Here is a 144,179-nt window from a genome sequence, read left to right as displayed (position 1 = left end):
AAAATATTCCACCAGGCAGCACCTAGCGTTATACACATGGCTATGCCCCTAACTAGTGGCCACAACCCTGCTCTATAGCCATTCCCCACAGCACTGAAGGACCTGACATACTGCAGACTTGACCCTTACAACCCCACTCCCCACGGGCCATTATGTAGATGGACATCAGTCAGAGTCCCTGCCACTAGACAGCATACATACGACCGCACACACACACATCCATCAAGGAGCCAAAGTATGGTACTTGTACTCATCCTCTTGTGACTGCTGTGCAGCCTTCAAGCGCCCATTCAGGTACGCCACCACCAGAATGCATAGCATAAGGGGAGGGTCAGTGCCCGACGGGCACCCCTTCCTCGTTGGGAGAACTTCCCCAGCTGGGCCTCATAGATCTTCCTCGCCCAACGCCACAGGTCCTCCCACTGCGTCCTGCAATGGGTGCTCCACCAGTTGTAGACCCCCCAGGGTCGCCACCTCTCTGGCGATGGCCTGCCAAAGTCCCCTTTTCTGATGGGCGCTTACCTATAAGGGACACACAGAAAAAGTAACCCTGAGGTCAGACAATGGCCATTATATACAGCTGGCTTTATGCCCACTATGGGAAGGACATTTTAAACAGCCTAACAGCACACACACACGCATCATGTCAGGAACCCAGGACTATACAGTGTCACACGTGCACACATGTATACAGCCTTCTACCACCATTACACCCGAACATGCACCCCAGTCCTCCTACTTACCTGTACCTCTGGCTGACCGTAGAGCTTGGCATACAGGGACAGGACTCCATTCACGAGCTTCTCCAATTCCTCACTGGTGAAGGCCGGGGCCCTTTCCCCTGCCACACGTGCCATTTCCATGACCAGAGGCAGGACACAGCAGTACATTCAGTAGAGTACCAGGAGTCAAGTGAAGTTGGGGTGATGAGTTTGCATACGCACCGCAGCGGTGTGCATCGTCACCGCCAGCAGCGATCATGATACGCTAAGAATGCCCATTGACAACTATGTTAACCAATGAATTTGCGCACGGCGGTAAGCACCGCCTTACGCTATTACGTCAACCGCTAGCGGTATGAGGTCACTTCCACCACAACACTACTGGATTACAGGGGGCAGACATTTTGGCCTTAACTACGCAGTTGTAAAATCCTCATCTGCACCATGCAGGCCCTATTGTCCCCAAACACCCATAGGCATGAAACAATATACATTAGCTCACCTGAACAGTTGTGATATATCTTTGTGGTCATGTTGCTATATTGTCACACATACTATGCATTTGTATCATCGACAATCATGCCAGCAGTGCTGAATAGGAAACATTGTGTGCAGATGTATGTGAGTTCCTCACATGTGTTCTATACTCCTCCTAGGTACGTACCCTTGTGGCGAGGGCCCCATCGGTGTACTGACCACTTGTTGATTTGCGGACCATGGTGGAGCGTCACATCATTATCAATTACAGACTCACTCGTGCTACTATTCATGAACTTTGTGCATTACTGGAACCAGCATTGAGACCACTAATCGTTATCAGCATGCCATCCCTACTGAAGTGCAGGTGCTCTCTGCACTCCATTTCCTGGCCACGGGCTCATTTCAAGTGACAGTGGGCATGAGTACAGATTTTTCACAGCCAATGTTTAGCATTATACTGTCCAGATTCCTGAATGCATTTGTATGACACCCGCAGTCCTATGTGAGGTTTCCCCAAAGGGCTGACCTCCCTGCCATCAAGTCGGACTTCTATGCCTTTGCCAACATACCCCTTGTGATAGGTGCCATCGATGGCACCCACAGCTCTCATCCCCTCAAGAGTCAGTGAAAAGGTGTACCGAAACAGGAAGATCTTTCATTCCATGAACATTCAATTGGTGTGTACTGCAGACCAGTACATCTCACATGTGAATGCCATGCTCCCTGGATCAGTCCATGATAACTTTGTGCTAAGGAACAGTAGTGTGCCACACAAGATAGAACAACTACAAGGGGACAGAGGATGGATCATAGGTAGGTGTGTCTGACACTTATTGCCACATAGCAGACTGCCAGGCTGTCTGCCACTGATGGTTGTCATTGACAGTCCTGTTTTGCCTCCTTTTTTAGGTGTTTCTGGCTACCCAAACATGCTTTGGCTCTGGACACCAGTGAGGAATCCTGGGACAGATGCAGAGAGGAATTACAATGAGGCCCCTGGATGGACTAGGAGGGTGATAGAGCACACAATAGGTCTCCTGAAGGCTAGATTTTGTTGCCTACATATCTCTGGTAGTTCCCTGGCCAATGGGGCTGAAAAAGTGTGTAGAATAGTGGTGGCCTGCTGCATGCTGCACAACGTGGCTGTGAGGAATTCTATCCCCCTCTTGGAGGAGGAGGGTGCTGTATATCCAGACCTGCTTCCTCAGAGAGGGGATGTGAGTGATGGTGATGATGAGGAGGGGGAGATGTACATTCCAGGACCCAACTGATACAACTCTACTTTGAGTAGCTATGTGGGACTAATCGATGAGATTGCTATCTGTGCAGCATACTGTCAGTGTGCCTTTTCATCTAGGGGAATGTTGGGTCAATAGACATTGCCACTGTGACCAGGTCTGCATAGGACATCTAACATTATAGTATAATAGTTCAACAATTCTGTAGGCACAATAACATGTTATGCATGGGGTGCAATTCCTGCTACTCCGATAAGAATAAATGATTTATAATACAGTTGCATCCATACTTCAATTTGTTTTGACATAATGACAGGGGACATTGTAATTGGTGAAATGGTGTTTTATTTGGTGTAGGGATTACATTGTGCAGTTTACAGTGATGGAAGTGGGCAACTGGTGGTTGTACAATATGACAACATGGTTGCAGCATTTGTTGGCAGTAGTGGTATGTCCATCTATGTTTCCAGTGTTTGGTGTTGTTTTTACATGGTTTGGTTGTTGGTTCAGTGGGGCACTTGGAGGACAGTTCTTGCCAGAGTCACTTCTTTGAGGGGGCCTTGGTCTTGGCAGGTGTTTCTGTACCATATCTGGGCCTGAGGGACCGTTTGGGTGCCTGGTGTTGGCCTGTACGGGTTGAGATGCATGTCTCCTGTGTGTCCTGAGATGGTGGAACATGCCCAGTTGCTGCTGCTGATGTTGCTGTCTGGTCTGTATCTTGGCCAGTAGTAGGGGCTTCCTGGTCTGTGTGGGCCTCAGGCTGTGTTGGGACAAGGTGCAGCAGCGCACCTGCTATGGTGGCCATTGTTGCATTGTGCAGTTTCCACTGCTCCATGGCCTCTTGGTGGTGTGCTACCTGCCTCCTTTGACTCTGCTCCAGGGTGGACACTACCTGGGCCAATCTGTCCTGGGTATGGTGATATGCTCCCAGGGCCTCAGAGATCACGTCTTGGGCTGCAGCATCAATCCTGTGGCCTTCCCCCCTGGGCCAGTGATGCCCTCCCACTGGGCCTAGCCCCCTGTGCCTGTGTCCCCTGCACAGGTCTGGCGGTACCACTTGTACTGGGGCCATCGTCTTCCTGCCTGTTGGTAGGGGGTGACTGTGGCCTCTGTCCATGTGTTCCACCAGTCTGTGGCCTGGATACACAGGTGTGGGCACAGTTGCCCTGGGCTGATGTTGTTGGCTGGTTGGTAGGGGTGTCAGTGGTGTCCTGGGTGGGGCTGCTGGATGGTGACAGTCCAGGACTGTGTGAAGGGACAGGGTGTTCATCAATGTCCAGGATTCCATCTCCAGTGTCCTGGGAGGTGCGTCTGTCTCCCTGTGGGGCACTGCCACTCCTTGTCCTGTCCGTCAGGGTGGCATGGGTGGTGGTGCCTGTTGGGGGGAATGGACATGTCTGTTACAATTGCATGATCGGATGTGGTGCACAGGACTGGGCTGTTTTTTGTAGGTTTTCACACTTTTGGGCCATGCAGGGTGCCTTTGTGAGGTTTGCATTGCATTTTGCTTTGGATGTGGAGGTGCATTGTGGGTGGTGTAGTTCCTTTGTGATTCCTTGCAGGGGTAGGTGGCTGTGCATAGGTGGAGGGATGTGGGCCTGTTAGTGGGTTTGTAGGCATTTTGGGTGACTGGTTGTTGTGAACCTTGGCTGGGTGGGGTAGTGGTCCTGGTGGATGTTGAAGGGGTGAGGTGGTGTGGTGCATGCATTACAGGTCTGACGGATATGGGGTAATTGTAGACGACTTATCCGAGTCCATTCCTCCAGTGAGTCCAGTGAGTCTCTCAGAGTGCAGGATGGCCAGTACCTTTTCCTCCCAGTCAGTGTAGTTGGGTGGTGTTGGTGGAGGTCCTCCCCCAGTCTTCTGGACTGCAATGTTGTGCTGGGATGCCATGGACCTGACCCTCCCACGCAGGTGGTTCCATCTCTTGCGGATGTCGTCCCTGATGCATGGATGGTGTCCCACTGCATTGACCTTGTTCACTACTGTCTGCCATAGCTCCATCTTCCTGGTGATGGCTGTGTGCTGGACCTGTGCCCCGAATAATTGTGGCTCCACCTTCAGTATCTCGTCCACTGTGGTCCTTAGCTCCCTTTGAGTGAAGCATGGGTGTTTGGGGGGTGTCATGGTGTGTGTTGTGAATGGTGTCTTGTGTGGATCTAGGTGAGGGTGCTGTTGTGTGGTTGGGTGTATGTTTCGTGTATTGTGGTGTTCGGTGTCTGCTTCCGGGGTTCTCTGTATCAGTTGTCTTAATTTCATTGCAAAGGATTGTGGGGTGTGTCTGTAAGTGTTTTATAGTGTTGTGGATGTGTGTCAGGTGTGTGGGTTTCAAACTTGCCAATGTGTGCATTTCTTACTTTTGGGTCCACTTGCCGCTCGTGGCGGTCTGTACCGCCAATGTTCGTTCAGCTTCCACTGACCGCCACAGTGATTTGTGCTTCATTATTTGGAGGGCGGGTGTTTGTGTGCTCGGCGGTGGCGGGGTGGGAGGTCCAGCATTTCCGCCGACAAGGTCCTGGCGGTGATTGGTGGCAGGGAGATTTTTGTCGGTTTCTGATTTTGCATCATTATATGGCGAGTTTCTGTTCAACGCCAATGGCGGTCTTCTGTTTGCCGTCGCCACGGCAGTCTTCGCTGTTTAACTTCATGTTCATAATGAGGGCCTAATCTCTAGCCTAAAGAGAGCTAGGTGTGTTAAACCTAATCTGCCAGTACCAGTTCCATGAGAAGAGCCTTGGAATAAGGTCTCTAGTTAAGACTCCGTGGCAACACAAAGACTGGGTCTGAATCAAGGGGGCGTGTGGCACAGATAGCGTTAATGGCATCTGGTAGGAATTCCTCTGATTATCTTGTCTGTGTAAGATGTATGTATACAGCTCTTGTAGGCACCCTGATGCAGGTATGTTCCAAAACAATAGATAAGAAGTCATGCTGGGGGCGGCAATTATACAAACAATTCCCTGAAAAGGTACATTGTCTTACTGTCACACGAAAGGGAGAAACTACATGATGTGAATATCTACATATCTCATTTATCTTTGACACTGATAGTGATACCTTTACAGAGTGGCACTGATAACGTGCAACAAAAAAATCTTCCTAACTATGAATCCCTCTGATTATCTTGTCTGTGTGAGATGTATGTATACAGCTCATGTAGGCCCCTGACTCAGGTATGTTCCCAAACAATAGATAAGAAGCCATGCTGGGGGCGGCAATTATATAAACAATTCCCTGAAAAGGTACATTGTCTTATTGTCACACGAAAGTGGGAAATTACATGATGTGAATATCTACATATCTCATTTATCTTTGACACTGATAGTGATACCTTTACAGAGTGGCACTGATAATGTGCAACTAAAAAAATCTTCCTAACTATGAACATGGCAGCCATCTTGGAAGAAATAATTAAATAAATGTGCTAACACAGAGCAAGCTAAGGAGGTTAAAGTCACCAGATGACGGGGGCACAGGCCTGCAAGCCAAAGGCAAGCTAAACTCCTGATTCTCATTAAAAATAAATAGGATCCACTACACACAGTTCCCCACCACTTTTCTACCGAAATGCCAAAATTACCTTCTTCCCAGACTTTGCACTCAGTGTCCAAAAAATGCAGCGAAGTATTTGGAAGTCAAAAAACCATTCAGCGACACTGAAATGGAATACTTAATGATTTTCCCTGCAAAACTACAAGTGGCAGCCGAAAGGAAGTTGTGGTATTTTACGAAACCTGACGATGTATGGGACTGACTGGAGTGCTGGAGGGCAGGTGGCAGATCTCGACCTCATTCACATTCCAGGCAAAGATGGAATGGCTCTAACAAACAAACTGCGCTGAACAACACCACTGATCCTCAACTCCATGATGGGTCCCCACAGAAATAGTCCTCTTGAGCGTCATTAGGTTAAAGCCCTTCTAAAAGCTGCCAAAAAGTAGCTACGACCTGACCACAATCTAAGTACTACAATTACGTGTCACAAACGCCTCTACTGCATTGCCATTGCAAGTTTTTTCTCTATTGTTCACCCTACCCTGATTAGCAGTCAATATGAGCAGATGATAGACTTCACCTTAGGGCACATTGCAGCAGTATTATTTTTCCTTTTCAGTGGGGGAAGGTTGATGGAGGCCCTCTAGGTGTTGGCCTGTCACCTACAGTAAACTATGTTGCTCTGGGGCGACAGACGCTCTGCACAGTTGGGGTGGCAGGCAGGTCTAGGTCCACTATGAAGGGAGGCAGGGAGGGAGGACTGGTTTGGGATTTTGTTTTTCTGGTTTATTGTGTTTTTGTTGACATATTTTTTTGTAGCACACAGCCTCTAATCCCTCACCCTGGGCTTTCTGCCCATCCCTCAGCCTCTTCTGGCATGAGTGGAACACACCCACAGCGAGTAGTTTCCATAAACCTATGGCCACCAGATTGACTGCTCCCAGCATCCAGCTTTTATCCTCAAATGTAAACAGTCTGGGAGATACAATTAAAAGAGGAGTGGTGCTTCAGGAGACTCATCTCTAAGGAAATAACTATTGAGCACTAGACAGGTGGGGATATAAAGTGTCCGCGCACACGGGCTATACCACTGGGTCTAGAGGGGTGGGCATCCTAGCACGGAAGATGCTACACCTGGCCTGATACATTAGGGAGATATGTGGCCATTTCTGAGATATTGGAAGGTAAGACACTCAATATAGTCTCTGTGTATGTCCCTCCATGGTTGCATGAAGCTGCATTCACCAAACTGAGCACCCTCCTCCTCCGTCTTACCAATGGTGAGCTACTGATGGGCGGGGACTTTAAGACTGGACTCTTCCCCTCACTGGACCCATGCCCTATTAGACAGATCAGCTCCTCCTGTTGCTCCCTGGCTGACATGGTTTACACATGGCACAACCACAACACAACAATACACCTTTTATTCAAAGCACATGGGAGTCTCTCACGGATTGACTACATCTTCACTGTAGGGCACCAACTCCCTCTCTTTAGAGAAGACTGACATTTGGCCAGGGGTATCTCTAATCACTTCTTGATCTAGGTGATTTATGATTTTCCAGACCACCGCGACCACAGTTTCATCACACTCAACCATTGCTACCTCAAAATCCCTCACATTCATGTTGGTCTACGTGAAACCATGGACAACTATTTTACAGAGAAGGAGGGCTCCCTTGTTTCATTGCAAGCTCTTTGGGAGGCAACAAGGCAGTCATCAAGGGCCATGGTCTCTCAATGATTGCAGGCCATAAGAAGGACACAAAAGTCCAACAAGAGTCACTTGACTGGGATATCCAAGATTTAGAAACTAAACCAACTTACCCAGAACAAAAGGGCTACCATCACACCTTGATGATAAAACTGAAGGAGTATTGAGAATTTTCCTCGGAGGCCGCTAGGGCTCACCATCATGCTACACAACACCGCCTATATGAGATGGGTGAAAGGGCTGGACAGCTCCTGGCCTGGCTTAACTTATGATGCCTGCATGGCATGCTGGGTCGTACCGCTGAACTTTGTGAAGATGTCCTTGTGCTATCAATTGATGCACATATGGATTTCGTCACAATTGAATCACCTTATATGTTTGAGGTGCTGGCCAAGATGGGCTTTGGCCCAAGCTTCATGACGTGAATACAACTTCTCTATACCGACCTCCTAGCCCAGGTGATAGTGAACAAACCCATACTTTACACTGGTACGCTGGTCCCTCTTGTATTGCCATTAAGAAGCTCACAAGAGGCTGGAATGATGGGGGGATGGCCTTACCCGATACCCAACAATATTATTTGGCTGAGCAGCTCAATCACTTTATTTCATCTTCCTTCTGGGGAGCCAGCATATTATATGGACGCCAAGGTCCAGGGCTATTATAAAGCCCTCTGTCAGATCACTCTGTAAGTCCTTCCCTTTTCCGACAGCATTCACACTCACCCCCTGGCATATGACGCTAAATGCTTTGGTGACACACCCAGGTTTTGACAGATGGGACCTTATTGGCCTCTCTAGAGTGGGGACCCATGGACTCGGGAGGGAGTGATCGAATGTGCTGAATTGCAAAGTGAATGTCATCTAGCACCCATTGAAACCTATTGCTATTTACAAATTAGGCGTGCACTACAGAAGGTGCTTCCATGGGGGAAAAGCTCCCTGATTTATTGCCACTAGGTGATAGGTTGTTAACTGGGTACATCTCCTTCACCTTTCAAAATGTAATTAATAACTTCCCTGATCCACTGGCATGCTTACGCGAACGATGAGAGGGAGATCTCGAAGGCTTGGAAGATGATGAATGGCCTGAACCACTGGCGTCCCCCAAAGAGGTGGCTATTTGATCCCGGTTTACCCTAGTGCAACTAAAGATTTCACACAGATCCCACTACGCATTCACCACAATTGTAAAGAAGGAAAGGGTGACATCTACCCTATCCCATAGACACTGAGGCCAAACAGGTACATTCTTACATATGATTTGGGGCTGCCAAGTCCTACCGTTATATTGATAATCTCTGCTTCACTGCCTGAACAATGTCTGTGGGGTGGGGGATATGGATGCTTCTGCAAAATGGTGCCTCTTGAATATCTTGGATGCCACTGACTTCACACGCACGGATCAACTATGGATGATGCTGGGATTGAGGGTAGCCAAGCACGTCTATGGGGAGTGGACCAAGTACCATAAGTAGGGGATTGGGAACAAGTCATGGACTGGTGCATGTTGGCTGAGAGGATGGTCTATGAAAACAGAGACTGCCCAAATAAATGGAACAAGGTATGGTGGAGGTGGAGTGATTACCGGGGAGAGCTATGTACAACCAATCGAAACGTCACTGGTAATGCAAGGTGCTTTGATCAGACATGACTTGAAGCTGCCTCGTGAGGCTTGGGGATTGGAAGGAAGGGGTTGGGAGGTCCTAACGATTGGGGGGAAATGGATCTGTTTCAGTGATGTCTTTGTGCTACAATGCATTCTAATTTGTGCAGTTTTCTTAGTGTTTGCTTTAAATGCAATAAAAGATTTTAAAAACAAATTCTGAGACCTACCCATCTATAAGTTGTGATACTTTGTGAGCCAGGCCTAATAAGCCACAAGTTAAAACAAAATCTGATAAGACACTACCAAGCAAACAGGCGAGTCTTCTACAAAATGCTGGGATAAAAATAAAGGTACAACTAAAACAATGACTGGATCTCTGTAACCTCAGTCCTCTGAAAACCATTATAATTTATGCAACTGTGATACAGTTAAACAGCTGGATAGGTAGCATTATTCTGGTATATGTCCTTCTTGTTCCTTTCAGGACTCTTCAGACACAAAGTCAGAGAGAGTGGGACAAAGGGAACGCAGGCAGGAAGAGTATGTGAAACCAAAAATGAACTCACAGTGCCCCTCTAATCTCAACATAAAAAAGGAAAAGAAACTTCCACAACAAAAGAAACAATTTAAAAGAAGAAAGTGGCAGCAATTTCTGCTAAGTATGCTACAAATACTAAGAACTCTTCTTCTTAACAAGACGTGGGTGCAAACTCTGCACTACAGCGCAGCAGAGGTCACAATAGTTTGCCAGACTCTTCAAGAGTTTCTGGCAGTGAGATCAACTAATAAATATATTCAAGTTGAAACTCCAGATCAGCCGCTAAGCCCTTCTGATAAACTTTATGCAAATTGAAGGTGATATACAGCGTACTGTTAAAGTATATTCTGCCAGAATTTGACTAATGCATATGACATTATCTTGGCTAAGGTGGATTGGCTGCCTGAGTTTGTTAGAAATCCTATGATTAATCAATTATTTTCTGTACCTAAACCAGATCATTCCTATCACACAGTCTTAGACTATAGACATTTAAACAGTCATAAACAGACTTTTGATATACAAAATTCCCAGAGCACACTGTTAATGAATAATATTAATCGTAAAAAATACAAAACCATATTGTATATTTCCATTGTTTTTTTCTGTCACAATATAGTGCTTGAAAGCAGGGATTTGATGACTTTCATTATTTTAGGTACCCAGAGAAGATTCTCTAGGTGCCCTCAGTGAAATAGGAACTGTCCAGGTCTGTTTGCTTCCTGAGTAACATCAATTTTACAAGAAATTGACTCAGAAGCATTGTCTTAGGTTGATGATATTTAACTTAAAGGTGCCAATTAAAATATACTTCTGGCCAGAGTATAATTCTAGGACTCGCTGACCATGGATATATATTCAATTTTCTAAAATAAAATGGGTTGTCCTAAGTGTACTCTTTTTAGGATAAGCCAAAGCTTGCACTACACTACACTTCTTAGAGAAGTATATCCTCTTACACTTTAGGGACACCTGTAATGCTATCTATATTTAACCACCATTCCCATCTTGAAGACTGATTCCATTTTGTTCTTAGCTTAGCTTCAAATGGCGTCATATTGGTGGTGCAGGTATTTTTCCATACACAGCTTGTTAGACTGTTTTCGCTTTTCTCAGGGGTGAAGGGAACATAACATGGAGGAGGTAAAACAGATATGGATGTACCAGGCTGAGAATGTTTACGGTAGAGCAGGGTACAGCTCTGCCTTGGAAATAGACCGTGAGACTTGGCCAGTCTCTATTGTGTTTTTTCAACATTGACCTGGTACGGCCAGTGCTCGAATTTCACAACTTACTCAGAGCGAGGGGGGTTTCTAGAACCTTCCTCTTAAGTTTGTTTAAAGTATATAAGGTGGGAAAGCTTGACGACTGAGAGAGAAGGAACTCATCTCTAGGAATGGACGCATTGCTCAGAGAGCAATCCTATCGGGGATGTTCTCTTTTGTCTCAGTTGTCACAGGTTCCACAACTTGAAGTTGGCAGATAAAGGATGATGTTGGATTCAAGCCCCATGGTGATGCATTTTAGTCTTAATATCTAGCTTTGCAGTGTGCTTGCATGAATATGTAGTCACTGCATATATATATATTTATATTCATTGTTGATGTATTGCATGTTTTTGATTATTATTATTCCACTGCTGTGATTGCTTTAAGAGTTGCATGTGTGTTGCTGTATTCACATTAAGTGCTCACGTTATTATCTTCGTGTAACCTGGGAAGTGCCTTAATAAATTCATTAGCCAGACTAAGAGTGCTGCGTTCTTTGCATTCCTTTTACTTCATTCCCTCACAGTCTGAAGTAAAGCAGAACAACGCCAAATACCTTAAAAAAGCTTCAGTCACTTTTGGGTTTTCTTAATTTTGGCATAACATACATACTAGACTATGCACAACAGGTTAAACAATTGTATGATTTAATTCATCCTGATTTTTCCAGTCAGCGTTGGACTACTGAACATATTACTATTCTCAGAACATTACATACAGACATGCTTGAATCCTAACTCTTACACACTTGTGTTAACACTACTAATTAAGTGATCCCCATTATTGTGGGTTCCAGTAGTTACACATATGTCACCTTTAATGAAGGGGAAACTGTACCGATTGCTTATAAATCACATACATACTCCAATGCTGAAATGTGTTTTGCATTGACAGAAAAAATTCTGACTGCAGTTCAAACAGCTGTCCTAAAGGAATGTCCATTGGCATGGGGGAAACACATGATTGTGGTCTCAACCATTCCAGCTTTAGAAGATGTCACAAAGGCAAGCGTCCCTAATGGGAAAGCCTTAAATTCACGATTGAGCCTATGGGCCACTTCCTTAACAGCTACTAAAGTAGATTATGAGCCTGATTTGGATCTTAGTGGATGGAATACTCCATGACAAACATGACAGATATTCCGTCACCCCTTTACGAATTCCTTAGGATATAATGGGATAGCAATATGGTGCATGGGATAGCCATCTTGTTTGTGATTGAGTATTCCACTCCACCAAGATCTAAATCAGGCCTTTAGTCTTGGACCCTACACTGAGACACACAGGAATTTTAGATAGGTTGTCCATATAGGATAAATATATTACATTGATATTTATGTATAAGTAAATAAATGAACATACTGTATATATTTATATGAATAAATTTTTTTTTTTGTTTTCACCTATGTTGTTTTATGATATATAAATAATTTGTCGATCTTTCCCCGTTCGGGCATTGTTGTATGTAATGATTATCTTCTACCCAGCCCGATCGGGTTTTTGGGTTACCCTCTGTGGTTTATAAGTACTCTTTTGCTACTAAGCATAAGTACTCAGCAGCAGAATGTGCTGCAGTAAAGGATATAATGAAGAAGTATTTCTGGCACAAAAAAACATATACAGAAACTTTGGATGACTGTACTGTGCAGGTGGCGAAATTGAAAGCCTTGGTTCCGGCACTGCAGAATACAGACCCAGATTTCCCTACTCTTATAGTGTGTGATTCCTATTCCTGCGTCAAGTCCTTTAATGATAATTTACAATACTGTCACTTGAATTGATCTAAAGGTAATGCTATTAAGCATAAGTTGCTTTCAGGAAAGGTGGCAGTTCTGAAAGATGCTTTGACACAGGCTAGTGTAATTCACACATTGAGTCATCAATGTGTTGGTGTTCATGTTGTGAGGAATTCATTGGCTGCTGAAGCTGCCAAGACGACTGTTCAGACTGTGTTAGTAGCTGCGATTACTAATTGCATACAAGAATAGATGAAAAAAGAAAGTAAGTAAAAAAGAGGATAACAACACAGAACAGTTTCAAATTACCACATTCTGATCTGGTATGCTGTGAAGTAGCAGCAGATAGAAAAGAAGAACCCTTCAAAAGGAATTTACAACAGAATTGGCTGGAGATGTGATCTGTTCAAGTTGGAATGTGCATCAGAAGTGTCCTGCTATCACATCAGGCTCTGAACACAGAGGTAACACTAAAGTAATTATAAGGTCAAAAACAATAACAGCAGCACTGAAGATAATTAGCTTGTGTGCTGATGTGCTCCTTGTAAGAAAGCAAAATGCAGTCACTCAAATGAGTTTAACTATAGCTTAAGCACGCTGACCCACTTCCCCTTGCTGCATGCTCTAGTGGGTAGAAGCAAATTTTGAATGACATCAACAACAGACCACACGCCTCTTGGCCCACCAGTGCGGTTGCACCGATGTGGCCAGCGGTGAGCTCCTCCTGGCTGGCGGCAGGGCGCAGGCCGCCGCCCGCATTATAAGGCAGCAAACCGCCAGGATTTTCGTGGTAGTCGCCCTTCCACAAAAGCCTTGGCGGAACGCACCTGGCAACAGGAATTCCCATTCCTGTCACCGGTACACACACATCCCCACACGTCCACACACATCCATGCACCTCCCACCCATCCCCACACTTGCAAACACCCACCCGCGCATATCCATACAAACACCTCCACCCGCTCTCACACTGACATACACACACCCCCACTTGCTCACACACATACGCACCCCCTTCTGCAATCATTCACGCCCAGACCCCCTCCACAATCATGCACACCCCTTACCCCTCCACGCACCCTCATCCGCACACTTGCACACAAACAGCCTCATCTGCACACTTGCACACACATACCCACATCTGCACACTTGCACAGACACCCCCCCACTCACTCGCACACTTGCACACATGCCCCCCCACTCAAATGCATCCCAATACACACAACTACTCACTCACTCTCTGACACATCACTCTCCCCTGCACATACATCCAGGCACCCCCACTCGCTCGCTCACGAACATGCACTCAAATACCCCCATTTCACACATACATGCATTCAGACAGACACCCCCACTCCTGTGCATACAAACACACACGCACTTGCACCCTGACATCCCCCTCCGCATACATGCAGACCCACACAGCCTCCACGCACACATACATACACACACGCATACCCATTCAGGCACACATACACGCAGACACCACACACATGCACCCAACACTCCCCACCCCCTTTCGGACAATCAACTTACCTTTTACGGTGAGATGGTCGTCCGGGAGCGGATAGGTCTTGATGTTTTCCACCGCTAGCACTGCACCTCACCGCAGCGCCGACAGGACTCCACTATGCCATATTACGTATCAGAATACAGCGGACGGTGTCTTCTAGTCGTGGCGGTGCTGGTAGTGGAACTGCCTCTTCAACTCCGTCAGCCAGACCGACGGAGTCAGATTTCCGCCCATAAATGGACGGAAGTCCTTTCAAGTCTCCTAATATGGCAGTCAGCAGCTTGCCAGTACTGACGGTCTGTTGACTTCCGCGGCTTCAACGGTCTTTGATAAAGACGGCCAAAGTCGTAATGAGGGCCATTGTCTGTATTTTAGTAAACTCAAAAGGTCTTGGCTACCGCCAGACTTAAACAGGGCTCAGCCTTGGGGGTGGAAAACCATCAGACCTTAGGGGGTTAGAGGGAAACGGGATGCGTTTAAAGAAAAAAGTTTACATTTGTTAAAGTGTGTTTGAGAGTTGTCAGTGGTCCCCTGCCTGCTACCCAATAACAACATTCACAGCATGGTTTGCGATCAAAATTGTGGTTGAAATCCATTGATATGTTACATTGCGAATTACAATGCCCCTTTCAAGTTGCGATCTGCTGGGCATTTCTAGACCCATTTTGCATTGTAATTCAATAACAATTTACTGAATTGCAAAATGGGTTAAGTACATAGTAGAAAGTAATATAGTAGTCACAAATCCCATGATTTAGTGAAATGTGGGTTTGCAGCTGCTAAATGGTTTAATACATCTAGCTCAAACAGTTCGTAACATTCTTTACTGTTGAGAAAAATGATGGTCACAATTTCCAACCAGTATTTTGCGACCGGTGCATTTGCATAGCGCCCCCATGCAGAATGCTGGTCACAATTTCCAACCAGTGTTTTGCGGGCAGTGCTTTGGCGGTGATGACGCAGAAATGAAGGTTTTACATTTATTAGCGCATAAACGTAGTGCTGCAATAATCAAGTGTGACTTTAACCGAACTAATAAAGATTGTACGGGGACAAATGTGCCCTCAGAGTAGTTCGCCAACATTTATAAGCGTGCTTTATATAACGTGATGTATTAGAATTGTACTAATCTGACATAACCGTAAACGTGTGCCATGATTTGCTTGTTTGAAATGTTTTAATTTAGCATAACTTTAGTGGAGGCTTCGGCCTAGTTGCCTTGTCTCACGGTTTAGATGCTCGTGTTTTTCTAATGTGCTAATAAACGTGTATTCTTGCTTGAAGCTGTACTTTTCCAGTGAGATCGGTTCACATGCTTATCTTTAAGGTTTCGTGCCAGCCTGGCATCTTCTTCTTTGCTCCAAGGTCAATCTGCAGGTGCAGACAATGGAAGCTCTGAAAGTGAGTTAATTGGTAAAATATGTTGCAACTTACGTTCCCGACTCCAAGGATAATGTATGCCTAGGTAGAAGCTTGTGAATTGTTGTTTTTGATTGGACAATTTGAAGCCAACCTATGAACCCTCCAATGGAAGACCCTACTGGATTTGAACTGTTGTTTATTTAAACCTGGTGCACAAGAAGAAAGCGGACATTACCCATCGGACATTGGCCATTACCCATTGCACCCATTACTCGAACATTATTGCCCATTGCAGACATTATGGCCCATCTTGCCGACCTCGTCATTTTGCCATCTTCTATGATGCCAATTGATGTTCGATGAGACTTTGATGCTTTCTCTAATCAAGAGAAAGAGACTTTAAGTAATTCTCGCCCTAGAGACTTTAACTTTGATTTGCCCCTTTGCATGAAGTAGTAGTTTGTCCTTTTATCTTGCCGCTGTGAGGCAATTGCCCCGTCCACCCTGCCCCTTTGCCCCCGTCCCATGCTGATCGAAACCGGTACCTGTGAGACGAAGACTTCCTTGAATGCTGATTGAATTTGGTAAATATGAAGAGAAAATGTACAATTGCATTGTGTTTCTTTTTAGGTAACCAACTGCTGATTTTTGATAAGAGCCCTAGTTAGGAGTTTTCTAAATTAATGTTGCTAAATTGTTTTTGCATGAAATCCCACATGCAGATGCTAATTTGAGGTTAGATGAGGATTCATTTGTTGCACGATGCAATTTGAGACCTTGTTATGCTGACTAATGTATGCAATTAGCCCATTACAGATTATAGTTTTAGTGGTTTGCGTTGCTATTATCGAATGCATTGTTATTCAAATGCTGCATAGATTGCATCTTTTTCGCCGTTATGGACAGCTATTAATGTTCATTTATATATACCATTTGGTGTTGAGACACATTTATATCGTGCTAGCTTTGTTAATATAGGGAAATAAATTCATTAACTTTGAATAAACTAGTGTGGTTATTCATGGCCGAAAGGTCATGGTTCGCCGAAATGTTTTCTGGATTAATTGTGAAGTGTTATGTTGATCAAGGCATTGCTTATGTTCGTTATTGATTATTGATTTGATTAAATTGATTACTCTCGGGTGAAGAGAGCCCCACTTGGTCAAAAGATTCATCGACCCAAGAGCGTCCAGATACAGGTAATTTATTAGGTCGGAACGCTCTATCAGCGGAACGCAAAATGATGGTTCCCCACCACTTTCAAAAGCCCGCCAACCCCCACTGCGGTGAGGGGGCATAGCGTTTTCCATATATCACAGACATTTACAGACCTGGGGCTGAATGAGCGATCCCAGGTGCTCCCTGCTTCTCCTGCAGGGGTCTTTGTTACGAACCCTGACTGTGTGTCTGCTGCGCTGCCGTTTGCCGTCCCCCTCCCCCGGGGGGGGGGGGGGGGTAGGAGGCGCAGAGCGGTTTTTAAAGCGGGGCGCGCGAAAAGGAACTCAACAGAAAATCAAGTCGGTCACAGAGGGAGAAATTGGTTTAGCAAAAACGGATTATAGGCATTTAGCGGCAATCGTGCGAGGCTCCCTGCGGTGGAGAAAAGGCCCAACATAAAGGGATCCTTTATCGTATATTGAAAGAGGGTGACACATGCAGGCCGTCAGATACAGCACATCTTGTGTATTGTGTGTGTGTTATTGATTGCGAGCATCACTAGTGATCAGATTTATTTTATCAGCTCTGTTCGAGGAGTGCGAGACTGCGCGGGTGGAGGAAAGATGAGTGGTGACCGACACCAAATCGCTACAATAATCCGTCGAGGTCTGGCCATCACATGGGTGCATGTCAGCTTTCTGGCGGGGACTGAGGCCGACTCAGAGTGGCCTCGCCTCTGGAAAGAGCTTAGACCGAAGTAAAATACATATATGTCTGGTAGGTTTTCAGGGTTGCTGCCTCCTTGACCGAGTCTTCTCAGCCATGCTAACCTGCACTGGCCTTCGAGAAATCTTTTAATTTCTCCTTTGCCCAATTCGACTTTATTGCATCTTCAATATAAGCAGTACAGACTCCCAAAATGTACAAGCACAGAAAATACACAAATAGTATGAAACAACTACTGTGTATATATATATATTTATATATATATATATATATATATATTTAAAAAACCTACTGTAATAGATTAAAGGCCAAAAGGAGCAACTCTTAATGAGTATGGATGAATACAGGCACACTATGAAGTGACTTTCCTTTTTTCTATGTGTAAGAAATTAGTAAAACGGATTTGATATACTTATTTTTACGGCCTCAAATGCTGCCATTCGCCAAAAGGGTGCGTTTGCAGCCGTAGAATAGATTTTCACTATACGCGAATTCAATTTTAGGAGCTGGTAAGCGTTTGTCAACTCTTGCAGTGGGATACGAATGGATTAAATAGATTTTTTACTATATTCTAATTCCATTTTAGGAGCTGGTAAAATTTTGTCGACTCGAATTGAGATACGAATGGATACCGATTTGAAATCTGGAAGGCGTGTGCTGTAGGTGCCAATCCCAAACTGCGAATCAGTATGAGAAGTATCACTTTTTTACCACCATAACATAGTTGTAAAACATTGAAACATTTACAATTCCTGAATTGGGGTGGTAATGCTTCCGCAAAACAGAAGGGGTCTTTCCCTACCCCTTAATGAACCTCAAAAACACTTTGTTTAGTAGTACTTATTGTTCTAAGAAGAAGGTGGCCTTCAATTGGAGTGAGTTGCAATTTGTACCCAACCACATGAATTTAATCCATGAGGTCAGATTGTGACTCACTTTGAATTCTTTTTTTTGTGTGCAAACCCACCGTTTTGTACACAGGTTGATTCACAAAAAACTTTTCAGCTTGCAAATTACGACCATCAGACATACAACAGGCTTATGACTGCCATCTATACTAGGCTTTTACTGAAGAAGAAAGACACCCATAGCTTCCTTTCCCCAAATACTCTACTGAGAGCAATTTCTTATCATTCCTGTAGGAGGCTGGACTGGCTTGTAGTGAGTACCTAGGGGTACTTGCACCTTGCACCAGGCCCAGTTATCCCTTATTAGTGTATAGGGTGTCTAGCAGCATAGGCTGATGAGATAATGGTAGCTTAGCAGAGCAGCTTAGGCTGAACTAGGAGACGAGTGAAGCTCCTACAGTACCACTTAGTGTCATATGCACAATATCATAAGAAAACACAATACACAGATATACTAAAAATAAAGGTACTTTATTTTTATGACAATATGCCAAAAGTATCTCAGTGAGTACCCTCAGTATGAGGATAGCAAATATACACAAGATATATGTACACAATACCAAAATATGCAGTAATAGTATTAGAAAACAGTGCAAACAATGTATAGTTACAATAGGATGCAATGGAGTCACATAGGGATAGGGGCAACACAAACCATATACTCCAAAAGTGGAATGCGAACCACGAATGGACCCCAAACCTATGTGGCCTTGTAGAGGGTCGCTGGGACTATTAGAAAATAGTGAGGGTTAGAAAAATAGCCCACCCCAAGACCCTGAAAAGTGAGTGCAAAGTGCACTAAAGTTCCCCAAAGGACATAGAAGTCGTGATAGGGGAATTCTGCAGGAAAGACACAAACCAACAATGCAACAACAATGGATTTCCAGTCGAGGGTACCTGTGGAACAAGGGGACCAAGTCCAAAAGTCACAAGCAAGTCGGAGATGGGCAGATGCCCAGGAAATGCCAGCTGTGGGTGCAAAGATGCTGCTACTGGACAGTAGAAGCGTAGGTTTCTGCAAGAACGACAAGGGCTAGAAACGTCCCCTTTGGAGGACGGATCCCTCACGCCGTGGAGAGTCGTGCAGAAGTGTTTTCCCGCCGAAAGACCGCCAACAAGCCTTGCTAGCTGCAAATCGTGCGGTAATGGTTTTTGGATGCTGCTGTGGCCCAGGAGGGACCAGGATGTCGCAAATTGCGTCAGGGGACAGAGGGGGCGTCGAGCAAGACAAGGAGCCCTCTCAGCAGCAGGCAGCACCCGGAGAAGTGCCAGAAACAGGCACTAAGAGGATGCGTGAAACGGTGCTCACCCGAAGTCGCACAAAGGAGTTCCACGTCGCCGGAGAACAACTTAGAAAGTCGTGCAATGCAGGTTAGAGTGCCGTGGACCCAGGCTGGACTGTGCACAAAGGATTTCCGCCGGAAGTGCACGGAGCCCGGAGTAGCTTCAAAAGTCACGGTTTCCAACAATGCAGTCTGGCGTGGGGAGGCAAGGACTTACCTCCACCAAACTTGGACTGAAGAGTCACTGGACTGTGGGAGTCACTTGGACAGAGTTGCTGGATTCAAGGGACCTCGCTCGTCGTGCTGAGAGGAGACCCAAGGTACCGGTGATGCAGTTCTTTGGTGCCTGCGGTTGCAGGGGGACGATTCCGTCGACCCACGGGAGATTTCTTTGGAGCTTCTAGTGCAGAGAGGAGGCAGACTACCCCCACAGCATGCACCACCAGGAAAACAGTCGAGAAGGCGGCAGGATCAGCGTTACAGAGTTGCAGTAGTCGTCTTTGCTACTATGTTGCAGTTTTGCGGTCAGCAGTCGATTCCTTGGCAGAAGGTGAAGAGAGAGATGCAGAGGAACTCGGATGAGCTCTTGCATTCGTTATCTAAGGAATCCCAAGAGACAGAGACCCTAAATAGCCAGAAAAGAGGGTTTGGCTACCTAGGAGAGAGGATAGGCTAGCAACACCTGAAGGAGCCTATCAGGAGGAGTCTCTGACGTCACCTGATGGCACTGGCCACTCAGAGCAGTCCAGTGTGCCAGCAGCACCTCTGTTTCCAAGATGGCAGAGGTCTGGAGCACACTGGAGGAGCTCTGGGCACCTCCCAGGGGAGGTACAGGTCAGGGGAGTGGTCACTCCCCTTTCCTTTGTCCAGTTTCGCGCCAGAGCAGGGCTAAGGGGTCCCTGAACCGGTGTAGACTGGCTTATGCAGAAATGGGCACCAAATGTGCCCATGAAAGCATTTCCAGAGGCTGGGGGAAGCTACTCCTCCCCTGCCTTCACACCATTTTCCAAAGGGAGAGGGTGTAACACCCTCTCTCAGAGGAAGTCCTTTGTTCTGCCATCCTGGGCCAGGCCTGGCTGGACCCCAGGAGGGCAGATGCCTGTCTGAGGGGTTGGCAGCAGCAGCAGCTGCAGTGAAACCCCGGGAAAGGCAGTTTGGCAGTACCAGGGTCTGTGCTACAGACCACTGGGATCATGGGATTGTGCCAACTATGCCAGGATGGTATAGAGGGGGCAATTCCATGATCATAGACATATTACATGGCCATATTCGGAGTTACTATTGTGAAGCTACATATAGGTAGTGACCTATATGTAGTGCACGCGTGTAATGGTGTCCCCGCACTCACAAAGTCCGGGGAATTGGCCCTGAACAATGTGGGGGCACCTTGGCTAGTGCCAGGGTGCCCACACACTAAGTAACTTAGCACCCAACCTTTACCAGGTAAAGGTTAGACATATAGGTGACTTATAAGTTACTTAAGTGCAGTGTAAAATGGCTGTGAAATAACGTGGACGTTATTTCACTCAGGCTGCAGTGGCAGGCCTGTGTAAGAATTGTCAGAGCTCCCTATGGGTGGCAAAAGAAATGCTGCAGCCCATAGGGATCTCCTGGAACCCCAATACCCTGGGTACCTCAGTACCATATACTAGGGAATTATAAGGGTGTTCCAGTAAGCCAATGTAAATTGGTAAAATTGGTCACTAGCTGGTTAGTGACAATTTGAAAGTAATGAGAGAGCATAACCACTGAGGTTCTGGTTAGCAGAGCCTCAGTGAGACAGTCATAACACAGGTAACACATTCAGGCACACTTATGAGCACTGGGGCCATGACTAGCAGGGTCCCAGTGACACATACAACTAAAACAACATATATACAGTGAAAAATGGGGGTAACATGCCAGGCAAGATGGTACTTTCCTACAATTCCTTCCTGCTACAACTAAGAAAAACAATTGTACCCTCCATTGCCCTACCTTCCTTAGAAATCACTCTATAGTATTGTATCCTGACTATATTATTGTATAAAAGTACACTATAGTATTGCATGGGTTACTGCATTAGAATATATCTCTGCAAGTTAACACCATTTACACAGCCAATTAGTACTATACTTTGAGAGGAGCCCATTCCATACCGTAAAAGTGTACATTATAAAAGCAAGCATTGCAAAGCCAGTAGTTATGTTAACCATGTTGTAGAGCAGAGCTATATTATTTTCTTATGGTGGGTGGTAGTGGGCAACACAGACAACAGGAGAGAGGTAGGAAGCAATGGGCAATGGGACAGATAAAAAAGCACTATAGTGCATAGTGCTTTCTTTCTTGTGGTGAGTAGGGGCAACACAGACAAGGGGGTAGTAAGGGACAGAAGTAGTGCTTAATTTGTGCTTGTTGTTTCTGGTGCTGAGTATCGGCACTTATTTTTGAGGGCCGGTGCTTATTATTCTTCCTCAAGCATTTACTGTGAACAAAAGACACATTTGAGAAAGACGGAGGAAGAGAAAACGAAAAAGCATCACAATGGGAGAAAGCAGAAAGCTGATGGAGTGAGCTGAAGGGGCAGAGAGTGGCTGTAAATGTATTTAAGAGGCCCGAGATGGCTTCAGGATTACGCTGCCTCATTATTCCTTGCTCACACATTTAATTGCAGCAGCTGCATGTTTCAGAGGAGAGCTATGAGCTCCGGCATGTTCTTATTTACAAACTAAGCACTAGTTAGAAGCAACTTGGACAATGGGGATATGGTGGTTTGAAGCGACACGCACTGGGGGGACAGAAGGGGTTTGAAGCAACACAGACAATGGGACAAGAGGGGTTTGAAGCAACAAGGATAACAGGTTGGTGGGAGAGATTGTAATGAAATATGGACAACTAGAGTTGTAGGCAGAGTTGTAAAGCAACACAGACAACATGGACAAAGAGGGTGTAAGTGAAGAAGCAACTCAGACAATGGGGGAGTGGGGAGGAAAAAACAACATGGAAAATTAAGGATGGTGGCAGGGAAAAAGCACCATGGAGAAGGAGCGGGAAAGAAAAATGGTGCCTGAATCACAGCATGAGCAGCAGACGGACACTAATCAAGATGAAGCAATCAGTACTTGGTCCATTCTCCATAGGAAAGAAGGGAAAATGAAGCTGGGACAATCTGGACAATTAGGAGACAGCAAACAAGAGCTGCAATGAAGCCAATGAATGCTAAGCCATGGGTGGACTCCAAGCCCCTTGGTGTATAGAATATCTCTCACAAATGATGGCACATGTGTGCTGGCTTAACAGAGACATACAAATCTGTGGCAATATAAAAAGTGTTATGTGCCTTCCCTTTTGTTCCTAGGCAGAGCAGACTCTGCCCTTGGTGCTTATGTTATCTACACTTCTCACATATATAAATTCTGCACTTAATATTTCTTTTTTCTGTTTTTTTAGAAAGTATGTGAGATTGAAAGTACTAACTCAGACTTGACTCTGTTGCATGGCGACACTGTTCACAGTGATAAAACAGCCTTTCTTAAGAAAGTGGCTGATCAGTCTTAGTAGATGGCCAATTATAATGATCTTTTTAAGTGTGTGTCATATGTAACACAAATTCATATATGCTTTGAAATCTTTAGATAATATGCCGGGTTATTTTGGCACTCACACTGATGACAGTCACCAGTAATTAAATGCACACAAATGCGTTTCCATCTATTGCATTCATTAACATCTTTCGATAAACTTTGTTTTTTCTTCACCCTGCAGTTTGATGGTTGCTGATGGGGGGCAGCAAAGCATCTAACCATCCGTCAGACAGCAGTCTGAGGTAGTACCCTTCCTTTGACTGGATTAGTGTGTGGCTGTAGGAACTCTGGCTGGTAAAGGGTTCAACGAGCAGTGAAATTAAATTCCTCAGTAACCCACTGGTGCACTAGTGCAGGGCACATTTGTCGTTCAGCCTGGCACAGTGTTTCATGGCTCATCTACAGAGAGCTTTTAACTGTCTGCTGTTGAAGACCTATTGTCAATAATACTAATTCTTGCAGTGAGGTTGGGCTAGCCCACATTGCTTACCATTGGTCAGCTTTCTTGTCAATCTCATTTAATTAATCCTTTTTAATTATTTTTCTTTCTCTTCTTGTGTTTGCCCTTCCCCTGGCACATAGCTTCTTTATCATCATTTTGACTGGATTGTATCCTTCCTCGGCTCACATTCAGTGATCTATGTTTTTTCCTTTTCTTTGAGTGCTCCATGGGAGTACATGGGGTTCTCCTTGTTTTCTCCAGTGTGCGCTGTTTCAGCCCTCAAATATTCACTCCATGTTCCCCCTCCTCCTCCCTAGCATATCCATTTTTTATTTTTTTATTTTTATCCTCCCCTGTCTCAAGCTCCTCCATTGCCCTCTCTCTCCTTTCCATTCCCTGGTGGTACTGTGCCCGTTGACTTTTCCCCCCACCTGCTGATCCTCCGTAGCGCCCATGCCCCTCTTGGTCATCTAAACAATGCTTTTCAAAAAATGTTGGAGGGCCCTGCAGGTACAATTTGTTGTTGGGCACCTTCTTTTTCAATGCGTGCTTTTGCACACATTTACATTTAAAAAAAATATTTTTAGAGATTGATGTCTGCCATCTTGGAACAATAAATAATATACAGCAAGCTGCTGAATGCAATACGCAGGCACAATGCAATACGCAGGCACATGAGTTGTGACGCATGAGTGCACATGGATCATCACGTTAGGACAACATAGTATCATGACACATATGCATACATGTGCCATTGCAGGTTTATGCCCTTTCTTGCCAATCATGTACAATATTGCATGGCCACAATATTAGCAGTGGCCTCGTGACACTTTGGAGTAGTGTAAGAAAGTGGATTATTTGTTGAAGGGAGTGAGAACCCACTACAAGAAACAATCACAGTCCTCGTCAGGGTGAACTATACCTGTCAATAAATAAACCTGTTCTTAACCCTCTGTTCGCTTGGCACAAATCAGTCAGACTTAACTTAGAGGCAATGTGTAAAGTATATATGCAGTACTTAAACAATTATAAAGTGAAAAAACAACAAAAGAATATGTTAATAAACAAAAGAAAATCAAAACAATAAAAAGTCAATGAGTAGAACCAAAGTTATGAATTTTTAAAGTTCAAGATTCAAAATAGGACCAAAATGCGAAAAGCACCAACTGTGGTTATCTGGCACACTGGAACGGGACAAAGGTGAAGTCTTCAGTGAGGAGCTGCACGGCATGGCATGACACTCAATGCTGGGCTCTGCAACACTCTGCGGTGTGCTATGTTGGATCCGGTGACACCTTCAGTGAGGAGCTGCATATCTCTTCAAGCTCAGCTCCAGTTTCGGCCAAACCTTCAGTTAGGCAGGAAGAAGTACATTCTGGCTCCAGCCATGGTACCAGGACCTTGAGGACAGTGTGGGTCAGTACTCAATCTCACAGAGGACAACACAGGGGACCAGTTCAGGTCCAGTTGGGTCTGGTCAGCTGGGAAGTTGGAAGGGCTTTTGGAAGCATTTTGCATCCCTGTAGCTGAAACAGGAGATCAGCTAACTGACCCTTGGAGTCATTTCTAATGTCCTGGGTTCACGACAAACAGGCTCAGATTTCCTTCAAGATCTTCATATAGCAGAGCAGGTCTTCTTCTGACCTTCACAGGTCCAGGAATGGTCTGATTTCACAACAGGTCTATCCTTTTATGTGTGGAGTTCTCTGCCTGACTGTAGAGACTTGGTAGTTGTAAACTTACTATTAATTCATAGTTTGTAAATACTAAAAAAGTGAACATATACAAAAGTGTAAGTTAACCTTTGTGAATCGGGCACACAAAGTGGTACAGCTACAGAAAACAAAAACCTAGGAGAAAACCACACAAACAATGGTAATTTTTAAAAAGTAGTTAATGCTTGGGGCTATATCTGGCATGCTGTTACATCAGTATCTTGGTAGCATCATCATCATTAACATTTATAAAGCGCGCTACTCACCCGTGCGGGTCTCAAGGCGCTAGGGGAAAAGGGGGGGTTACTGCTGCTCGAATAGCCAGGTTTTTAGGAGTCTCCGGAAAGCGGAGTGGTCCTGGGTGGTCCTGAGGCTGGTGGGGAGGGAGTTCCAGGTCTTGGCCGCCAGGAAGGAAAAAGATCTCCCACCCGCCATGGAGCGGCGGATGCGAGGGACGGCAGAGAGTGCGAGACCAGAGGAACGGAGGAGGCGGGTGGGGACGTAGAAGCTGAGGCGTCGGTTGAGGTATTCCGGTCCCTTGTTGTGGAGGGCTTTGTGTGCGTGGGCGAGAAGTCGAAAGGTGATCCTTTTGCTGACTGGGAGCCAATGCAGGTGTCTCAGGTGTGCGGAGATGTGGCTGTTGCGGGGTACGTCGAGGATGAGGCGTGCCGATGCGTTTTGAATGCGTTGCAGGCGATTTTGGAGTTTGGCTGTGGTCCCGGCGTAGAGGGTGTTGCCGCAGTCCAGGCGGCTCGTGACGAGGGCGTGGGTCACGGTTTTTCCAGTGTCGGCGGGGATCCAGCGGAAGATCTTGCGGAGCATGCAGAGGGTGAGGAAGCAGGCGGAGGACACGGCGTTGACTTGCTTGGTCATGGTGAGAAGAGGGTCCAAGATGAAGCCGAGGTTGCGGGCGTGGTCTGAGGGGGTCGGTGCGGTGCCGAGGGCCGTGGGCCACCAGGAGTCGTCCCAGGCGGACAGAGTGTTGCCGAGGATGAGGACTTCCGTTTTTTCAGAGTTCAGCTTTAGGCGGCTGAGCCTCATCCAATCTGCGACGTCCTTCATACCCTCTTGTAGGTTGGTCTTGGCGCTGGCGGGGTCCTTGGTGAGGGAGAGTATAAGTTGGGTGTCGTCGGCGTAGGAGGTGATGATGATGTCGTGCTTGCAAACGATGTTGGCGAGGTGGCTCATGTAGACATTGAAGAGTGTCGGGCTGAGCGATGAGCCTTGAGGTACGCCGCAGATGATCTCGGTGGGTTCTGAGCGAAACGGAGGGAGGTAAACTCTTTGGGAACGGTTTGAGAGGAAGGAGGCGATCCCGTCCAGGGCCTGGCCTTGGATCCCAGTGGAGCGGAGGCGGGTGATTAGGGTGCGGTGACAGACGGTGTCGAAGGCAGCCGAGAGGTCGAGGAGAATGAGGGCGACTGTTTCACCGTTGTCCATCAGGGTTCTGATGTCGTCAGTGACTGAGATGAGGGCGGTTTCCGTGCTGTGGTTGGTTCGGAATCCGGTTTGTGAAGGGTCGAGCAGGTTGTTGTTTTCCAGGAAGGTGGTCAGCTGTTTGTTGACGGTCTTCTCTATTACCTTGGCTGGGAAAGGCAGAAGAGAGATGGGGCGGAAGTTTTTCAGGTCGCTCGGGTCAGCCGTAGGTTTCTTTAGTAGGGCATTGACTTCGGCGTGTTTCCAGCATTCGGGGAAGGTAGCAGAAGAAAAAGAAGAGTTGATGACGGTCTGGAGGTGCGGAGCGATGATGTCGTCGGCTTTGTTAAAGATGAAGTGAGAGCAGGGGTCCGAAGGGGCGCCGGAGTGGATAGAGTTCATGATGGATTTTGTTTCTTCAGTGTTGATGTGGGTCCAGTTGTTGAGGGTAATGGCCGGGGGTGCGGGTTCGGTGGTGTTATGTTGGGTCTGGTGTCCGAAGCTGTCGTGGAGGTCGCTGATCTTGCGATGGAAGAAAGTGGCGAGGGATTCGCACAAATCCTGTGAGGGCGTGACGGCGTTGGCGTTGGAGAACTCCTTGACGATGCTGAAGAGTTCTCTGCTGTTGTGGCTGTTTTTGTCCAGTCTGTCGGTGAAAAAGTTCTTTTTAGCAGCGCGGATCAGGCGGTGGTGTTCGCGGGTAGAGTTCTTGAAGGCGGTCATGTTGTCAGCGGTGTGGTCCTTGCGCCAGGCCTTCTCGAGGGCGCGACAAGTTTTCTTTGATTCTTTGAGGGTGTCAGAGAACCAGAGAGGTTTTTTGGTGTTGGTCTGTCGATGCGTGCGTTTGAAGGGAGCAAGGTTGTCTGCGCAGTTGGAGATCCAGTTTGTGAGGCTGAGGGCTGCGTCGTTGGGGTCGGTGGTGAGGGTGGGTTGGTTGGCGGCGAGTGCTGAGAAGAGTTGCTCTTCGGGGATCTTGTTCCACTGTCGACGAGGGATGGGTTGAGTGCGGAGGTGGCGGGTCTCGCGTCGGAATGTGAAGTGGACACAGCTGTGGTCGGTCCAGTGTAGAGCGGAGGTGTGGCTGAAGAAGACGTGTTTGCTGGCGGAGAAGATAGGGTCAAGCGTGTGTCCGGCGAGGTGGGTGGCGGTGTTCACCAGTTGTTTGAGGCCGAGGTTGGCGAGGTTGGCGAGCAGGGTGGTGGTGTTGGGGTCGTTGTTTTGTTCCAGATGGAAGTTGAGGTCGCCTAGGAGGATGTAGTCCGGTGAGGCGAGGGCGTGCGGGGAGATGAAGTCGGCGATGGCGTCGCTGAAGGGGGCGCGCGGTCCGGGAGGACGGTAGACGAGGGATCCTCTGAGGGTGGTCCTCGGGTCGGTGCGAATCTGAAAATGCAGGTGTTCAGCGGCGAGAGGGGTGTCTTCGGTGGAGGTGGTGACGCTGATGGAGTCTTTGAAGACGATGGCGATACCTCCTCCTACTTGGTTGGTAGGCTCTGACTCTGGTAGCAGTGACAACCCCTGGTGCACTGGAGTGGTGTTTACTTTCAGCTCCATTTGGCACAGTGTTACATAGCTACATTTTCAGCAGTGACCTCCTGGTACATTGTATGCTTGGAGTTCCGCTGTGCACAATGTTACATGGGTCCATTCTTAGCAGTCACCTGTTTGAGCATTTGGGAAGTAAGGGCCATATGTACGAACACATTTTCCCATTGACACAGAATGGGAAAAACCCTTTGCTACATCTGGCCCTAAATGCTTAGAGATCCTCCTGGCACAATACTACAGGGGTCTATTGTAGCAGCGATCCCCTTAGCACATTGCAGTAGTGTATGCTTGGCCCACTGCCTGGCATATTTTTACATGAGTACATTTTTATCAGTGGCTTTGTGGTGCACTGGACTGATGTATGCTTGAAGCTCAACCAGGTACAATGCTACATGGATACATTTGTATGAGTCAACTTATGGTGTGGTATTGTATGCTTTGAGCACTGCTTCACACAATGTTACAGAGGAGCAAATTTAGCAATGAACATGTGGCACATTGAAGTAGTCTAAGCTAGGAGCTCTGCCCATCAGTGTTACATGGGTACATTTTAGTAGAGCCTTCCTGGTGCATTGTGTTGGTGTAGGTTAGGTTTCTTCATTGCACAATGTTACATGGGTACTTTTTTATCAGTGACCCCTTGGTGCATTTCAGGAGCATGATTGGAGCTTTGCCTGGACACAATCTTACATTGGTACAATTTTAGCAATCCCCCTATGCATTGGGTAGTGTGTGTCTGTCACAATGTTTAATGCAATTTATTTTAGCAATTACCCCTTGTGCATGCCCAGCTGTGGGTCTCATACTTTCTGTGCCATAGGACTCAAGCTGCACCCTACTGATGAGACTCAACTGGTCCTAAACATGTTTGTAAGGTGCTTGTGTTTCCGTTCACTTCACCCTGGACTTTTCCTACTGGACCAGGACCAGGGCTCATTTTCATATTGTTGGTTCCTGTCTGGTGCGGCATGGTGGTCAAACAATGGTGGATTGGATTTCGACGCACTGTCATCACCCCCAACTGAGATTAATTCAAGCATTCCATATGTGAAAATAAAATTACAACCATGGGTGTGTTAGACTAATATATTCTTATGTAATGTTGTGATAATAACCACCCATATAATCCTGAATATAGCAACTATTTGAATCAAATATGAAGGTCATATTAGTGGGCATGCTTGCTCATTTTTGTGACTTTAGTGGGTCCAGAAACCATCGGGATCAAGGAGAATCAAATATGAGGATAATATTAGTTGGCATGCTTGGTCATTTTTGTGACTTTAGTAGGTCCAGAAACCATAGGGATCAGGTTTGTACCTTGTATATTTCTTAACAGCACAACTTCGCTTTCAAACCTGACCAGTGCAAGCATGATTAAGTGAAAATAATGAGGTTAGTAATGTACCTATGAATGATACCTTCTCGTCAAACCTTTGCTTTTTCGGTCCTGCGACCTGCACATAAGATACTTTTTTCACTGAGAGTAACAAGTTTTTGTCACGTGATTAGGCTTCATTGACTTGTATTGAGAGAAAAAATATATCAAGTTGGTTGATTTTCTATTAATTTTAGCTCTTTACTCCAGCAGGCGATTTTCTCGGGAGAGTGCTGGTCAGTTAAAATGACAATTGACTTTGATCGTTCGCTCCTGTGTTTGCTATTTTGCATTTAATGCTAGTTGGATTCCAGGCTTCCCGAAGTGTTGTGTTCTATTTTTAGCAAATGTATAAAATTTTTGCTTTCCTCATTGTTTCTTATTAAGCACACATTTACCCGGGCATCTTGGTGCGATGGGTGAAACAAAAAACAAGACAGCACTTGAAAGAGATACACAATTCAAATAGAGAGCTGCAGCAGGACATAAGCCAGAACGGGGCTAGGGTGAGAGGGTAGGAAAGATTTCACAGCATGTTTGAAGGTTCTGAAGTTGGATGAATTATGCAAGTCCAAAGGAAGATCGCTACAGAGTTTTGGTCAAAAGTTGCCAAAGACTCTGGCCCCAGAGCGTGACCATTTAAAGGGGACTATGGGATGCAGAGAAGCAAGACAGCCCTTGAGCGTAGCAGCCAAGTGGGCTGGCATTGGGTCACTAAAAGAGATAATAAAAATCAGCTTGATCATTTAGAAGGCTACGTGAGTTAGGCAAAGAGTCTTAAAATGTATCCTACTTTTCAGTGGAAGACAGCACAGGCCATGTCTTTCTTGAGATATAATATTGAATCTTCATAGGCCTTTAACCACTCTCAGATTCTAGATCCTTTGCACCTTTGAAATGGCCTGATCCCAGAGACCTAGTTAGATTGCATTAGAATAATCTATATAGGAATGAACACAGGATCTTACCCACTACCCCATCTTGTCACTAGGAATATTAAGGTGGACCTTTCTCAGGGTTTTAAGCTGGGCTATCCCCATCGCCTACTGAGGCTCTGGGCTAAGAAGCACAGCTTCTGATCAAAGATCACACTCAAATTCTAGCAAGTCTCCTCTCGAGTGGGAAGGAGGCCTAGAAGTGGCAGTCAAACATCAGGAGACCAGTTGCTGGAGTCTCTAACAGTGATTAGCGTTTCAGTATTATCTTGTGTGAAAAAGTCTTGATGGAGACAGAATACCATAGGATATCATTCCTATACTTTACCATAAGGAGACTCCATAGTTGAGATGGAAAAAACATAGGCAAATGAAAAATGTTGATTTAACCTCTGTGATGTGGAGCACAGCTCCATGCTGCCCTCTGCACCAGTGCTCTTGTGCTGAAGATGGCTCCAGGCCATCCTCGCACAAGAGGTAGGATATCCCTCTGATGTGAACACCAGAGGGATTTAATTTTCGATGATCAGTATGCATGGCAGTATGCCAATGCCTCTCACAGGTTCCTGCAGTGGACCAGAAGCACGAACTACCAAAAGTGATTGTGGACACTTCTACTTTTATAGGTCAAGATAATTTGGGAGCCAGGCCTAGTAAGCAGTAGCCTAAAGGCACATCGAAAGCAGATAATACCAACTAGGCACCTTACTCTTCTAAAAAAATGATGGGACAAACAATAAAATAAGGATAAAATGAAAACGTAGTGTAGCAACTCACATACAATTTCTTCGTCAATTAAGTTTCTTTATTAGTTTCAGAAATGAACAGTGGTGAACCTCCAGCATGAACTCTCACAGACAACTGAATCCCTTGGAATCGCCCTGTGCTTACTCTTCCACAAGCATCATTCCCTTCAATGTTCCAGTACATCTCCTTCCATATTCCAATACATCTCCGCACACCTCTGTCCTTATGCATATACAAAAATAGAAATACAACTAAGATTACAATCATTATCAAAACTAACATTTATACATTTATACTAGTACAAAAAAACCATAAAAAACTCAGAAGTAAACAGTGGTGAACCTCCAGCATGGCTTCTCACAAACTAATGAATCCCTTGGAATCTGATATACTTCCTTCTCGATCCTTTCAGGACTCAACAAACAAATGCTCTGAGAGAGGACAGCAACCAGAACGTGGCATGACGAGTATGTGAAACTGAAAATGGACTCACAATGCTCACCTGACATCATCATAATAAAGGAAGAGAACACACAGTTGAAAAACAAGAACGTGGAAGGTATTACAGCTAAATATGCCATACGTATTGAGAATGCTCCTTCAGAACAAGACTTGGGCATTGCCACTTCTAGACAGTGCAGCAGAGGTCACAATGGTTGTCTGGAATCTTCAAGAATTTCTGGTTTCACGAGCAGCTAATAAATTCATTCAAGTTGAAACCCCAGAGCAGCGGCTGAGCCTTCCTGGCAGCCTTTATGAATTGGACATCTAAATTGTATTAAAGTAGTATTTTTTGGGAAGAATTAACATATACATTGGACACTCTCTTGGCTGAGGTAAATTGGCCGCCTGAGTTTGTTAGAAAAGTCCCACAAGGAGAAGATGTAATATTGCCTTCCTTCTCAGTTCTTATCTCTGAAGCTGTTAAACAAGCCTGAGTCGAAGATTCAGGCTCAGGCTTGTTACCAACAGCATTATACCACAATCATGAAGGTTGGGATAAGGGTTCCACCTACAATATACCTATACAGTCCAGCTCACAAGTACAACCACAATATCCAATGAAACATGAAGCAAAAGCTCCAGTAGGGAAATTCTCTCACAACTAGAATACCAGAGAGTAATTAAACACTGAGGGGGTCATTCTAACTCTGGCGGGCGGCGGAGGCCGCCCGCCAGAGTTCCCCCCTCCAGAATACCGCACCGCGGTCAGAAGACCGCTGCGGTTATTCTGTGTTTCCCGCTGGGCTGGCGGGCGACCGCCAGAAGGCCGCCCGCCAGCCCAGCGGGAAACCCCCTTCCCACGAGGAAGCCGGCTCCGAATGGAGCTGCCGGAGTGGGAAGGTGCGACGGGTGCAGTTGCACCCGTCGCGAATTTCAGTGTCTGCTGAGCAGACACTGAAATTCTTTGTGGGGCCCTCTTACAGGGGCCCCTGCAGTGCCCATGCCGTTGGCATGGGCACTGCAGGGGCCCCCAAGGGCCCCACGACACCCCATACCGCCATCCTGTTCCTGGCGGGCAAACCGCCAGGAACAGGATGGCGGTATGGGGTGTCTGAATCCCCATGGCGGGATTCAGCAGGGCAGCAGAAAACCGGCGGGAGACCGCCGGTTTTCCTGTTCTGACCGCGGCCAAACCGCCGCAGTCAGAATGCCCTGTGGGGCACCGCCAGCCTGTTGGCGGTGCTCCCGCCGACCCTGGCCCCGGCGGTCAAGGACCGCCGGGGTCAGAATGACCCCCAGAGTGTTTCCTATGAATAATCCTCTTCTTCCTGTAATGAAACCAGATCATTCCCATTGCATAGTCTTAGACAACAGACATCTAACTAGTCACTCACACACTTTTGCAATCAATTCACATAGTATGGCTTTAATGAACAATATAGTATGTGAAAAATACAAAACGACATTGGACATTTCCAATAGGTTTTCTGTCAAAATATAGCACCTGAAAGCAGAGATCTAACCACTTTTGGCACCTGGGAAAATCGAAAATGTCTTTGTCGACTTCCTCAAGGATATAAGTACAGTCCTGGATTGTTCTCTACTTGAGTAACAACAATTTTACAAGAAATTGACTCAGAAGCATTGTTCTATGTGATGACATATCTGACGGACAATGACTTGAACACACACTTGGCGAGAATAGATTGCATATTATTGGGATTTGCCGAATATGACTACAAATTCAATTTTCAAAAATCAAAAATTGCTTTTCTCAGTGTCTTATTTTTGGGTTATGAGTTATCCAATGCTGGCCAAATGCAGGCCAAAGCCTTGCACTATATTTCTGGGAAACATTTGCTCTTTTACAACCACTAAACACTATAAAAAGCTAAAATCATTGTTAGGCATTCTGACCTTTGGTAGAACATACATACCAGATTATGCACAAGAGGTTAAACCATTGTCTGATTTAACTTACCCAGATTTGTCCAGTACACACTGGACACCAGAAATTACAAAAGTTCTTAGATCATTGCAAACTGACATGCTTGCATCCAGACACTTACAGACTCATGTCAACACAATCAATTTAGTGATACGCGTAATTGTAGGACCCACTGTCTATACATATGTCACCTTCAATGAGGGTGACAGTGCTGATTGCATATAAATCGCATTTATAGTCCAATACTGAAACAAATTTTGCATCCACTGAAATAATGCTGACTGCAGTTCAGACCACTGTCATAAATGAAAGCCCATTGGCTCAGGGGCAACGTGTAAATTTGTTGTAACCCCCGTTCCAGCCTTGAGGCTGTCACAAAGGCAAGCGTTCCTAATGCAAAAACCCTACATCCAAGATGGATACTTTCCGGACAGCTACTGATGTAGATTATGTATTTGACCCCACTTTTCAGACTCAAGAATTCCTTCAGTACAAACAAGAATACCCTTTGCCCAGTGACATTTCGCCTCTTGATCAGTATGATTATATACTGATGGTTCAGCTCAGCTCGTAGTTGGCATCAAACAGCAATATTCTTTTGCATGCACAGCAGTATGTGTTGTCATGAAGAATAGAGTATTACATGCACAAAAATCCTTTACACAGTCCTGAAAAATTGAATAAAGATGTAAATAGGTTCTTGCATGAACAGGTATACTCATACACATTGGATGACTATGTTCTGGGAGGGGGCACTAACACAAGTAGTGATGATGGCAGTGCCTCAACTTGGTCTTCTGGCTCTGAAACAGAGTAATTTCAGTAGAATTTCAAGAAGAAAGGGAACTCCAGGGGTTTCAGAAGAGGTAGTAAAGGCCAACCATGGTTCAATTATGGACCACCTGTGGGACCCCCAATGTATAGATACACCATGCACCCACCACCCTTGACTAACCCACACTACAACAATGTGGATTACAATCATATGCCTAACAGACCTCCACACGTTCACCAACACCAAGGGCAGTTTTTGTTTAGTTAAAGGCTTGGTTCTCCGGGAATTGAGATGTAAGACATGTGAGGTTGTCCAATGGGAGGAAGATCAGAACCCTCAGATGCTTACTATATGCAGCATGACAAAGGACCAAACCCCTGGGACGAGTAATCAAAATTAGTGTTCAACCTAAGAAACAATGAGAACTCATCCACACAACAGAGTGTCCTAGAGAAAGGTTTAGGTTTTGTCCCTATATCCTGTTTTGACAAGTTTAAACTGTTGAGGGCGGTGCTAGAGTTTATGCACAAGATTAAACTATGGACTTTCATTAATGAACACCAACATACCAAAGGAAAATAGAGGAGACACTGAACTGTGTAATAAGTCCTTCCATCACTAATCTCAACCTTCCCAGCAGGGATTCTGACATTTGAAAAGGCACTGTTAAAAAACATTGATAATCTTGGCATGAAAGCTAGAAAGACCTTTCAAAATATGTCAAAGCAGGAGAGACAGGCACTGAATGAGCTCAAACAGAACCAAATGATACTACCAAAGGGGATGGATCATCCTCCAGAATTCCATAGATTGCAGGGCAGAGTGCTCTAGACTGTTGCGGGACACACAGAACTATCAAGTTTTCCAATCTGACCCCACTGCGAGCCTGATTAGCAAGAAAAAATGATGGTAGAGGAAGCGAGTAAGACCCTTTGGGTGCCCAAAAGGGAGGCTGATTTTTTTGGTTAACACCAGCCACACAAGACCACACTTCTATATCCTCCCGAAGGTGTATAAAAATGTTACACCACCCCTGGGGCCAACCATTGTGTCAGGCATTGACTCTACATTAGATCCATTATCAAAGTTTTGTGATGAGTTTCTGCATTCACTCATTCAAAAAACTCCCACCTACCAGAAGGATAAAGAAAGGTGTCCTTGTACTATTGAGAGACCTCGCTTTCAATCCAGAGAAAGATCTACTTGCTATCCTTGACATTGAAAGCTTTTATACTAGTTTGCCCCATGACTAGACATTGGCAATACTGGAGGAGATCTTGTTTCAAAGCAATTAGGATTACATTACTCCACAACATTTTGGCCTGTCTTGTGCAGATTTAGCCTTGACTAAAACTTTAAATTCATGGACACCCTATACCTCCAGGCACACAGGGCCAGCATAGATAGTACATTCACAACTAGTGTGGCTGGCTTTTATGTCCACAATTGGAAAACAATCAAAATCCTGACACCAGATAACTCTGTCATCCATATTAAGACCTAGAAACGTTACATAGATGACTGCTTAATCATCTGAGGAGGGGAACATGAAACAGCTGATGATCTTCTTGTCTGGTTGAACCACAAAAACCAGTGCCTAAAATTCACCCAATCCATCTCCTCTGACAGCAGTTTTTTTTTAAACCTCAATATCTTTGCAGATCAGGGAGGGCTGCAGACCACTATACACTTTAAGCCCAAGCCCAAAAACAACCGACTGCATTTTGATAGTTTCCACCCACGACCTCTACAGGAGAATCTCCCACACCTCCAGTTCCTGAGATTGCAACAGAACAGTAGTAACATCACTGATTATAAATTACAGGCAGAGGCTCTTTCTCTGAAATAGAGACACATAGGCTACCCACAGCCCATCATTGCTAAAGCTAACAAAAGGGCTCACAACAACAGGGAAGCCCTTTTAGAACCACCTGTCAGGATCAAGGAAGATCCACGCCTGATCTGCGTAACCACCTACAACATAGCCACTGACACAGTTAGGAAAAAAATGTCAACAAACACTAGGGTGTACTAAGTACAGGTGCATTGAAGTTTGAAAAATCTATTTTGCAAATAAAAGGGTGCCAAGCCTCAGAGACTGCCTAGTTCACACACACCCTAAGATACAGCCACAAGTCTGTGAGGGTACCTTATGGGGTCTGCCTAGCCTACTGGTCACTATCCCTGTGAGTCATGCAGTGTCTGTAACTTGACAACAGTAACTAAAGACCTAGATCTGGATCTGCCTTCCAAATGGGAATTGCATAGTGTTAGACCTGACAGCCTTGGCTATAGGACAATGCATACTTTGCCACTACTGACCAATGCTAAAGTGCTTGTGCTCTCTCCCCTAAACATGGTAACATTGGCTCAAACCCAATTGGCATATTTAATTTACCTGTAAGTCCCTAGTAAAGTACACTAGATGAGCCCAGGGGCTGTAAATTAAATTATACTAGTGGGCCTGCAGCACTGATTTTGCCACCCACATAAATAGCCCCTTACTCATGTCTCAGGTCTGCCATTGCTAGGCCTGTATGTGCAATTTCACTGTCACTTTGACTTGGCATTTAAAACTACGTGCCAAGCCTTAAAGTCCCCTTTTCGCCAATATAAGTCACCCCTAAGGTAGGCCCTAGGTAACTCACAGGGCAGGGGGCTATCTAAGTAAAAGGCAGGACATGTACTTATAAGTTGTACATGTCCTGGTCGTAAAAAAAACTCCCAAAGTCAGCATTAGAGAACCCCTTATATGCTTTTAAGTGGTAATCACTATTTGAGAGGAATAGACTTGTCATATTTGGTATGGTGTTATGGTTGGAATGGTAGTAAATAATCCTACTTACTAGTGAAGTTGGATTTTACATTACTATTTTAGAAATGTCACTTTTAGAAAATAGGCGTTTCTCTGGACTTACTGTCACTAGGTCAGGTATTAAAGTATTGATGTCTCTAGTAGGCAGGTATTTTTAACCTTTTCAAGACCCCCAACTCCTATTTCCTTCCACCTTAGTGAAGTAGGCTATACATTTTTTTAAAAGTGCTCACATGTAATCCGTACGTCACAGCACGCCTCGTTCCGCAACAGAACGGGATGGACCCAATGATGAAGTATGGCATTAACAGGTAACCCTGGTGTGTGAGGGTTACTTTTAGGAAAATTAACATTTCTGGTTTCTTCCCTAAGTGGTGCCCTTCCTCTTGTTTCAAGCTGGGCTTTAAGGTTATGTTACATAGTCACTTAGGAGGGTAAGCCCAGCATTCTTTCTTCCTTCTGCCTCTTTTGTTTTGGAATACTTAGAGGTCCCCTAACAGGGTAGCCATAGAGGAGTTCAAAGGGACTGAACCCTACTCCTTTCTGTGGCGTCTCTTTATAGGCAAAGAGAAGGCATGGCAAGAGGACGTCCCACTTACGCCTAATGGCCTTAGGTAGGGCTGCAGTCATGCCCTTCAAGGTCTTATTGAACCTTTCAACGAGACCATTGGATTGAGGGTGATATGGTGTGATGAACGTGTAAGTTATACCTCACGCATTCCACATGGACTACATGTATGCAGACATTAAGTTAGTGCCTCTGTCAGACACTATCTCTTTGGAGAACCTCACCTGGGTAAAGATCCCCATCAAAGCTCTGGTCACCACAGGTGCAGTAACCATCCTCAGAGGGATTGCCTCTGGGTAGCGTGTGTCATTGTCCACCAAAACCAGAGTGAACCTGTTACCTAGGGCTGCCTTGGGGGTTCAATGCACCAATGACCTTGATGCACACCCTTTCAAATGGGATGCCAATGACGGGAAGTGGGATCAGGAGAGTTTTCAGCTTTTTCCCTGACTTCCCACATGCCTGGTAGGTGGGGCAGGACCTGCAGAGTGTATCTGAGGTTATCTTCATTCAAGCCAATAGAAGTGGGCGACAAGCCTGGTAAAAGTCTTGTCTTGTCCTAAATGTCCTGCCAAAGGTATGTCATTAGCCAGACCCAGTAGGAAAGCCCGGTAACACTGAGGGACCACCAGCACATGTGCTGTCCTAGTACCCGGGGCCCTAGGCTCGCTATACAGGAGCTCATTCTCCCAGTAGATCCCGAGAGGGTTCACCTGTTGCATGGGCTGAGGCCCTGTCGCCTCAAGAGTGGGACACTCTTTCTGCAATTTGCAGAATTCCGCCATGGAGGGCCCACCCTCAACTTGTCAGCCAGCAAGCTCAGGTAAGTTGCGTAAGGTGGCAATGTCCTCCCCGGTTGGCTTAGGGACCTCCTCCTCAGGGACCCATCAACCTCCACCATGGGTACTTCAGGGAGCAGTTTCTGGTGCCCCTTGCCTCTCTCCTTGGAAGCTGTCGTGGCATTGGTTCCAGGCTCCAGAAGCCCTTGACTCCCTTACTGGGTAGCCATGGACTGCATGGTCATACAGACCCACTCAGACAACCCTATCATCTCCATGTGAGACCTGAGCTTTACCTCCCTCCAGATAGTGTGCTCCAGATCATTGTTCCCTAACAGGCAATCTACAAGCATAGCAGGGCTCACAGCTACTTTCAAAGTACCAGAGACCCCCCATTCAAAGGGAACCATAGCCACTGATAGATGGCTCTCACGATTGTCAGTGCCTATGACTTGGCTCAGTAGGACCTGCTCTGCACAGTTGTCATGCTGGCTGCTTTGTCACACAGAGCCTCCACCTGTTGCCCATTATTGGTGCCCTACTGCCTATTCTTGGAAGTATTGGCAGGCATGTAGGCTTTTGTGTCCTTTGTGAGCCACTCACCTGAAGTCCAGGCATTCGGATGGGCAATGACAATTCCCCAATACCAGTGAGGACTAACGTGACTATGATGAAGAGTACATTGTCCTATCACTAGTCCTCAAAGAGAAGGGGCTTTGAGAAGAGAAAAAGAGAAAATGCCATCTTCTGCTTCGTGGCCTGCAGAATTGTACTGTTGAATCCTGGGCTGTGTGTCATGTTGCGCGTCAGGAATTCTAACTTCTCAAAACACTGGTTTCATGATTTTAAGGATTCTGGGCTGCAAAAGAATTACTTTGTTAATACATTGAACTTGCATAAACTATTGAGGAATCATACAATCCATCATCACATAATGTCAGTTATTGTCGATACATTGGCCCTCATTACGACCCTGGCGGGTGGGGGAGAAGTGGCGGTAATACCGCCAACAGGCCAGCGGAAAAGAAATTGAATTATGACCATGGCAGTTACAGCCATGGTCATCCGCCACTTCTCCACTCCGACCGCCAGAGCGGCCGTCACCAGACTGCCGGCGGTATTAGGACCCTGCATACCGCCATGGATTTCAGCTGGTTTGGAACCGCCACGAAATCCATGGCGGTAGGCACTATCAGTGCCAGGGAATTCATTCCCTGGCACTGCTAGGGGTCTCCCCCACCCCCCTCCCTCACCCGAGTCCTCCCCAGACACCCCCAACCCCCCTACCATCCCCCAAAGGTGGCAGGACTCCCCTCCCCAACCCCACCCCCAACATCAACATACACCCCCCACTCCCCACCCCCAACATTAACATACACACCCCCCTACACCCACACATACACTACAACAACACATACCCGCACACATAGAAACAGACATGCAAACAGACCGACCCACACACATTTTCCAGACACACAACACCCCCCCGCATGCATACACGCACTCACACACCCCCTCTACATACTCACATGCACACCCCCATGCACGCACACAACACACAACACACAACACCCACCCACCCCCTCCCCTAACGGACGATCACCTTACCTTGTACGGTGATCCTCCGGGAGGGGACAGGATCCATGGGGGCTGCTCCGCCACCAGCTCCCCATCACCAGAACACCGCCACACTGCCACACCGAATCCTGGGTTGGAATTCGGTGGGCGGTGTTCTGATGACGGGGCGGTGGAGGTGGAGCAGCCTCCACTTCCCTGCCGACCGCCAGTATGGCTGCTGGTGGCTCTCCATCCGAAAAAGGACAGAGGGTTGCCAGCAGTCATGATTCGCTGTGCGGAAAACCACCTGCACTGGCGGTCTTCAGCACAGCGGTACCTCAGCCGTCTTGGAAAAAGACCCCCGAGGTTAAAATGAGGCCCTTTGTGTATTCTTTACATTCAATTCTATAAGGCTGAGCAAGTCTCTTCCGCTTTTTACAATACTTTCACAGAATCTCTGAAGCAATGGCCAAACTCAAAAATAATCAACTCAACTAAAGGGTTTCTTTGAGTTCTGGCCTAATCTCTTGCCAATAACATGTTTGATAAACTTGTTCTATTTTTGATCTCCTAATTCTCAGGGAAGCGCTTGTTACAGGAAATACGTCTTTCCTTAATGTCTGTTTAGCTACATCTTGGATTCCCACCTAGTGCTTATTGTCGTAAATCATTTAAAAGACAGAGCTCTGTTTTGTTTAATTGATTTTAGTGCAGCGCATTATGCAATTAATCTTTCTTTACCTTGAAATGAGGTAACTTGCTTGAAAACTTCAGAAAAACCATAACTGGGTTTTTTCACCTTTCTTATTTTCTCTCTTTTACAGGAAATGTGGGATTGTTGGCAGAAGATGGAAGAAGAGAGCCAGGACTCCGCAGGAAGAAACTGGAGGGAGAGGATCACCGGAAATGGACTGGAGGCTCTCTGGAGGACGAGATATGCTGGAACTGGACTGGAATCTGGTTGAAGAATGAGAAACACTGAAACTTGACTAAGGGCAGCCTGGAGGACAAGGAACTTGACTTGACTGAAGACAGGCGAGCGGAGCAATAGGTACGAAGCCAAGCAAGCCCTCAGACTCACAAGCATCTTTAAATAATCAAATGCGCACATGTGCCTTTTGACAGTTGGTTGCTTGTTAAGGAAATGCACAATTATTCTCCTGATCGTGGCACATATTCAGTACAGATTACATTGTGAAGAGCACATGTTTGGCAGTTAAAGTTGGAGCAGGTGGAAAGGCAGTTGATTGCTTGTTCAGGAAATGAAGAATTATCCTCCTGATTGTAGCACATATTCAGTACAGATCACATTGAGAAGAGCACGTTTTGGCAGTTACAGTAGACACATGTTTAGCAGGTGGGATACAATGTGCATAATCAACAAGCATTGGTTATAAAATTTAACAAGCATTGGTTATTGCAAACTTGATATTCAAGGATGTAATAATTATACTCAAGTCTGAATGTTGCAAGCAACAGCACTTTACTGTAATTGAGCTCTTGGACGTGCTAGTGTGCCCACAACCTTTTGGCACCATATCTACATCCCCCAGGGACACTAGGATTACCTCTGTCTGTTCCCCAAAACTATCTGGCATTATCTCCTCCCCGAGCGCTACACTAGCCAACCCAGGTGTCTACCCACCAGTGGGGGGCTGTGCCCTCTTGGGACATTTGGAGTTGCCCTTAGAGTGACCATACTTAGAGGACTCTGTACATTGGGGTACACACCTCCTTGACTTGTGATCGAAGAAACCTTTCTTCTTAGGATCAGACTGGGACTGGTTACCACTACTCACTTGGGAATTATTTTGGGGATCTTTAGAGAACTCCTTATTTTTAATTTTTTCTTCCCCTTCTTTCTTCTGTTGGGAACCCCGAACACCCATGTGGGTGTCCCGCTCAGATACTTTTTTGGACACTCAGGTACTAGCCCAGAGATCCACCTCCTCAGCAAGCTGCCTGGGATCAGTCAGCTTACTGTGAACTTGGTGCTGGTGCAACTATGTTAAACAAATACTGAGCATGTGCTCTCTCAGGATTAAATTATACAACCCAGCACAATCACTGACTTTACTGCCCCCTACCCAGCCATTCAGTGCCTTACTGGTGTTGTATATCTATTTTAGCCATGTTTTAGACACGTTGGTTTTAGCTAACTAGGCCTGCCACTGTGCATATTAACCTTGTTATATTTTATTCAGCATTGTTTTATTTTTCTAGCAATAGCAATATTTGCTGTGCTGTTTTATTTTCTTTGTCTCATTGTACCTTCGCCTCGGAAAGCATTAAGGCCCTCATTACAACCCTGGCGCTCAAAGACCGTCAGGGCTGTTTTGTCGATTGCACCGCCAACAGGCTGGCGGTGGAATCTTGGGAATTACGACCGCAGCAGAAGTGCCGCGGTCGCATCGCTGGGACCAGCGGTTTTCCACCACGTTGGTCCCGGTGGATTTAATCCTTCAGGGCAGCTCTGCTTGCAGCGCTGCCGAGGGGATTACGAGTCCCCCTCCCGCCAGCCTTTTCATGGCGATAGGAACTGCCATGTAAAGGCTGGCGGAAAGGGGAGTCGCGGGGCCCCCTGGCACAGCCCCATGAAGCTTTTCACTGTCTGCTACTGCACCCGTCGCACCGCCACAACACCGCCGGCTCCATTTGGAGACGGCTCCCATGTTGCGGCCATCATCCCCGCTGGGCCGGCAGGCAGAAACTCGGTTGCCGCCCGCCAAAGTTGTAATGAGGGCCTAAGTTCTTTGTAGGACATTTATTTCACTCTGTGCTTTCTCCAAGGCTACAGTCAGATAAGGTTGCAGGCAATCGTGGTATGCTGTGTCTCCAACATTCACAGAAAACACACACTCATACATGGGGACCTTTTCTTAGAATGTCAGCTGTTTTATCATAAAAGCACCCCCTTGTCCCGGACACAGTAGAGGGATATTCCAGCCAGATGACCACGACTGTGTGCTGAATGCTGATTGCTTCACTGCAGCTACTTGCCTAGACCGCTGGACCCCTGATCCACATGGGGACGGTGTCTCTCTAGACTACAGGCTTCTTCCTCCAGGGATGAGGCAGATTAGGCTTATTGCGCTGTGCTCAGACATAGTGTAGGTAGGAGAAATATATGCATTACTCCTAGTGACAGTATGGTAGGATTATTCTTGTGTTTTACTCTGTTAGTTACCTGTTTACTTTTATTGTGTTTCATCATCCTAGTTATTGCAATACATACCTTTTTATCTAAGACGCAGTTACTTCAATAAATTCTTATTGAACTATATTCTGCCTCTGTTGTCTTTGCCTGCATGAGACTTTTGGTAACTAAGAGAAAGGGATGGGATCTGATCAACCACGATTCCCCTGAGGAGTCATCTTGTCATGCGCCCGGTTGCCACAATAATCTTGGCTCGAGATGTGGCGCTGCTAGTTAGCCAGAGAACCCAGATTCGGCAGACATGCATCATGTGCTGTGGAATTCTACTTAGTAGCCACAATCCATGTGATCCTGTTTCCCAAATCCTGTAGCTTCATTAGCATAATGAAAACCTACGCAACACTGGAGTAATCAATGTAATCTACACAGGATTGGTTGGGGAGCTTGTTACTGTACCTGAATCTTTGGTGGCACTTCTCAGGGGTCAGTCCAAACTTGACAGACAAATTGGCTTTCATGGGAGTGTACTTGTGTTAGAGTGTTATTTTTGACGCATCCCAGGTACTGTGTTTTAGAAGGATACAACCACTGATTCTTAAGGATTGAGGCTCATTTTAATCTTTAAAAAGTGATATATTGGCTTTTGCATGTTGGATTTTTGTTGCTTTTTTCCTATTTTATTGAGATAAATGCTTTCTATTTTTCTGATCTGGTGTGTCATACTTTTTGTGGTGTTTTCACTGTGTTACTATATGAGTTATTGCACAAATACTGTACACATTGCCTTCTAAGTTAAGCCTGCCTGTTTTGTGCCGAGCTACCAGAGGGTGAGCACAGGATAATTTAGGTTGTGTAGTGACTTATCCTGACTAGGACTGTGGTCCTTACTTCGACAAAGGTGTAAACCTCTTCCAACTAGAGACCCAATTCCTAACACATAGCCTGATAAATTGAAATTCAGAGATAGTAATCAAATCAAATCAAATTTTTATTATCAGTGCACCTGGTTAATGAAAACCATTGCACTTGTACACAATAAAAATACATAAAATCAGACCATTACACTTACATTAAAGAACCCATAAAGTAAAGCCATTACACTTGTATCATATTCAATAGACAAGTATCATTAGATACTGAGGCGTTATTGTTATTTCTCCCTGGCAGAATGCATATGCCTATGTCTTGTAGTCTGCCATGGTTGCATCAGCCAGGGTATGCTCCACACCCTGCAGGTATCTCATTGTGTGGGCTATCAGTTTTTTTGTTGGCAGAATTAAGGCAGCTTACAGTCGCAGGTCTGCATGTGCGGACCCCCAAATGAACCCACAGCGGGCACAAGAGCCAGCAGCATTCCTTCAGAGTCCTGCGGAAAAGGCAGAACATTTGGGGTACAGTTTTGACTGTTGACTAGCATAGCCAGCAGAGTTCGTCTTTTGTGGGCTGTCACCATGGACTCTCATGTCTGCCTACTGGGTGGACCCCCACGCGATAAAGCAGGTACTTCCTCTTGATGCTGTAGATTAAGACGTCTCCCAGATGTGGCTCGGGGGCTAGGGTCTTATAATTATGTAAAACTAAGCAGGCATGATGCCTTTTCTCGAAGATTGCCTTGTGTTCGCTAAGGGCCAAAAGCTTTGTTGCTTTTTTGGTTAAGGTTATAAATAGTTTATGGTTGAACTCCGATGACCAGAAGCTCCCAATGTCAAGCTGCTTTATTGAGGTGTCAAGGTATTTTTGTGCTGGTGAGCAGGACTTCATCATTATTTCTTTCCATATTTTGTAGTTTATGGGGTTCATGGCCGCACTCCTTGTTTTATGAAAAAAGTTGAAGAAAGCTGTGAGCCTTGCTAGAGACTGTTTGAGTAAGACGAACTCCAGCCTCATCTGTGCTGGTGATGTATAACTTGGGAGCTTGTACACTTGCCTGTAAATACTCACTACGGTGTCATCCAAGACCTCTGTGTCTCTAACGCGAAGTGCAATACTTCCATAAGCTAGCGTGGAGACCACCTTAACTCTTGCTACTTCTAACAGTGGGCTGAGCATGTACTTGTTCAGTTTGGTTGCCAATGTCTGAAGCCCCACAGAGAAAGCAGCCCCCTCCTGTCTTATTTCTTATTTATTTTTGAGAAAGGATCCACGACAGTCAAACAGGAGACCCAGCTATTTATAAGTTGCTGTTTCTTCAAGCATGCTCCCAGTTAGTCCCAGGTTGTGACCCCTCAGGAATCTCTTGCCTAGAATCATGACTTTGGTTTTTTAATGGTTGATTTGCAACCCATTCTTAAGGGAGTAATCTTCGTGACTTTCAAGAGACTTTGCATGCCTAACCTTGTTCTACTGAGTAGCACGACATCATCTGCATATAGGAGGTTCAACAGTTGCTTCTTTCACAGTCGTGGTGCATGGGAGTTGATTGAAGAGAGCACTGTTAAAAAGTCAGCCACGAAGAGATTGAATAAAGTGGGGGCCAAAACACAGCCCTGCTTTAAGCTTCTTCTCAATGGGATCTTTCTAGATAGGTTTGATTTGTTGCCCAGTTTAATGCTAACCCACATGCTAGTCTACAGGGTCTCTATGGCTTTTAGGAGTTGCTGTGAGATTTGCCAGCTATTGAGTTTTCCCCAGAGCCTGCTTCAATTGATGCTGTCGAAGGCTGCTTTGAAGTCAATAAAGCATAGATAGAGTGGGAGTTTTGCGGCCGTTGAGGAATCTAGTATGAGAGATAGAACCATAATATTGGTGTCCGTGACAGAGTTTCTAGTGAACCCCGTTTGGTTTGGGGGGATTATTGATTCTTGACCGGCCCAGTCGACCAGATGTTCAAGGAAAGCGTCAGCAAAGTACTTTGCTTCATTATCGATTAGAGCAATCAGTCGGTAATTTCTGGGATCCAATTTATCGCCGCCTTTGTATATTGGGGAGATTGTGGATCCCCTCCAGGATTGGTTCTCCGGCCAGGGCGTGATTGAAGAGTGGGGCCATTACTTTGGCCCACTTAGGCGGGTCCAGTTTATAGATAGCCTGAGGACAACCCCATTTTGCCGTTATGGATCCCCACCAGGTTTCCGGGATTGGTTCTCCGGCCAGGGCGTCATTGAAGAGGAGGGCCATGACTTCGGCCCACTTAGGCGAGTCCAGTTTATAGATAGCCTGAGGATAACCCCATTTGGGTCTATTAGTCCTTGGATTCCTGCCCAGGAGATGGCGAGTTCGCTGTCCACATTACTGGTGTTCCAGGCATCTGGATTATCAGTCTGGGTGGGCTTACTTAAATTTCTGGGGGTAACATGATCTTCTTCACCTTTGGTTTGCTGAAAATGATGTTTCAAGAAGGACGTCCGATCCGCCTCCAAGATGTTTGAGTCCAGGACTGGACCTTGTGGGTTTTTTAGGGCACTTACCGTAATCCAGAATTTGCTGGCATTTTTATGTTTAATGTCAAAGACGAGTTTGGCCCAAAATTTCTCAGTGTGCATACCGCCTGTTTCAGCTTTCTTTTCACTTGTCTCAGTTCGATGAGGTGACATTCTTGGTTGGGAAACCGACGGACCAGCCGAAGTGCTTGATTGACTTTCCTCTTTAGTTATTTTAAACTGTACGAGGTGTATGGCATCTTTACAACTTGTGGGATTGGGCTCCTGATAGATGCAACATTTCTAGCAAATTGCTGGGTGTATGCGTATTGGCTGACCCTTCTGTTCTCTGGGAGGCTTTTAAATGCTTGACCGCTCCCTCCGCCAAGGAAGCTAAATAAGTAGCTGTCCATTTGATTCTTTTCAGCTGGCACAGGTGTTCAGAGCTGACAGTTTCTGTGTTGATCCTATGTACTGCTGGGGTCAGGGTGAAGCCCACTTCCTGTGGTAGGTGATCGCTTTCGGATCTTAGACTCAGTTTGAAGGAAGAGACTGTTTGCATCAGTAATAAGGAGACCCAGGTGAAATCAATTAGTGAGTTTCCATTTGAGGCATGGAAAGATAAAGAGGGATGGTGTCTTCACTAAATCGGCCATTTAGCGCTCTAAGACCTAAGTGCTCAAGACAGCCCAGTAAGGCTGTTCCTAAATTACTTTTTTTGCCGTTTTGATCAGGGATTCTTCTGGAATTGGCCACTGATGTTCCTGGGCATCAGTGGCTTCATTAGTTACTGACCCTCCTAATAGGTTCATGTTGAAGTCCCCTGTTACTAGTAGTGAAAGGAGCGGGAGAGAGCCAGCCACTTGAGTGATTTGGTCCACAAGTAGTTTTGACTTTTCCTCCTGGTTTTTCCGTCTCAGAGGCATATCGATTTTGACTAGATTAGTCCTTCCTCCTTCCTTCTTTGCAGAAAAGTCAGGTGCACAGTACGAAAATTTTCGCCATCAGAAGAGAGCATCTGACAGTTGGCTTTTAAAGCAGGTGACAAGTAAACCCCAAGGCCAACTTTTCTGCGGCTGAATTTGCCTTCCTTGATAGCAGGTAGAAGGTCATGGGAGTAGCCCGGGATGGGGATTGTTTCCGAGGCCCAAGTTTCTTGTAGAGCAATGACTGAGATGCCCTGGAGATAGTTGACTGTATCAGGGTTTTGCAGTTTATCCTTTAGACCGTGGATATTCCAACAGCAGAGCCTTAAGTGGTGCAATCACAGGCCTCCTTGCCCCCTGGGGCAGGGATTCAGTTTGTTACTTGCGTCTGGATGAGGATTCGGGCTACCCACCGTCAATCGTCTCTCTAGTTGCTGTTCTTCTGTTTTGGCACATGCTGTGTGGGTGGTGCACTCGCTGTGGGGTTGGAATCTATTCTCGAGGGTGGGCCCCTTGTGCCCTGTAGGACCGTATGGGGAACCGCAGACAACCTTCTTTTGTCATCCGATGCACCTTTTCATGGCCTTAGAGGGATGGATATCCGGGGTCTACTACCCCTTTCAAGTTGATTCCCCACTTCTTGAAGTGTTTGCTTTCCTTAAGAACTGCCCCAGCCAGGGTGGCGGACTGCCAGATGACTTTGGTTGATTGATTGGCTTTCCCTGGCCCTCGCTGTGTGAATTCTACAGATCCGATCATGTCTGAGGTGATGTTAGTTTTAGTATATTGCCTCGATTGAGGATGTCCATATTGCCAAGTGATCGATATTCTGAGTGGAATAGAGTTGTGCAACACTGTCCCTCCCATAAGTGTGCTCAATGGGGCACTCTTTTGTGTTGGGATTTTCATCCTCCGTAGATGAGGACAGCAGGTGTAAAACTTGTCTGAGGGGTGGTTTCGGGAGATTGCATTGAGGTCAAATCTGGTCATCCTCCTGACCAGCGGTCGAGATTTTGGCTGAAGAGCGGCTGAAGACCGTATCACAGCTTCATTCGGAGACAGATGATTCGGCTCCTCAGCATATGGCGGTCCATTCGTGAGAGAGATAAACATTTGTACTCCTCTCTGAGGCATGTGATGTTGCATTTTTGTCACCTCTTGGCAGTCATTGGATGTCCACGGCCCAGTTGAGCAGACTAACTGGGTGGAGATGTCCTGCTACTTAGCTTCGAGGCATAAGCCCCCTCGAAACTGGTGTTGGGGTGGACTTCCCTTGTCTCAGGGGCCACCTCAGAGCTTCAGGTCTTCCTCTTTGGTTGCTTGGTCTCAGTGGGGTTTACTGTGGGTGGTCCCGTTTCATGCTCTGTGAGGTGAGTAGCCTCAGGGGCTGCCTCATTGCCAGTTGGTGAGGCATTACCCCCAGTGTTGCATCCATGGACTGTCTGATTGGATGTCAGGTAGGTTTGCAGCCATGCAGTTTTGAGGTAGTTTTTGTTATGTGATTTCCTCTTCTGAGTTCTTTTGGACTTAACTTTTTTCCCTGTTTGTGCTGCCTGCTATATAGTGTTACCGTTGCTCTTTTTGCCTGCGAATGGCTCTATTTTCAGATTACACGGTGATGCTCTCCCCTCCCCACCAATTGTGTTACAGGTTTCACTCAGAGGGGAGGCAGTTTGAGGCCACTTCTCCAAGTGGAGTTCGCTTGATTTTGGGCACATCTGTCATGTTTGTCACCATATGTACTATTGCAGCCTCCTTGTAATTGCGAGGGGATAGTATGTACACCCTTGTCTTTCAGCTCTTTTATTACACTCCCTAGTATGCTTGGCAGCTGGCTTAATTTGTCTAGGGTTACAGAACAGCAGGTCATTCGTTACTTCTTGAGCCCTCTTGATGAGGTTATTGAGATCAACGATTCGCTTGTCTATACAAGCCACATAGGTAGCTACTGAGCTCAGAATCTCCACTTGCACATCCATCTTATCTAAGTGATAGCTGAGTGCATCGGCCATTGTCTGGAAGGTCCTGAGCAGTACTGGCCAGGCACTATCTTCAGCCCGCCTGGGGGATCCTCTACTGCTGTCAGGAGTGGTCCTCCAATGTTGTGATAAGAAGCCAGGGTATCCAGAGAACAGGTTTCCTGGTGTGCAGGCGGGCACTCGTTTCCTTTTTCTGACAGATATGAAGCGAGGAGCTCGTTCCATTCTTCCTGTGTTAGGTCATCGAAGTGAGCCCCTGTGTTGGGCTCGACTTCATTCTGGCAGTTCCCCATCTTGTTGGACTCTGTGCCACACCTGTTTGCAGAAAGGGCAGTTGTCCTCCAATTTGCTTGTTCTTTTGGTGCAATGAGAGCCTTCTCATGCTTGTCTCATTCTGCTTGTGTTCCATCTTTCCTGGACTGGTGTGTTGGCAGTCTAGACTTGGTCCCCCCACTTGGGGGAATAAGTTAGGCTGAATGAGTTTGTCCCAGTCGTTTTGTGCTCCTGACCGGGCAGATCTTTCCAGTGTCCCTCTATTTCGTCACCGCCACTACTTCATTGCCTATATCTGTGGTATTTTTTTCTTGCACAGTAGTTGTCCAGTTACTTGTTTTTGTCCTTCCTGGAGTGACATTTCAGCTGGCTTTATACTGGGAGAAGCCAATTGTAGTTGTAGTGCTGATTGCTATGCCAGTTATTATGCCACTGGATGTTAGCTCCGGCACATCTAGTACCATGGGGGCTGCATACTTCAGTGTAGTGACATTGTCACTGGGGAATCAGAGACAAGGATTGTTGCCCAATTATCACCAGTGTTGTTAGTGGGACAGAAAGACCAGTGCTCTGGGCACTAGATGAGCAGATGGCAGCTCCCCCATCTTTCAAAAACTAGAATTTTGTTGTTATTTTGGGTTGGCCGTTGATCACTGCTGGCCCTTCTTCAGGCCCCATTTGACCCGTTCGGGGCGCCCGTTGGTTGATGTCCACCAGGCAGGGATCGCTTTGGCGTGCCTTCTTTTTCTTGCTGGGATGCACCCGGGATCTCCTTGGCCTCCTTGACCTTATTGCCTTCGGTGTCCGCTCAGTATCCACTAGTCTGCTGTAACGTTTGTGGTGTTGATGTTGTTGCAGGCTCAATTTAATTAGGTGGAAAGATGGGCCCAGGAGAGTGGGGCTCACCAGGCACCCTGCAAGCCACACTCAGCGCAACCCAAGCCGCTTCCGCAGAGTGCTGGGGCACAGACTCACAGCAGCTTCTGAACCCACCGCACTCGTCAGGATCCAGGTTCCAGGGCAGTTGCAGGACAATTGAGGGGCGATTGCAAGTCAGTAGTAGCAGAAATAATAGGAATAGTAGGAGTGGCAGGAGTAGCAGTAAGAGCTGTATTGCAGCAACAGGAGGCTAGCTGATTAGCTGGTTGGCAGTAGCTTGTAGCGGTAATGCCTGGTGAGCAGTGAGTTGAGGTGAATCTCCGGGCAGCCTCTTCCCCGACTTTTCAGTCTATCAATCCTTTGCCAGTCTTATACCACTTTTTAGTGGTCCCTGCCCAGGCTGCCACCTGCACAGCTGGCCTAACCCAGCCCTGCCCTGCACTGTCTAGCCCTGCCTGGTCTAGGCCAGCCCAGCCCAGCCCCGACCTCCCCACTGCCTTGTGTCCTCCACCAGAGGCCTGGCCGAGCTGTTCCAGGGTGCCCCTGCAGGCCCCCACGGACTCACTGCTCCCTGCTCCTCGCCCTAAGCAGACTGCCAGGGGAAGCAAGGAAGCAGGGCGGCACAGGAAAGCGAGAGGAGTGTCCCAGCTCCCACCGGCACTCAGCTCAGGTGACGGGGTCAGTAGAGGAGACTGAAGGGCCGGGGTCAGGGGTGAGCGCGCAGCCAGGTGAAGTGCCAGCGGGAGTGCAGCAAGGGAACTGCGGGCAGAGATAGCAGGTAAGCAGGCTCACTTGCTGAGATTGCTGCGGTTACCGTTTTTGGTTTTCGTTGCAGCTGTTGCTTTCCGATGCCCGCTTGTCTCTGCATCTTTCTCCCCACTCGGCTCCAACCCTCCAGCTCCCGCTCAAACTCCCACTCCTGGGCTACTGCACTTTCAGCGACTCCCGCAGGAGCAGCAGCAATGGCGGCTCCTTCCTTCCGCTTCTGCTTCTGACAAGACCACCTTGTGGCTGACCAGCCACTAGTACAGAAGCAAAACCATACAAGCAACTCAGAAGAGTAGGTTACATAGGCCCCCATGATGATCTTGGCGGTAAAAACCGCTGAGATCAGCACTGGCGGTCAACAGAAGACCGCCAGTGCAACAACCCCCGCCGACCGTATAATGTGTACCCTGCTGGGCCGGCGCGCAGAAACAGTGTTTCCGCTCACCAGCCCAGCAGGGAAAAGGGCTGTAACATTGACAGCAGCTCCAAATGGATCTGCCGCCAATGTTGGTGTGCGGCGGGTGCAGTAGCACCGTTCGCGCAGATCACTGCCCGTAAATCGGGCAGTGACCTGCGCAACAGGGCACTGCACGGGGGCCCCTGCAAGTGCATGGGCAGTGCATGGGCCCCCAGGGGGCCCCAGAGCACAACTTCTGCCAGCCTTTCCCCAACAGGGAAAGGCTGGAGGAAAAGGGATCATTATCTGAAGCCCTGTTGGATAATAATTTCCTCCACCATCAGGCTGCCTGTCGGCGGCAGCCTGGCGGTGGAGGAGGCCCACCACAGGCAGCCCTCACTGTGTACATTATATGGTGGTTCAGACTGCCGTGCCAGTGGCGGTCTTTGCCGCCCTTGGCATGGCGGTCTGAACCGCCGGGGTTCATAATGACCCCAATAGTTACATGCCCATGTGGATTCCATTATATTGGCATAGCCTTTAGGAATGTCAAAACCAGAATCTGTGAAAATGCAGTAACATAATACACAAAAGAGAAACAACAAAACTGGCTACACATTTCATTAGACACCCTCACACCACTAATGTTTGCATGTGGTTGTTTTGGAACAATTGGAGAACAGAATCAACTCGGAAATTATCCTCTTTGAAAGAAAACAGCGCTGGGTGTATAGTCTACAGACACATAAGACAGGTCTCAATGATGAGATCTCATGGAGCTCCTTTAGCTAACATGACCAGTAGTTTTTGTTTACCACCTCAGATACTCAACGTTGCCACCCCAGACCATAAACATTTTGCTCATCAACATTTTTATTCACCATGAAACATTTTAATTAGTTTTTATCCATTAATTTACCCACTCAGTAGTTTTAATTTGCACTTAGCTAAAACCTCGAGATGTCATCTCTTCTGTCAGAAATTCCTGGCACTTTGGGTTTGTTTTGTATATTTTAGTGTTTTTGTGCACTTCTAACATTTTATAATGCTGTTACATTTTAGGTGTTTTAAGTTTTTTAAGCATCTTTTATGCCTTTCAGACTCTTTGATAATCACAGTTTTTCCGTTTATAATCAATGCCTCTAGCACCATATAACATTATGGCGGGCCCGCCTGGGAATCAGGAAGTGGTTCCATTTCTGGTGACCATCTTGTTTGGTGTGCAGTCTAGTGTTTCGACCGTTTCTCTCCACAAAGGCAGTTTGGACTGGATCTGGAATGCAAGGGTGTCTTTAATCCTTACTCAGTCTTGCAATCAGACAGATGCAGGCTCAGGATTCAGTGAATAGGTCTTGGACAAAGTGGGGACCCATGATGACATGAGAACAAGGCAATATAGCGCTGGCAAACTATTTACAATACCATTTCTCCCTACAGTGTATTACAGTTGGGCACATTTCCCTCCAGAGTTCCCTATGGGCACCAGGCATCCACTAAATAAGTAGGCATCTAATTTAACTATTTAACCTATCTGTTTTTTCCGCTTACACAGGTCGTACCAGAACCACGTTTTGGACCATGCTCATGGTCCCCTGCTGTGACTAAGGCCCTCATTATGAACATGGCTGCAATCACCGCTCCGCCGGCGTAGGCGATAACTACCGCCAATAGGCTGGCGGTCAGGACCTCAAAATAATGAAGCACATGAGAAAAAAGTAACGGTCCATCCACACACTGCCATCATTGTAGTGCCGACGACGACGGAAGAGGCCGCCCACAGGCTGATGGAAAGGCCCCACCCTCCCAACAAATAATGACGCACAAGACCTCTGTCAGTTCCGGGGCAGGAAACAAACCAAATAAAAGGAAACACTTACCGGAGGCACTCACAACACGCCGAAGCAGACATGGAGAGAGAGTTGCAAATAATGCCAGTCCTGCTCCTTGCAATATACTCCCACGAAAGTGACCGCCGATGAAAACGACAATGGTAAGTCGGGAACAAAGGGCTCAGTTACACACCCAGCCACCCCACCCACCCTGCAACGCACTCCCAACCCATCCCACCATCTCAAGTCATACACACCAGAATAAGAGGTACTTACCCGACACAAGGCAACAAAGAGCTGCACCAAACTACACATGTGCACACCACACCCCCACAATGACACGATGAACCACGTCTCCATATTGTGCCAACAGCACCACTGGGCACAAAAACTTTAATAGAACATCAAAATGGTAATGTCAGAGTCACCAGATCCTCGGGGTCTGTGCACGTTCCCACCACGTCCACCACTGAACAGCTCCAAGACTCTGATAGATAAATCACAGAGACTGAGAGAGTTCAAGAGAGGAAGAGGGGATTAGGAAGGGAACAGCTGGGAAGGAGACCTGTAGTAAAAAAAAGGTTAGAACACACAATATGAAAATTATATCTCCTGAAATCGATACTAGACTATGATTCTAAGCCTAGTCACTCTGAAAACATGAACAATCTAAGAGTTAAGTTTAAAATGACTAAGTTTCAAGATGGCCGGAAACCTGTAGGGGAATCAAGATGAATTAAATGAAAACTTTCTTATTCAAATACTTTCCTTTACATGAGAATCAGAAAAACATTCGGACTAAATTTTAAACCAGTCATATAAATCCTGTTTTGAGAATGTATACTAGGACCATGCAATATTGCATCTAGAAACTCTGGCCTTCTGTGTACTCTTAAAATGTTTCAACACAAATTGCGCATATTGCAGATATATATATAGATATATAGTAAACACCATAAAAGGATTGTGCACCATGAATAACACAATATGGATTCAGGAAACAAATCACATAACTTGTCAACTCGAATATTACATAATAAATATCTTAGAATAGTGGCATACAATAAACAACATGAAATAAACTCGAGGAGAGAATCGTGCGTCTTGCTGATTCGAGTGTCACCATGTAAAATACCAAGAAATGGTAGCACGCAATGAATATCAAAGTAAAATCATCATTAATCGAAATCGCGCGTCTTGCCGATTCGTAAAACACGATGTAAATGTCAAGAAATCACAGCTCACAATAAATAACAAGATCAAAGTACAATGAAACGAATCACGCTTCTTTTGCCGATTCTTAAGCCACCATGTAAATGTCAAGAAATGGTAGCGCGCAATGAACAACAAAGTTAAGTCCTCATGAAATGAGTTGCGCGTCTTGCCAATTCGTAAAACATCATGTAAATGTCAAGGAATAGTAGCGTGCAATGCACAACAATGTTTAAACACCATAAAACGAATTTCGCGTCTTGCCGATTCTTAAGCCACCATGCCAATGTCAAGAAATGGTAGAACGAAATGAATAACAAAGGCAAACCTTTATGAAACAAATTGCGCGTCTTGGCTATTTGTAAACTACCATATAAATGTCAAGAAATGATAGCGCGCAAGTAATCTGTTACTCATTTAAGAATTAAACCAAGAATATGAAAATTCTCAATAACGGTGTTGGGACAGTCCAACCACCTTCTTACCGCCTGGAACAATGATCCCCAATGAAGGATGAAGGGCAGAAGACTGGAAGATCCAAATAGGCCGCAGGGACAGGAGCTCAGGAAGAAGTTCAGGAAGAAGCTGCTGCTCTGCACCGGGACCTCTGAATAGTGAGCACTGGGAGTTGGGCTGGCTCTCTTTTATAGAGTCTTGGCCCAGCCCCAGAACCACGCCCAGGCATGTTGCAGGGAAAGTCTCTGGAAGGCCCTGGAAAGGGGCCACACCCTAACACACTCTGAAAACCTGCAGCAATACATTGCAAAGGAACAGTATTTGTAAGCATATTAAAAATAAGTTTTCAGGACTGAACTCTGCAATGCAAAAGGTTAAACCACAACATATCAGCACAATCCATAAATTACTTTGTTTTGAGAGTGCTGGGTTTTTGCATTTTTGTCGCCAATAGAGCGCGTACTGCTCTGGTGTTGACAGGTAATGTCCAAATAAGGCCATTGGCCAGTCCATGTAGAATACCCTGAAGTGCCCAAATGTACCAGACTTGACTCCCACATGTGCACAGGGTACTCCATTGTAAAGGGAAATCAATGGGGAACAGGAACAGGGGCAGGTGGTGGCAGGGTGGGGACTTACGCCTGGAAGGAGGGGCTTGGGCTTACGTTTGGGAGGTGGAGGGGGTATGGGCTTGCCTTGGGAAGGTGGGTGAGTGGGCTTGGACCGGGAGGTGGCAAAGGGACCTGGGGCAACACAGGGCTTCTTTCTCTCTGGTGAAGGGGCACAGGAATGGGAAGGGCGGACTGGGGCGGACTTGGACGAGGAAGGAGTGGACAGGGCAAGGAAATGGGCCATTTAGGGATAAGATGGGGTGGGCCAGTGGGTTCAAACAGGTCAACACGGGAGAGGAAGAGTTTCTTAGGGGCAGTTGAGTTGGATATGGAGGAAGGTGTGGGAGTGGAGGTAGACAGAGTGCTTGAGGTGTAGGTGTGCTGCACGTGGATTCAGGTGCTTGTACAGTATGCTGATGTGTGGTGGATGTGTGTTGAGTGGGTGTCTGTGAACGTTTGAGTGTCTTGGGAGGAGGGGAGGTGGACACAGTGGGACGAGACAGGCAGCCAGTGTAAATGGATGTTGTCTGGGTGTCTGCAGGTCTGGTGAGTGTACTGCATGTGTCAGTCAATAAATTTGTGGTGAGTGTGGTGTCTGGGGTGGATGACTGGATGTCAGATGTTGTGGCGACTGCAAGAATGGGGCCAGCAGCAGTGACTGAGGGTGCAGTGCTTGTGGGTGTGCTTGTTGAGGTCACAAAAAAGGAGGCAGGAGAGGTGGACACACAGCGGGAAGTGGATGTTGTGTGTGCTTTTGTATGTTGGGTGTGTGTTTGCCTGTGGTGGGAAGTGTGGTGCTTGTGTTTCTCTGTGTGCTTCTTGTGTGTTGAGGTGTGTCCATGGCTATCTGAATGTGTGCTTGGGATGGGTGAAGGGAATGGGGTGCTGGAAGGGGTAGAGGTGCAGGGAGAGGGGATGGAAAGACCAGGGACACTGGCTGCCGTCAAAGAGAAGGCCAGAGCCCAAAAAGATCTCTGTAGGCCAGACATGGCACCCTGAATGTCCTCCAGGTGTGCATTGCCTTGCTGCATCTGGGATGCTAGCCCCTGGATGGCATTCACAATGGTTGTCTGCCCTACAGAGATGGTCCTTAGGAGGTCAATGGCCTCCTCCGTGAGGCCAGCAGGGCTGACTGGGGCAGGGGATGAGGTGCCTGGGGCAAAGGAGACGCCCACCCTTCTGGGTGAGTGGGCACGGGCAACTGAGTGGGTAGAAACTGGGAGGGTGGAGATGGCATGGGGGTGGCGGAAGCTGACAAAGAATGGGTGGGCCCTCGATGGTCCGCCAGCACCAGGGAGCTGCCACCAGAGGAGGTATCAGAGTCACTACTGCCAGTGGTAGTAGCCTCCCCCGTGGTACTCCCCTTACCCTCCAACCCACTGGTCCCCTTGGGCTCCGCCGACTCTGCCTCCTTGGAAACATGGGCTGCTGCATCCCCACTCGCCGGTGCCACTGCTCCCTCACCAGATGATGCTGATTTACACAAAGAACACAAGAGCACAAGGGTGGGGAGACAAAACTTGAGAGAAATCTGTAAATACCTGTATGAATGTACATACTTGGTGCACACACAACCACATCCAGCTTACACACCTACACGCAGCACCTACAACAATAGTCATGACTATGCCTCCAGACTAGTGGCCGCTGCCCCAGAATACAACTCATTTCCCACATGAAACACGGACCTGATGAACTGTGTGGACTACACACATGAGTGACCATGGCCAGCCAATGTACCTACTAGTCCATGGGCCCACAAAGAATCCTACAGTACAGGAAGTTCAACCCCCATGGGCCTATATGGACCGCCAACACCTGCCCCACACCATTTCCGTGCCTATGGGGGGCAGGACTGCAGGAACACACCTGTCAGAGTGCCTGGCACTAGACAACATACAAACCACAGCACCCAAAAACATCCATCAGAGTAGCATTAAGCAGTGTTGGTACTCACCCCTTTGTGGCTGCTGTGCTGCCTTTAAGCACCCATCCAAATCCGGATATGCCACCGCCAGGATGTGGGCCATTAGAGGGGTCAGGGTCCGACGGGCACCCCTTCCTCGTTGGGAGGCCTTCCCCAGCCGGGCCTCACAGGTCTTCCTGGCCCGGCGCCGTAGGTCCTCCCACTGCTTCCTGCAGTGGGTGCTCCACCGGTTGTAGGTCCCCAGTGTCCGCACCTCCTTGGCGATGGCTTGCCAGAGTCCCTTCTTCTGATGGGAGCTGACCTGTATGGGACACAAAGAGAAGAAAAACAGATGTCAGGAGATGCCCATCTGATACAGCTGACATGTTGTCCCCTACGGGACGGAAACTTCACAGGATCATTTTAACAACTCACTAACAGTACATGCCACACAATCTACACCTGTGCAGTTACAAATTGAGCACACATACATACAGGCATCCGCCACCATCACACACACCCATGCAAGACAACCGCCAACTCACCTGCTCCTCTGGTCGCCCATATAACTTGGCATACATGGGTAGGACCCCGTCCACCCGCTTCTCGAGCTCCTCTGTGGTGAAGGCTGGGGCCCGTTCCCCTGTGACTCGTGCCATTGGAGTAACCAGAGTCAGAACACAGCAGCACACTCAGTGGAGTGCTTGCATGTACGGGAATCAGGAGTCAAGTGAAATTGGGGTGACAACATGGCGTAAGCTCCGCAGCAGTGTGCACCGTCACCGCTGGCAGCCATCATGATAGGCCGAGTTTCCCGATTGACCACCATGTAAACCAATGAATGGGTGCACGGCGGTGAACAATGCCTTCTGCCATGACAGCTGCCACCAGCGGAATGATGTCACTTCCACTCCTTCATATCTGGATGGAAGGAGACTGCTATTTTGCTAGCACTACGTACATATTTCCTGGTCAGGGGCCCCATTCAGGACCTACAAATCCCAGTCCCTAGTCGTCTGCCCACATGAGTGTCTGTTCCTCACATTCACCCATCTCATGTAATGTATCCACACTGGCATGCCATTAGACCAGAGGTATCTCTGCATGCATGTGCCTAACGTTGTACATCATACATCGCTTGTGTGTGTAACCTACGTATTGCACACCAGTTATTCATTCACAGCATGTTTTGCATGTGTATGTGTGTCCCTCATATGTGTTCTTTCCTCCCCAGGGGTACCGACCCATGTGGCGAGGGAGGGCCCCATCTGTGTACAGACGTCTTGTTGATTTGGATACCATGGAGAAACGTAACATCATTGTCACCTGCAGACTCAATTGTTCAACAATCCAGGACCTATGTGCTTTACTGGATCCTGTACTGAGACCGGCTAATCGGAATCAGCATGCCATCCCTACTGAAGTGCAAGTGCTATCTGTACTCCATTTTTTGGCTACGGGCTCATTTCAGGTGACAGTGGGCATAGGTACAGGGTTCTCACAGCCAATGTTTAGCCTCATCCTGTCCAAATTCCTGGATGCATTTGTACAACACATGCAGATATATGTCCAGTTTCCCCAAAGGGCAGAACTCCCTGCCATCAAGTCTGGATTTTATGCCTTTGCTAACATACCCCATGTGATGGGTGCCATTAATGGAACCCACATAGCTCTCATCCCCCCAAGAGTAAATGAACAGGTGTACAGGAACAGAAAGAACTTCCATTCAAAGAACATACAATTGGTGTGTACTGCTGACCAGTACATATCACATGTCAATGTCAGGTTTCCAGGATCAGTTCATGATTCCTTTGTCCTGAGGAAAAGCAGTGTGCCACACATGAGGGAACAACTACAAGGGGACAGAGGTTGCCTCATAGGTGAGTGTGTATGACACTGGATCAGTACATAGCTGACATCCAGGCTGTATGCAAGTAATGGCAGTTTGTTAAAGTCCTCTTTCGCCCACTTTTGCAGGTGATTCTAGCTACCCAAACTTGCAATGGCTCCTGACACCTGTGAGGAATCCCAGGACAGATGCAGAGAGGAATTATAATGAGGCCCATGGACGTACTAGGAGGGTGATTGAGCGCACTATAGGTGTCCTGAAGGCTAGATTTTGTTGCCTCCGTCTCTCTGGGGGATCCCTGTGCTATGGCCCTGAGAAGGTGTGTACAATAATGGTGGCCTGCTGCATGCTGCACAACTTGGCGTTGAGGAGAGCTATCCCCCTTTAAGAGGAGAAGCGTGCTGTACATCCAGACCTGCAACCCCTGAGAGGGGATGAGACTGATGATGAGGATTAAGAGGAGGAAGATGTCAACTCCAGAAACCAGCTGATCCGCCTATACTTCCAGTGACTATGATGTACTGTTCACTGATGCTGTTGTCTGCACTGCATAATGTTTGTCTGACTCATTTGCTTGGGGATGTGGTGTCTGTAGTCATTGACACTGTTACCTGAAGACTGAGGTGGCATGTGCCATGGAAACAAACATGGTGTACATTTTGACTTACTCCAGACACTGTTGTGCGTGGGGTACCATTCCTGCAATAAAGGTATGATTATGGAATTGACTGGCTAGTGCATTCACACTAGCAATTGACTACTCATAATGACAGGGGACATATGAATTGGTATAGCTGTATTTTATTACGTGTCACAGTTTCATACGTGCGCTGTACAGTGATAGGGAGTGAGCTCATGGTCCATATCCATACCAGGTACATTGGCTCAGTGATTGGGGGCAGTGGGTATTGGTCCATATGTCCCTGCAAGTTTGTGTGTTGGTATTGGCGGGTTTAGTTGGTAGCACAGTGGCACACATGGGAGACAGTTCAGGGCAGAGTCACTTTTTAGCGGGGGCCTTGGTCTTGGCAGGTGTTCCAGTGCCATATATGGGTCTGAGGGCACGTTTGAGTGACTGGTGCTGGGCTGCAGGGCTAGGGGTGCTGGTCTCCTGTGTGTCCTCTGCCAGTGCCACCAGTCCAGTTGCTGCTGCAGAGGTGGATGGCAGGTCTGTGTCCTGGCTAGTGGTAGGGGCTTCCAGGTGTGTGAGGGTCTCAGGCTGGCTGTGGTGGTGGTGGTGCAGCACCCCTGCAATGCAGGCCATGGTGGTAATGAGCTGCTTCCATTGCTGCATGGCCTCTTGGTGTTGGGGTATCTGCAGCCTTTGATTCTGCTCCAGGGTGGCCAGGATCTGGTCCATCCTGTCTTGGGTATGGTGGTATGCTTCCAGGACCTCAGAAATGACCTCCTGGGCTGCAGCATCCATCCTTTGGCCTCCCCCCTGGGCCACTGATGCCCTCCAACTGGGCCTAGCCCCCTGTGCCTGTGTCCCCTGCACAGGTCTGGCAGTCCCACTTACACTGGGGCCATCATCATCCTGCCTGTTGGTTGGTGAAGACTCTGGCCTCTGTACATGTGGTCCGCCAGTCTGTGGCCTGGAGACACTGGTGTGGGGTCGTTTGGCCAAAGCTGCTTTGGTGGCTGGGTGGTAGGGCTGTCAGTGGTATCCTGGGTGGGGCTGCTGGAGGGTGACAGTCCAGGACTGTGTGACCGGCCAGGGTATTCCTCACTGTCCATACATCCCTCTCCAGTCTCCTGAGTGGGGCCTCTGTCTTCGTGTGGGGTGCTGGCACTCCTTGGCCTTTCCGTCCAGGTGGCATGGGTGGTGGTACCTGTGGGGAGGGAGTGCACATGTAAGTTACATTTAAAAAATCGAATAAGGATTCACAGCCCTGCCCTATTTTATGCTGTTTATTCCCCTGTCGGGCCACGCAGGGACCTTTTGTGGGATTATCCTCCCATTTTGCATGGGATGTGGAGGTGCATTGTGGGTGTAGTAGTGCCATTGTGAACCCTTGCATGGTTAGGTGACTGTGCACGGGGGAGGGATGTAGGCCTGTTAGTTGGTTTATGGGCATGCAGGGTGACTGGATGTGGATGTTGTGGCCTGGGTGGGGATGTGGTCATGGTGGTAGTTGGAGGGGTGGGGTGGTACATGCATTACAGGTGTGGTGGATATGAAGTAATTTTAGATGACTTACTCGAGTCCAGTCCTCAAGTGAGTCCAGTGAGGCCCTCTGGGTTCCGGGTGCAGGATACCCAGTACCTTCTCCTTCTAGTCGGTGTAGTCGGGGGTACTCCACCAGTCTTCTGTACCGCAATGTTGTGCCTGGATGCCATAGACCTCACCTTCCCACATAGGTCATTCCATCTCTTGCAGATGTCGTCCCTTGTGTGTGGATGGTTTCCCACTGCGTTTACCTTGTTTACAATCGTCTGCGATAGCTCCATCTTCCTGGCGATGGGTGTGTGCTGCACCTGTTCCCCGAATAGTTGTGGCCTTGAGTATTTCGTCCACCATGGTCCTTAGCTTCTTATCTGTGAAGCGTGGGTGCTTAGGGGGTGCCATGGTGTGTGTTATGGGTGTGGTGTTATGGGTGTATTTGTGAGGGTGCTTTTGTGTATATGTGTATGTGACTTTTGTTATGTTGTGTACAGTGTATGTGTGAAGTGTTGTCAGTCTGATTCGTGCAGTTGGCATTGCAAAGGATTGTTGGGGTGTGTATGTGGGTGCTTTATACTGTTGTGGATATATGTCAGGTGTGTGGGTTTCAAACTTGCCAATGTTTGCATTTCTTGTTGTTGGGTCCCATTGGTCGTTCGTCATCCGCTATCCGCCATGGTGATTTGTGCATCATTATTTGGTGGGCGGAGGATTTGTCTGCATGGCAGGGGCGGGGTGGGGTGTACAGCCTTTCCACCATTATGGGCCCTGGCGGCAGCTGGCGGTTGCAGGATTTTTCGAAGTTTCTGTTTTTGGCATCATTATATGGTGGTGAGCTGTTCACCGCCACTGGCGGTCTTCTGTTCACCGTCGCCAAGGCGGTGTTTCCTGCCATGTTCATAATGACCACCTAAATGTGTTTCTTATCATCAGGTAGACCCCTTTATGAGAAAGGTTATAACAGTAGTCTACCATGTATGTGTTTGGCATGGGATGAATGATTAAATAAACAGCTAGCCTTTCTCAAAAGGGTATTAATAGAGAATGATCCTGATTGGATTTGGGTACATGGCAGAAACTAGTTGATCAGACTTATGGGCCAAGGAGTGATAGCAGTCCATTTTCCCCAGTATTTAACCCTTCCAGGTGGACCTGTGAATAAATACTGATTAGACACCACCTAACCAATTTTAAAGATTACGTCACATTGATACTACACCCCTTTTCCTTAAAAAGTGCTTCCCTTGTAAGGAAAGTGGTTGCAGCGTGCCCTGACTCTCAAAGGGTCGAGAAGAACTTGATGATGAAGCATGTCACTGAATAACATTCAGTGAGTGTGAGTTCCTTTAATAAAACGGTCTTTCCCCTATATCCAGTGGGCCTACTCTAGAAAGAATCATAGCAGCATATGAGGGGTTGGTGTCCACACATGCCAGTGTGGAGGCTACTATTTCCTTACTACAGAAACACTATTGGTACAATGGTCTGTACAAACAGACAAAACAGTATTTCTTCAGTTGTGACGTTTGTCAGCAAATTGAAGGTTCCACTACAGCACCCTCTTCACAGACACCCCTTTTAGTTTCAAACAAACTTGTCCAATGGGTTTATTCAGATCACTGTGGACCCCTGAACTCAGATGGTGCATTTAAATGTATTCTACTGGCTGTAGATTCATGTTCTAGAGTTAGAGTTCTATAGGTGTGGCCACAGCGATCGGCTTATGCTCAAACTGTTACTGGAGATTTGCAAGTCTTTGTCAGGGCATGTAGAGTAGCAGCATTACACTCAGACCAGGGAGCTGCGTTTGCCTCTAAGGCTTATAGGGATAGTATGGGAACCATAGGTATTGCTGTGCATTATTCCTCTCCCTGTCATCCTGAGGGAAATCAAATAGTGGAAAAGAGGAACAGTGACTTAAAGCAGTGCTTAGCAGCTAGAGTATTAGGCTCACGTTGTAGTTGGATCCATCATCTGTATGGAGTCCAGAGAGCTTTAAATAATCTGACTAGAAGATCTTTGTGGGGCCAGACCCTCTATAAGGTCCTACTTGGGGTCCAGATGTATGTTTCAGATCTTGATAATCCAGGCACAGGAGGCATTGATGCCTTTTGACATCAATTTATGTTTCACTGTCTTACTACAAGACTTCTAAGATGATCACTTAAATGAAAATGCCAAACATTCTGCCACTGCCAAAGTGAAGGAGCAACTGGCATCTTCTGACTGGATTCCTAAAGTAGGGAATCTAGTTTGAGAGAATATTACAGATAATAAGGAATTAGGCACATTTTAGCAAGCACCTGTGTCAGTCCTTGACATTCAAGGTACCAGAACTGTGATTTTGCCTCCACTTGCTGGTTGTAAAAACAAAAGATTTGTTTCAATTGGCCATGAGGGCTCCTGGGTAGTTCCTTGTATCCACTCACAACCCTGCAGGAATTCCCCAAATAAGCATTAAGTAATTCAACTATTTCTACTCCCCAGCTGGGGATTTCAGATGCTTAATTTCCACAAGTTCCTCTTGCTACTGTCAAATACAGGACATGCTTCAGATGTGAGTCTACAGTTTTCAACTTTGTTTATTACCAACCACCTTTTGAAGACCCTACCAATTCTACTTTACCACATGAGGTCCCTGTTTTCTCACAGACTGCCTCTGATTACTTTGTAGACATTGATGATTTTGCTTCACATACTCCCCTACATGGAGTACATGCACTTCTTTGTCTGAAACAAACGTATCTGATTCCTCCTTGATCCTATCTTTGCCTTGCCACTGCACTGTTTTTACTTTTCATTTGGATTAGATTTGCTACAGTTTTCTTCTTGGTTTTGAATGATCATTACCTTTCTGGACACACTGCTCCTGAACTGGTAGCCGAGGTGGTAAAGTCTCATTCTTCCTTACATAGGATGCAGAGAGATGTGTCCCTGGTCAATATTTCAGCATTTCCCATCTCTATGTTCACCAATATTAACTTAGAGTTAGTTCTCTGCATGCAGTTTTTTATTACACACAATGGGAACATTGCCCGACACCACCAGTGGACAGCTCAAAAATATATTTGAGAAATTTTGCATATTTTTCAGGCCATAACCCTTTTGACCGGTTCTTATTATTATAAGCTTACCACTTCCCCAGTGAAAGGAAACATGCCAACCCAAGTTAACTTGGTGTATTCAGACTCATTTATATCCAAACGTACCCTACAGGGTTATGAGTATTGGAAACAAAATATTGATTTGAAATCAATTTGGGGAGAATGCCATTGGCAAGTACAGGGCATTGATGCTTTATTTAGAGCCTGTATCATACCTAGACAAATGATTTTCCTGAGCAAAACAGTGCAACAAACAACATGAATAGATCTGGCTAAAATTAAATAAATTAACACATCTAGCATTCTCTCCTTTGCACGTTTTGAAAATAGGCAAACTTTACAGAAGAACACGTCAATGGCATGATTCCGAATTATACATTTAATTCTTCATTTTCAGGCCCGGAAGGGTGATTACTGTGGCCAGTTGACACTAATGGTTGTCATGCATGTTTTTAAGCTCCTCCATTGGTTTTAAAGCTACAGACTAGACCTTTGGTACATGTAATCACAACATTCAGAGGTAGTCACAACCTATAGTGTAGGGAAATTATGCAAGCAATGGTTTTCAATTTACACGTTAGCTGCAGTTAAGTGACACCTATCTCTCCTTTCTGATGACATGGATTTACAAGATTTCTTGTTGGGTCCTAGATTACCACATTCAAAATGCTTCTTATATGCCATTTATGAGATTTGGAAAATTTCTCAGTGAGACGCTGCTGACCGATTAAGACAAATTGATAGGGAAAATTTGCAGAAAGCATTTGCTGCTGAGGACAATAGCATAACTACGATGTCAACTCTTATTTATTCTTTAAATAACACTGCATCATCTGCATTCAGTATCATACAGAATGACGTGTCTATTACAGCATGGACAAAGTCAGTTGAGATCAGTTATGCAACTGAGTTGGGCATTGCAGATTTTAAATCAAACCATGTACCATGGAAATATGTGAACGCAACAGAGCTGTTTTTACCATATAATTTAACAAGCATACAGAGATTGATGGCAAAAAGATGCAAGTTATACTATGTTGAACATTGAGATTTTAGAAATTTACAGTTTTCAGTAGCTGAGACACAATCAACTGTGTAGTTGATTCATGGCTCAGTTTACATCTTGTTTGAAACATTTTCAAGTAGGCAGATATGAAGCAATGGGGGATAGTTTTGTTCATGAGTCCTGGGTTTTACCTTTTGATTACAAATGCGTGAGTGGGGAAACTGAAGTCTTCGTTAGTAGAAAGGAATGTGAAACTTCAAATGGCCATTCATTACTTTGTAAAGAAGTGATACTGCACGGTACATGTAATGCATCTGTGGCCAATCTGGCATGTTATCGGAAAGGGGCCTCAGTCTCCTTGATTCACCCAGTGTTCCGATTACTCTCAAATGGGAGTTACTTGGTCATGAACAACCAAAGCTGTTGTGGGATGAAACCAGGTGGCTTATATGTGGTGACAGTCTCCAGGGTTGTGACCTGCTGCAGAAACATGTTATTTCCGCTCAAAAACATGGTTAGGGAAATTACTGTTTGGCCTTCAATCTATATTTTTAATGTTAACTTTGATAGGCTGAGCCATCTGAATGCCTTATTGTTTCAGAAGGAAGTTACTTTAACATCTGCCAGAGAGTCTTTTGATCTCTACGTTACAAGGTATTCCTCCAAAGTTCAATCGCTGTTGTGCCCAAACTTGCCACCGCATTTTAGGGAACTGGTTCACTGAATATTTAAAGCAATTTGCCCTGGGTTTGTGTGCACGTTCCAGACTGTGTTCGGACTGATACCGTCCTTTCTGCACTTTTTGGTTTCAGTTGTTTTTGGAGGCTTCCAGTTGTTTTATTCCTAGTCATTGCTATTTTGGTCCTATTTTTGTTACTCCGAAATGGATGTTCCACTTCAAGGTCAAATGGTGATGATCTGCCACACATCCTGCTGTGTCGTGCTGTATAATACTTTGGATCGTCTTTGCCCCAGGAACTGAACATGAACATGAACATGAACTGGTCTTTGACCTTTAGACCTGTATGGCTACAATGGGTACAGCCTGTGTTCCACTGTCTGCTATGCCCCTTCAAGCATGCATTGGACTTGTGTCTGTTGATGCAGTTGGTTCATTCTATGGATATGAATCCGCATGTGCTACTGTGTGCCATTAGCTTCCAGTCGATATGGATGCTTCGGCTCCTGGATTCCTGTGATCTGGGTAACATTGCGGTTATACCACCTGTTGTCTCGCCTTCAGCATCTGCTGAGTTGGATGGATTTGACCATGTTTGTTCATTGGAACTTGCCTCTCAGTCCACAGTGAATATGTTGTCTGCTGGTCCAGGTTCCTTCCTTGATTCCAATGACTTTGGATATGGAAACATTTCGAGAGCCTCCTAGACTTTTTTCGGCCCCTTGTTTTAAGAAATTTGTTTTTCATTCATTTTTTGGCTTTTAATTGCCATATTTTAAAATGGCTTTCGATGCTTTAATTATTAAACTTCATTTACATTTTACATATATATTAATTTAATATTAATATTTGAGGCTAGCTTTTATCTTCTATTTCGTTTGAACTAAGTGTTTCATGACCAAGGGACCTGTGGTAAAGCACAACAGGGCCCAGGTAGAGCCTCCATTTTAGATTGCAAATTTTAACTTAGCCTTTTTTTTAATTGTGACTTTTTACTTGGTTTGTCACTCATGTTATAATGTACTGCAAAAACACTGTACATGCAGCCTAGTCCTTGTAACTGTTGCTGCTATGAAGTCTGTACACTTCGTCCAAGACGAAGCATTCAGAATGTGATGCCCTCATATTGTGATTGTCGGTTGGAGACAGCTCCTTAATTGAATCAGCTCTGCACCTCTGGCACAGTGCCATAGGAACAGTGTTTTTATTATAAAAACTGCCTCTGTGCTACAGTTGACAGAGGAGCACCTCTGCTGGGATTACCCTGGAATGCTGTTCAATGTGACTGAGATAGAGCACTGCTGACTCTGACCTCCATCCTACAAGGGAGTATAGCCTGCAGTATGCCAGACCAGCTTCCTTTCTTCCTGGTATATCTTATCCAGGAATGGGGGATTAGACTATCCCAAATAATCTGGCAGAGAATACTCCCACTATGCTCTCAAAAGTGTAGGTAGTAACAGGTAGGAGTGTACCACCACATTATCATTATCATGGTTGAACTATTTATCTTTTTGTCCATTTTTGTAATGCTCTTTGCCATGCTTTGTTTCATTTGCCTAATAATCGCAGCTCACACTTCTTATACAATAATTTGATCGCTGCAATAAATGATTGAAAAAACATTTTCGTATATTTCTTGTGTTTCATCTTGAGTGCGAGAAGAGACAACGGCAGAGTAGGACTGTTTCCATGATTTCCTTGGCAATCTGAGTTGTCATATTCGAGGTTGCAAATACCACTTGGACCATGGTAAGTTTAGAGGTTCAGATGGGGCACTATGGTTTAGCCAGGAATCATGTTAACATTTCCTGATGGTATAGATGGACTGAGTCCCTATATCCTAACATTTACGTTGACCTGATACACAGTCCTATTTAATTCGTAGGAACCATGTAATAAAGTGAGGTACCATTTTTATCAGAAGACTTAGGGGAATGCTCGGTTGAAGGACGTGTGTGGCTCCCTGTAGATTCCAGAACTTTTCAACACAGAAATGTGCAGAAAATGTGTTTTTTAGTCAAAGTTTGAAGTTTGCAAGGGATTCTGGGTAAAACAACCTGGGACAGCCACACGTCACCCCATCCTGGATTTCCCTATTTTTAAAAAATATACAGGTTTTCTAGGTTTCCCTGGCGCTGGCTGAGCTACAGCCAAAAATCCAGAGCCACCATTTTGCAAAAAAGGGTCAGTTTTGAGGGGAAAAATGTGAATTATCCAGGTTGAATTTTAGGTAATTTCCTGCAGCGGGTACTAAGTCTACCCACACAAGTAAGTTACAGTTTTTATCAGAAGACATACAGGATCATAGAATATTAGGATATTTATTACTACCAATTGGATTTTGCTGCATTTGTACCTTCCAAATGTAAATGAGTGTGTAAGAAGGAAGACATTTTTAAAAATACCCGCTAAATCATAGAATCGTACGGGTACCCACGAATTCATAAATATAGAAATAACCACTGCTCCTAAAATCCATATCTTGTGCCCATTTCAGAAGTACATAGGTTACCTTGATACCTATTTATCACTCTACATATTTCACCATATGAATTGGTCTATATTCAGTACACAATGAAAAACCATTGTACAGTGCAGCTCAGTTGTTGGCTCTGGGTACCTTGGGTTCTTAGAGAACCTACAAATATTTTATATCCCCACAACCGAAAGGGTATGGTGAGTGTAATGGAACATTGCGTTTGTAAATTGGCCATTATGACAAAAAGTTATAGATGGAAACATTGTCACAAATGGCTGTTTTTACTACTAATTTTCAATAATTCTTTATTTCCACACTTAGGGCCTGATTATGATGGTCCGACCATCGGACCACCACTATGATGGTTGAGAGGCGGCCGCCAAGCCAGCAGCCTCTTGACCGCCATATTACAATGTTACGCAAGGCTGTACGGCGCAGACAATGCAGCGTCATTGGCTGAGGCTCTAGGGGAGACCCGAGGCCAATGACACTGCACTGTCTGTGCAGCCAACACTGTTGCAATTGGAGCTAGTGTGCATACGGAGTGTACTGACAGAGGGGCCCCTGCACTGCCCATGAAATGGTTATGGGCAGTGTAGGGGCCCTCCGATTGACCCATCTCTGCCTTTCCACCAGCCTTTTAATGGTGTTGACCCTGCCATGAAAAGGCTGGCAGAAAGGCAAGTCATGATCAGCAAGGCAGTGTCGACATCAGAACCGCCCTGCTTGACCACAACTTGCACTGCCGACAATCCGTTGAGATACATGATCCTGGTGGTGGTAGTGGTCTTCTGGCAGTAGGTCATCTGTCAGTCAGACCACCAAGATTGCGGCGGTCGGACCACCACCGTGAGTACGGCATTTTTGGAACAGCCATACTTATAATGAGGCCCTTAGTTTCTTCAGAGAAACCTTGAGGTGCCTAAACATATGACCCCTTGCTGAATTTGGAATCCTATCTACTTTTGAGAAATATATATCTTTTCTGGATCACCATCGGTTTCACACTGGTTTGCACCACAAACTGGAAGAAGGTTGAAAGCATAAAAAATAAGAAAAAATGGGCTACCTCTGTGAAAACAAGCCAAACTGTGGTAAAAAATGAGTTTTTTTGATTCAGCTCTGTATGTTCCTGAAAGCTGGGAAGATGGTGACTTTAGCACATCAAACTGTTCATTGATGCCATTTTTATGAATAAAACAAACACGTTTATTGAGAGCACTTTATCCTACTTTTTCCAAACAAAACTCCAAGTTTAGCTATTTTCTGGATCCTCAACCTCTGGGCACCTTTAGAATCTTCAGGATGTTGGAAAAAAGGACGTAAATGTGGTGTGGATTGCTTATGTGGACAATAAGGTATGTAGACCTAAGCACAAACTATCCCAACTAACCAAAAAAGGCTTAGCACTGGAACTGGAAAGGCCTAGCAACGAAAAGGTTAAGTTGAAAACACTTAGTACAAATATTTTTTATATTAAATATTACTGAAAATCAAGTTTATATATATATTTTAGATGTTGGAAGAAAACAAAATGTTACAGCACAATTTACTTAATTTTGAACTAAACCTTTAATTAGGTTAATTATATGAAATTAAATTACAACAAGTTTACAGAAGTTTGAATTAAAAAGTAAGTTCCGTTTAGGTAAAAATAATTATTTTTTATTCTGCATTAATAATCATTAAAAATGATCTGCAGTATTAATTTAAAGTATTTTAATTATATTTCTAAATGTAATCTTACATTGTTTATAGATTCAAAAGTTAAAATAGTTTATAATTAAATAATACATTTTTGTGATTTTTTTAACACTGTATTTATTTATACTCTTAATAATTTCAAATAAATTATTTTAAATTAATGTTATTTTCTATGGGGTTTTATTCTAAGCCCATAATGCCACTATTTTCTGTTGGAGGATGGCTCTTTTTTAGTCGGCTGGAACATGTAAATCTGTAATCGTCAGCCAAGTATAAAGTCAATGAGTAATAAGAGAGGAAGCTGAGTTGTCGACAGTTAATGCATTGTAATGTAGTTTTCTATAAAGAGGTGGGTTCCAACTCTTTCCTAAACTGGAGGAGAGTTGGGGGCTCCTAAGGAATACCAGAGCGTTGTTTCAGATCCTAGATGCATAGATGGAAAAGGCCTGCTCTCTTGTTTTTCCTTTTTTACACTTCTTAGTCTGCAGTCTGATGGTATCCTGGATCTGGGCATGCTGAGAAGCGGCTGAGAAGGTGAGCTTGTCTGCAAAAAAACAGAGGTGCTACTTGTGATGCCATTGTAAATGATGCAGCTGAGTTTGAAGATAGTGCAGGTTTGCAGGGGGAGTCAATGGAGTACCATCATGATGGGTGTAAAATTATCGTATTTCTTTAAGACCTGGATGAAACATGCTGGAGTGGGTAGGATGCCCTTAAGAGGTACCAGTGTGCAGTCTAGGAGGCCATGGAGTAGGGCATTACCACATCCAAATGTGAGAGAAAGAGAACTTGAACAGCAGTTCTGAATCACTTTCTGAAATAAACTGTTTGGCTTTCTTTAAAGGAGCTAATGCAAGGATGTCTTTGATTTTTTGGCAATGTGGTCCTTGAGGGTGAGTTTGATGTCTTGGATGAATCCAAGTGGTCTGGTATTTGGTTAAAATTGAGGGTTGAACCTGTCAAGATCCATGCCATTCACCCAGATTGGTACTGTTTCTTGTTAGTTGTTCTTGGCAAATAACAGGAATTCTGGATGGGTTTGAGCTTCAGGCAGGCACTGTACACCCAGGTCTGGATGATGTCCAAGCAGTGTATGATGTGTTGGATATCTGAATCAGAGGGGACTTTCAAGTGGAGTTGTGTATCATCAGCATATTTGTAAATCTTGATGCTGTTACCTGAAAGCACAGTACCAAGCAGCTCCATGTAAAGTTTGAAGACAACAGGCGACTGTATAGAACCCTGGGGGACTCAACAGACAATAGGGATCTTCTGTAACCTTGGGGTGTCCAAACTGGTGTCAGCTGAAAAGGTAAGAGGAAGGCCAGCACATTATATTGCCAGTAAATCCCATTCGAGACTCCAGGGTGCGTATGATAGTAGCATGGTCAACTATGTTGAAGGCAGTTGAAATGTCCTCCAGTATCAGGAAGCATGGGTCATCTTCATATGTGATAAAGCGAGCATTACCTACAATGTGTAATGTAGAACGATCTGAAGCCAGAGTTGTAGTTGTATAGTACTAGGTTCTCATTGTTGTGATCTTGGAGTTGAAAAGAAACTGCTTTTTCAATGATTTTGTCAATGAATGGTAGGTGACTGATGGGCTGATAGTTGACGAGGTCATCATGGCCTAGTGCAAGTTTGTTTAAATGTGGGAGTAACTTAGCTATCCAATGAACCTGAAAAGAGCATCTGTGTGTCATCCAGTTAAACTGTTTCAAACCTGAATGAGTGTATAAGACAGTACTTTGGCTGGATATATGGTAAAGAACATAAGGGACAGAGCTGAGCCCTGTGGAACTGTGTGTGGCCATGAGCTATCACTTGAGCGATAGGGAGAAGGAGACACGGCCTGGGCTGTTGTCATGATCAGTCCCTGAGTGATGTTTCACTGTAATGTCCGTTCCCTGTAGGGAAATGAATCACCTCAGATTCTCATCCCTCATCTGCATTAGCCACCTGAGGAGTCTGTGATCTGTCTGAACTCAGAAATGAGTCTGAAACAAGTATGGTCTCAGTGTCTTCAGTGCCCAGACTGCTTCAAATGCTTTCCTTTCTATTGTACTCCATCACCATTCCCAGGGAAGTAGCGTTCTGTTGCTAAAGGCTAAAGGTTTGCCCATGCCCTCGTCATTTAGCTATGAGAGAACAGTCCCAATGCCATGCTCTGATGCATCTGTCTGCACAAGGAATTCTTTGGAGACGTCAGGTGCCTTGAGCAATAGGGCTGTGCACATGGCCTCCTTCAAGGTAATGAATGCTTTCTGGCACACCTCAGTCCAGTTCACCTTTTTGGGCTGCTTCTTAGAAGTCAGCTCTGTTAAGGGGCCACAATGGTGCCATACCACTTAACAAACCTCCTATAATATCTAGTGAGGCCTAAGCAAGGCTCTCACCTCATTCTAGGTCTTAGGGATTCCCAAGTCAGGATAGTCCGTGTCTTTGACCCCACTGACTTGATGACCCAAGTACATAACTGAACTCTGCCCCATCTGGTACTTACTGGCCTTGATATTAAGGCCAGTCTTTTGCAGGGCCTAACCCCCTGGCTGGAGGTGATGCAGGTGGTCATCCCAGCTATTGCTGAAGACAGCAATGTCATCTAGGTAGGCCATACTGAAGTCCCCCAACCCTGCCAAGACCATTTTGACTAACCTCTGGACAGAGGGGCAGTCTTTAACCCAAAGTTCATCACCCTAAATTAGACCGACCCGAGCACCTCCCTCTGGGGCACGCTCGTCTACAGACAGCCCGTGCACCAGGCCCCAGTTCAGCAAAGCCATCGCCGACCTCACCGCCCTCCCATGTGCTCGCCTCCACCGACTACATCCTACTCAGCGATCTCAACTTCCACCTCGATAACCATGACGACCCAACCACCACAACCCTCTTGGACAACCTTGCAACCCTCGGTCTCAAGCAACTTCTCAACCTCCTCACTCACTCAGCAGGTCACACCCTCAACCCCGTCTTCTCAGCAGGGAACAACATCACCATCTCTCACACCTCCTAACACCATTGGACCGACCACTCATGTGTCTATTTCGCTTTCACAAAGACAACCACATGCCACCACGCCGCCATCCCCCAGCAGAAGCTGGGACAAAGTCACTGAAGCACAGCTCACCAACGCACTAAGCCACTCCCCCACACTGGACACCGCTAACACAAATGATTCAGCACTCAACCTGAACCGCTGGATCACAGAATGCACTGACAGCATAGCCCCCTTTAGAAAACCTGCCAGAAACCACCACCGTAAGAAACCAAGCTGGTTATTGACAGAACTCCAAGAATCAAAACGCACCTGCAGACGACTGAAAAGAAAATGGAGAAACAACAAAACAACTGAAGACCACACAACCTACAAAAATCAGTCACCATGCACCATCAGCTCATCAGAGCCAACGAGAAAGCTGCCATTCAAGAACGCATCAGCACCAACGCACACAACGGCAAGGAGCTCTCCACCATAGTCAAGGAATTCACGAACCCCGGAACAGACACCTCAGACATCCCCCGCCCCTCAAGACCTCTGCAACAACCTTGCCACCTTTTTTTACCAGAAAAGCTAGGAGATATAAGAAGGATCCAAAGAACCAAGGCCCACACCCACTGCCCACCAGCACCACCACGGACCACACACTGCACCAGACCCTGAACCATTGGGCCCTATCTCCACAGAAGACACCCAGAAGACACCCAGAAATTCATGAACTTCATCCATTGAGGGGCACCCTCAGACCTGTGCCCACATCACATTTTCAACCTGGCCAGCGCCACCATCGCATCAGAGCTCTGCTGGACTATCAACCATTCCATTGAGACCGCCACCTTCCCATCCGACTGGAAGCACACAGAGATCAACCTGCACCTAAAGAAACCCTTTGCCGACCCAAGGGAGTTGAAGAATTACAGACCGATCTCTCTGCTCTCTTTCCCAGGCAAAGTAACTGAAAAGGCCATCAACATGCAACTGACAGAGTTTCTTGAAGCAAACCATATCCTAGACCCCTCCAAGCCCAGATTCAGGAGCAACCACAGCACCAAAACGGCCCGCCTCACAGCCATCTATGACATCCGCACCATACTGGATTATGGAGACACAGCTGCCCTCATTCTCCTCGACACAGTCTCTCACTCTACCCTCTGCACCAAACTCCATGGCGCCGGCATCCACTGTAAAGCACTGGAATGGATTCAATCCTTCCTCACCGGAAGAACCCACAGTGTCAGACTCCCGCCGTTCACCTTAACACCCATAGAAACATGCTGCACAGTACCATAGGGATACTCATTAAGCGCGAGCCTCTTCAACATCTACATGGCCCGCTCGCTAAAATTGTTAGACAGCACGGTCTAAACATTGTCTCCTACGCCGATGATACCCATCTGATCCACTCCTTAACTGACGACCCATCAACAGCCAAGAGAAATTTCCACACAGCATGAAAGCAGTCACTGCCTGGATGGAAGCCAGCTGCCTCAAACTCAACTCAGACAAAACAGAGACCTCGTACTCAGCTCCATCCCCTCCACCTGGGATGACTCCTGGGGGCCAACCGCCCTAGGAAACGCCCCCACCGACCACGCACGCAACCTGGGCATCATCCTGGAGTCCACGCTTTCCAAGACCCGTCAAGTCAATGCTGTCTCATTGTCATGCTTCCACACCCTGCCCCTTCTTCAGAAGATAGTCAAGTGGATCCCCCTGAGACAAGAAGGATGGTCACCCACGCGCTTGTCAGCAACAAACTGGCCTACGGCAATGCACCCTATGCCGGCATCAAAAAGAAGCTTCAAACAAGATTACAGAGAATCCAGAATGCAGCAGCCAAACTCATCCTGGACATGCCTAGCCACAGCCACATTTCTGCCTACCTCAGAGACCTGCACTGGCTCCCGATTGACAAACGCATCACTTACCAGTTACTGTCAAACACCTACAAGGCATTGCACAACATCGGACCAGCCTACATCAACCACTGCCTGACCTTCTACACCCTCTCCACACAGCACCAATCCCCACAACTCACCCTTGCCGCCATCCCCACAATCAGTAAGAGCACAGCTGGAGGTAGAGCCTTCTCTTACCTCGCAGCCTGGACATGGAACACGCTCACATTCAACTTCAGATAGGCTGCCTCGCTGAAGCAGTTCAGGAAATATCTCAAGATCTGGCTCTTTGATTGAGCAGCACGCCCACAACAGCACCTTGAGACCCCATCAGTGATAAGCTGCGCTTTACAAGTGCCTGATTGATTGATTGATTGATTCCAACTCACTACATGAGCCAGCAAGATTGTCTTCTCCTCCAGAGCTAGTTACTTTTCCTCCAAGGCCCTTTCAGCCAATTTCTAGACATTTTACTGTGGGACAAACACCAACACACTCTGGATGCCAGTGTTTTCACTGCAGTGACTACTGTTTTTTTTTATTTTTACAGGGAGTCCACCATGGCCTTGCTGCCCTCCCGCTGTGCCCAAATACATTTCACCACTTACAACTGCAGCACTGTTTAATTAAGAACTGCACTGCAGGTGGCAAAACGTCCGTAAGTATCACTAATGTGGGCAAATTTCCACATACCCTTTCCACCGTGGCCAGCCTTGCCTTCTCTACAGCTACTTTGCTTTCTCTTTCAGCCAATTTCAGCTGGTACAGCTGCAGTTTGAGCTCTTTTTCATCTCTCCTGTGTGACAATTCCTCAACTGTGAGAAGGTACACTGCTCCTGGCAAAGGACATGATTCCTGTGGTCAGATTTTCCACTTCACCTTGCTGCAGCTCTGGGCTGCGGGCCAAACAATCTCCTTCCTCTTCCTTATCCTTCTCATCCACCTCTCCATCCTCAGGGTTACTGCCCTCAGGCTTCCTTATTGCAACTTGCATCCTGCGTACCTCCTCAGAGGCTTTGAGGGCTATTTGAAAGTCACTTTTGTTGGGTCCTTTCCCAATGTTAGCCTTTTCTCCCTGCTGAGCTTCCTTAATTCTGCCTACTTGAGGCTATCAGTGTTGCAGAGCTCCAACTCCATTTTTTCATGCAAGTATCTAGATGCACAAATGTGAGGCAGGAATGGAATTTAGAAAAAGGAAAATGCGGCCAATCAAGAAGAATTTTTAAAAATTGACTCATGTCAGATTATTATAAAGGATTTTAGTTTTACACAGATTGCTGAGAGACACTGCATAAATACACCACTGAACAATAATGTAAGAACTTGGGTTATTAGTTGAGGGGCATGAGAGGCCCACTCAAATAATGAGCACAGTTCTTGTCACTGTGGACCACAAAAGTCACTAGATAAACCTGTGCTTAGCCCTCGCGTAGCTTGGCACAAAAATAGTCACTGTTAACTTAGAGGCAATGTGCAATATATTTATGCAGTACTCAAACAGAAACAGATTGAAAACACAACACAAATAAAACCCCAAACTGATTTAAAATAGAGCAACTTTTAATAAACATAATGACACCAAAATGACAAAAATCCATTCAGAATAACGAGAGTTATGAATTCTTAAAGTTCTAGATGAAAATGACACTAAAAAGTACAAAGTGACACAAAATAAAAGTGATAAAAAAGTGGCACTTGCAGTTTCATGGTCGAGCTGGACCGGGTCAAAGTCACAAGTTCAGAGTGACTGCAATGGAGCATAAGTCGGATTCTGGGATCAGGTTCGTCCCTCTAAAGAGTATTATCTTCTCAAATCCAAAAACACACAAGGAGCTGAAGTTGGAGTTTCACGCTGGCAGAGGGGAGGGGGCACGAGGAGATCCTTATCGGTATGAGTAAAAGGTCAGGTGTCGCAAGCAGTTGCCGTTTTGGTGCAAAGAGCTGGAGGTCTTTGGAGCTTCATGCTGGTGGTTGACACAAACTGTCGCTGATGACCCAGAATTCCATGACTGACACAAAGAGCAGTTGACACTCAAGGTTCATATCAGCAGGCATCATATATGGTCATTGTTTGCTACGAGGAGTCCTTTCACGGTGACAAGGAGCCCAAAACTAGATTTTCACCTGCAGTTCAGTTTACTCAGTTTTGACGTAGAAGTGCACTCTGATGCCAGCCAAGGGTTCAAGTTCTACCGGGGCATCTCTTGGGGATCAGGACTCACATCAGCAAAGGCCAGTAGCATGACTCATGCAGGTCAAGTTTGTGCTGGTCAATTAGTTAGTTTCGGGGAGGCCTCTGGAAACTTGTTGTGTCCCTGAAGCTCATACAGAATGTCAGCCAACTGACCCTTGGAGTCACTTCTTGGGATCCTGGGTTAAAGGCAAGTAGGTCCAGGCTTCCTTCTTCAGGCTTCACTGTAGTCCGTTTGAATCTACGACAGGTCCAGAAGTATTTGGATGAGAGATTCTGAGGGTACCACATTCATCCCTGGTGCCACCCTTTGTGTGAGGGAAATATCTCGCCTATTTCCAAACTGGTTCTGGTCAGTTCTTCCCCTTACTCAGAGTTTGTCTCCAAACTGTCTAGGAAGACAAAGGCAGGGACAGGCCTAGTTCCTTTGTGTTTGCTTCAGGCAGAGTCCTTTGGAATGTAATCAAGGCGGGACATGGATCCTCCCCAGCCATATTGTAAGGAAGACCCACTCCCCTTATACTAGGCCCCCTTTTTCCCCACGTGTGGAAGGAATGCACAATCCCACAGTAGGAGAGCCAATCACAGGTATGTGACCCTGGACACTGGCAGAAATGTACATTTGGCTTAGGTAGCAAATTGCTAACTATGTAAAAGTGGCAATTCAAGAATAGTAATTTAAACTCAAACTGTACCGTTAGCAATAAAAATGAGAAGTAGTGTAGGAAGCTGGCTCTGTATATACTATTTAAAAGTAAGAAATAGTGTGCACAGAGTCCAAGGGTTCCCCTTAGAGGTAAGATAGTGGCAAAAAGAGATAATTCTAATGCTCTATTTTGTGGTAGTGTGGTCGAGCAGTAGGCTTATCAGAGGGTAGTGTTAAGCATTTGTTGTACACACACAGGCAATAAACGAGGAACACACACTCAAAGACTTACTCCAGGCCAATAGGTTTTTATATAGAAAAATATATTTTCTTAGTTTATTATAAGAACCACAGGTTCAAGGTTTACAAGTAATACTTCAAATGAAAGGTATTTCACTTAGGAACTCTAGGAACTTTGAATAATTACTATAGCATGTAGAGTTTTGGCAAAAATGGCAATAAGCTATTTTAAAAGTAAACACAGTGCAAAAATCAATGGTTCCTGGGGGAGGTAAGTAGAGGTTAAGTTCACAGGTAAGTAAAACACTTACAGGGTTCAAAGTTGGGTCCAAGGTATCCCACCTTTGGGGGTTCAAGGCAACCTTAAAGTTACCACACCAGCAGCTCAGGGCCGGTCAGGTGCAGAGGTCAAAGAGGTGCCCAAAACGCATACGCTTCAATGGAGAGCAGGGGTGCCCCTGTTCCAGTCTGCCAGCAGGTAAGTACCCGTGTCCTCGGGGGGCAGACCAGGGGGGTTTTGTACGGCACTGGGGGGACACAAGCAGGCACAGAAAGTACACCCTCAGCGGCGCTGGGGCGGCAGGGTGCAGTGTGCAAACAGGCGTCGGGTTTCAGATAGGAAGTAATGGGGAGACCCGGGGGGTCTCTTCAACGATGCAGGCAGGCACAGGGGGGGCTCCTCGGGGTAGCCAGCACCTGGGCTAGGCAGAGGGTTGCTTGGTGGTCGCTCCTGCACTGGAGTTCGGTTCCTTCAGGTCCTGGGGGCTGCGGGTGTAGTGTTGGTTCCAGGTGTCGGGTCCCTTGTTACAGGCAGTCGCGGTCAGGGGGAGCCTCTGGATTTCCTCTGCAGGCGTCGCTGTGGGGGCTCAGGAGGGTCATCTCTGGCTACTCATGGGCTCACAGTCGCCGGGAGTCCTCCCTATAGTGTTGGTTTTCCGCAGGTCGAGCTTGGGGCATTGGGTGCAGAGTGGAAAGTCTCACACTTCCGGCGGGAAATGTGAAGTCCTTAAAGTTGTTTCTTTGTTGCAACAAAGTTGCAGATTGTTGAACAGGGCCAATGTTCACAGGAGTTTCTTGGTCCTTGGTTGCAGGGCAGTCCTCTGAGGCTTCAGAAGTCGCTAGTCCCTGTTGGCTGCGTCACTGTTACAGTTTTCTTCGAAGTTGGGAGAAAGGCCAGTAGGGCTGGGGCCCTAGCAGTTGTCGTCTTCGTCTTCACTGCAGGGCTTCAGGTCAGCAGTCCTTCTTCTTGTTAAGGTTGCAGGAATCTAGTTTCCTAGGTTCAGGGGTGCCCCTAAATACTGAATTTAGGGATGTGTTTAGGTCTGGGAGGGCAGTAGCCAATGGCTACTGTCCTTGAGGGTGGCTACACCCTCTTTGTGCCTCCTCCCTGTGGGGAGGGGGGTACATCCCTAATCCTATTGGGGGAATCCTCCATCCACAAGATGGAAGATTTCTAAAAGTAAGAGTCACCTGAGCTCAGGACACCTTAGGGGCTGTCCTGACTGGTGGGTGACTGCTCCTTGTTTTCCTAATTATCTCCTCCAGCCTTGCCGCCAAAAGTGGGGGCAGTGGCCGGAGGGGCGGGCATCCCCACTAGCTGGGATGCCCTGTGGTGCTGTAACAAAGCGGGTGAGCCCTTGAGGCTCACCGCCAGGTGTTACAGTTCCTGCAGGGGGAGGTGAGAAGCACCTCTACCCAGTACAGGCTTTGTTCCTGGCCACAGAGGGACAAAGGCACTCTCCCCATGTGGCCAGCAACATGTCTGGTGTGTGGCAGGCTGGCAGAAACAGCCTACACTGGAATTTGGGCATGTTTTCAGGGGGCATCTCTAAGATGCCCTCTGGGCGTATGTTACAATAAATTGCACACTGGTATCAGTGTGCATTTATTGTGCTGAGATGTTTGATACCAAACTTCCTAGTGTAGCCATTATGGTGCTGTGGAGTTCGTGTTTGACAGACTCCCAGACCATATAATCTTATGGCTACCCTGCACTTACAATGTCTAAGGTTTTGCTTAGACACTGTAGGGGCACAGTGCTCATGCACCTATGCCCTCACCTGTGGTATAGTACACCCTGCCTTAGGGCTGTAAGGCCTGCTAGAGGGGTGACTTACCTATGCCACAGGCAGTGAGAGGTTGGCATGGCACTCTGAGGGGAGTGCCATGTCGACTTAGTCATTTTCTCCCCACCAGCACACACAAGCTGTGAAGCAGTGTGCATGTGCTGAGTGAGCGGTCCCTAGGGTGGCATAAGACATGCTGCAGCCCTTAGAAACCTTCCCTGGCATCAGGGCCCTTGGTACCAGGGGTACCAGTTACAAAGGACTTACCTGAGTGCCAGGGTTGTGCCAATTGTGGAGACAAAGGTACAGTTTAGGGAAAGAACACTGGCACTGGGGCCTGGTTAGCAGGGTCCCAGCACACTTTCAAATCATGAATTAGCATCAGCAAAGGCAAAAAGCCAGGGGACGCATTTTCTTACAAGTAGTTATTGATTATTAAGTGTAATAAGGTAATGCAGTTTTACTCTATGGGAGAGATAGCCTTTCCACATTGAAAACAGACTTTAAGAGCTTTTGACATGTAAAAATCAAGTACACAGGTCCAACTTTTTAAATACAATGCAGCATGCTCTATGAACCTTTATGGCCTACATTAGGGTAACTTATAAGTATTAAAAAGGAAGGTTTAGGCCTGGCAAATGGTTTATTTTGCCAGGTTGAACTGGCAGTTTAAACTTGCACAATAGGCTGCAGTGGCAGGAGACATGTTTAACATTGCTACATTAGTGAGTGGCACGAGGAGTACTGCAACCCACTTGCCTCATTTAATTTACATGCCTGGGTACATGTAGTATCATTTACTAAGCACTTGTAAGTAAATTAAATGTGTCATTTGAATGCATGCCCATTTTACCACTGGATAGCCGGGGTTAAGTGCACAGAGTCCTAGTGCTAAGAAAAATAGGCTCATCAAAAACGTAGGAGTGAAGGCAAAACCTCTGGGGGAATACCATGCCAAGGATATCAGGTGTACCATTTGCCCATAGGTACCATGGTGCAGCAAGCCTATATCTGATGTGAGGGGATCATCCGCTCTTCAAGGGGACAGGAACTTGTTGGCAATGGACAGAACACTGACTACTCACCAGTAGGCCTGGGCGAAAGTTCTGCAGACATACAAAAAAGCTCAGCAAGATATTACAGACCTCCATGAATGGGCGGAAGAATGCTCACATGGCTGTTTACTCTGGTTTTTCAGGCCAGTTGCGCATTCTGCACTGAAAAACCAGCCTGAACTGCACCAAATGGTGTGAAAGGGTGCGACCATTTTGTTTTGCTTGCTTCTGTTCCTCTTTCCTTGCTGACTTCCTTTTTCCTCAGTCAAACCCAGTCCAACCCCACCTGATCTGCCATATTCCCAATCCCAACTTTCAGTACCTAATTTATTATCTAATTTTCTCTGTGTTTATTTTTGTGTTTATTCACCATTTTGGTGACTTTTTTGTACTTTGTTGTTTGTATTCCTTTCCTGACGTGTCCTCTGTCTGTCCTTCTGTTTCTCTACCTTCCCTCCTGACTCCAGTCCCATTCTTTCTTCCTCCTAATAGCAGAAGAAGGCAGCAAGGGTCCCACCTGCACCCCATGCGGACATCACAGAAGGGTAGGGGTGCAGCCCACCCAATCTTTAAGGAGGCGGAGGTGGCCGTATTCAGTTTTTTGGGTGTAGCAGCACTACCTACATGCTGGCAGCAAGACGCATTCCCGGCAAAGGCTATGCCCTGATATGCCCTGTGGGAGTGTCGCGTAGGTTCTCATTATCCTAATTAGACTACTGGATTTGGGCGGCAGAATCACCTGTCCCTCGGGGGACTGAGTCTGATCCCGCACCATGTGACACCTGTCGGCCTAATCCAGGTTAGTTTCTGCTAACTAGCAGTGCCTCATCTCCACCCAAGAGGAGGGATTACTGGGGCAACCGGGCGCATGACATACATGACTCCTCAGGGGAATCGTGGTCACTCAGATCTCATCCATTTCTCTCAGATACGTTAGTCTCACATATGCAAGGACAATCAGAGGCAGAGTAAAGTTCAATAAGGTTTTATTGAAGTGACTGCATCTTAGATAATAAAGCATGTATTGCATTAACTAGGACGATGAAGCACAATAAGATTAAAATTGTGACAAGGAGAGTAAAACACAAGAATATCGCTATCATACTATCACTAAGTTCATTAGGGATAATTCCTACCTAAGCTATGTTAGAGCACAGCATGTTAAGCTCTAATTCTGCCTTTCAGGTTCCCCTGGGAAGACATCATCCCTCATACCTGAGCAAGAGGTCTGTAGTCTACATAAGCAGCTGTAGCAAGGCGATCAGCAATCAGCACTCAGTCGTGGTCATCTGGTTGGAATCTCCCTCTACTGTACATGGGTCAAAGTAGTGTTTTATAGTAAAACATCTGATGTTCCAAGAAAAGATCCCCACGTAAGAGTATGTATGTTTCTGTGAGCATTGAGGACAAAGCATACCACTTTTGCCGGCAAACTATCTTACTGCAGCCTTGAGAAAAGAACAGAATGAAAGAGTCGTGTTTAAGAATGCAGAAAATAAAACAAGACAAATGTGGCTAATGTTAACATTATATAAGGAAGCTAAATAAAATATATCTAGGTTAAAGTGCACAGCGGCAGGCCTAGTTTGCTAAAATAATGTGTATAAAAATATAGCTAAAATGGCTACACAACAGGAGCATCTGGTGCTCTGGGGGCGAGTGCTGCAGTGTATGCACCACTGCAGTGGGATCGCTCACACCCTGCAGCAGCTGTACACCAATGGACATCATTGACCGGGATTAAGACCTGCTTGACCTACTGAGAGTTGAGGTTGCAGGGTTCGTTGAGGAAATATTAGTTTTGTTTTCTAAAAAATGTTAATTTCTTTTTCAAGTAGCATGATCACGTCAGTTTACATGAGGGTTTTGATGTGTGTGTGTGTATATATATATATATATATATATATATATATATATATATATATATTGCAACAGAAAGCCGAAGCACCAAACCACAGTAAAATCAAGCGTTTTATTTCCACTTCAGTGCAGCAGAAATTGTGAGTTCTCAATCCTGACGCGTTTCGGCTAATGCCTTGATCACAGGTAATATGAAACAGATGTACTTTCTCACAGTGTTTTTCAATCATCAGCACGTGGTTCCTTAATCTGAAATACAAATTCCATAATACACCTTAATGTTAGTTATTGCGCTGGACAGTACTTAATCTTTATATTGCTCAAATAGCGTAAAAGGTATCACAGTTCCAAGCATGTTATACAGTATGCAGACCATATCCACGGGCTGTGCCAGGCACCTGCTGCTCCCAAAAATAAAAGTTCACGTTGAAAGTCTGTGGAAAGCTAGGACAGAGATAGAATACCTCTGTCCTATCCCCTTCTCACCTTCATGACACCAAATCTTGGATAAATGCCGTAATGTGCACAAAGTAGGGGGGGTCGGGCCCCTCACTAAACAATCCTAATCCAATATTGCTCCGTACAGGGCCACAGACCCTCCAGGGCGGCCGCGGTAACGGGCGAAGCATCCCAGTATTAATTGCAACAGAAAGCCGAAGCACCAAACCACAGTAAAATCAAGCGTTTTATTTCCACTTCAGTGCAGCAGAAATTGTGAGTTCTCAATCCTGACGCGTTTCGGCTAATGCCTTGATCACAGGTAATATGAAACAGATGTACTTTCTTACAGTGTTTTTCAATCATCAGTACGTGGTTCCTTAATCTGAAATACAAATCCCATAATACACCTTAATGTTAGTTATTGCGCTGGACAGTACTTAATCTTTATATTGCTCAAATAGCGTAAAAGGTATCACAGTTCCAAGCATGTTATACAGTATGCAGTCCATATCCACGGGCTGTGCCAGGCACCTGCTGCTCCCAAAAATAAAAGTTCACGTCGAAAGTCTGTGGAAAGCTCTGGAAGTAGGATAAAGTAGAAGTCAAGTGAATGATTTTTTTTTCCAAATCTTTTTATTGGTTTTTGATATGCAATAGAGAATACGAAATACAAAACATTTCCTCTCAGGGAGGGCATTTGGAGTCATTGATGATCTAATCGTTAGATGTTCTAGTCATCATCTGGAGTGACAATCGCAACTAACATGAAATCGTAAACCGTACATGAATTTTCAGTTAAGGTAAGGCCAGTGACGAGTAATAGTATAGTATATGAAGCCTTACGCCTGCTGCTATAGTGTATTCCACTCCCCAAGGGAATCAAACCTCCCCCCGCCCCCTATTATTCCCAATTGCTGCTTGAGTGCCTGGTTAGTGCTGAGTATCAGTAAATATCTAGGAGACTGTAGCTTCTTGTGGGGTGACAGGTTATATGTTCCGTTCATGTATATGGTCAGTATATCCCTGTCTGAGTGTATTATTGCTTTCCTACGAAGTGTGTAGTTTCGGGGGGGCTGCGCTGCCAGGCCAGCAGTCCTTCAAAGCAGTCAGGTGTCCAGTGCTTCCTCTCCTTGCTGTACCCAGTCATTCACCAGAGTGCTCCAAGCCCTGGCCCTCTCTATGGGGCCTTGGCCCCTCTGCGCCTCCCGGAGCCTAATCGTCTCTTCAGCTTTAGCCCACTTAAGGACTTCCCTTCTCTACATTTGTACACGTGGTCTTGTTGCTGATTTCCACGTCATTGCAATCTCTCTTTTGACCAAAACTAGGGCCAAATCTTGGAACTGATTTGTGTATTTATGTTTGGGTTGATGTTGATATCCTCCAAGCAAGCAGTACCTGGGGTTATCTGGCACTTCTTGGTCAATAATGTCGGAGAGGAGTTGTGTTATCTCGCGCCAGTACTCCCGGAAAGTTGGGCAGACCCAAAGCTTTTGAATAAATTCAGCGCCCTCCTCGTGGCATCTGGGGCAGCTAGTCCCCAGGGCCCCGAAGTGCCTCTTGATTCTGCCCAGGGTCAGATATGCTCTATATGTATTGATCAATTTACAATGAGCATTCCTAGAGGCCTTCAGGATCCAAGTCAGTATTTCCTCCCAGTCTCTGTCCTCTATGGTGGTCCCCAGATCCGTTTCCCATTTTTGTTTGAGGACTGTCAGTGGGAGTGTCAGTGTGGTTCTTATTTTTCTGTAAAGGTAGGTCACTGCTCTGTTTGTCCCTGTTGCGCTAATGAGGTATTGGGTTATCTCTGTCAACACCAGAGCAATACGCGCTCTATTGGCGACAAAAATGCAAAAACCCAGCACTCTCAAAACAAAGTAATTTATGCATTGTGCTGATATGTTGTGGTTCAACCTTTTGCATTGCAGAGTTCAATCCTGAAAAAGTATTTTTAATATGCTTACAAATACTGTTCCTTTGCAATGTAATGCTGCAGGCTTTCAGAGTGTGTTAGGGTGTGGCCCCTTTCCAGGGCCTTCCAGAGACTTTCCCTGCAACATGCCTGGGCGTGGTTCTGGGCTGGGCCAAGACTCTATAAAAGAGAGCCAGCCCAACTCCCAGTGCTCACTATTCAGAGGTCCCGGTGCAGAGCAGCAGCTTCTTCCTGAGCTCCTGTCCCGGCGGCCTATTTGGATCTTCCAGTCTTCTGCCCTAATCCTTCATTGGTGATCATTGTTCCAGGTGGTAAGACGGTGGTTGGACTGTCCCGACACCGTTATTTAGAATTTTCATATTCTTGGTTTAAATTCTTAAATGAGTAACAGATTACTTGCGCGCTACCATTTTTTGACATTTATATGGTAGTTTACAAATAGGCAAGACGCGCAATTTATTTCGTAAAGGTTTGACTTTGTTATTCATTGCGCGCTACCATTTCTTGACATTTACATGGTGGCTTAAGAATCGGCAAGACGCGCAATTCGTTTTATGGTGTTTAAACATTGTTGTCCATTGCGCGCTACTATTTCTTGACATTTACATGATGTTTTACGAATTGGCAAGACGCACAACTCGTTTCATGAGCATTTAACTTTGTTGTTCATTGCGCGCTACCATTTCTTGACATTTTACATGGTGGCTTAAGAATCGGCAAAAGAAGCGCGATTTGTTTCATTGTACTTTGATCTTGTTATGTATTGTGAGCTGTTATTCCTTGACATTTACATCGTGTTTTACGAATTGGCAAGACGCACAATTCTCTCCTCGAGTTTAATTCATGTTGTTTATTGTATGCTACTATTCTAAGATATTTATTATGTAATATTCGAGTTGACAAGTTATGTGATTTGTTTCCTGAATCCATATTGTGTTATTCATGGTGCACAATCCTTTTATGGTGTTTAATATATATATATATATATATATATATCTGCAATATGCGCAATTTGTGTTGAAACATTTTAAGAGTACACAGAAGGCCAGAGTTTCTAGATGCAATATTGTATGGTCCTAGTATACATTCTCAAAACAGGATTTATATGACTAGTTTAAAATTTAGTCAGAATGTTTTTTCTGATTCTCATGTAAAGGAAAGTACTTGAATAAGAAAGTTTTCATTTAATTCATCTTGATTCCCCTACAGGTATCCGCCCATCTTGAAACTTAGTCATTTTAAACTTAACTCTTAGATTGTTCATGTTTTCAGAGTGACTAGGCTTAGAATCATAGTCTAGTATTGATTTCAGGAGATATAATTTTCATATTGTGTGTTCTAACCTTTTTCTTACTACAGGTCTCCTTCCCAGCTGTTCCCTTCCTAATCCCCTCTTCAGCTCTTGGACTCTCTCAGTCTCTGTGATTTATTTATCAGAGTCTTGGAGCTGTTCAGTGGTGGACGTGTTGGGGACGTGCACAGACCCCGAGGATCTGGTGACTCTGACAATCTCCGAGATAGGTGGGTCTATATTTCCGGTGTGCCAGTGTCTACCCATTGTGTTGTACCCAGGGTGGTGGCCCCTGCCCTTTCCCAATTCTTTATTCTACCCCAGTTACCCTTATGTGGAAGCGTTACTAGGCACTGCATTGGCATCTCGGGGGAATAGGGTATGGGACACTTTGTCTTACATAGGTGTCGTCTACAACATATATGGATTACTTCCAGTGCCTGGGATCTAGGAGGCACAGGCGAGTCAAGGCCTAAAATGACTCTAGCCAGTGAGGGCAGTTCGGGGATAAAGGGTAATATTTTGTGTCCGGGCGTCATACAGTCTGCCATCCATCTGGTCAGCCACTGCAGTTGGCAAGCCTCAAAATCCGGGACAGCCAATTCTCCCTCTTCAGTAGCCCGCCTCATCACTGTAAGTGCTAGTCTCCTCCTGCCCGTCCCCAGATAGATCCCGTAATCAGAGAGTTCAGGTCTTTAAAGAAACTCTCTGGGATCCATACCCCCAGGGTCGTGAAAAAATATAATAGTCTGGGGAGGGTTATCATCTTCAGAAGTGCCACTCTGCCCTCGACCGAAATGGGCAGTATAGCTTGAGCCCTTAACGCCCCTCAGTGCCTGCTGAATATTACCGCTGAACGGGTTCTGGCAATCATGATATACGTGGACCCCTAAATATTTTAGACATTTGGGTTCCCATTGTAATTCTCCTATATTCGGGGGAGGGTTCCTCCCCTCCTTAGTTGGAAAGGGAATGGATTTCTGCCAATTCACTCTCAGCCCAGACAAATCACCAAAGTCTTTCAGCAGCACCGAGCGCTCTGTAGATCTCTCTCCGTATCCTTCAGGAAGAGCAGGAGGTCATCTGCGTATAATGCTATATGATGGGTCTGATCCGTCAGAGTGATACCCCTGTATGTTCCGCCCTCCCGAGCCTTGCAAGCCAATGGCTCAATTGTCAATGCAAATAGCAGTGGGGAAAGGGGGCAGCCATGTCTAGTTCCCCTCGCCACTCCATAGCTATCAGAGATGGTGGTGACTTTTCGGACTCTAACCGTCGACCTAGAATACAGTAGTTTTGTCTAGGCTCTAAAACGGTTTCCCACCCCAAACTTGTGGAGGACCTCATATAAGTATCGCCGCTCCAGGCTGTCAACCGTTTTTTCGAAATCAATGACGAAGACTGCCGCCCTACTTTTATCATATCCATCACCATTTATTAAAGCTGGGAGGCGCCGTATATTCTGTGCTGTTTGGCGTCCTGGAATAAATCCAGCCTGATCTGTGTGAATTAAAAGCGGCATGTGTCGCATTAGTCGAAGCTCTAATATTTTACTCAGAATCTTATAGTCTGTTGCGAGCATCAACAACGGGCGGTAAGAAGCTACGTCCGTTGGCGCCTTCCCCGGTTTTAAGAGCGGTATAATCAGGGCTCAGGGCTTCTCGAGCAGACATAGGTAATGTCCGGCTCTTAGCTGCCGCCTCAAAAACCCCCACCAGCCTAGGTCCCAGTTTGGATAAATAGGTCGAGTAACATTCTATTGGGATACCGTCAGGTGTTTTATTATGTGCCATAGAGGTTATAGTTTCTTTCACTTCTGTCACTGTGATCGGCACGCCCAGCTCGGTCGTGTCCAAGGCCGACACTGTAGGGAGTGGTAAATGTTGTAAGAAGGCCTGTATTTCCTCAGGGGGGGATGTGTCTTGCTAGTGCACAGATCCGCGTAATATTTCCAAAATTCATCATTAATAGCCAATTGGGAGTTAATACAAATACCTCCAGGTTGTGTGAGTTCGACTATTACCGAGCCCCTCTTTGCCGGATTCGCCAGCCATGCCAGTAGTGAACTCGCTCAGTCACCCTCTGCGTGTGTTCGTGTCAGAAAGGCTCTATAGTCGTAATAACACAGCCTGTCAGTTGCTATTATAGTGTTTTCACACGCTGATGCGAGCGATGCTCGCAAATCTGAAGTCTTGGGGCATTGTCGCTCCAACTCTCTCTGGCTTTCAGCCTCCTCTATGTCACGCAGCAGCGCACGTCTCTCCCCGGCTACCGCAGAAAGACATTTCCCTCTGATGATCGCCTTGAACGCGTCCCAGTCTACCAATGTGGAAGTAGTCGATCCCTCGTTAGTTTCTAAGTAAGTGCCTATTGCCAGACCACTGGTGTGTTTAAACGCCTCATCCTCTAACATAGAAGGTTGAAGCCGCCAAGTAGGTATTGGTGTCTTTGCCTGGGTCCGATTCAGGGTGAGAAGAAGAGGATTATGGTCTGATAGTATGCGAGTAAGGTATTCACTCGTATGTGCTAGTCCATATATCTCTGGCGAGGAGAGGAAGGAATCTAATCTGACGTGTAAATCGTGCATGGGAGAGTAATATGAATAGTCTTGGTCCGTTGTGTGTTGTACACACCAAGTGTCTACCAATCCCCAGTTTTATTACCATATCCGAATGAGTGAACCGTTCGAATGGATGGGGAAGAGGGTAAGGGGGGTTGATCTATCCAGTGTTACATCTGCTATGCACTTGAAGTCTCCGCCCAAGACTATCGGCCCCGTTAGGTGTCCTGCCAGCTTTGTTGACAAGGAGGTCAGGTAGGCTCCTTGATCTAGGTTGGGGCCATATATACTTCCCAGCGTTATCTCCCTACCACCTAGTTTTCCTGAGATTACAGTGTATCGACCCAGTGGATCAGTGATGGCTGACATATGTTGGTAAGGTACCCCCGCCCTAATCCAAATCAGCGTCCCCCTAGCAAAGGCCGAGTAGGTGGTGCAGAAGACTCGGCCACTCCAGTGCTTTTGGAGAGCCTGACTCTCTTTAACATCTAAGTGTGTCTCCTGGAGCATCGCTATGTGGACTCCCCGTCGAGCAATAAAGGAGAATACCTTGTGACGTTTGGCCATAGAGCGCATATCCCTAACATTCCACGTAAGAAATTTCAAGTTCAATGCACCACTCATCAGACATGTAGTAGTCTCCCCTTGACCTAAAAATATGCATCTTGCCCAGGCTGCACGGCGTATTTTGTAATATAACTGAACAACTGATTCCCCAACTCCCCTTCCCCAGGACAAAGGACATAGGGCCAGATGTAGGAAGAAAAATATTTGTGAGTCAGAAATAGCGACTCCTTGCGAATCGTTATTTCCGATCCGCAAAACGAGATGCCTGAAAAAAATCGCTATACCAAATTGAGATTCGGTGTGGAGTCGCACCGCAATTTGCGATCTTGCAATTTGCAAAATCGCTATTTGCAGGTTCGCGATTTGCAAGGTCGCAAATTGCACAAGGGTGTGGTCCGGAGTCGCAATTTGCGACTGAGTTGCAAACTGCACGCAGGTGCAAATAAAATAGTGAAAAACACACTTCCTGGTTCTGAGTGATGATATCAGAACCAGGAAGTACCCCATGGAACAGGGAGGAGCCTACCCAGCACAAACAACAGAGTCACACTCAGCTGAGAGGAGCTACTACAACAATGGCATCTCAGGACAAGGAGACACCCAGTGCTGGCAAGAAAAGAAAACTGAAGTTTTCTGAGAAGGAGCTGGAGGTCCTAACAGAGGAGTGCTGCCTGCACCATGATGTCTTGTTTGGAAAGGCAACAATGAATGTCCCTGACACCCAAAAGAAGAAAATCTGGCAGGACACCCTCACCAAGATTAATGCCATTGGAGTCAGCCACCGCACAATAGATGAGGTCCGCAAAAGGTGGTACAATCTCCGGTCCAGGACCAAGGAAATGGTGGCTGAGCGTATGAGGGAGATGCATGGCACTGGAGGAGGACCATCTACAGTATCCCCCCCCCTACAGCCATAGAGACCACGGTGGAGACCACTCTGGAGTCAGAAGCAGTAATCGGAATTGGAGACCTTGACAGTTCAGCTCCAGGAACATCCAAAAGTAAGTACCAAAATTAACTTATTTACACCACTCTATGCACCATGCACACAACCACAGTACACATAAGCATGCATCCTCCAGATTTGCTCCATGCCTATGTTGCAGCCTATAGAGCTGTGCATTATGAGCAATGTAGTACAGTAGTCCAAATATTGAGAAATATTTATTCTAAGACATCAAACACAGGTGAGGCACTGACAGTGTATCCCCTGTGTCCCACAGGTCTCCCACAAGGACCCACCAACAGCCCTTCTGTGCAGGGAGATGAACCAGTCACACACACACAGCAGATGAGGAAGCCACAGAAACTGCTGGGGAGTGCATGACTACACCACCCGTCCAACATGCACCAGAGAACATGGATGAGCCTGATCTGGGTCTTGAGGCAGCCAACATGACACCAGGGCCAATGATGAGGGAGAGTCGGCCACATAGGTCAGCTGGCTCTGTGCGGAGACGGCACCGCCCAATGTAGTCAGCGAGTGAGGAGGATGTTACCGACAAACAATTGTTAGGACTGAAGGCATCCTTACTGCAAAATCACCAGCTGCAAAACAGACACATGCGGGTGATGAATAGGAACCTGAACAGACTGCAGCAGACACTCTACCAGAGTTTTGCCAATGTGGACAACCAGTTTACTGCTATGAACACAAACATGGCAAACCTTACAAGCTCCATAAACAACTTGGTCAGGGAAATGGTGGCAGATACGGCACATACAAGGCGCTGGGAGCGCAACACTGCTGCCCGTTTGGACAGACTTAGGGCCTCATTATGACCCTGGCGGGCGGCGGAGGCCGCCCGCCAGGATGCCGCCCTCCATAATACCGCTCCGCGGTCAGAAGACCGCGGAGGGTATTATGAGTTTGTCCCTGGGCTGGCGGGCGGTCTCCAAAAGACCGCCCGCCAGCCCAGGGAAAAACTCCCTTCCCACGAGGATGCCGGCTCGTAATCGAGCCGGCGGAGTGGGAAGGTGCGATGGGTGCTACTGCACCCGTCGCGTATTTCACTGTCTGCTACGCAGACAGTGAAATACTAGCGGGGCCCTCTTACGGGGGCCCCTGCAGTGCCCATGCCATTGGCATGGGCACTGCAGGGGCTCCCAGGGGCCCCACGACAATCCTTACCGCCATCCTGTTCCTGGCGGGCGAGCCGCCAGGAACAGGATGGCGGTAAGGATTGTCAGAATCCCCTCGGCGGCGCAGCAAGCTGCGCCGCCTTGGAGGATTCTTAGGGGCAGTGGAAAACCGGCGGGAGACCGCCGGTTTTCCCTTTCTGACCGCGGCCAAAGCGCCGCGGTCAGAATGCCCAAGGGAGCACCGCCGGCCTGTCGGCGGTGCTCCCGCCCCCGTTGGCCCTGGCGGTTCTCTACCGCCAGGGTCATAATGAGGCCCATAGTGTATCAATTGGGCGCCTTGCAACCACAACAACCTGCCTGTCAAGGCGCACAGTGAAGCTGCAGGTGGAACTTGGCCATTTTGCGGTGATGTGGCAAGAGGACTTGGGTGCATCAGCCATGCAGTGGACCTGATAGAGACCAGCCAGGCAGCAAGGGGCATTGGCGATACCCCTCAGGATAGCGAAGAGATCTCCAGTGTCAACAGTGTATCTGCCTCTGATGCACAAATACTGCAGAGTAGTGTTAACGCGTTCCCTTACTAGATAATTTACTCAGACTGGGACTCATTTTAAGCCAATGAATCTTTTGACCCTGATTGAAGACACCTTAGGACGAGGCAATTAATCAACATACCAATCATTAGATCAATAACATCATCAATATTTACCATAACAAATTGATTTAGTCTAAATAATGACATTAATGAGAATCGGAACACACCATGACCTTTCAGTCATGAATGACCACACCAAATTTATAAGGATTTTGATATATATTCCTTATTGATTACAATCTACTAGCAAGTTTATTAGTCTCAAAACCATAAAACACATCAACACTGTTATAATGTGACAACTCGAATAAGACTTCAGCAATGCAAAAATCATAAACATTAGAACAAAGCACGATGCCAACATGGACTAATCTTAGCAGAGTATCATTAGCGCATTATTCAACAAAGCATAGATTCAGTCATTTGTCTATTTGCGTCCGTTCAGTGAACTCCTTAACTAGCCTCGAATTAGCATCTGCATGTTGGGCTTCATGCAAAACAATTTAGCAACACAAATTTAGAAAACATCTAGCTATGGTCTCTATCAAAAGAAGCAGTTGGTACCTAGAAAGGAAAAGCAAACAGACAATTACAATTTCATCATTATATAGTTACCCTCCGTAATGGGTCAGCATACAGAGTCAGACTTCGTCCTCAGGACATCAGTTGATTCGCCATCAGCCAGGAAACACAGCAAAGTTCAGCAAGATCGGGCAATAAGGAATACCTCCCTCATAAGGAGGAATAGTATAGAATGGGTAAGGCAAGGGTGAGAATGGTTTGAAGAGTCAAACAGCAAAATCTTCAAGCAGAGTAACAAAGTGACTGGATAATAGTAAAAGGCACATATTGGCATAAAGGCATCATGGAATCGCAAGGATGACGGCAAAGAATGGCTGATTTCTCTTTGTATTCAATAATTATATCGATCCTGTTGTACAGTCCCCTAATTTCCAATTGGGCAAGTTTTGGTACACCACTACCTCCGTCCAATGGTTTACTGGTCGCCCCATCAAAATTGTCACCTTAGAACAGTTCTCACGTAGTTTATTGGCTCTTGTAATTTGACGTCTTCAACGGGTAGAATGTTAGGTACGAGTTATACTCTCCCAGGCTCAGTCAGTAGTTCCATTGTCTTTACCAGTTCAGGCGACCTTGTACCTGTTGCAAGTTTACACTGTTGCATTCGGCAAGAATGTCTCCTTGAGCAAGTCGAGTCTCATGAGAAAGAATTTACTACGGCTACACACAACTTCCAGCTTCTGGAAAAGTACGGCTACATGTCCTTCAGCAAGTCAGCACATTGCACGTTAGAAAACACGTTTAATAAGAAACCGGGCAGCTAGGCCCCGACTCATGCTAACTAAGGCCTAGTGATTAATTAGCGAAACCTTAACAAATAACTCTTAATGCTAATACAAAATTCATACATTAGTACATTAATAATTCAATATTAGTCAACCTCATTTATCATCGTATACATTGGTGGCCACTCCCCGTGGGCACATTTCACACACGTGTTTAGTAAAAGCATATTAATACATTTTCTATGCGGCATCATTATACATTAGTTTGCAACCCATTTCATTGCTAATTTTAATTATAAAAGCTACACTCCAACAGTAGCAGTGCCCGGCAAGGATCAGGGGACCAACCTGGATTGGGCCATGGTGGCCGTAGTCAAAGGAGGCTGTGAGCTACCAATCTGTGTTTTGACTGAGGCACATGAACTAAATGTGTCAGACTTTACTTTTTGCTTTCTTCGTGCAGTTTAGTTGACAATATTTTCTGCAGTATATTCCTGAATTAAAGGGATAATATGTAGTACTACACAATTGGGCTATGTGTGTCTTACATTAGTGAGTGTTGTCATAGTTGCCATGTACCTGCCAAAGTAGTGGGTTGCAATGTGGTTCCGTGTCTGTCTGCCCTCCATTGCGATGCTTCCATCCCCAGGCTGTCGGTGTTGTATCTCTTGCTCCTCATCCTCCAAATCTGTGTCGTCAGGGGTGAGATATAGCCCAAGTCTGGTGGCAATGTTGTTGAAGATGGCACAAGTTGCAACGATCTTGCATGCAGTTTCTGGTGCATTACTGGAGTGTCCCTCCACTCTTGTGCAGGCATCAGAAACGTGACTTCAACAAGCCGAACATCCTCTCTATGACAGCTCTGGTCCGCTGATGTCCTATGTTGTATCGCCTCTCATTCTGATTGCCAGTTGTTAGGTATGGGATGAGTATCCATGGTCTTAGGGCATATGCACTGTCACCTGTGTGACGACAAAAGAGGCAAACTAAGCAGGCCATCACAGGGTTACACAGTGACATGTATTTAAGGCATCAGAGTGTACTCGACAGTACCTAATAAATCTCCTTTGCCAAATTCCCCACGTTCTAGGCGTTGGTGTATCCCACTGTGCCTGAATATGTATGCATCATGTGTACTCCATGGATATTTAGCCACAATGTCAGTAATGTCATTATGGACATCATATACCACCTGGATGTTTAGTGAGTGGGTACATTTCCTATTGCGGAACACATATTCCAGATTTGCTGGTGGGCAAATTGGTATATGTGTCCCGTCCACACACCATATTACATGGGAGAAGTTGGCAATTCTGTAGAAGTCCAACTTGGTGCTGTTAATTTTGGCCTCATTCCTGGGAAGGTATATATATCTGGAGATGTGTGCGAGTATGGCATCTAGGAAACGTCTGAAGAATCTTGCAATCACCCCCTGATAGCTACCCGAGGCCAAGAGGTGCAGTGAGCAGAGCACTTGCACATGTGTGGGGATAGAGCAGCCGCGCATTGTCTGGCGTTCAAGCTGAGGTTTCAGCAGTTCAATGATCTCTAGGATAACTGCGCTGCTCAGTCTGTATTTATCATATATCTCATTCTCAGTTTGTTGAAATAGTGTCTGCCTGGTTCGGTATATCCTCTCCTGTCTCTGCCTCCTCCTCCTCTGCTGGGCAGCCTGGACTCTCGTCCTCCATGCAATCACGTATAGTGCAGCCATTGTGAGAAAGCCAGATGCCTTCTGGGTCTCCTTTTATACTTTGGTTCTGGTTACCACCTGTTCGGAATCAGTGCTAATATGGGTGTGCAAAACGTTTTTTTTGCAACTAGTCCCAATTTGCTACTGGCTTGTGCATTCTGTTTGCGACTCGCAATTTGCGACTTCGTAATTGCGAGTCGCAAAATCAGGTCGCAATTTTTGCGAGTCGGTAATGGGGCGCATCGCAATTTGGAACTCCGAAATGGCATTGGTACATACCATTTCGCTTTTTGCGAGGCCACAAAGAGCGCTGCGACCCAATTGCTACTCGCAAAAGTTTCCTACATCTGGCCCATAATGTCTTCACCCAAACTTATAAACAACAGTGTTTCAATCATGATCATAGTCTCCACTGTGTGGCCCACAGTGGTTAGAAGTCAAGTGAATGATACTGCCAGAATTCTGTTCCAATGTGAGCTAGGTATGTGGTCACTTGGGCTGATTTAAAACATGATTGTCAAGTCATCATGTCACTCACTCTTACAATTATAGTAGTATAACAATAGTGTTGCATTACTTGTGTCCTTCTATGTGGCTTTATGTAGTTCATAGTCCCAGTCTCCCGGATGTGCAGTATGCAAAGGGGGACTGACTTGACTCATCAAAGGGGCAGGAGGGAAAAAAGGTCATTCTTTGGAATGTATTATGCATGAATAGTTACAGATTTTATTGTTTGTGGGGTAGGATTGTAAAACAAAGAATGTTCTGTCTTATTTAAAAAGTACAACGATATGCCTGTCAAAATATTTTTGTTGGTACTGAGTACCACTAATCATTGTTTTTTATCTTCTTTATTAAACACCCAAGGGCAAGAGGGCATCTGTCTGGCTGCCACCAGCACTGCGGTGGGTGTGACTGATTCCACCGCCACCAGCGTCATGGCCAATGGTTCATCTGCCTCCAGTAAGTCATTTTTATTTCCCACATTCCCCACTACTAGAATTATGCCCTTGTGTATAATGATTTTTTCATGTTGGATGTTGTTTGTTATCCCTGCATTTCCCTTTGTTTTTCTATATTTCTTTTTCTGCAGCTCACTTTCTCCTGTCTGTACCTTTGCTCTGCTCCCTTATTTTGTAAACTTCTCCTTCCACTTCTAACATGTCTTGTTGTGTAGTACTAAAAGGAGGAAACAATTTTTGGTAATATACAGAGGATCGTGCAGCCATGCACAAGTAGTACTCTAGTCAGCAAATATTTTGGTGATTTTCTTGACCAAACAGGCAAAAATTACAGAGACAGAGTGGTCATCATGGGCATGGGCCCCCAATGTTGTCTTCTACTAGCAGTTTCCATGATAGTGTAGCAAGGCAGGAATGAGATACCACAACTAATACCATATATATTTTGCATCCCCTTCTACCCCTTATCCATTCGTAGCCTTACCTTATGCCCTTCCCTTATTCCTGAGTCCTAATCCCAATTCCTTCCTATCTCACCATTAGGAGAAAAAGTTCTTGGTTGACGTTTTGGCTACATGTTTTTTTAAATGTTATCTATCAATAACACAAGCCTCCCAAAGTGATTACTTTTGATAGAAGAAGATGCTGATACTGTAGGGAAGTGTTGTTGTTGTAAATAGTGCAAAATAAATACTTAGATGGCTATCTGGTACTGATAGATAGCTAAACTAACTGTAGTGAGGTATTGTTGTTGAACATAGTGCTAAGTAAATACTTAGGTGGCTATCTGGTATCTAAAATGGGTACATTATATTTTTCACCAGGTACACAGACCATCAGTAGTGTTGTCCCAGTAGGGGCATCAGTGGAGGTGCAGGCAGTCCAAGGAGAGGAAGAAATCCCAGTCGTAGCAGGAACAAGTAGCAAGTCATATTGCTTTCTTAATGCCAATACTCTATTGATTGAGCGAAGCAGATATCCCACTCATCACTTAAAGTCCAATCTGCCATGCACAATCCACAAAGTAAAGAGAAGGTGTGTTTCCCAGTGCCCATTCTCTCACCTACTAGTGCTTCACTTCATCATTGTCTTTCTGCCCCAGCCTACCTATAAAAGTAAATTCTATCTCAACATGTGATGTCTGTGCCACATTTGCCTGCTCAAGTGAAGTTATATTTCATGTTTTCTTTTACTGATTGATGGCTCCAATATTTTTCCTCCCATTAATCAATTTGAGTAAGAAGCAAAAGAGTAGTACATGATCAGTGTGACACCCAACCCTTCCACAGCTAAATCTCTACCTAGCCTACACCCTATAATTTACCTCCCTGTGGACAGATGTTCTCCACTGCCAAGTATAAGTATTATTTCTTGAGAATAACCTGTGTTAAAGGCCTGTGTGTAATGTGGGACTAAGGGCCTTATTTACAGTTTCACCGACGGAATACTCTGTGACAAATAAAATATCCTGTTCACTGCACAACAGTCCATCAGCAGTAGTTACGCCAGTTCTGAAGAAGGCGACCCTTGACCCCCTTAAACCTGAAAGCTACCGCCCTATCTCCCTTCTTCCTTGGGCCACGAAAATAGCAGAGGCCCATGTGAATGCCACTCTTACAGACCACCTTGGTAGGTTTAACATTCTTGATCCTACCCAGAACGGGTTCCGCGCGGGTCATAGTACGGAGACGGCCCTCCTCTCGATGGTCGAGCATCTGCGCTCCGTGATGGATTCCGGTCGGACGGCGGCACTGTTGTTATTAGATCTTAGTGCCGCCTTCGACACAGTCTCGCATGGAATTCTGGTTCGGCGTCTTGAGGAGGTGGGCGTTTCTGGCTCCGCCTTGCACTGGTTACGTTCCTTCCTTACGGATAGGTCATTCCAGGTGGCGATCCCGCCCGGTAAGTCGTCATTCTACCCGTTAGACCAGGGAGTCCCACAGGGGTCTTCACTGAGTCCCACCCTTTTCAATCTGTATGTGAGACCGTTGGCTGCGGTCGTCAAGCAGTGGGGCCTAACTATGGTGTCCTACGCAGATGATACGCAGCTGGCGGTCACACTGAGTGGGGACTCAGACCTGGAGGCTCCCTGGTTTTGTGAGGGTCTGCGGGAAGTGGCTAACTGGATGAAATCCAACTGTCTCCAGTTAAACACCAAAAAAACGGAGATTATGGTGGTTGGTAAACAGGTGGTTTTGTGGGATGATAAATGGTGGCCTTCGGAGTTGGGTGTGACTCCCCTCCCAGCGGTAGAGATAAAAAACTTGGGGGTATGGTTTGATTCTTCTCTGAGTTTCATCTGTCATACCAAGAAGGTGGCGGCTTCCTGCTATGGCATCATCAGAGGACTTCGACCTATCCTCAAATTCTTTGATGCACCTACAAGACAGCTGGTGGTTCAAGCATCAGTGCTGTCTAGGTTGGACTATGCCAACTCCCTATTGGTGGGGATAAACCAGTCAGAATTTCGGCGGCTCCAGCTCCGGGGTTCAAAACGCTGCGGCCCGACTGGTGACTGGTCTCCCCAGGCGATGTTCGGTGTCCAATACTCTGCGCTCTCTCCACTGGCTCCCTGTGCAACAGAGGATTAGATTTAAGGTTCTCTGTTTTGCATTTAAAATCTTAAAGGGTACTTCCCCGCAAATCATGGAGAAATTGCTGATTCCTTTTGTTCCCTCTCGCACTCTTAGATCGTTAGGCCAGAACTTAGCAGTGGTTCCGCGCTTTAAGCTGAGCAGAATTGGGGGTCGCTCCTTTCGAGTCCTGGCAGCGTGTTGGTGGAATTCTCTTCCTCCACAAATCCGGGCCATTGATGAGCTTCTTCAGTTTAGGCGGGCTATTAAGACCTTTTTATTTGTCTAAGCTTATTTGTTGTGTTTTGTCTTCTTTTGCCCGCTTTTAGTGTTGTGTTGTGTTTTCCTTCTCAAAGCGCCGGGACGCCCCTTTGCTGGGGCAGCTGTGCGCGGTACAAATAAAAATAACATAACATAACATAACATCATATTCTTCTGTGCATACTGTAATATGACAGAAGGGATATCTGTTTTCTGCCAGGTGTGTCCAATTTGCCAGACTCTATAAACCTACGCCTATAACCTAAGTTTGGGCGTAGGGTATTAGAATGGAGGAGGGAGTTGGAGAAGAGAAGAGAAATTGGAATTATAAGCACATAACGTCCTACCTGCGGGCTGCCCCAAAAACATGCTGGAGAGTAAGCAGACCGGCCTGAATGGCACTGTAAATTTTGCATAGTCAAGTATTTATTGTACAGCATATCAGATAGATACTTATCTCTATGTATGTCTTGCTCATTAATGACATGTAATTCATTTTTAACATAAAGTGTCTGTTCAGGCTCACTGTGAAATACTTTCAACCAAAATCACATTTTGAATTGATTATGTTGGTGTTCTAATTTAATTATTCCTTTTAGTCAATGCTATGATTGATTACCTAGCTACGATGTGATACATGGGGGGGCTCAGGCCGTGTGACTACTATATCATCAATCAGCACACCCTAATTAAATTTGAATGGTTGTAGAGGGACAGCTGTGTTCTTCTACTGTACTGTACCAGTACAGATAGTATAAACAAGGTTTGAGTTGAGCATCACAATTCATGTTTTTCTATTTTCTTATTATTATTTCTTGATATCGCTACTCCTACTGCTAGAACTAGCAATACCCAGCAATTGGCTCCGGTCTCAACAGGGAAAGAGATAGCCGCCTTGCTGTGGAAGCAGAAATTGGAGGCAAAATATCACTGTCTGGTGGCCCTGTGGAAAAAGAAGAAGAGGTGGCACAGACCTCATGTTTTGTGGACCACCAGCCATGCCCACCTCCAACTTGGCCACACCACTGGCAACTGCAACTGGGGTCCACTGCTGCCCATATCACGACCTCCTTGGACTCATCAAAACTATACCTCCTCCACCACTTCCTACGAGAGCTGGTACACCTCAGATGTGAGACAGGCCAGGTCTGTGTGAGACAGCACTGCTCTGGCATGGGCAGCAGAACTAGGCCCATGAAATTGATGCCCTTTGTTAATTGATTTTCTGATTTAGTGAGTGGGCCTGTTGTTGGTGGAGAGGGTGGGAAAGACAAAATGTTGGGCAAATGGTGGACATTTGACTTTGAACCTTTCAGGACTTTTTTGGGTTGGGGTGTGGGTCGGCTTGTTGTGGATGGAGAGGGTGGGTCTTAAAATAAATGGACGTAACCTTTTTTTCTTTGTCATCATCATAATAACAGTGGTGGTATTATTAGTGTTCTTGTGCTAACAGGAAAGGCAAGGTGAGGTCCTACTCTCACCTGTTTCTGAGGTGAATTCCAACTGTCTGATAATTCAGAAAGATTCATCAGAGTCAACTAAGCTCTATGAAAACACAGAGTTATTGGGTTATTAAGGACGGAGCCCAGACCACCATGACAAAAACCTCTTATTACAAAAACTAGCAGTAGTAACTTCTAAGCACTCTGGGGTCTAATTTTTTTTTTTTTTAAACAAATAATTTTTTTTTTACAAAATCCTTGAGTCAGGACTCAGGAGGAGATGGTTTGGTTACTCCATGTTGAATGGGTTTCATAACTAACACAGGGAGGGCAAGATTCACAAAGGTAAAGTCAGACTTATGGTGACTCTTCCAGTGTAAATTTAGTGACGAGTACATTTTCCATCAGTAACTTTACAAGTATTAATATTGTGAGTACTAAAAAGATCCCACAGTGATATGGTGCTGCCTCACCACATCGGCCCCACCAAGTGCATGATCCATTTATGGTGTGCATTTGTAAGTCACACCTCAATATATCACACAGCCTGGGGGAAGAGAGGTAGGGGTTTGATAAATGGATGGGAATGGGGAGTGGAAGAAAATATGTAACAAAGACAAACACTGTACAACAACAATATCCATCAGGTTTATAAGCAGCACATCATCATCATTAAATCTGTTGTGGTTGGAAATGAAGTAGAATGACGCAGTTCAGTTAATGCATTGCAAATGGTCCTTCAGCCTCAGAGACCCAAGTTATTATCTAATTGTTCTGTCATCTAGGTTTAAAAAATACAAATTAGGCAAGAGTGAATGCACACAGCTCTAAAAAGTATGATTGCAAAAAGAAAACTTATGATGTAGATAAATACCAAATTGGGTGGTGCATCTGCATTCTTCTTGGAATGTCAGTCTTAGGTGCATGGCTGAACCAGTTCAGTATGATAAGCAGGAGTGTTAGAGCTATCGTACAGAAGAAGGGAAGGCCTGTAGGTGGTAAACCAGTAAATGTGGATATTGTGGCATCAAGGAGAAGGTAAGTTAAGCTTCATGAGTAGTGGACCAAGAGGCAGAGCAAGACAAAGGCTGCTGCAGTGCAGTCCATCTCATAATGACTCATGTGCAATTAACTGAAAAATTAGCACAACTTTACAACCAATCCCAGACAAGTAGCTGCGTTCACCTGGCTGATCAATCTCACAACAGTCATAACATTTAGCAGAGTGTGTCCATCATGTGACATGTCTGTCTCCAGTTACAGCCCCCCAGCCACAACCACTTCATTGGAAGAGTTTGTCAATTGAGCCAACACACTACTCAGTGTTTCCCACATGAACAAACCTCTCTCTTGTGAGGTCCACAGGGCTAATAGGCCTCTTTGAGTCATGTTGGTTTTTCTTTGAACTTGAAGTAGATAACTTACTTCTGCTGACTGTTGAGGTTGTCTCACCCAGAGTCCTAAGTCTGACTCTAAATCCCGACTCCATCTGACTCTTGTGTCCTCGTGATCCAAATGAAATTGAGATAGATAGACCTGTTGTGCACTGCTGTAGATGAACCAGAAGAGCAAAAGAATTTGAGCATTTTGTGTAGCTTGTATTTGTTAACTAAACTGACTGATCTCTGAAGAACCAAATTAAAAATACAGCAAGGGGTGGACCATGCAAGTAAATCTAGCTAAGTCTGAAAGGGCCAATCACCTGCAGGCAGAATCACCCATCAGCCCCCAAACATTGCAAATTGTTGAAATCATGTTTACAAATATCAATAAAACAACACCCTCCCTGTCGGCCACCATATCAATTATCACCACTCACACTCACTCAATAATATGTCACTTATTGGTGTAATAATTACCTGTTGCAATCCAAGCATGGTGGTGCACATTATCTATTGTATTTCTTCTTTTCCCATGGAACCAAGCAACACAATGTCAGCCTTGTAAATTTATGATCTTTACTGGGGCAGCCCAGCTAGGGAATGAAAAAAGAAGGATAAGGATGGACACAGGCGGGGCATTGTGTTCATGTCCTTTAAGTGAAAGAGGAGTCTTCGTCTGTGCACACTGGTCCAACTGCAATCTGGCTATACATGTGAAAAATGGTGGGGCTGCACAAGTCAGACATCAAATATATAAATGTTTCTCTAACTCAGTGGCCCCACAACTTTTTCGATCGGCGGCTCTCTTGACCAATTGGCCTTTGGCTGTGGTTCCCCATTACATTACTTTTTAGGCACAGGTCTGGCGGGGGTCAAATTTGCACTCTATAAGACTTCAAAAAAGAGAGGTTGCATGGATAGATTGGTTTCTGCTTTGAGACCATATTATCCAAAAGGTGCCTTTAAATCTGGATATGATTGTGCACTGGATACCTGTCTGGATAAGGAGAAACTGCATAGTTCAATTTGTACGTTTTTGGTTGGACATGACTCACACCTTTTGGTTTTAACAAATAAAAAATATATAATATACATATTTTCAGGGTCTTTCTGTCAGCATGCTCATCCATTAAACTACTGTGGTGTCATTCAAATTTAGCTCCTGACCATCACAACATATGGCATAGGGCACAGAGTAGTGTAGTAGGCCCACTTCAACCATTAACCTACCTGACTGTAACAGCATTTTGCTCTTGCACAGTGTGTACTACAGAATACTAAGTAGCCCCCTGCACTGTCAGGGCAATGTCGCCTGGCTCACATCCGACCTAAGCCCAGCTATTCTCAGTGTGTTGCACAACACTGCAGCCTCCAGGAGTTTCTCGCCTCAGTCGCTGTGGACAAGCATTATTTTAGTTCCTGCTTGCTCAAACATGGTTCACAATTTTGTGTTACGCTGTTGCAAGGATGTCCGGCAGTTCAGGGAGGCTGGATGAAAACATGCTGAATAATGTAGTTTTTCCTTTATATCTAGATGTTTTTGGTGCTCCCAAGTCTTCAGTTATGCACTCATACTGCCATCTAGTGGCTATTATAACAACTGCTGAACAATTAGGTGTGCAGCATTAATAGCTTTGTGGAACACACTGACGTGATGATTCAATTAGATTATAGACTCAGCTCTGCAACTGTGATCATGGTGCACCTGGCTGGATTTGGAGGCACACAGGGATGCTGCTGCACACAGATTGAGATTTACTGCTCTAACTAGACACATTTGTTTTTTATTGTTTTTTTTGCCTAACAGTCTGACGATAATGTGAAAGTTCTGTTGTGACCTACTCAGGCAGGGAAGTAGAGTTTGTCTTCAGAATCAAGGGGTTCACCCAGAAGTTTGTCAGCTAATACACTTGAGTCTGACCAATCACCCTCATCCTCCTCCTGTGCTGTTTCAGGGACAGTGTAATCTTGTGGCATGAAGTGTTGGTTTATTTTAATCATGGTCAATCTCTCCACATTTTTGAGGTGAGAGATTGATCCTTCTGACGGTGACAACTGCACCAGCTGCTCTGAACAAAAACTCAGCAGAACACTGGCTACCGGACATGCTAGATATATGGTTGCCAGCCTGCTGAGCTCATGTTATTAGCTCATCTTCCCATACCAACTGACCAATGGGTTTTGATCCATGTAGACCTCTTTTGGGCCATCCATATAGTCTTGGACCATCCTCTGAATGTTCACTGGTGCTGCCACTTGCTCTTTTGCCTTCACCTATGCTCTTGACTTAAGTCCTGCCACTTGAAATCATGGCAGAGGTTGGGACCGATTCTTGTGTTGCTGGTGTTGTTGTTGTTGCCGGTGTTGTTGTTGTTGGTGTTGCTTGTGTTGGTTGCTATGAGACAACAGCACTGCCCTCTGGAGGTTGAAGGCTGCATGCCAGAATGTTTGCCCGGCCCTCTAACTCTCAGCCATTCTTTTTCCAGGTTTCTCACTTGCTCAATAATCGACATCTTGAATAATGAAACATCCCCTTCTGAAAAAGGAATGAAATTAGCCAGTATTCTTCTACCAAGGCCTTGGATTATCAGCCAAGCAAAGGATTAAGCTATCAACCAACTTTACTTTTCTTCTTTCATACCAGTGAGTCTTAGCAACACATTTTTTTAACTGGGCCTGTAGCAGATGCAATAGCTGGATATATTGGTTCACCATACCATCCTCCTTGCCAACTTCCTGTGTGAAAACCTCAAAAGTAAGTAGCATCTGTGCCAGGAATTTGACTAGGTCCCATTTGTCCATCTCCATGGTCATATCTTTCCCAGTTGCATCCCCTCCTCTTTGAAGGCCATTGTCAGTGATTGGTTTGTGTTCAAACAGAAGTTGCAGCATGTAGTCGGTCAAGTTCCAAAGTGTTGGCATCTCCTGTATGAGGGCTTTAACCGGTACTCTATTAGCACGCTCAATGATCCTCAGCTGCTTCCAGGCTTTAAAAAAATGACTGAAATGAGTGCAGAATCTCCTGCAGGTGGCCAGTATGTTGCTATGTCTTCTTTTTTGAGAAAGCATGCATAATTAGTTTGATGCAATGCGCCAGATACAGGACCCTGAAATATCCACCATCTGCCGTGGCCTCGATTACATTACTGCCATTGCCTGTGGCAACAAATCCAATTCTGATACCTCTGGGTTGCACCTATTCTAATGCCTTGCTGTTAAAGTCTTCCAAGATCGTTGCAGCTGAATGGGATTTCTCAATGGCCAACATCGCTACTGTTGCATGCCGCCAAACACCCTAAACAGTCTTGTCAGCTCTGAGACCTGCAGATAGCTGTTCCCTAACCCCCACACATAAAGATCCAGTGTGCAGTGATACAAATGTAATCAGTTGCTTGACAACTGGTCCACACGTCTTTCGCCAGGTGGATAGTGTGAACAGCACTCTGCTGCAAAGCTTGTCCAAACAACTGCAGCACATCATGATGGATTGTATAACACCAACTTTGGCAAACTAGGTCCAGCTGGGAACCTTACATTTTGGGCAAATGACTGCCACAAATTCTGAAAATTCCATGCCTTCCAAAAAAGAAAAAGGGAGGACGTCCAGTGCTAACGTTTTAGCCAGCTTGCTGTTGTACAAATGTGTGATTGGGTGGTTGCTTTCATAGAGCCCCTCCTGCTTAAACATGCCCATAGTAGTAGCTTGGATTTTGTTCTTTTGTGGTATCACTGACACAGGCGACTTCCAGAGAGAACCAAGAGGTAGTAAGACTCAATGTGTGTCTTGGGGAAATCACGGAGTGAGGTGGTTTTTCTATCTGATTCTTTTGCCATTTGGATGTTGCTGATGTGGATGATTCAAGGGTGATGTAAGGAGGATGTTTTTCCCTCTCAATAGGAGCGAACTTCCCTGCTCCCTCTAATAAAAAAACATAACTTCAATGCCTTGGATCCTAGCAGCTACAGGCCAATATCTAGACTACCATTGCCTGCTAAAATAATAGAAAAATTATGAATAAACAACTAACTAATTACATTGAAAATAATCAGGTTTTAGATCCTACGGAATTCAGATTTAGAGCAGGACACAACACTGGGACAGAGATTATTAAAGCCATTGAGGAAGTAATAATTTCACTTGACCAAGGGGGAGAGCAGCGCTCATTCTACTTGACCTATTGGCAGCGTTTGATACGGTCAATCACAGGTATCTGCGGCTTCGCCTTTACTTCACCTTTTTTTCCCTTCCATGCACGGTACCCCAAGGATCTTTGCAGATCCCAGCACTGTTCAATATTTATGTGACTTCCCAGGTCAATTTAAGAAGGCCTTTTGGCTTTTCTCTTACACCCTATGCGGATGATACTCAAATTGTAGTCTCACTGGCCAATAATGGCACAAAAACAGGACCCAGATTCCATGACAGCATGTTAGCAGTCAGAGACTGGATAAATAATAATTGTTTGAAGCTGAACTCAGGGAAGACGGAGGTTCTCCTATTTGGCGACCAAACTTCCTTCTAGTCTGCAGCCTGGTGGCCATGAGATTCGAGCCCACTCCCAGCCCCAGTTATTAAAAAAACTGGAACTTGGAGGTTTTAACTAATAAACTAGCATATACACATCATACAAACTCAGTGGTTTCTTCCACCTTTTTTGTTCTAAGAACAATAAAAAGAAATTATTTGCTTCATTCAAACTGACCTGCAGTAAACAGTTGTCACTTCCCTTGTTCTTGCAGAACTCGACTACTGCAATGGTCTATATCTTAACATGCAACAATTAGTGAACAGATTACAAATGGTGCAAAATGCTGCGGCAAGACTGCTCCAAAAAATTAGCAAATTCCAGTCAGGATCTAAGAAGCTTAGGAACCTGCATTGGCTTCCAGTCAAACTAAGAATCATTTTTAATGTCCTATGTATCACATATAAAGCATTGAATGACACGGGTCCTGCTTATCTGAAGAACTGTCTTAACTGGCATATTCCAGCAAGGACCTTTATGATCAGCCTCATCAAAAAAACTTGTTATCCCCAGATTTAAGAAAGCCTCCTGGGGAGGAGGACGTTTTACATTGGCACCAAAGCCTGGAACTCCTTACCTCTCAATATAAAACCCTTGTCAAATCTCCTCACCTTTCGTAAGGCCATAAAAACCGGGCTGTTTGAAGTATAGAAGTGGGCCTCAATTTAATGGGACAGTAGAGTTAGCAACAAGACACCCACAGGTATTTGAGTGCTTTATAAGTATCTATAACATAAATTAACATAGTGGTGCTCTGCTGGTGACAGGGCTGCTTCGTGTAAAGCTGTCACCCTCTTCTTCCCCATCACCTCCTATCACCATGATCAGAGCTGACTCCCCTCTCTCATCGCAACCACAACCAGTAGTTATTTTTTAAAGTGCTCCCCCTACTGAATCGCGTGATTGTTGGAAATGGCCCTTTCTGCCGGGTCACTCCAAAAAAATGTCTGACCAGGGCTAAAGTGCATGTCTTTCTCCCCTAAACATGGCACCATGGGTGTATCCACAATTGGCATGTTTAATTTGTAAGTGCCTTGTAAAGTGGTATACCATATACTCAGGGCCTGTAAATTAAATGCTACTAGTGGGCCTGCAGTACTGATTGTGCCACCCATACAAGTAGCATTGAAAACCTGTCTCAGGCCTGCCATTGTAGGGCCTGTGTGTGCAGTTTCACTGACACTTTGATTTGGCATTTAAAAGCTACTTCCAAGCCTTAAACTCCCATTTTATTACATATGTCACACCAAAGGCAGGCCATAGGTAGCCCATATGCCAGGGTGGTATGTAAGTAAACGGCAGGATATGTACTTTTAATTTTTACATGTCCTGATAGTGAAAAACACCTAAATTGATTCTTCACTACTGTAAGGCCTATTACTCTCATAGGCTAACATTGGGAATTTCTCAATATATTTTTAAGCTGTGATTCCTCATCAGAAAAGAGTAGATACATCATGTTTCATATCATTGAAATGGTAATGATAAATCAATTTTACTGGTAAAGTTGGATATAACATTAATATCTTAGAAATGTCACTTTTAGAAAGTAGGCTTTTCAGTGCCTTTGCTGCTGTGAGTACCCGACAGCCTGTCTCCAATATATGTCTGGGATGGGCTGGGTGACAGCTATATTTGTGTATTCCCTCCAGACAGCCACAACACAGGAGACTCAACTGCTTCTTCATTCATCTGCATACTGATGGGTCTTTCTGGGCAGAAAGGATGGTAGGAGTTCACACTTACACTTCAAAGGGTAGTAGCCTGACCCCACACAAAGGGCTAATTACCCCCAACTGATAGTCTGGAACCAGGGCTGGGATGAAAGGGGGGCCTGTGCACTTCAAGGAGCTGCTTTGAAGTCACCACCACTTCTAAGGCACACTTGGATGTAAGTACAGGGGCTCTGATCCTTGCAGCTCAGTACACTACTGGACTTGAGAAAAACTCTCCTGGGGTAAAGACCGCGGTGCTGTAAGGATTGCCACTTTGCCTGAACTGACTGTTCCAAAGAGCTGCTTTGTTGAGCTGCCCTGCTGATCTCTGCCCTGCTGAGGACAAGGACTAGACACATCCTGCTGAACCCAGAGTGACTACAAGGTCTTGCTGGCTTGCCCTCATTCTTCTGCAGTCTCGGGGACATCAAAGACTACCTGCAACTCTCCTGGTGCTGCTGCACTCTGCCATCTGTGAGCCCTGCCCTTTCCTGAATTTCACCCTCCAGTCCTGGGCCTCATAAGTGGGTTCTGCAGCTGATTTCTGCAAAAACAGATGAATCGCCTTGAGTGCGGGAGAAACTCCGCCAAATCACTTAGAGGCCAACTCAGAGGGATCACTGTCCCTTTCTATAATTCTAAGACTTTCACAAATGTTCTTCTTCCCTTGTCTCTCATGACAAGTCCATGTTCAGATCATCACAAGGGGGCTTGGAGAAGATGGTGGATCAGGAAGCAAATGCTACATCTTGCTCAACAGGAGGCTCAACCTCCTCTTCTGCTCCTACTTCAGAAAGAACTATTGTTGGCTATGGCTCCTGTTGTCCACTTTGCTCAGTTTCCTGTGATGTCTGGGTACTTTGTGGCTGAGACAATTCCAACTCAGACTCACTGCTCGCGTTATGATTGCAGTTGCTGCCATGCTGAGAGACACAGACTTGGGCTTAGGCTGGAGTGGTGTTGTTTATGCCGCAGTGCTGCCCGGAGGATGGTGTGGAAAAGGTGAAGGGAACCACCCTGAAAAGGTGGAGGAAAGCACACCAGTGGTGGCAATCTGCTTCTTCTCCTTCTCACTGGCCACTTTCTTCGCAGGAACACCTTTTTCTGGGGCCATTTTCAAGTTGTCTCAGTTGGCAGTTAGCTGCACAAGCGAAGGGAGGCAGAAGAGGACCAAGGTCGTGTGGTGTCAGTTTATGACTTCGGTCTAGCACTACTGTGGGTGATGCCTCTTGTGCACCTAAACGCAAACAAATGAGAAAAACATTCAGTGAAATGTGGCTTTTTTGCAGTTTTATTTATTCATACAGATAACATAATTTTGTGAGGTTATCTCAAATGCTTAACAATAGTGTATCCACTGACCATTCTAATCCAAACCATACATACTATTTAAATTAGGATAACAACAAAATAGAGATTCAAAAGTTTACTTTGTATGCCTTTACTGAGACACCTTTGCCGGGCAGGCAAGTGCAGGGATAAATGTAATAATACTTTAAAAAATGAATGCTGGTGTACACCTATGGCTTAAGAGAACTATGGCAGACTGAGGAGGAAGCAGGCCAGGGAAAAAATGAATAATCTTTAAAAAATGAATGCTGGTGTGCTCCTATGGCAGGCAGGAGGTGCAGGCCAGGGAAAATGGAATAATCCTTAAAAAAGTGAATGCTGGTGAGCACTTTGGCCTAAGAGACCTATGACCGGCAGGGGGTTCAGGCCAGGGAAAAATTTAATCATGCTTTAAAAAGTGAATGTTTGTGTGTGCCTATGCCCTGAGACTTATGGCAGACTGGGTATGCATGGAAAAATGGGGTAATATAAAAAAATAATTGATAGAGTCTCACTAGGAATTATGAGAAATCCTTTGGGAGGCAAGGAGGTGCAGGGGAAAATGGAAACAATGCATATAATATTATGTAAACACTGTGCATATATACTACAATGATCCTCAAGCACATTAAACTATCAGGGGAAAAATGTAAAAATAAAAATGAGGAAAAAAAGCAAAAAAACATAGCCCGCTTCAAATAACTTTGAAAACTGAAAAAAAAACTATTTAACGTACCAGCCACTTGTTCAAACACCAACAGGTAAGGAGGCATGGACAACAAAGAACACATGCAGGCCTATGGAAAAAAGGACGTGGGCTGACTAAACAAAACGTCCGACAGCCACATGGTCGTACAACAAGCAAGGAGGCCTGGACAGCAAAGAACCCATGCAGGCCTGTGACTACACAAAATGGCTGCCGGCCACATGGCATGGTGAACAAAGACAAAATGGTGGACAGGGGCAAAGACACACACAGTCACACACAAAGGAGGCATGGTAAACACCATTCATTTAGCAATGCCAGAAATGAAAATTGTCAGCTATAAAATAAAACAACACACATCCTCACAAGGCATCAATTCAAAATCTATTACCCCCACTAAAATAAAATGCACATTTTGCAGGAAGAAAGGTTAAATGCAAAAAACATATTTTGCATGATTTATTCCAATGCCATCACTGGCCTAAATCATAGATGTTCTAAAACAACATATCCCACATAAACAGTTGTTCCCCTTTATTGAATCATTCATAGATTCACATGCTTGAATCTTCCCTGTCGTCATGGTGGGAGCCTCGCGGTATCTAAAAACAAGCAGTACTATGACAGAACATCACAAGACATAGAGAAAGCAACTTACATTGATAACCAATGCACATCATTTTAATAGACCCAAACTACAGCCAATCAGAGACCAGACCCTGAACCAATCTTCCATACAGGGCCACCATACCTCATATTTCAAACCCTACGTAGTGTGTGAGGGAGTATCCCTGAGCTCTGCTCAGTTGTTTCAGAATTATCAACTTTTGGCCTTTCCTTTTTCTCACAGAGAAAAACATTGGATTGCTACTGCTCTGTGGTACTGTAATTTCTCAGTATATTCTCAACATGTTAGAGGGATCAAAGCAAACACTAATCAGAACATGCAAGTCTTGTGGAAAGCCTAGACTTTTCTCAGACGATCATCATAAAGTGTGTCTGTATTGTTTTCATCCACAGTATAAGCTTAAAGAATGTAAATACTGCAAAACCTTTTCTGCCAAAACACTCAAAGTCCGGGAAGCCAGACTGCTTTTACAGCTCTAAAAGAAAAAGTCCAGATCGGAATCTGGCTCTGAGGAGGCAGAGGATCCAAGTCGCTCTCCACCTGAGAGCAAACACAATAATGATGACTCAGATGTAAAAGGACTCAAAAAGGCCAAAGACTACTGACAAAGCCTCTAGGTCTGGTACATCGATCACTAAGGACTTCTACTCAGTTTCAGCTTACAAGAGGTCCTCTACCCCTTCTTCTGTTCCTGCCACTCCAAAGAAAGAATCATTGTTGACATAAATCAGATCGCTGATGGACCCATGTCGTTGACGGTAAGTTCACAGTCACTTCCAGTGACTACAGTGAGGACGCTGACTCCAGCTACATTGAAGGCTACAATTGCATTGTTAGTGGCACCGGTGACAACAACCACGTTGATGACATGGTTGACGACCATCCCGTCAATGGCAACTTTTAAATCTCCCTCGTTGAGACTGTCATCCGTGGCTGTTTCCACTGAGAAGGTTACCTCTTCGCCGGCGGAACTATTGTTGATCAGCCCATCGATGAGACAGAAAGAAGCGTTGCTCTCTGTAGAGGGACCTTCTGTCCATCTAAAACCAGACTTGACCACACTAATACATGACAAGGCCCTTCGCTGTCACTCCTTCCTGACAGGCAGAACGCAGAGAGTCAGGCTCCTGCTACACCTGTCAGAACCTACAGAAATCAGCTGTGGAGTACCCAAGGATCCTCGTTGAGCCCCACGCTGCCCAACTTCTACATGACCCTGCTTGCCTCAATCGTCAGGAACTACAGTTTGAACATCGTCTCCTTCGCTGATGACACCGAGCTGATATCACCCTGACTGAAAACCCCTCAACGACCAAGAAGAACTTCAGAGACGGGATGGAACAGTGGCCGCCTGGATGAAGGAGAGCTGCCTTAAACTGAACTCCGACAAGACCGAGATCCTCATCCTGGGACCATCCTCCTCAGCCTGAGACAACTCCTGGTGGCCCTCAACACTTGGCAGCCTCCCCACCCCCACAGACTAGGCATGAAACCTCGGCGGCGTCCTCGACTCAGCGCTCACAATGACAAGACAGGTCAATTCTGTCACCTCCACCTGCTTCCACACCCTCCGACTCCTACGGAAGATCTTCAGAATGATTCCAAAAGACTGCCACAAAACCGTGATGCACGCCCAGTTCACAAGCAGACTTGACTACGTCAATGTCCTCTATGCCAGAACCACCAAGAAGAACCTGAGCAAGCTGCAACAAATCCAGAATGCCTCCACCAGACTCATCCTGAACATCCCCTGCCGAGACCTCTCCACTCCTTCCAGCAGTCGCTTGCCACCGTACCCCACATAAAGAAGTACTCGGTTGGAGAAAGATTGTTCATCTACTTTGCTGCAAAATGTTGGAACACCTTACATCTCCACCTCAGACAGTTGCCATTGCTACCTCAATTCAGGAAGGACCTGAAGACCTGGTTCTTTGACTGAACCCTGACGACATCCGCTACAGTGCCTTTAGACCCTATAGGTGAGTAGCATGCTCTAAAACTGACTGATTGATTGATTGATAAGTAAGATTTCTCCGCTACCTCCCGCACAACTTCTGGAAATAGAGGAATCAAGAGAGGAACGACTCTTTGGTCCAGCATACAGTCCTTCCCAACTAAAGGTAAAGTGCCAGGACACTGTTGAAGAAGAAGAAGATGACCCTAACAGGGATACTTCTACCTACCTCGAGGGAGAATATTCTTTCTCCTCACTTCAACATGCTGTGTCTCAATGTTATGACTCCCGTCAAGAGCAATACCTGGATGAAGAGTCCTAAAAAGAGCAAGAGGGATCAGGACAGGATACCATCTCAATGCCTATCCCTTTAGTCACTGACTTGAGACACATGCTTAACGACTATTACAAACACTTCCCGGAAGCGAATGAGCCAGCTCCTACCACTGCAGCTCACTCAGATGCTCCTGTCGTGACATCCTTTCCTAAGACTACAGTGCTTGTTCACACAGAGAAAGGCAGAAAGGTGTTACTAACATTGAGAGGGATCCAGATGACCAACCGGAGGAAGAAGAGCTACTTGGGGACCCTTCATCAGGGTCAGGAGTGGGATGATTATGTTGCCCCTTCATCACTGTCATCCTCACCTTTGCCAGCAAGTTCTCCTCCTGATGACATAGGAGGCTTCCACAAGTTGCTGGAGCGTGCTTTTACGAAGTTTAATCTGCCTCTCCCAGCAAAACAAACAGAATGCTCTCTGTATGATTTTAAGGACTCAGCAAGGAAGTCTATCAGATCTATCCCAATTATTAACTATATTTGGGAAGAAGACTTTAAACCCATTAAAAACCTGGCATCTGTTACCACTATTGTTTCCCAGGTGAACAAAAAATATAAGACACCAGACTCTTCACCAGCCTGCTGGATAGGACATCTTCGTCCAGATTCAGTGGTGATGCAAGCAGCACAGCGACACTCCAGGAATCCTTTGACACCTTGCTCTGTGCCACCAGATAAGGAAAGCAAGAGGCTTGATAATATCGGGAAGTGTTTCTCGGCAATGGCTGATACTTCCATCAGAACTTCAAATGCACTGGCCATTCTAGGTCACTATTACCGTCAAATGTGGTCTGACCTAGCGATGTTCTTAGATTTCCTTCCTGAAGAAAAGAAGAAGGAGGTGAGAGAGATCTTGCAAGAAGGTGCTAAAGCATGCCCTGTGAAACTTTAGATACGGCCATGGACATTTCTTCCAATGCACTTAGACAGATGGCAGGAGCTGCAGTTTTGCGCCGACAGGGCTGGCTAAAAGCCACCTCCTTCTGCCCTGAGGTTCAGGTGAAAATTCTCGACATGTCCTTTGATGGTGAGAAATAGTTTGGCAACCACATGGATGAAGCTCTTCAGGCCATCAAGGCTGATACAGAAACAGCATTTTCGCTTGGAACCTTGTAGCAGAAGCACTTTCAATCTTTCAAGGAGGTGGGGGAAAGGGGCATTTCTCTCAAAGGCCCTTTTTTCGGACCTAGAGAATTCAGCCATATTGTCAACAAAGGTATCATTCACAGTACACTGGCCACCAGTTGTACAGAAATACCAAAACAAAGCAATCAGCATGAAGACATCTCCGGCAGTGGATAAAACCCAAGAAGCTGCAGGAAGACAGTGATGTTTCTCTCAAACTAGTCACCTCACAATACCTCCATTAACCATTGAACCACTATCTCTCTGCCTTTTACGATCAGTGGGAGAGCATTTCTTCTGACAAATGGGTGTTAGACATGATCCATCATGGTCACACCCTGGAATTTGTTTAGAAGCCCCCCAACCATCCTCCTCCCAGGAGAAGGCATCAACATCTTCCTCTCTTAAGGAAGGAGATATGTTGGCTTTTCACAAAAGGGGCTATAGATGAAGTTCCTTGTCAACAGCTTCTTCCTCATACAGAAAAAGTCCAGGAAATGGAGGCAGGTCATTGATCTCAGGCAGCCGAGCAAGTATATCACAAATCAGTGTGAAAAAGTGCCTCTTTTTACATGGTTACCTCCCCCCCACTTTTTGCCTGGTATCTGATTTTATTTCAACTGAAAGTGGACTGGGTTCCTGCTAACCAGGTCCCCAGTGCCAGATCTCTTTCTCAAAATGGCACAGTTGTTTCCCCAATTTGCAAAACCTTTAGCACCCTCTGTAAGTCCCTAGTAAATGGTACCCCTGGTACCTAGGGCCTGGGGTATTAAAGAGAGTCCCTAAGGGCTGCAGCACAAATGGTGCCACCCTAAGGGACCCCTCACCTAGCACATGACAGACTGCCATTGCAGGCTGCGTGTCTTGGTGCAGACAAAAGTGAAAACACAACATGGCACACAGTCTGTGTGCCATGTCCTGTAACACTGCAAGCAATATATGTGCCACCCCTCTAGCAGGCCTTACAGCCCTAAGGCAGGGTGTATTACATTACAAGTGAGAACATAGCTGCATGAGTAGATATGCCCCTGCTATGTCTTTGTCAATTCTCCGACATAGTAAGTGACCAGGGAATCCATTTTAAATGCATGTACTGGACACTGGTCAATATGAGTTTCGCAGTTCCTACAGGATGGCTTCACTGAAGATAGGGATGTTTGGTATCAAACAAGTTGTAATGGGTAACCCACACTGATGCCAGTGTTGGATTTACCAATAAATGCACCCAGAGGGTACCTTAGAGGTGCCCATGAAACTCTACCAGCATCTGGTGTGCTCGCTGACCAGTTTCTCCCAGCCTGCCACCCATAACACCATTTTGTACCCTTAGAGTGAGAGCCATCTGCTCTCAGGAGGTCCAGAGCAAAAGCCTGTCGGGGAAGAGAGTGTAACACCCCCTCCCACAGGATGACCTGCTGATTAGCCTTCCTAAGGTGGCACACCTCAAAGGGCTGCCACCTTTGAAATGCAAATCTGGCTCCCCTCATAGGAGAGGAAGCTGAACCCCCTCCTCCAGGGCCCATTTGGCACATGGACAGACAGGAAAAATAGCTAGTCAGGTAGGCATGCCACCCCCATGCTAGTACCACCCCTAAGGTGGGCTACTGCGAGGTGGACATGATTTTTTAGAAGTAGCCATCTTGGAAATGGCACAACTAGGAATTCTAGGACAGGGTTATGTCCACTTCCTATAGGAAGTGGCATAAAGGGGACGTAGTGACCCCAAGGGTCAAGAGCCCATTGGCTACTACCCTACACACCCATAAATTCAGTATTTAAGGGACCTCTGGCACAAAAAAAGCAGATTCTGATGACCTAAGAAGATGAAGCACACCGAAGAGCAGCGCCAGCAGAAGAGGAGGAAATAAGTAACTGACCTAGTACTAACTGCGCTGGCCTGTCAGCACCCCTTGCCGAAATCTGCACCAAAGTCTAATTGCCCTGCAGCTGTGACTCCAGGAACCCGGGAGGACTGCCTGCCTTCAATAAAGACTCAAGGCCTCCCGGGAACAGCAGACCTGTTCTCCACAAACCTCCAAGTAAAGGTCTCTAAAGCCTCCCGAACCACCAAAAGCCGACACCTGAAGTCACCACTTCACCCGCTGTCTCTGACCCGAGGTGAAGTGGACCACCAGTACCAACAAGGTTCCCCAGCTCCTCAGAGTCTGAGTCCATCGAGGTTTTATACCTCCTGGACTCCCCAAAGTCGCCTGCAGCCTCTTCACTCAGGCTCTCCCTGCTACAGCTTTTATGGTGAGAGAAACCCAACGCCTAAAACAATCACTGCACCTGTCGACTCTGCCCCAAGATGAAGTGGGCCCCTGCTGTCAACAAAGTCTCTCATCTTTCCTGAACTTGAGTCCACTGCGGCTTCACCCCTCCTGGACTCCCTGATGATGCCTGCAGCCTCAGACCTCAGGGCCCCTCAACCTTGAGTGCTCCCGAACCCAGAACCCCGACTCCAAAGGACATCTCTGTGTCCATCACCCCTGACACGTGGAGAGGAAGACCAAAGGTGCGCCTAGGTACCCAAGCACCCCGCATTGGTAACCTATCTGCTGGCTATCCTCGACTGGCCTTCTAGCCAGAGTCTGCAGCCTTTTCCCACAGAGACTGATCTCGATTGAAATACATTGGACACTCAACACCGTACTACACCTCTGCACCTTGCCACCCCAGTGCCGCCTGGAGTGACCTGTGGATTGGGGAAGGGTCCTGACCCTTCCCCAATACTCACTTTAAGTTTTGGAGATTAGCCCACTAAGATGTCATACAGTACTTGATTGCAGAACTTGTTTATCCTCCCATTGGATAACATTGCAGAACCAGGAAACTGCACTGTCCACTTTTTAAAGTGAAAAGAATTCTTATTTAAAAACATGCTTACCCAAATGATTTTTCTCTGATGCCTAAACATATATAAAGATACTTGCAGTTTTTATAAATTGGTGTGGATCTCCTTCTTGAGTTGTGTGTCTCATTTATTGACTATTGTGTGTATTTGTAAAATTCTTGCACTCCTCTGTGTTAAGCATAGGGCTGCTCAACCACACTACCCCTAAATAGAGCACTTTGGGATTACATAGCAAGTCCCGTCTACTCACTGGGGAATCTCCAGCTTCCTACAAACAGCCTTTCCGGATGCTGTCCCTGCAAGAAATTCTATTGCTGCTCAACAGAGGAGATTTCATCACATTTCTCGATCTGTTGGATGCATATTTTCACATTCCCATTCATGTGAAACATCAGCGGTTCCTGAGGTTTGAGGAGGCAGGGTGCCACTATCAGTTCAAAGTCCTTCTCTTCGGTCCCTGCCTTCAGCTCCTAGGGTCTTCACAAACTTCATGGCACCGATGGCCGCTTTCTTAAGAAGAAAGAGTCACCAGGTTTTTCCCTACTTTAATGACTGGTTGATCAAAGGACCAGCATTCCTCTCTGCACAAGGATTAATCGTGGCCTGTTTGCAGTTGTTCAAGTCTTTGGGACTGAAGTTGAACACAGAAAAATCATCCCTTATTCCATTCAAGTTACTAGTATTTCTAGGGGCTTGTCTGGACACAACAGCTGCAAAAGTGTACCCCATGACAGAGAGGGTTCTGAAGATAATGGAGACCGCTGCTTCTCTTTCAAAAAGAAAGTCCACTTCAGTAAGAAAGTTCAAGTCCATGTTGGGGATGTTATCTTTGTGCATTCCATTGATTCAAACTGCCTTCTCCACATGAGACCACATGAGATCACTGCAGGAGCAATGGAATGCACAGTTGAAGCAGATTCACTGTTCATTTGAGGACATGATAGACATCACTCCTACAATGAAACAAATCCTGTCATTCCTGGTCTCAGGTTTGAGACAGCACAACCATGTTTCATAATGATAACAGACGCTTCCTTGGCAGGTTGGAGAGTGCATCTTCTGAGGCTAGAAATTCATGGAAAATGGTCTCTCCAGGAAGTGCAAATGCACATCAATCTGCTACTACTGAAAGCTGTGTTCTTGGGCCTACAAGCATTCCTGCCCAGAATTCGCAATTCCTCTGTTCTGGGGAGAATGGACAATACCACCATCATGTTCTATCCTGCTAAACAGGGAGGAACCAGATCAAAAAGTCTTTCCTTACAAGCCCAGCGAATTTGGAAGTGGTTACTAATTCACGGCATTTCTCTGTATGTCGAGCATCTCCAGGGCATAGAGAATGAATGGGCAGACTCTCTAGGTAGGACAACAACTTTATCCCACGAATGGATAATGGATCAGAATCAACTGTCTCAGATCTTCCACAAATGGGGTACCCCAAATCTAGATCTCTTTGCAACTTGACTCAACAAGAAATGCAGAACATTCACAAGCAAGTTCCCTCAAAAGGGGTCGTGGGGAAATGCTTTTCCCATACAGTGGACAGGAATGTTCACCTATGCGTTCCCTCCTTTTCCTCTAATTTCCAGAGTGATACACAAGATTAAGTCAGAACTATGCTGTCTCATTCTCATAGCACCTGCATAGCCGAGACAGTATAGGAGTATGGAAATCCTCCTCCTCCTGGTGCGTCCTCCCATCCAGTTTCAGTCGATAGAGAACCTGATTTCTATGAGCAATGGCCAAGTGCTGCACCCTGAAGTGAGCGGTCTCAATTTGTCAGTATAGCACCTTAGACAATGAACTTGGTTCTCTGAATATGCCACTGGAATGCAAAGCTATCCTAGAACAATCACATGCTGTTTCCACAAATAAGTGTTATGTAGCAAAGTGGAAAAGATTTTGGTTCAGGAGTATTAGAAATGAACTGCATCCTTTTCGCTGTTCTCCAGAAAAACTACTGCCATACCTTCTTCACCTGGCTAAGTCAGGATTTGGCTCATTCTTCAATGAAAGTGCATTTAGCAGCAATTGCCAGATTCAGAGGACAACCAGGGGAAATTTTGCTGTGGTCCACTGGACTCATGAAAGAACTTAGGAAGGGTTTGTTTACAGCCTTCCCACAAGTAAAGCCTATAGTGATATCCTGGCAGCTTAACACAATTCTTTCCCAACTTATGAGGGCACCATTAGACCCAATCCATAAAGCGGATATAAAGTTTGTATCCTGGAATACAACAATTTTATTGGCCCTGACAACAGCTAGAAGGGTCAACGGCCTTTACAGTCACAGAGCCTTTTCTGCAATTCAGAGAGGATAAAGTATTATTAAGAAGGAACCTTAAGTTCATACTGAAGGTTCCAACCTTTTTTCACTTGAACCAACCTGTTGTTCTGTCAAAAAATGTAAAACCTTTCATCTGATGGAGATGGAAAACTTGCTCGAAGATCTATATTCTCAGAACAAAAGCTTCCAGAAATCAGTTCAGCCTTTCATCTCTTTCACACCTTCCCAAAAGCATTACGCACTTTCAAGGAGCAGTATAGCCCGTAGGGTGTTGACGGAAAAAGCATTTTACCACAGCAAGGCAAGAAGACCACTGTCCACAAAAATCACTGCACATTCAACCAGAAATATGGCTACATCCACTGCTTTGTTTGCCAGAGTATCACTTCCAGACATTTACAGAACAGCCACATGGTCAAATGAGCATACGTTCAACAAGCATTATTCTTTGGATTCAACATGGAAAGCTGATGCTGCTGTTGGACAGGCAGTCTCACGTCACCTCTTTAATTTAGGTACAAATTGCTTTTTTCCTCATTTCTTTCTTTACTGTATATTTACAAAGATGTTTGGTTATTGCTTCTGTCATCACTGTGTCATCTATTGAGTAAATTTTTTCCAATGGTTCATGTCTTACTTAATTTGTATTTCTTTGGAGAGTGCTTTCGCCTAACCCTCCACCTTTTGTATTCTTTATTAATGGCTAGCTATTCTGATTCAAGCATGTGAATCTATGAAAGATTCAATACTGGAGATAAAACAAGTTACTTACCTGTACACTGTGGTTCTCCAGTATTGATATCATTCATATATTCACATGCATCCCACCCACCTCCCGTTTAGGCTCTCCATTCATATATCTCATTCTTTTATATATTTATACATGTGTGCACAAAATCTGAGGTATGCTAGCTATGTAGGGAAGAGTGGTCCAGGGTTTGGTCTCTGATTGGCTGATTTTTGAGTCTATTAAAACAATGTGAACTGTTTAACAATGTCAATTGCTTTCTCTGTCTTGTAATGTACTTGTAATGTACTGGTATGGTATCAATACCATGAGGGTCCCACCATGAGGACGGGGGAGATATTCAAACATGTGAATATATGAAAGATATCAATACTGGACATTTACAGTATACAAGTAAATAGCTTTTTTTTTTTTCGTATACCCAATGGCTAGTACTGGCTAGATGGCCCGTAGGCAGACTAGGCCACATGGTAAAATAAATGAAATAGTGTAAATCTAACAAACATGGAGAAAATGCACTTAACTGGGCAACCTTTTTTACTTATGAAAGCTAAAAAATTAAATGCAAAAAATACTAGGCCCCTACTGTATCTCCAGGCCACCCACCACAACCAAAATCAAATTAAAAGAAAAAAAATAAATGAAAGTACAAATATATACTAGTGCATGCCCTCCCCTCTATCTAATAACACCCTTCTTTAAAAGTTTTTTTTAATTACTTGTGATGCCACAAAAACAAAGGCCTTAATAAAATCCAATAGCATAAATGCAACAGGAATTGCGAAGAATACTTCCTTCCTATTGAATACTAAAATAATAATAATACAAATGCTTTTCGCACTAAAAAGCAATTTGAACCTTCAGTTCGAGTAGAGTATTAACTCGCAAACATATTTTTGAGGTGACTTAGCTGCTTCTTGAGTAGAAACTTTACTTGAGAAGCAGCCACAGCTGCTCGCGTATGCTGGCATCACAAAATGGTGCCGGAAGGCTCTGTGGCGATTGAAAATCGCACTACCGGCTAGCAAATCGCGCTCATGCTTGCCAGCACGTGATACAGGACCCTTGTGTTGTTTACGTGAACACTGCGAGGCGCAGACAGGAAAATTACTCCTCCATGCGACAGTTGACTGAATTTGGCAGGACCACTGCATTACACACATAACACGCAGTTACCAAATTCCACAAACTCCGCCAGCTAAATTAGATTTTCCACCCGGGCCTACTCACCACCCATGGTGGAGTTGGATGTTATTGGCAGGAAGGCCATTGTGGATGTAGGCATTTGGGGCAAGAAAGGAATGGCTTGCCTCCTCAGGAATGTCATTTGAAAAGGTGGGCTGGATCCATGACCTGAAGTCGACATGGCATGGGTGAAGTCAGCTGTGCTGACCAGAGCAAAATCTACATGTCAATCTTCTAGTAAGGCAACGATGAAAGGTGAGAGCAAACTCTGTGAAGGCACTGGTCCAGGTGCCCATGAGCCCTGTTCCAGATGAAAGGTGAATGAGGAACCTTAGATTGACCCAGTGTTGAAATCTGGGGCCCAGATTTATGAAGCCCTTGCTTTGTCAATGTGTCACTCAAGGTGGTGCAAGGCAACACAAGAGCTACAGTGAGATTTACTAACCCATGCAAAGCCACCTTGTGTGGCTCTGCTGGCCTAGTAAATCTCAAGTAATGTAAGGCAGCACAAGTCCCTGCCTAGTGTTACTGTGTCATGGGAAGGCATCCCATGGGTGGAGCATGGGTGTTCCCACACATCCACCCATGATCTTGGGGCACATTCCCAGATTTACTAACACTAGAGTAAACTTGGGAATGCATCAAATTGCTACAACTTCCAAGCTGAGTCACAATGAGGAGAAGTATGTTTATTTCTCCTCATTTGTTCTTCCTTTTAAGAGAGAGGAAAATGCCTCAGAGGATTATTTTTGTGCAGAAAAGTGCCCCTTCCTGCCTGGAAAGTAGGCACCCGTGCACCATGGCACAAGGGTGCCTGCATTTGCACTAGGCTGTACTCAGGGTGCCAGTGCAGGGACAGAGCAGAAATACGTTATATCTTAGTAGGCATGATGCATTCCTGCTTTTTCCCCGTTAAGCAACACAGCACAGCAAGTTGTCTTGCTGCATTGCATAACTTGTTAGTAAATCTGCCCCTGTGTGTCTACCAAAGCTACAGGAGTTGTTAGCTGCTTGGGGACCAACCCAGATAGAATCCCCTGCCCTGGTTGGCCTCAGAAATGTGATCCAAGGCCAGGTCTCCTCTGGATTGATGAGTAAGTTCAGCGTGGCTTGGAAAGATTGATTCCTTTGTTGCGAGCCTGGCTACCCAGAGCCAGGAACAAGTAAGTGCCTGTCAGTCTTGCAAGCTCACAGGACTTTGCTGTTGCAGCTGGCTGATAAAATATTACTAGCCGGGCAACTAAGCATCAAGAAATGGAACATAGAGAGGTTCTGTTAGACCTGCCTAGCTTGTCAAGTTAGCAGCATGTTTGGAGGTCGGACCAAGTCACCTGTGATACCTCTAAGTGGACGGTGTACCATTCTAGTGGGTAGGAGTCAACATTGCCAACCTCTTTGATCCCTAGTATATCCTGAAGCAGTGCCCTTGATGGGCACTACTGCCAAAATGGTAACTAATTTATTTTCCTGAGTCCTTTTTCTCCAGATGGTGATTTCTGTCAGATGAACTAGCTTTATTAACTCTTCTTAAAAGTGGGCTATTGGAATAAAATGGGAGTGGCCTACCCCGTTCCCACAGTTTACCACTCTCATGCCAATATCAGTAAGACCTTAAGTGACCTAGTCAAAAGGGGTCAACAAGAAAGAATACTTGCAAATTGAGACAATAGAAAATGTTAACTAACTTATATCTTTAAAGGTGAATAGCCTCAATTAACAGATATTAATGCAAGAGATGGAAGAAGCAAGATCTGGATACATGTGGTTTTGACACCAACAAATGTATACATACTTTTTGTAACTAAGCAGGGTAAAGGATAATGCAGAAATCGCTATAGCCATCTGAAATGAAGACATATGGCAGCTTCTTTAGAAGAGAAGGTTCTTCTTTATTCTCTTAAGTTTAAGTTACTAATAATGACAATAAACACCTCAGCCTACAGATGCATCTCTCCCCAGTCTCCTTCTTCCTCTCTCTCTGCTCCAACTGCTCTTGTCACCTTGGAGACCCTCACATTCCAAAGAATGCATACTGAACTTAGAATGCCACACATCTTCCCCTTATTAACAAAATCAAAATACATTTGTAATGCACATTCCGTTGAAGAAACAAACAGATAATACAAATTATAATTGCGGTTACAAAAATGAATAAAATACTTATAAATGTTGTTACCTAAAGTCTTAAAACATTTTAGTATCTACCTCTTTTCTTAACAAGAGAAATTATATAAACATTTACCTTGACACATGTGAAATGTAAGCCTCACCCCTATTTATGTTTAAACAAAGTCTTCTAAGAATCTAGGAGGTCTAATGGACCTGAAACTTCTCCTCAGTATTACACCACCATCCTTCTGTTCACCCTTTTTTTTACAATTTCCCACCGATTCGCCTTTCCTATCTCCAGTGATTTTTACCATTCTCCCAATGTTCCATATTTTGTGATCTTCAGTTTTCACAGCATTCCTCATAACTTTTATCACTTTGAGTGGAGAAGAAAATTTAGAAAAACTCCTGGACAGACCAAAACGGGGATTTCTCACTTTAACAAGATCACCCACACAAATTGAAATTTCTTTTACTGCTTTCCTCCTGTCAAAGTTGGCTTTTCTTTCAAAAGCCTTTCTAATTTCTCTGTCCATCTTACACTCCACCTTACTCTCAACATCCGGTTCTAAACCTATTTTATCATTTACCCATGAAGGACACACTCGCGTTTTGGGTTTCCTGCGTCTAAACAACTCAAACGGCGTAAGACCCGTGCTCGAGTGAGGAGTTAATCTGTAGCTCTTAATTTTATTCAACATTTCCTCTTTCCAGCATTTATTATTAACTAAAGCTAGTTGAATAGTTTCTTTTAAAACCCTGATTAACCTCTCCACCATACCATTTGTCTCAGGATGATAGAGAGAGGCTTTCTTGTGTATAATCCCCCTATCACTAAGAAACCTTTCCATGTCTTGAGACACAAGTTGTACCCCATTGTCAGTAAGAATAGAAGATGGAAACCCTTCCCTATCAAAAATCTGATTGAGAAAGTCTATGACTACTCGCGTTTCTACGGATGATGTAATTTCAATTTCCGGCCACCTTGAATACATATCCATCAAAACTATCACATACTTGTCGGTGTTGGAATATCTGATAGGCCCCAAAATATCTAATGAAACTTCCTGCCAAGGTTCACTTGGTAGTTCCCTCACTTCCATGGTTTGAGTTCTACACATCAACATCTTATCAGCTCTGGAACACTCTACACACTCTCTAACACTCCGCTCAATTTGAACGTCCATTCCCGGCCACCAATATGTGAGCCTTAATCTCTCCTTCGTCTTAGAAATTCCGGGATGACTCTCGTGAGCTATTAAAATAAGTTCCTTCCTCAGCTTCTCTGGAGGAATCAATTTAGTCCCTCTCAATAATAAACCTCCCTGAGAGGACAATTAATTCCTGACCCTCCAAAAACCACACAAGTGTTGATCTTGTTTCTCATGACCAGCCCATCCATCTTTGATTTTCTTAAGAACCTCCTGCATAACCACATCACTCTTAAGTTCATTCATCCAATCACACTCTCTAATTATGCCTTCCCTGATTATACAAACATCAAAGTCATCAAAACTCCCAATAGATTGATCCTCAGACTCCGAAACTTCATTCACAAGCCTAGACAGGCAATCTGCAATAAGATTTTGAGCCCCAGGTACATATTGAACTTCAAAACAAAATTCTTGTAGAGTCACTACCCATTTCCTAATCCTTCCTGAAATAGCATCTAGGCCTTTTTTTTCAAAAATTTCTTTCAAGGGTTTGTGGTCAGTTCTCACAACAAATTTACTACCCCAAACAAATTTCCTCAGCTTATTCACTGCCCAAAACACAGCTAGTGCCTCCTTCTCGATCACCGAATAATTTAATTCTGCACCCTTTAAACACCTTGAAATGAAGAGTATCGTTTTCTCCCCACCATTGTGAATTTGTATTAAAACAGCACCGAGACCTTTGGCGCTAGCATCAGACATAGGCCCTCATTCTGACCCTGGCGGTCGGTGATAAAGCGGCGGCCAAGCTGCCAACAGGCCGGCGGTCTAAAATATGCAATTCTGACCCTGGCGGGAACCACCAACACAGCCCGCCAACTTAACACTCCGACCGCCACAGCGGTACAAACAAACAGCGCGGCGGTTCCCGCCAACAGCCAGGCGGCAGACAATGTACCGCCCACCCTATTACGACCCACCAATCTGCCACCTTTTCCGGGGCGGGAGCACCGCCGATAAGAACACGGCGGAAACAGACTACGAACGGGAAAACGCTCACCTCTACGCACTCCACGCGAGATTCCGGCAGTATGGAACCAGAGTTGCAGGTCATCCCCGCACTCCTATTCCTGCTCATATACCAGGAGCACGCCCGGCGGCGCGGAAGACATCGGTGAGTACTGCACCTACGACACAGGGGAGGGAAAAGATTACCGGCACACACCCACCCACCCACACCCACTACAACACACACATCAATGCATTCCCACAGATCACTGTCACAACCCACAAACCACCCCCCTCCGAAATAATGCAAAGACCAAAAGAAGAGATCATAAACGGCCAGATATATTGAAATATGTACACCAGTAATCCCAATAAATAAATAAACTATGTACAAAATATATACAGCTACTAAATGTAGTCCAACCACTGTCCGTGGATCACAGGGGTCCTGTGCAAAGGGGCAAGGCCCAGTCCCACGACAAGAACTCCACGGAGAGAACACTGCAGGGGCATCAGAAAGAAAATAGGACAGGCACCTCAGGGGGAAGGGAAGGGGGGGCACCTCAGCCACTTGAGTACACGACGCCAGATCCACGAGGGGACTCCATGACCACTGGCCCATCCTGGGGAGAGCAAAGCCACAGTCCAAACAGTCCATACAGTGGGTGGCCTGCCCACTGGGCCATCCTGGGGAGAGCAAAGCCACAGTCCAAACAGTCCATACAGTGGGTGGCCTGCCCACTGTCCCATCCTGGGGAGAGCAAAGCCACAGTCCATACAGTCCATACAGTGGGTGGCCTGCCCACTGGGCCATCCTGGGGAGAGCAAAGCCACAGTCCATACAGTCCATACAGTGGGTGGCCTGCCCACTGGGCCATCCTGGGGAGAGCAAAGCCACAGTCCATACAGTCCATACAGTGGGTGGCCTGCCCACTGGGCCATCCTGGGGAGAGCAAAGCCACAGTCCAAACAGTCCATAACAGACCCCACTGCCACTGGAGGAGGCAAGTTGGCCAGAGGACATCCTGCAGCCCTGCCCGAGATAGATCCTGCCCTGCCACGTCTGCCAAAGGGCCAGCGGTTCTTGCCTTGAAGGGCCCAGTTCAGCGGTTCCTGAGACGGCGGGGCCCAGTTCAGCGGTTCTTGCCTTGAAGGGCCCAGTTCAGCGGTGCTTGAGACGGCGGGGCCCAGTTCAGCGGTTCTTGAGACGGCGGGGCCCAGTTCAGCGCTCCTTGCCTTGAAGGGCCCAGTTCAGCGGTGCTTGAGACGGCGGGGCCCAGCGGAGCGGTGCTTGAGACGGCGGGGCCCAGCGGAGTGGTGCTTGAGACGGCGGGGCCCAGTTCAGCGGTTCTTGAGACGGCGGGGCCCAGTTCAGCGGTCCTTGCCCTGAAGGGCCCAGTTCAGCGGTTCTTGAGACGGCGGGGCCCAGCGGAGCGGTGCTTGAGACGGCGGGGCCCAGTTCAGCGGTTCTTGAGACGGCGGGGCCCAGTTCAGCGGTCCTTGCCCTGAAGGGCCCAGTTCAGCGGTTCTTGAGACGGCGGGGCCCAGTTCAGCGGTTCTTGAGACGGCGGGGCCCAGTTCAGCGCTCCTTGCCTTGAAGGGCCCAGTTCAGCGGTGCTTGAGACGGCGGGGCCCAGCGGAGCGGTGCTTGAGACGGCGGGGCCCAGTTCAGCGGTTCTTGAGACGGCGTGGCCCAGCGGAGCGGTGCTTGAGACGGCGGGGCCCAGCGGAGCGGTGCTTGAGACGGCGGGGCCCAGTTCAGCGGTTCTTGAGACGGCGGGCCCAGTTCAGCGGTCCTTGCCCTGAAGGGCCCAGTTCAGCGGTTCTTGAGACGGCGGACGGTCTATGGCCAACTGCTAATTGCCTGGTGGTGCCCTCCTGGGCAGCGGGGATGGTGCTCCTTCACTGCCCACCTGGGCTGTGGGTGGTGGGGCCCTCCTGGCCAGCTGGGCTGGGTCCTCCCTGGGCAGCGGCTATGGGGGTGGTGGGCTCTCCCGGGGCAGCTGTGCCGGTTCCTCCCGGGGCAGCGGCTATGGGGGTTGTGGGCTCCTCCTGGGCAGCAGGCCTGCTGCCTGACCTCTCCGACTTGCTGCCCTTGCCCTCCTTAGTCGTGGGCCTGTGGCCCTTGCCTCCCTTTGGAGCTGTGGCTGGTGACTGTCTCTGGGTGGTGTCCGGGGGGGATGTAGAAGGCGGGCTCCTGCGGCGCCCCTTCCGCCTTCTGCTCCTCTTCCCAGGGGGTGGGCTGGCTGTCCCCTTGCTGCTGGGCGAAGATCCAGACATGCGGGCTGGCGGGCTCCAATACCCCTGCACCCTTGTCAAGGGGGCTGCAGGGCTGGTGGTGGCTGAGGTGCTCTTCTTACCCCGACGAGAAGGAGGGGGGGGCTCAGGGTCAGGAAAGAAGTTAGTAGTGGCGAGGAAGAGCTTCTTGGGACAATGGAGAGTGGTAGGTACAGTGGGAATGGGAGTGGAGGGAGAGGATGTGGTTGTAGGTGAGTCACGTTTGCTGTCTTTGGGTGCAGGTGCAGGAGGGATAGGCTGTCGTGAGGTGGATGGCTGTTGGGTGGGTGGGTGGCTGCGTTTGTGTGGTGTGGAAGAGGGGGTGACAGACACAGTGGGAGAGGACACAGGGGACGTGTAAATGGCAGTGGGGGTGGTGACTGCATGTGTGCGGACTGGAGTGGAGGGTGTGCTGGTGATGGAAACACTGGCTGATGGTGAGGTGAATGGAGGTGTGAGTGTAGACGTCACAGGGAGGGAGGAGGGAGACGAGGAGGTGGGGGTCACAGAGGTGGTAGTGACTGTTGGCATGTCTGCATCGGAATGTTGCGTGTGTGAATGTCTGCGTGATCTGTGGTGCTTATGTTTGGATGAGCTTCTCTTGGGTGTTGAGGTGTGTGCAGGCTGGTCTGATGATGTGGGTGGGACAGGCAGAGGAACAGGAGACTGGGAGGAGGGAGTTAGTAGAGGCAGGCAGGAGACAGGGACAATGGCTGCCGTCAGTGCTGAGGCCAGAGCCTGGAACGATCGCTGATGGGCAGCCTGACCCGAATGAATGCCCTCCAGGTACGCATTGCTGCGATGAACCTCCCTCTCCACCCCCTGGATGGCATTCAAAAGGGTAGTCTGCCCAACAATGAGCGTTCGGAGGAGGTCAATGACCTCCTCACTGAGGGCAGCGGGGGTAACAGGGGCAGGGCCTGAGGTGCCTGGGGCGAAGGAGATGCCCGGCTTCCTGGCAGAGCGGGCACGGGGCGAACGCTGAGGGGCTGCTGGGAGGGCGGTGATGGTGCGCTGGGTGGCGGCTGTACCTGTAATGGCGGGGGGCACGGATGGTGCCACCCCCGCAAGGGAGCCCCCTTCCGAGGACGTGTCCGTGTCGCTGCAGGGTCCAGTCGTCCCCGTCGTGGAGCTCCCCTCGCCCTCCGTCTCACTGGTCCAGTCTGACTCTGTGGCATGGCCCTCCTGGGCCATGTGAGATGCAGCTCCCTCCTGCCCCGATGCCACTTCTCCTCCGCCTGATGATGCTGATGCACACAAGCACAGAAAGACAAACAAAAAGGGGGGGGGAGAGAGAAATAAAGGGATATTGATTACATGGATCTCCGGTACAGTTAGCGGACATGACAGACACAGATGCCCCCTGCACTAAGTTGCGCACTTGGGGTCCGCTACGCATTCCGTGGAACATGCCCTACACGCCTAGAGTTGACAACTGCACCCATGGATGACACGGCCCAGGGATGGCTGTACTGACAAACTACTGAGGGTGGTGGCTGGGGACACAGGGGCTTACGGGGGTGCCCAGCCTACAGATATCGCCCTGGCCTAGGGGGACCCACAGCCCTCCTCCCCCAACCAGACACCTCCACTGCGCGACAACAGAGTAGATAATGCTTGTACTCACCCCCTTGTGTCTGCTGTGCTGCCCTCACGCGCCCATCCAAATCAGGGTAGGCCACCGCCAGGATCCGGAACATCAGGGGGCTCAGTTGACGGCAGGCACCCCGCCTACGTTGGGAGGCCATCCCCAGCAGAGACTCGGCGGTCTTCTTGGTCCCGCGGCGGATGTCCTCCCACCTCTTGCGGCAGTGGGTGCCCCGTCGATGGTGGACCCCCAGGGTCCGGACTTCCTTGGCGATGGCACGCCAAATCCCGATCTTCTCATGGGCGCGGACCTATGTGACACGTACAGGGAGGGAGAAATACCACGTTCAAGTTTGTCAGCATTTTCCTTGCCAGTGGCCCAACATGCCCCCCATCCCCGCCAGGCCCCCCGCCAGGCCCAACATGCCCCCCATCCCCGCCAGGCCCCCCGCCAGGCCCAACATGCCCCCCATCCCCGCCAGGCCCCCCGCCAGGCCCCCCGCCAGGCCCCCCGCCAGGCCCAACATGCCCCCCATCCCCGCCAGGCCCCCCGCCAGGCCCAACATGCCCCCCATCCCCGCCAGGCCCCCCACCATGCCCCCCGCCAGGCCCAACATGCCCCCCATCCCCGCCAGGCCCCCCGCCATGCCCCCCGCCAGGCCCAACATGCCCCCCATCCCCGCCAGGCCCCCCGCCAGGCCCCCCGCCAGGCCCAACATGCCCCCCATCCCCGCCAGGCCCCCCGCCAGGCCCAACATGCCCCCCATCCCCGCCAGGCCCCCCGCCATGCCCCCTGCCAGGCCCAACATGCCCCCCATCCCCGCCAGGCCCCCCGCTATGCCCCCCGCCAGGCCCAACATGCCCCCCATCCCCGCCAGGCCCCCCGCCATGCCCCCCGCCAGGCCCAACATGCCCCCCATCCCCGCCAGGCCCCCCGCCATGCCCCCCGCCAGGCCCAACATGCCCCCCATCCCCGCCAGGCCCCCCGCCAGGACCCCCGCCAGGCCCAACATGCCCCCCATCCCCGCCAGGCCCCCCGCCAGGCCCAACATGCCCCCCATCCCCGCCAGGCCCCCCACCAGGCCCAACATGCCCCCCATCCCCGCCAGGCCCCCCGCCATGCCCCCCGCCAGGCCCAACATGCCCCCCATCCCCGCCAGGCCCCCCGCCATGCCCCCCGCCAGGCCCAACATGCCCCCCATCCCCGCCAGGCCCCCCGCCATGCCCCCAAGCCAGCCAGTGGCCCCAAATCCAGATAGAATTAAACTCACTTGTTGGTCTGGAGGACCGTAGAGTAGCGCATACTGGGGGAGGACCCCATCCACAAGTTTCTCCAACTCCTCTCCAGTGAAGGCAGGGGCCCTTTCCCCAGGTGCAGCAGCCATTGTCCCTTCCAGACCGAGGTCACAGCAACACTTGCAGTATAGGTCCTCTCCTGTGAAAGTTCAAGTGGATAAGTAGATAGAAAATGGCGGTCACGTCCGCGGCGGTGCGTACCGCGGCTGTGCGTCCCGCCACCGCCGGCGCCCTTCGCCATTGGCTCCTGAAACCCATAGGCTTCAATGTTAACCAATGCGGCTTGGCGCCGCGGTCTTGGCCCGCCGCCCGCCGTGGTGTGCCACGCCAGCGCATTGACCTCACATCCCATTGTCACACTTCACAGGTCAGGCAGCCGCCATTTCCAGGGCCCACATGGCTCAATTTCAACTGCGTCACACAGGCCTAGGCCTTGCATAGCCACTCAGACACGCCATTCACTGCATAGAGAATCGTTTACTGTGCTAGCTGTGAGTACATACCTGTGGGTTGCTTGACTGTGTGCTCCATGTTGTCCTTCCTAGGCACCGTCCGCTGGGTTGGGCGAGGAGACGGATGAATCCTCCCGTGTACCGACCGCTGGTGGACCTGTCGACAATGGAAGAACGCCACATTATCCTGACCTACCGTCTTAACCGTGCCACTATCCATGAACTGTGTGCCCAGCTGGAGCCCGACCTGATGTCCCCCATCCGCCAACCCACAGGGATTCCCCCTCTGGTGCAGGTCATGTCAGTACTCCATTTCTTGGCAAGTGGGTCATTTCAGACAACCGTGGGAATTGCTTCTGGGATGTCTCAGCCCATGTTTTCGAAGGTGTTATCCAGAGTGTTGTCTGCCCTGATGAAATCCGTGAGGAGCTACATCATTTTCCCTGAGGTGGGCGAATTGGCTACAGTGAAGGGTGATTTCTACGCCCTTGGACATATTCCCAACGTAATTGGTGCCATTGATGGGACCCATGTGGCTTTGGTTCCCCCAAGAGACAGGGAGCAGGTGTACAGGAACAGAAAAAATTACCATTCAATGAACATCCAGGTGGTGTGTTTGGCTGACCAGTACATCTCGCATGTAAATGCCAAATTCCCAGGGTCAGTGCATGACGCCTACATCCTCAGGAATAGCAGCATCCCTTACGTGATGGAACAGCTACAGAGACACCGTGTATGGCTAGTGGGGGACTCTGGGTACCCCAACCTGTCGTGGCTACTGACCCCAGTAAGGAATCCCCGGACCAGGGCAGAGGAACGGTACAATGAGGCCCATGGGCGTACTAGGAGGGTGATCGAACGCACCTTTGGCCTCCTAAAGGCCAGGTTTAGGTGCCTGCATATGACAGGTGGATCCCTAATGTACTCACCTAAGAAGGTGTGTCACATCATCGTGGCCTGCTGCATGCTTCACAACCTGGCTTTGCGTCGCCAGGTGCCTTTCCTGCAGGAGGATGGTCGAGACGGTGGTGTTGTGGCAGCGGTGGAACCTGAGGAGAGTGACGAGGAGGAAGACGACGGGGCTGAAACAGACAACAGGGACAGAATCATTGAACAGTACTTCCAATAGGACACAGGTAACATTTCAAAGATAATTTAGTAAATGTTAACTACTCTCCTGCATCTCTGCTGCCTGTCTATTTGCCCCAGTGTATGATGACTGAGTTTTGGCTTTTCCCTCCCTATTTCAGATCTGGGGTCCCCAAAACGAGTCCTGTGCTTCGTTTCCCCATGGACTACAGCTTTGTGGCAGCTGTTTGTTGACTTCACCATGTACAAGGACATATTTGCACTGTCATGTCAATTACAATCTATTGAAATCACAGCCAGACTCCAGATTTTTTGGTGCAAAATAGGTGTTTATTTAAGTGCTCAAAATGGGATGGGTGGTTTCAAGTGGGTGGGGGCTATGGTGAAGGAATGTCCATGGCAGAGTCCAGAGTAACAGTCACACAGGTGCATTGTCCAGAGGCCTGTGGAGAGATGGAGCATGGGCAGTTCAAGGATGGACAGGGTGACAATGTGGGACAGTGGGATGACATCAGGTGGTATCCATTGCTGGCGGGGGTCTTGACATCCTACTCTGTCTTCTTGCGAGATCTCAGGGCCCTCTTGCGGGGTGGTTCTTCTCCTGCAGGAGGTGGGGGTCTGGTGGGCTGCTGCTGTGCGGGGGCCTCCTGTCCACTAGCGCCGGCGGAGGTGGTTGGCTGTTCTTGGTCCAGGCTAGTGGCAGGGGCCCTTGGGTGTTGTTCAGTGTCCGCCCTGGTGTTGACGAGGTCCTGCAGCAGCCCTACCATGGTAACCAGGGTGGTGTTGATGGCTCAGATGTCCTCCCTGTACCCCCGATAGTGTTCCTCCTGCAGTGCCTGGATCTCCTGGAACCGGGCCAGTACCGTCGCCATCGTCTCCTGGGAGCGGTTGTATGCTCCCATGATGGTGGTGAGGACCTCGTGGAGAGTGGGTTCCCTGGGCCTCTCCTCCCCCCCCTGTCGCACAGCTGCCCTCCGAGTTCCCCTGTTTCCCTGGGCCTCTGCCCCCTGGCCGGTGTGCCCACTACCACTGCCCCCAGGTCCCTGTTGTTGTTGGGGTGGTGGGTTATCCTGGGTGCCCTGTAGTGGTAGACACACCGCAGATTGACGCGCCCTGGAGACAGAGGCATGGGCCCGCTGGGTGGGAGCTGTGCTGGTGTTCCCAGAGGGGTTAGGGTCTGTAGTGGCCTGGGCCTGTGTGAGGGGAACCGACTGTCCAGAGGTCCCCGATGGTCCGGGCTGGTCATCGGTGTCCAGGTCGACAGAGCTGCTGTCATCGCTGACGGCCTCTTGGGTGGGGGGTGTGGAGAATTCTGGCCCCTCCGCCGCGGTGTGTTGACGGTCGGGTCCTGCAGGGGTATAGAGGTATGGTTATAGTTTCAATGTGTGGCATATGGGTGTATCTGTGGGTTCTCGTGTCCCCAAGTGCTGGCATTCGTGTGTGGGGGCTTGGGTGAGGGTGGCTTGTGGGGGGGATGTGTATATGCATTGGGCATGCTTTGGTGATGGGTGTCCATGCTTAGTGGACGCATGCAGGCCTAGGTTTTGGGATGTGTGGGTTGTGATGGTGAGACATTGGCGGGGAATAGGTGTGCTGGGGGTGGGGGTGAGGATGGTGGTGGGGGTGAGGATGGTGGTGGGGGTGAGGGTGGGGGTGAGGATGGGGGTGGGGGTGAGGGTGGGGTTCGAGGATGGGGGTGAGGGTTGGGGTCTGATTTGGCATGCAGGTGGGGGGGAAGCAGTATTGAAGCTTCAACTTACCAGTATCCATTCCTCCGCCGACTCCTGCGAGGCCGTCAGGATGCAGGATGTTCAAGACTTCCTCCTCCCATGATGTGAATTGTGGGGGTTGAGGTGGGGGTCCTCCGCCAGTCTTCTGCACGGCGATGTTGTGCCTGGATACCATGGAACGCACCTTCCCCCGTAGGTCGTTCCATCGCTTCCTGATGTCTTCCCGATTTCTGGGGTGCTGTCCCACTGCGTTCACCCTGTCGACAATCCTCTGCCATAGCTCCGTCCTCCGGGCAATGCTGGTGTATTGTATCTGTGTGGCGAACAGCTGGGGCTCTACCCGAACGATTTCCTCCACCATGACCCTGAGTTCTTCGTCTGTGAAGCGGGGTTGTCTTTGGGGTGCCATGGGGTGGTGTGTATGATGTGTGGGGTGGAGTATGTGTATTTAAGTGAGTTGAGTGTGGTGGTGTGTGTTGTTTTGTGTGTGGATAGTGTGTGGGTGATGGTGTTGAGTGGCTGTGGCTGTTATTTTTTGGATGCTGGTGTCTCGCTCTTGCCTTCTTGACGAATTTTTTAGCGTAGGGGTTTGTGGGTGATGTAGGTGTGTGTTTTATATTGTATTGTGTGTGTGGGAGTGGTGTGTGTATGTGTAACAGGTGTGTGGGATTCAAATCGTCCAATGTGGCTGAGTTTTGTTCGTTTGTGTGTATTCTGACCGCGGCGGTGTGTCCCGCCAATGGAATACCGCGTTTGAATGACCGCCGCGTGGATTCGTGGGTCGTAATGGCATGGGCGTATTTCTGTTGGCGTGACGGTGGAGGTTTTGTGACCTCCACCTTTCCGCCGACCGCTGGTCTGGCGGTCTGTTGTGGCGGTCGGATTTTCGGAGGTTTGCCTTCTGCGGGTCAGAATGACCGTGGCGGGTTTCCGCGACCGCGGCGGGATTATGGAGGATTTCTGACCGGCGGTAGGCGCCTTTTACCGCCGAGGTCAGAATGACCCCCATAATAATAGTTTGTCGGCCCGGTTCAAAACTCTGTAAACATGGAGCACACTTCAGGTTGTGTTTCACATTTATAAATTCATCATCACAAGCTTCGTCCCACCGAAATGTAACGCCTTTTCTAACTAAGCTTCTAATGGCTTTGGTTTTTTCAGCAAAGTTGTCCACAAACTTACTATAATATTCAGCCATTCCTAAAAACTTCATTACTTCTTCTTTTGAAGTTGGACACGCAAGATTATCAATTGCATCAACTAGGTTTTCTTTTGGCTCAATACCATGAGATGAGATCTTGTGACCCAAATAATCAATTTCATCAAGATTGAATCTACATTTTTTAGCTTTCAATGTTAAACCACTTTCCCTTAGTCTCTGAAGAACTTGTCGAACTCTAAAGTTATGTTCAGCTACATTTTTCCCATGCACCAAAATATAATCTTGGTATATCTTGATGCCATGTATTCCTTCCAGAACTCTCTCCATGGCACGTTGGAATACTGCAGCCGCAGAGATCAAACCAAAAGGCATTCAGACAAACTTGTAAGGACCAAAAGGTGTTGTGAAAGCTGTCAAGTCCTGAGAATTGTTGTGCAACTTAATTTGATGGTAAGCAGAGGTCAAGTCAATGGATGAAAAACATTTTGCATCACCAAGAAGAGCTAACATTTCATTTATATTAGGCAAGGGGTAATGATCTATAATGACACATTTATTCAGCTCTCTCAAGTCGACACACAATCTCGGCTCACCATTAGCTTTTACGGCCATCACAACTGGGGCCAACCACTCAGTGGCCTCTACCCTCTCAATTATTCCATCTTGTTCTAGTCTTTCTAACTCCACTCTCATTTTCTCCTTCACCATCAAAGGAACACCTCTCACCTTGCTGACCACAGGAGTAAAAAAAAAATTAATCTTAATTTCATGAACGTAGCCCTTTATACAGCCAAGCTTAGACTGAAAGAGATCAGGGAATTCTTGCTCATAAGTAGGTCTGACAGTTTCTATTGTATTGACACAGCCACTATCTTTCAGTCTAACTGACGGGGTCTCATTTGGATCAAGATAAACTCTTAAATCCTTCTGGTGAGACCAACTAATGAGAGAATCGCCTCTGATGGAGACATATATCTTGCCAGATATCTTTAGGAGAGATGTCTGGTCTAAACAATTTTACAGAGGATCTCAAATGCTTATCAAAAATACTCTTAGGAATTAATGTGATCTTCGCACCTGAATCAAACATCATAGGTACACTAACTCCATCAACGTGTACTACCTCCACTGGGCCCCTTACTCCATTTTTTATTTGTAATACAAATTCTGTTGAATAATCATCATCCTCCAACGTTATTTCCTGAACTCCTTTTCTCTTTTGATTTTTACAACATGAAGCAACATGCCCCTTTTTTCCACAGGTTTTGCAAAAAACTTTCCAACCTATACAACCCTTAAAATTGGCATAATGGCCAAACTCACCACACCTGTAACATCTACCCTGTACACTCTTCTTGATTCCCGAGTTGCTACAACTTTTTACAACCTTTTACAGATTTCTGAGAGTTTGACTTAACCTGTATGTAACCTCCTTGGTTGACAAGATGAATTTCATCCTCTTTTCCCTGCGAACTCGCTTTTTTGATTTCATCAAGACAAGCTGAACTATGTTCATGCGTTTTAGCAATTGATATCACCTCATAAAGTGATGGATTGTCCTTGGTCCAAAAGGATTCTTTGGCTTTATCAATATTGCAGCCTAACATAAATTGATCCCTCAACCGCTCATCTTTGCTGTTACCAAAACCACACATTGAAGCTAATTTTCTAAGTGTCGTAATATATTCCTCTACAGATTCCCCTTATCTTTGAAGTCTTTTCCCAAAATGATACCTCTCTAGAACTGTAGAAATCTTCGGTAAATAGTGCAAGTCAAGTTTTCTTATACATATTTCAAAGTCATTGAGATCACTAGCTTCTTCAACTGTTAGTTCAGGTAGATTCTCAAATACTTCTTGTCCTTCAGAACCTAAACAGTGTAATAAAAGAGACATTTTCTGTTCTGCACTTAAATAGGTTCCACACACCCTGGCATAGTGCGCAAAAACACTTTTCCATTTCTTCCAAGGAATTTGTGGTTCTCCAGGAGAAGACAAAAAAAATGGTGGACATGTAACATTCTGCATGTTGAAGATCTTGTAAAGTGTAATAATATTGGCACAAAATTAAAACACTGCAAAAAAAAAAAGATTGCTGACAAAAAAAAACTGTTGAGAGAATTTCTCACTGTAAGATGGCTGCCAAGAGAAAAAAAAAATATGTTATTTGTATTAGTTACTAAGCCCAATGTAACGTGAGATAGCCACCAGCAGCTTCTACTTTCATTGAAGTGCTTCCCAACTCAGCAAGATGGCCGCCGTGTCTTCCCGTGTGAAAACGAGGCTTGACACGCACTGTCCTGTACAGGAAGTACCGAATAGTACTGATGCAGCGGCGAGAGAGAGAAGGTTTAAGCTCCCCTTCAGAGAGAGCCGTGTGTGTTTGCAGGTAAGAAGCCGCACACTGGGAGGAGACAGGAATATAGCAGGAGGCAATGCTTGAGCAGGCGCTGTGCGGTAGGAGGCGATGCTTAAGCAGGCGCTGTGCGGCACACACGATCGACTTCAGCACGAGCAGTGCACGCGATCCACCTCCAGCGCGTGTAGTGCCTGTTTGATGTTGCGCGCTTCAAAAGTACAGTACAATCCAGCTCAGCGCGTGTAGATCCAGTTGAGCGGTGCGCGCGTGCTTCAAAAGTACAGTACGATCTAGCTCAGCGCGTGTAGATCCAGTTGAGCGTTGCGTACACCAACACAAGACAGCCGGCCCCAAAAAAAAATTAATATAAACCAGACCGAAATATTAAAGTAAACCGGCTCCCAATACAGTAGCTTGGCAAGAGAAAACAGTCACCAATATGTAACGAAGGTCACACTGTACCCGAAGTAGTTGAGGTGTTCAATGTCCAGATGATCCCACTTTCGTCGCCAGTGAAATGAAGACATATGGCAGCTTCTTTAGAAGAGAAGGTTCTTCTTTATTCTCTTAGGTTTAAGTTACTAATAATGACAATAAACACCTCAGCCTACAGATGCATCTCTCCCCGGTCTCCTTCTTCCTCTCTCTCTGCTCCAACTGCTCTTGTCACCTTGGAGACCCTCACATTCCAAAGAATGCATACTGAACTTAGAATGCCACACCATCGTTTTCAGTGTCCTTATTACACCCGTTGTTAGTAACTCTGGGTCGAATTCCTCCCTTCACCAATAAGAGTGACCTAGTGTCTCTAGGTCTGGAATTACCAGGTCTCCAAATTCTGTACCCGGTAATCCTGGGTCCACAAACTCAGAATTTGATGTTTCCAGGCCCAAAGACACCAGGGGATGCATGTTTTTCTCCTGACCTGAACAGCCAGAAGGGATAAGTGCTAGCGGATATACACAGTTGAAAAGTAAATAGTATTCACCATTCCAGGACCAAAATACTACTTGCCTGAATTTAGAGTAGGGATACCTGCCAGAATCAGAGATTTTGCACCGCCCTCCCTTGTAACTCTAGCCCAAAATCTGCTTAACTCCTAATGAAGGCAGATGTGTCTCGTTTAGACCTCTTCTATTTTTATTATTTGCCTGCTTGCGGATTCTTTTGTCTCTCTTAGTAGAAAGTGTGAAGTTTTAGACATGCAGAAATGTTAGTATCATGTCTGACTCCTATCTAGGCTGACGTATTTTTTGTTTTTGTTATGGACGCTGCCATAACATCATAGACACTTAGGGCCTGATTTATGAAAAGTTAGTGCTGCCTTTGCGTCATTTTTTGATGCAACAATGGCGTAAACTTACAAAATATAATCATATTTTGTACGTTTGCACTGCTTGTGCGTCAATAAATGACACAAAGGTGGTGCTAACTTTTCATAAATCAGGCCCTTACTGTGGAAGCTGACATGTTTTTAATGTTTTATTTATAGGAGAATATCATCTTTAAGTAAATAAAAATGACACATTTATTGCCAAATATGTTTCTTCATGTTGAGGCTTTACTGTGTGTAACTACTGGTTTATTTTACAAATAGGAGATCAAAGCAATGATCAGATGCTATAAAAACTATCTGACCATAAGCTGGAGGGGCTTTGCTCTAGGAATATCATGCCAGAGGTCATGCTGTTCTGCAGTGACAACCATCCTCAGTCGGAGGTACCTCTGGGAGAAATAGCCTTCAGCCTTACCTTGCTTTTTATTTTTGGGAAAAAGCTGTAATTGAGAAAAGCGAAACAGCTATATTTTTACTGAGAGAAGGTATGCTGTGCCATCCATATTAAGAAACTTGATTTATAGACTTTCTATTGCTTCTTCTAAAATGTAGCATAGCGCTTAGAAGTAGCTATAGTGTGTCAGGATACTAGGAACTTGCTAACTATGATAGGAATGTTCATATTGTTTTTGATGGCCATATCATACATTGCTGCATTTATGATTTTCCTTCTGTTTGGTTACCTTTTATGTTTTATCACTACATTTGGGTTTTACAAATACATGTTTTAAAGTTTAGTCCCTGTCTCTTAGTGCTATTCTGAGTATATTCTTCATTTACCCGAGAGGGTTTAGAGTACCACTGTGTACCTAAAGTCATCTAGAGGAATTGATTGTGACCTGAAAATACTTACTATGTGGTACTGCTCAGTAGTTTGTGCACAGATCACAGTCCAACTAATTTATATTTGTGCATTGAACTACGTCCTTGCATGAGGGGGTTAGAAATCTGACCCCTGCAGCTCTGGAGGAGAATGGGAGCTCAGATCGTAACACATGTATAGGGATTTGAACAATATATGTGCATGGTTTATTGAATTGTGTTTGAAGGGGTATTTTAGACTAGTTAAAGTAATTACCAGGACAATCACAGTTTATCTTTTAACAAGTAAGTTACAACAATGTTGACCAGTGCTTAGTTTGTAAATAAAAGGGTGCCGGTGGCCAAAGATCTCCTCTTAAACATGCGGCTGCCACAATTAAACGTGTGAACATGGAATACTGAGGCGGCTTAATCCTTAAACCATCTTGGGCCTCTTCAATCCATATAAAGCCACTCCCTGTCCCTTCAGCTCACTCCAGCAGCTTTCTACTTTCTCTCTTTGTGACGCTTTTTCGTTTTTCCCTTCCTCCGTCTTTCCCAAATGTGTTTTTTGCTCACAGCAAATGCTTGAGGCAGAAGGATAAGCCCCGGCCCTCAAAAATAAGTGCCGGTGCTCAGCACGGGAAACAACAAGCACAAATTAAGCACTGATGTTGACCCAGGACACCAATGATAAATGTCTCAAATTGTCACAGTCAAACCAGGTTTGACAACAACACATGATATGAGGGGAACCATGGCAAATGCTTGCTCATTTTTATGATTTGGCTTGACAGGGCCAATGTCGCCAGAACATTATGTGGGAATCACCAGAAGACGGGCTTTGGCTCTGTCCGCATGTTATGAGCCAGGAGTACATGTTGTGATTGGGCAGAAGTGGTATATTTTCACAAAAAAGTGCTTGCCTTCCACACAGCTGTGATCTTTTTATGTATCCAGCTGTCTAAGATTGAACTTGATGGGGCATATTAATACCATAGTCCTGGCCCCTTGGTATCCCTCCATAAAAACAATTGTTGTCCAGAGATTTTCATTTTTGATTTGTGTTTTGTATCATTAGAGAATTGATTTAGCTTAGGTAGACATTGCTAATCTGGGCCAATTTTTTCTGGACGACATTTTTAAAAATGGTGCTGTGTTGCAGTGATGATGTAATATTTTAGGAACCATGAGACCTATATACTTCATTTTGGTGTCAAAACATAGGTTTTATGGGCCAGGTAGTCTTATAGAGACAAAAAAAACTCATCAGAGCAACCCTTCCATCATTTTCCAAAATGGCAGCTCTATAATGATGTGTTTAAGCCATCATATAGGTAAGTTACTTTAATATTGATTTTGTTTCAGGTTGTCTGTTGATTTACAATTCGTAAACATGAGTGAAGCAGGTGGTAGCAGAGAATCTTTACCTCCTGACAGAGTGTTCCTATCTGCAAAATCTGAGTAAACGAAGAACAATGTGTAATACGCCAAACTAGTCCAAAAGAAAAGCTAACATCAACTGTGACTGGACAGAGGAAAGTCTGAGACACTGCAAAAATTTGGCAAGACAAAGTTCACAAAAGATTGAAAGTGATGGGTGAGGAAAATCAAATGTTTTATCGTTGTAACAACAAGTGTTACAAGTCTTACAAAATGGAAAAACGCCTGGAAAAAAATCATCAAAAAATAGCAGAAACCAGTGAATCACAACAAGAATCTGAGTCTTGTGAGAAAGCTACGACAACCAAACACAATGCCTATTCACTTAGAGGACTGGTGGCAACCCATCACCCACCTCCAACAACTGATCAGAAAGCAGAAGATCTTCAAAGTGTTATCTGTGGTTTAGCCAGAACAAGGGCCAAAGGGATTGAGTACAGAGTATGTGAGTGTCAAAGGGCAAACATGTTTTTATCTGCAGCTTGTCCCTTCCAAGATGAAGTTTTCAGCCCAGTAGCTGATTAAAACAGCAAGGTGACTATATTTTCAGCGGATTTGTACGCCCACCTGAACTGCATGCTTGCATACATTTGAAAATTGGAATGTACAAAGAGCTCCCAGCAGCAAGGTAACTGCCAGCCTTCAGTTAAGTTTGCACTCTTTGATAAGGCAAATTAAGTTTTAAAGCCACTCTTGAGTGCAGGCTATAGGTTCACACTCAGTGAGATCAGATAAATAATGGTCAACATTGATGATTCTGTTTTGATCCAAAACAATTAAATTAAGATTTTTCTGTTGAGAATGTACATTGACAGAATCCCTTTTTGTCAGTTTAACAAAAAGAATGAGCCATGTATGGTGTTCTCAGCTGATTTGACTCCTGAAGTTCTTGCTGCCAAAAGAAGATCACATGATGGAGTCAAATCTGCAGGATGTGTTCTAAGAAACATCCTGAAAGATTTAGATTTTTGACTTCATGACAAATTTTGTGATGTCCCGGAGCTCTGCAAATCTTGGGAGTCAAAAAGAAATGTCTGAGAGTGTTTTAACATTTTTTACATCATTGTTTAATAACAGCAAAACAAAACTGTTACAAACTAAAGTTCTTGAGTTTGGTACAGAAGCCGACAACATTGATGATGCCTTTGAAGATATAAGTGAAGAAGTGGAAGACAAACCCATTAACCAACAGACTTATGCTGTGTAAATGTACTGTTTTTTCCAAATCATGAGTTATGAATTGCATAACTAAAAAAAATAAAACTCTGCTACACATGACAACTGCCCATGCAATCTATGAAAAGTGCAAAAGTAGAGAGCTAATCACTTCAATGAATAAGATTGGTGTATCAACAAGTTGTAATGACATAGTACAGAGCAGGAACATGTTAGAAGCTCATGCTGTAAAATCTTGGGAATCCGACAGCACACCACTCCCAAGTCACTTTACCAGGAAATGATTTACAATTGCTGCTCTTGATAATTTTGATTTTAAAGAAAGTTCTTCTTTGTCTGGAACAATGATACTGCTATGGTGCTTTTTCAAGACTGTACCAATGAAGTGACTGCTAGAAAACAAGCTGTGTCAGCTGCAGGCATAAACAAATAAACCTGCAAACTTATAACCCACCTCCCTTGCCAACCTGTGCAAAAACACTACAAGCCATCAACATGTTCCTGTCTACCAGAAAGTTTCAAAATGGCTGAGGACATGGATCTTCTTCTATCTGATGCCGCGGTCCACAAAGCTGATTTCACTTTATATCATATTGTTTATTGTGTGCGGACTGAAGGATGAAGAAAAGCCAGTTCCTCCGTGGGCT

This window comes from Pleurodeles waltl, chromosome 7 (assembly GCF_031143425.1).
Source record: "Pleurodeles waltl isolate 20211129_DDA chromosome 7, aPleWal1.hap1.20221129, whole genome shotgun sequence".
Classification (NCBI taxonomy): Eukaryota; Metazoa; Chordata; class Amphibia; order Caudata; family Salamandridae; genus Pleurodeles; species Pleurodeles waltl.
This window is presented reverse-complemented; position numbering follows the sequence as displayed.